Below are 144,179 nucleotides of genomic sequence, written 5' to 3' on the forward strand. Positions count from 1 at the left end.
ACAGCGTCTAATATACATGCTACCTGGTCCTCTGGTGGTCCCTTTTGCTTGGATCGACCACTAGAGGACACAGGCAGCTCTGTAATAAGTAGCACCAAGCACCACACTACACTACACCCCCCTGTCACTTATTAATCCCTTATTAACCCCTGATCACCCCATATAGACTCCCTGATCACCCCCCTATAATTGATCACCCCCCTGTAAGGCTCCATTCAGACGTCTGTATGTGTTTTACGGATCCACGGATCCATGGATCGGATCCGCAAAACACATACGGACGTCTGAATGGAGCCTTACAGGGGGGTGATCAATGACAGGGGGGTGATCACCCCATATAGACTCCCTGATCACCCCCCTGTCAGTGATCACCCCCCTGTCATTGATAACCCCCCTGTCATTGATCACCCCCCTGTAAGACTCCATTCAGACGTCCGTATGTGTTTTACGGATCCACGGATCCATGGATCGGATCCGCAAAACACATACAGACCTCTGAATAGAGCCTTACAGGGGGGGTGATTACCCCATATAGACTCCCTGATCACCCCCATGTCATTGATCACCCCCCTGTAAGGCTCCATTCAGACGTCCGTATGTGTTTTGCGGATCCGATCCATGGATCCGTGGATCCGCAAAACACATACGGACCTCAGAATAGAGCCTTACAGAGGGGTGATCAATGACAGGGGGGTGATCAGGGAGTCTATATGGGGTGATCACCCCCCTGTCATTGATCACCCCCCTGTAAGGCTCCATTCAGACGTCCGTATGTGTTTTGCGGATACTCGGATCTGTGGATACGCAAAACACTGACACTGCGGATCCGCAAAACACATACGGACGTCTGAATGAAACCTTACAGGGGGGTGATCACCCCATATAGACTCCCTGATCACCCCCAGGTCATTGATCACCCCCCTGTAAGGTTCCATTCAGACATTTTTTTGGCACAAGTTAGCGGAAATGGATTTATTTATTTTTTGTTATTTCTTACAAAGTCTCATATTCCACTAACTTGTGACAAAAAATAAAATCTCACATGTACTCACCATACCCCTCACGGAATTCAAATGCGTAAAATTTTGTAGACACCCCAAAACACATTGCCCTACTTCTCCTGAGTATGGCGATACCACATGTGTGACTCTTTTTTTGCAGCCTAGATGCGCAAAGGGGCCCAAATTCCTTTTAGCAGGGCATTTTTAGACATTTATATTCCAGACTTCTTCTCACGCTTTAGGGCCCCTAAAATGCCAGGGCAGTATAAATACCCCACATGTGACCCCAATTTGGAAAGAAGACACCCCAAGTTATTCGCTGATGGGGCATATTGAGTCCATGAAAGATTTAACTTTTTTTCCCAAGTTAGCGGAAAGGGAGACTTTGAGAGAAAAAAAAAATAAAAAATTCTGCTAACTTGTGCCCAAAAAAAAAAAAACTTCTATGAACTCGCCATGCCCCTCACGGAATACCTTGGAGTGTCTTCTTTCCAAAATGGGGTCACATGTGGGGTATTTATACTGCCCTGGCATTTTCGAGGCTCTAAAGCGTGAGAAGATGTCTGGAATCCAAATGTCTAAAAATGCCCTCCTAAAAGGAATTTGGGCCCCTTTGCGCATCTAGGCTGCAAAAAAAGAGTCACACATGTGGTATCGCCGTACTCAGGAGAAGTAGGGCAATGTGTTTTGGGGTGTCTTTTTACATATACCCATGCTGGGTGAGAGAAATATCTCTCTATAATGACAACTTTGCATAAAAAAATGGGAAAAGTTGACTTTTAGAGAGCTATTTCTCTCACCCAGCATGGGTGTATGTAAAAATACACTCCAAAACACATTTCCCTACTTCTTCCGAGTACGTCGATACCACATGTATGACACTTTTCTGCAGCCTAGGTGGGCAAAGGGGCCCACATTCTAAAGAGCACCTTTTTTTTACACATTTTGATTTCAAACTACTTCTCACGCATTAGGGCCCCTAAAATGCCAGGGCAGTATAACTATCCCACAAGTTACTCCATTTTGGAAAAAAGACACCCCAAGGTATTCCGTGAGGGGCATGGCGAGTTCCTAGATTTTTTATTTTTTGTCACAAGTTAGCGGAAAATGATGATTTTTTTTTTGTTGTTTTACAAAGTCTCATATTCCACTAACTTGTGACAAAAAATAAAAACTTCCATGAACTCACTATGCCCATCACGAAATACCTTGGGGTGTCTTCTTTCCAAAATGGGGTCACTTGTGGGGCAGTTATACTGCCCTGGAATTTTAGCGGCCCTAATGCGTGAGAAGTAGTTTGAAATCAAAATGTGTAAAAAATGCCCTGTGAAATCCTAAAGGTGCTCTTTGGAATGTGGGCCCCTTTGCCCACCTAGGCTGCAAAAAAGTGTCACACATGTGGTATCGCCGTATTTAGGAGAAGTTGGGCAATGTGTTTTGGGGTATCTTTTTACATATACCCATGGTAGGTGAGAGAAATATTTCTCTAAAAGACAACTTTTCCCATTTTTTTATACAAAGTTGTCATTTGACAGAGATATTTATCTCACCCAGCATGGGCATGTTTAAAAAGACACCCCAAAACACATTGCCCAACTTCTCCTGAGTACGGCGATACCACATGTGTGACACTTTTTTGCAGTCTAGGTGGGCAAAGGGGCACAAATTCTAAAGAGCACCTTTAGGATTTCACAGGGCATTTTTTACACATTTTGATTCCAAACTACTTCTCACGCATTAGGGCCCCTAAAATGCCAGGGCAGTATAACTACCCCACAAGTGACCCCATTTTGGAAAGAAGACACCCCAAGGTATTCCGTGAGGGGCATGGCGAGTTCCTAGAATTTTTCTATTTTTTGTCACAAGTTAGTGGAATATGAGACTTTGTAAGGAAAAAATAATTTACAAAAATCATTATTTTCCGCTAACTTGTGACAAAAAATAAAAAGTTCTATGAACTCACTATGCACATCAGCGTATACCTTAGGGTGTCTACTTTCCAAAATGGGGTCATTTGTGGGGTTTTTCTACTGTATGGGCATTGTAGAACCTCAGGAAACATGACAGGTGCTCAAAGTCAGAGCTGCTTCAAAAAGCGGAAATTCACATTTTTGTACCATAGTTTGTAAACGCTATAACTTTTACCCAATTTTGCCCAAACATTTATTTTTTTAGCAAAGACATGTAGAACAATAAATTTAGAGAAAAATCTATATAGAAATGTATTTTTTATATTTTTTATTTTACAACTGAAAGTGAAAAATTTCAGTTTTTTGCAAAAATTTAGGTAAATTTCGATTAATAACAAAAAAAAGTTAAAATGTCAACAGCAATGAAATACCACGAAATAAAAGCTCTATTAGTGAGAAGAAAAGGAGGTAAAATTCATTTGGGTGGTAAGTTGCATGACCGAGCAATAAACGGTGAAAGTAGTGTAGTGCAGAATTGTAAAAAGTGGTCTGGTCATTAAGGGTGTTTAAGCTAGGGTAGCTGAGGTGGTTAAGGGTGTGCACACTTATGCAACCATATTATTTAATTTTTATATTTTTTCTTCCCTCTATCTAAAAGATTTCAGTTTGTTTTTCAATTGAGGTGTACAGTTTATAGGTCACATTAAAGGTAGAAAAGTTTTGAAATGACTTATCTTTGTATATTATATTTTTTTGTTGCATCACAGAAACATGACATTTTAACAGGTGTGTAGACTTTTTATATCCACTGTATGTAACTCTCAGCCAATACAGGCCCCAAAACATAAGGCATTCACCTGACATACTGTAAAGGCCTTTTATGCCGCTGTATTTACATAAGGCAAAGACCATTCTTTGTTCTGGGTTGAGGCGGGTATGTGTGGGCTGGCATGAGGAAATTCAAGTACACGTGGTCATCACATGCCTCATGTCACGTGAGCTAGGCGAGTGCGCTTATCGGTCACAATCCCCCCTGCTGTGATGAACGTCCTTTTGGACAGAACACTCGACGAGGAGTAAGCCAAGAGTTCCATGGAAAATTGTGCCAGCTCTGGCCACAGGTCAAGCCTGCACACCCAGTAGTCAAGGGGTTCCTCGCTTCTCAGAGTGTCCACATTGGCTGTTAACCCGATGTAGTCGGACACCTGTCGGTCTATGCATTCCCTGAGGCTGGATCCAGAGGGAGGCTGTCGATGGGTTGGCTGCAAGAATAATCTCATATCCGAAGTGACCAACACATCTTCAAACCGCCCTCTTTTTGCAGGGCGGAAATTTCTCTGCCAGTGCCCGCAAAGAGCAGAATGCAGCATCTCTCGCAGCAAGGCCTGGAAATGCTGCATTCTGACAGCATTCTGTGATGCTGGCAACATGTCTGCCATTTTGTGTTTGTACCAGGGGTCTAAGTACGCTGCCACCCAGTACAGGTCCTTGACCTTTATGCTTTTTATACGAGGGTCCCTCTTCAAACACTGGAGCATGAAGGCCATCATTTACACTAAATTGGATGCGGTGGAATGGCCTGGCTCCTGCTCATCGCCCAGGAGAATGTCATCCTCGGTCTCCTCCCCCCAGCCACAGACAACACCAGGGATTTACAAAGAAAAAGGTGATTAATCAGCACCTCCCAATGCGCAGGTGCACGCTGCCATGGCTGAAAACAGAAAAAAAAGAGGAATGCAGCAGCACCCTGCAAATCAGATAAAGTACAATAATTCCATAGTCACAAAAATTATTATAGTGCTAATGCTACACTTATTTATAAAGTGAGATGCTTGGCAAATGCATTTGGTACAACCAAAATGGCCTCCATTACTTACAAGGGATGCAGGTACAAACATGCATGCCGAGCCCACTCTATACCTTTCCTTGTGCCTGACAGCTTCCAATGAATGCAGTGAGAGCAGGCCACAGCTTTATACTGAGACTAATTAAAATCAGCCTATGGGGCAGACAGGCTAGTCAGGAGTGCATGACTATCTGGAGTGCCACACCTCCAGCACTGTAAATCTACAAAGAAAAAGGGGGTTAGTCAGCACCTCCCAATGCGCAGGTGCACGCTGCCATGGCTGAAAACTGAAAAAAAGAGGAATGCAGCAGCACCCTGCAAATCAGATAAAGTACGAAAATGCCATAGTCACAAAAATTATAATAGTGCTAATGCTACACTTATTTATAAAGTGAGATGCTTGGCAAATGCATTTTGTACAAAACCATCTGAGCCCATCAACACCAGAGATCCCCAAAAAGTTTAAAGCCTGCTCTTCTTGCTCCTCCTCCTCCCCCCAGTCACAATCCTCCTCTGACTCCTCTTCAGACTCCTGCTGACTTGTCTCAGATGGAGTAGCCCCCCTGGAAATTCATTCAGCACTGCGACTTTCTCATCTTCCAGCTTCTGCTCCTCAACGGCTTGATCAATGACATGACGCAATGCATGCTCCAGAAAGAAGGCGTAAGGTACGATGTCACTGATGGCGCCCTGGCTGCGACTGACCAGTTTGGTGATCTCATCAAATGGCCTCAGAAGTCTGCATGCATCGCACATGAGCAGCCACTGGCACGGTGAAAAAAAAACAAGCTCCCCAGAACATGTCATGCCGCAGAGTTCGTACAGATAGTCATTAACGTGACGTTTCTGCTGGAGCAGCCTATCAAGCATATACAAGGTGGAGTTCCAGTGTGTCGGGCAGTCATAAATCAGACGTCTGACGGCCAGTGGTGTCACCTCTAAACGTCAGCAAGGCGAACAATGGCTGTGCAAGATCTTCTAAAATGTCCAGAGATTTTCTTGGCCTGCCGCAAGATGTCCTGGACCCCGGGGTATTTGGCAGCAAATCGCTACACAACAAAGTTCAGGACATGTGCCATGCCCGGTACATGTGTCATTTTGCCCTGTTTCAGCACGCTAGGCAGATTGGCACCGTTGTCGCACACCACTTTACCAACTGTCAAATTGAGCAGTAGCCATTGATCGGCCTGTGACCGCAAAGCTGAAAGCAGTGCATGACCGGTGTGGCTTTTGGCTTCCAGGCAACAGCCACAGCACAGCATGGCAACGTCTCACCTGGCACGTCAAATAGGTTCTGGGGAGCTCGGGGGGTGCAGCAGGAGAGGCGGTAGCAGTCGAAAAGGAGGAGTCAGCCGAGGAGGAGACGGAGGATGGAGTAGGAAAAGAAGAGACAGGCCTGCATGCAAACCGTGGCGGTAACACTAAATCCACACAGGTGCCACGGGTTACATGTTTGATGGCCGTCAGAAGATTCACCCAGTGGGCAGTAAAAGTTATGTACCTTCCCTGCCCGTGTTTACTAGACCACGTGTCTGTAGTAAGATGTATCTTGGCACTGACTCTGTATGCTAAAGATATATTAACTTGCCGCTGAACATGGGCATATAGCTCTGGAATTCCCTTTGAGGGAGAAATATTTCCTTCCAAGGACCTTCCATTGCAGTGTGCCAATGGCCACAAATTTTCTAAAGGCCTCCGAGTCCACCTGTTTATTTGGCAGTAGTTGGCGGGCAAGCAGTTCCGACAAGCCAGCGGTCAGCCGTTGAGCAAGAGGATTATCCGGCGTCATCATTGCTATATGCTCAAACATTTGGGCCAAGGAAGCCTGCCTTGTGCCAGATGAATGCGACAACGGCATGGTGGAAGGTGGAAGGAGGACAAATGCGAGGAGAGAGGAGAAGGAGAAGAGGCAGGACGTGGAGTGCCGGGTTCTGACGGCGTTGCTCCTACTGGGTTTGGTGATGGGAGGCCAGGTACCTTCTTAAGGCGGTCGTCCCTAGGTGAGTGTTGGGCTTACTGCAACTAGGGTTGAGCGAACCCGAAATGTAAAGTTCGGGTTCGTACCGAAACTTTAGGATTTTTAGACCCCGGACCTGAACATTTAAGTAAAAGTTTGGGTTCGGTGTTCGGCACTTTCTTAGAGCTTTTTGAAAGGCTGCACAGCAGCCAATCAACAAGCAGTTAACTGTCTGACCTTAGAAGCCATCACAGCCATGCCTACTAATGGCATGGCTGTGATTGGCCAGGGCAGCATGTGACCCAGGCTCTATATAAGCTTGAGTCACATAGCGCTGCACATCAGTCTGCTGTTACAAGTGTAGGGAGAGGATGCTGCTGGACTTGTGATTTCAGGGAGAGAATAGGACAGAATCTTACTCAGCGATCTAAATAGAAATAGTTGTGTAGGTGCAGGGCACAATCGCTTTACCCTGCCCTGAGCCCATTGACCAAAAAAAAAGAACTTTTATAATTTTGTTAGTCAGGTGAGCGGCGGCCATTTTATGCAAGCTCAGTGCACCAGCACTGCATCTGAGCTTTTGGGACATTGCAAATCACAATTTTTTTGGCACTCTATAACATCTGGATTAGTCACTGTGCAATTTAAGGTAGAAATATACCCATAATTTTCTGGGGTTTTAAAAACACACTTTTTTGCCAAAAAACAATATTTTCCTGATCTGCAAGTGTTAAATTTAAGTTTAATATATACAGCTTTCATTTTCTGTTACAAAAATAAACAAACACTTTTTTTTGGCACTCTACAAGATCTGGATTAGTCAGTGTGCAATTTAAGATAGAAATACACCCATCATTTTCTGGAGTTAAAAAAAAAACTAAAAACTTTTTTGCCAAGAAAATGTGTTTTCCTGATATGCAAATGTTAAATTCAAGTTTAATATATACAGCTTTCATATTCTGTTACCAAAAAAAACACTGTTTTGGCAATCTAGAACATCTGGATTAGCCAGTGTGCAATTTAAGCTAGAAATACACCCATAATTTTCTGTGGTTTTAAAAACACACTTTATTGACAAAACACTATTTTCAGGCCTTGCAACATCAGCACGTGTGAAATTACAGGCTTATATACTGCTGTAAAATTCAGTTGTTAAACAAACACTCATTTGGGCAAAAAAATTTAGTTGGCAGCCTTTGATGCAGATGTCATTGTAAGATACACCCTTAACCCCTTGAGGACCGGGCTCAGTTTCACCTTCAGGACCAGGCCATTTTTTGCAAATCTGACCAGTGTCACTTTATGTGGTGATAACTTTTAAATGCTTTGACTTATCCATGCCATTCTCAGATTGTTTTTTTTTTGTCACATATTGTACTTCATGACACTGGTCAAATGGAGTAAATAAAAACAAATTTTTTTAAATAAAAAAATACCAAATTTGGCAAAAAATTTGCAACATTTGCAAATTTCCAAGTTTCAATTTATCTACTTCTATAATACATATTAATACCTACAAAAATAGTTATTAATTTACATTTCATATATGTCTTCTTCATGTTAAGATCATTTTGGGAATGACATTTTTTTTTGGGGGGACGTTACAAAGCTTAGAAGTTTAGAAGTAAATCTTGAAATTTCTCAGAAATTTTCAAAAAACAACTTTTTAAGGACCAGTTCAGGTCTGAAGTCATTTTGTGAAGCTTACATGATAGAAACCACCCAAAAATGGCCCCATTCTAGAAACTACACCTCTCAAGGTATTCAAAACTGATTTTTACAAACATTGTTAACCCTTTCGGTGTTCCACAAGAATTAATGGAAAATAGAGATACAATTTCAAAATTTCACTTTTTGGGCAGATTTTCCATTGTAATATTGTTTTTCCAGTTACAAAGCAAGGGTTAACAGCCAAACAAAACTAATTATTTATGGCCCTGATTCTGTAGTTTATAGAAACACCCCATATGTGGTCGTAAACTGCTGTACGGGCACACGGCAGGACGCAGAAGGAAAGGAATGCCATACAGTTTTTGGAAGGCAGATTTTGCTAGACTGTTTTTTTTGGACACCATGTCCCATTTGAAGCCCCCCTGATGCACCCCTAGAGTAGAAACTCCATAAAAGTGACCCCATCTAAGAAACTACACCCCTCAACGTATTCAAAACTGATTTTACAAACATCGTTAACCCTTTAGGTGTTCCACAAGAGTTATTGGCAAATAGAGAAGAAATTTCAGAATTTCGATTTTTTTGGCAAATTTTCCATTTTAAGATTTTTTTTCCCAGTTACAAAGAGTAGAAACTGTGAAAAATGACCCCATTTTAGATACTACGGGATACGATGGAAGTTTTGTTGGTGCTAGTTAAGGTACATATGATTTTTGGTTGCTCTATATTACACTTTTTGTGAGGCAAAGTAACGAGAAATAGCTTTTTTGGCACAGTTTTTATTTTTTGTTATCTACAACATTCATCTAACAGGTTAGATTATGTGGTATTTTTATAGAGCAGGTTGGCACGGACGCGGCAATACCTAATATGTATACAATTTTTTTATTTATGTAAGTTTTACACAATGAATTCATTTTTGAAACAAAAAAAAAATATGTTTTAGTGTCTCCATACTCTAAGAGCCATAGTTTTTTCAGTTTTTGGGCAATTATCTTGGGTAGTGTATAATTTTTGCGGGATGAGATGACGGTTTGATTGGCGCTATTTTGGGGTGCATATGAGTTTTTGATCGCTTTCTATTACACTTTTTGTGATGTAAGGTGACAAAAAATTGTTTATCAATCAACACCAATAAATGACTCACAGAAGTGAGTACCCGTGCCAAACCTGCACGCAAAGTAGAACACCAAAGAAGAGAAAAGGCTAGCACAAATAAATCTTTAACAAATAAAGCTTTATTAAAGTCTCAACACGAGACAAAATATGATAAAATACAGATAAGAGACAGTATTGTGGTGGGTATAGAACACACAGGAAAAAAATATACGGCACCACTGGTATATAGGCGTATACATATAATTATAAATATCCAGACTAATTAAATCATGTAGATAGCATAATATATAAATAACATGAACCGGATATCTAAAAAATAATAAGGCCAAGCCACGGTTAACAAACCAGAATGGAGAACCAAAACAGTACAAAAGGTATAAAGTGCAAAGTGCAACCATACATAGAACATGGATAACTACAACTGAGCTAACCACAATGGAGCCATGGCATAAGTACCTGAGTGGTAAACCAGAACCCCAACGCACGTTTCACGTTAAGCTTCTTCAGGGGGAGAAGGTGTATACGTGAAACGTGCGTTGGGGTTCCGGTTCACCACTCAGGTACTTATGCCATGGCTCCATTGTGGTTAGCTCAGTTGTAGTTATCCATGTTCTATGTATGGTTGCACTTTGCACTTTATACCTTTCGTACTGTTTTGGATCTCCATTCTGGTTTGTTAACCGTGGCTTGGCCTTATTTTTTAGATATCCGGTTCATGTTATTTATATATTATGCTATCTACATGATTTAATTAGTCTGGATATTTATAATTATATGTATACACCTATATACCAGTGGTGCATTATAGACAAGCACCCATTCGCTGTCTGATGTGTGTACATATACACTATAAGTGATTTTTTATACTGTCAATTGTGACGTTTTATCTTTATGTTATTTAATTTCTGTACAAATTGTGTATTTTGTATGACATTTTAATTATTTTTAAAAAGTTATTGCATCAATAAAGTGACTTGTTTGAGCAAACTTTCCAGATATTGAGTGCCATATCTCCAATATTAATTAAATTTTTTACTTTCTGGTGTTTGGAGTTCACACCTAGATATTGAGCACCTCTCTATCCTACGGAGTAGTAGAGCCACTCCATATTGCTAATTCTTTAACTTTGTCTGAACAGATCTATGCCTTTAGCACCATGGACAGCAGGATGCCTGAGAAGGCGTCCTGTTGCCATGGGAACCTTCCCCGTCTGCCACAACTGAGCAGACGGGGAAGGGGAAGGAGGGGGGCTCCCTGACTGTCACCCTATTCCATACAGCGGTCCGTACGGACCATGGTATGGAAAGGGTTAAACGGCTGACATCACAGCACAGATGTCAGTTGTTTATACCAGAGTGTCAGCAATGTGCTGACACTCTAGTATACCCACTGGACACCAATGAATATTCAAGAGGAGGCGAGCGCCTGCAACCCCCCCTGCACCACCTGCCGGCATAAAATCATTCAGGGGTGCAGGGGGGGGGGGGGTGAAAAAATCTTTATTTTGGGCATTTTAAAGTTTCTGATCCCCGCGGTCAGGGAAAGCGGGGATCAGAAACTGCAGAAAGCGCTGCAAACCGCAGGTCTGAATTGACCTTCGGTTTGCAGTGAACGCCGATTAGGGGGGGGATGGGTGTCACAGAACCCAAGGTGCCTGGCTGTGTGTAACAGCCGGGGTCTCAGCGCTGTCACCGTATACTCATCATGGAGCGCTAAGTAGCAGTGCTCCATGACGAGTATAGGTCGGGAAGGTGTTAACACATTTGGGTTAGATTCAGAGATTTGAAATACTGCCATTTGGTGCACCAATATTGAATTCAGGCCTACACTGGTTCAGGCCGTGTGAGATACACAATCTACATACAAGGTTTGATTCAGGCATTTGAAATGCAGCCATTTTGGGCAAAGAAATATTTAATTCAGGCATGTGCTGGTTAGGGCCATGTGAGATACACCCTCTACATACAGGGCTTTGATTCAGGCATTTGAAATGCAGCCATTTTGGGAAAAGAAATCTTTAATTCAGGCCTAGTCTGGTTCAGGCCATGTGAGTTACACCCGTTACATACTGTCGTTCTATTCTACTATTAATTAAACACCCATTTAGGGCAAGATCCTAAATTCGAGAAATAAGAGGAGAGCGTCAAATAAGGGACGCGGCTCAGGTCGTGGGGCTGCTGGTGGAGCTCCTGTTGCAGGGAGAGGACGTGGTCGATCTGTGCCAGCTACACGCACAAGTCAAACCCCTTCCTCAGGTGCGAGTAGGCGAGAGAACCTGCAGCGGTATTTGGTCTGGCCTAATGCGGCTCTACGAATGGTGAGGCCTAAACAAGTACAGGCTATAGTAGATTGGGTTGCTGACAGTGGATCCAGTTCCTTCACATTGTCTCCCACCCAGTCTCCTGCTGAAATACCACAGTTGGCACCTGCAGCCGATGTCCATCAGTCTTTCACTTCACCCCCTTGCAAATCAGCCGAGCAGTCTGAGCCCCAAGTCATGCAGCAGTCTCTTCTGCTTTTTGATGACTCTGTTAGCAGGGTTTCCCAGGGCCATCCACCTAGCCCTGCCCTAGAAGTGGAAGAGATTGAGTGCACCGATGCCCAACCACTTATCTTTCAAGATGAATACATGGGAGGACCATCGCAGCACGTGTTGGATGATGACGAAACACAGGTGCCAACTGCTGGGGCTTTCGAAAGTGTGCAGACCGACAAGAAAGGCAGGGGTGAAGACTGGGTGGAAGATGATGTGGCGGACGATAAGGTCCTCGACCCCACATGGAATCAAGGTCATGCGAGTGACCTATGTAATTCGGAGGAAGAGGCGGTGGTCGCACAGAGCCACCAGCACAGCAGAAGAGGAAGCAGGGTGCAAAAGCGTAGCGGCCGTCCTCTAGACAGTATGCCTCCTACTGCCCACTGTAGCAAGAAACCGAGCACAACAAAGCCAGCTCCAAGGTGTTCCCTGGCGTGTCAATTCTTCAGACAATGTACTGACGACAAGACACGTGTAACGGTCACGTACACACACACACACACACACACAGGGGGGAAGATAGTGACCACTGCGCTCCACCCTCACCCCTGGCCCTGCCTACTTGCCTCACGAGTTCTGATGACAGGGGACAACTGGACGGCAGTCCCTAACTTAGGATACATGCAGGAAGGACAGACAAGACAAATAACGGATAGTGAACGGACCGGGTCAAAACTAAGAGGAAAACGCAGTATAGAGGGATAAGCAAAGAATGGTCAGGAGAATCCGGGGTCATAAATGCCAGGAGAGTCGAGAAGTACCAAAGGAGTCAGCAAAGAATAGTCAGGTGGAAGCCGAGGTCAAAATACCAGGAGGGATGCGCAGTACAGGAGGAGCAGGCAAAGGATTATCAGGGAACAGGATCAGGTAAGTATACAGGTATCCAACAAATGCCAGGAACCTAAATTAACAGGCAACCTGTGGCCAGCAGGCTGCCTGTATTTATAGTGGGGAGTGAGGGTCATGAGACGTGGCCAGCGTCACATGACCGACAGACTGACCAGTCGAGCACCGAGTGATCAGCTTGGCGCTCAAGGCAGAACTTGGAGCAGGGAGTCTCCCAGCTAGCAAAGCTTCTCTGGGAACGAGGTCAAACACAGATCCTCGCTCCTGAAGCTAAGCAGCAGGTCTGTGGGTGATGGGAGACCGAGTGCGCCTTCGGCACCCGTTAAAACACAAGTGGTTTTCACGCTGTGCAATCAGAGCATGAATTGAGGCATAAACGTTCTCAACCTGAGCACAACCTGCATGACCAGGCATTTAAGTGAAAAGCACGAGCTGCAGTGGAGTAGACACCTCAAAAACCAAGAACGGTCTCTGGCTCCTCCTGCTTCCTCTTCTGCTCCAGTCTCGGTCTCTTCATCCACCTCTGCAGTGACAGTGCCACCTGGCACCCCATAAACAGAGGATCTGCCAGCAACACCAACACATGGGTCACCAAGCATCTCCACAATGTCCCAAGGAAGCGTTCAGCTCTCCATGTCCCAAACACTGGAGAGGAAGAGGAAGTACCCCCCTACCCACCCGTGATCCCTGGCCCTGAATGCCAGCATTTCTAAATTACTGGCCTTTGAAATGCTGTCATTCCGTCTGGTGGAGACAGATAGTTTAAAAGGCCTTATGGCGGTGGCTGTCCCACAGTACGTCGTGCCCAGCCGCCACTACTTTTCAAGGCGAGCCATCCTTCCCTGCACAACCAAGTAGGGGACAAAATCTGGTGTGCACTGCGCAATGCCATCTGTGGCAAGGTGCACCTGACTACGGATATGTGGACCAGTAAGCACGGTCAGGACTGTTATATTTCCATAACAGAACACTGGGTAAATGCAGTGGCGGCTGGGCCTGAGGCGGATAGCAGTTTGGCGCATGTCCTTCCACCACCGAGGATTGCAGGGCGCTTCAGTTTGCCTCCTGTTGCTTCCTCCTCCTACTCTGCTTCCTCGTCCTCTACCAACACCTTTACCACCAACTTCAGCACAGCTAGAGGTAAATGACAGCAGGCAGTTTTAAAACGTATCTGTTTGGGGGACAAACCCCACACCGCGCAGGAGCTGTGGACGGGCCTTGAACAACATACTGATGAGTGGTTTGTGCCTTGCACGACATGTCAGAGCTGCTGCATAAAGTGCGGGCCATCTGTTCAAGCTTTCGGCATTCTCACCCTGCTGCTGCTTGCCTGTCAGTGCTGCAGCGCAACTTCGGCCTTCCCGCTCACCGCCTCATATGCGACGTGCCCACAAGGTGGAACTCCACCTTTCACATGCTGGCCAGACTGTGCGAGCAGACGATAGTGGATTTTCACATGCAGCACGCGCGGGTGAGTCGCTCAGCGGAACAGCACCACTTCAACACCAATGACTGGGCCTCCATGCGAGACCTGTGTTCCTTGTTGCGCTGTTTCGAGTACTCCACCAACATGGCCAGTGCCGATAACGCTGTTCTCAGCGTTACTATCCCACTTCTATGCCTCCTTGAAAAAACACTCCTGGCGATGATGGAAGAGGATGTGGCACAGGAGGAGGAGGAGGAGGAGGAGGAGGAAGAGGGATCATTTTATAGGGTTTCCAGGCCAGTCATTCACAAGTGGCTCTAAAGGTGGGTTCCTGCACCCACAAACCCAAGTTACACAATTGTCTATCCAGGGCACAGTTCTGGAGGATGACGAGGTGGAGGATGAGGAAGAGGAGATGGAGGAGATGGAGGAGGAGGAACCATGTTCACAGCAGGGTGTCACCCAGACCAGCTCATGGCCATCACCGGTGCGTTGATGGGGGGATACAGAGGACACAGACGATAAAACTCCCAAAGAGGACAGCTTTTCGTTGGCTCTGGGCAGCCTGGCACACATGAGCGATTACATGCTGCAGTGTCTCCGCAGCGACCGCCGAGATGCCCACATTCTAACTTGTGCTGATTACTAGGTGGCTACGCTGCTGGATCCCCATTACAATGACAACGTACCGTTCTTAATTCCCTCACTGGTGCGTGATCGTAAGATGCGCGAGTAAAAGCGCTGCTGGTGGCATTCCCACCTGACAGCGGGGGCACAGTGGAAGCACAAGGCGAAGGCAGAGAATGAGGAAGAGGTCGCCAAAGCAGCTGGGGCATCGCCAGCACCTCAGAAGGCAGGGTTAGCATGGCCGAAATATGGAAAAGCTTTGTTAGCACGCCACAACAACCAGCACAACAGGCTGATATTGAACGTCTTAGCAGGAGGCAGCATTTCACCAACATGGTGGAGCAATATGTGTGCACACGCCTACACGTAATGAATGACGGGTCTGCCCCCTTCAACTTCTGGGTCTTCAAATTGGCCTGAGCTTGCCCTTTACGCCTTGGAGGTGCTGGCCTGCACTGCAGCCAGTATATTATCTGAACATGTATTTAGCACGGCAGGGGGCGTCATCACAGACAAACGCAGCCGCCTGTCCACAGCCAATGTGGACAAGCTCACGTTCATTAAAATGAACCAGGCATGGATCCCTCAGGACTTGTCTGTACCTTGTGCAGAATGTATACCGGCACTAAGCAGCCATTGTTAAACTGAAGCGCAATTGCTCATTCTTGTATTTTGGATATTTCACACTCTTTTAGAGTGTACCCTAATTTTTAAAAATTAAATTAAAACCAAAAACCTGTGTTGGCTACCTCGTCCTCCTCCACCGCCGCTTCCACCTACACCGCTACATCCACCACCTCCTCAAACTCCTACTCCATATGGAACTCCACCTCCTAAATCAAATTTTTATTTTTATTTGTACGTATTTTATTTTATATAATTTCACTACTTTGTCAGGTGAAATTCACCAATTTTTGGGTGTATAGTACCACTGCTATATCTAGTAGACAGGTTAAAAATAAAAAATAAAATCTCATTTACATTTTCGGGTAAATTTCAACAATTTTGGTGTGTATAGTACCACTGCTATACCTAGTGGACCGGCAAAAAATAAAAAAAAAATTGTCAGTTACATTTTCTGGTGAAATTAACAAATTTTTGGGTGTGATGTACCAGTGCTATACCTAGTAGACAGGTTTAAAAAAAAAAAATTGTCAGTTACATTTTTGGGTGAAATTCTCAAATTTTTGGGTGTAATATACCACTCCTTTACCTTTTTGACAGCTTAATAAATTTCAATAATTTTTCTGCTACATTCTTGGGTTGACATTATACAATTTTGTACGTGAATAAACACCTGCTATGCATAGGTGACAGGAAATAAAATCTAATATATTATTCAGTAATTAATGCGCGCCACATCCTTTCATTCAATGCTTAAACTTTGAAAAGTTGTCACACTTTTATGCTTTAATAATTTCTCCCATATTTCAGCTCTAATTTTAAATTTGAAAAAATGAATCCTCCCTTGGATGTGGTCTCTCTTTCTCACGCTCCCTCTCTGGCCTGGAACCCTGATTCCCTGCCACCCGTGATCACCATGGTAGGCGCATAAAAGAACATCAAAAGTTGATAGAGCAGATATCAAATTGGATCGTGAACATCACGGGGACGTGCGACATTGTGGGGTAGTAAGTGTGCGCATGCCTACACGAACTGACTGACAGGGGTCAGCCCATGCAACTTCTGGGTCGCTAAATTGGGCACATGGCCTGAACTTGCCCTTTACCTACCCCTTGGAGGTGCTGGCCTGCCCTGCAGCCAGTTTATTGTCTGAACGTGTGTTTAGCATGACTGGAGGGGGTTATCACAGGTTATATTTCCAAATGTTTTGGGCTGTACCCTAATTTTAAAAATTAAATTAAAACCAAAAAGCTGTGTAGGCTACTTCCTCCTCCTCCACCGCCGCTTCCACCTACACCACCACATCCACCGCCTCCTCAACTTCCTACTTCATATGGACCTCGTCCTCCTAGATCTACGTATTTTATGTTATTTAAAGTAATTTCCCTATCCACATTTGTTTGCAGAGCACTTGCCATGCTCTTAACCACATTTTGATGCCATTTGCAGCCCTCTAGCCCTTTCTATGACATTTTTACAGCCATTTTAGTGCTCAAACGTTCGGGTCCCCATTGACTTCAATGGGGTTCGGGGTCAAGTTCGCGTCCCGAACTCGAACTTTTTTCTTTTTTCTCAAGTTCGGCCGAACCCGTCGAACCCGAACATCCAGGACTCCGCTCAACTCTAGAATACACAAAGAAAGCTAAAAATACAATAAAATGCAGTAATAAGAAACTGATTTACTGCAGTCCCCCAATAAAGTCCCTGAATCTGAAGTAGCACACTTATACAAACACACACTTAAATCAAACATGCAACACGCAAACTCGCGTTATATTCCTGCTTATATAAATGGAGCTCTCAAAACCAGCCTGTTTTGTTTCCTCTGGATTTAAGGGACTGGGCTGCCCTGAAGACTGGCTTTTTACCTTTTCCTAATTAGACAGCACACCCTACTCACACACCCTGTAGAAGAGAAAAAAATAATAATGTTATCACAGTATATTCTCAGCTGCTTTTTAATGAACCTTGCAGCAGAAGCAACAGTGTACAATAAAGTCAAATACAGCCACACTGGGATAGTGTACAATAAAGTCAAATACAGCCACTCAGCAATGCACACAAATAATTTTGCTCTCAGATACTCCCTCACTTGATCTAAAGCCACACACTTAGGCCTCTTTCACACTACCGTTTTTTTTTCCGTTTTGCAGTCTGTTTTTTGCGTTCCGTATACAGTCCGTATACGGAACCATTCATTTCGATGGTTCCGCAAAAAAAACGGAATGTGTTCCGTATGCATTCCGTTTCCGTATTTCCGTTTTTCCGTTCCGTTTAAAGATAGAACATGTCCTATTATTGCCCGCAAATCACGGTCCGTGGCTCCATTCAAGTCAATGGGTCCGCAAAAAAAATGGAACACATACGGAAATGCATCCGTATGTCTTCCGTTTCCGTTCCATTTTTTCTGAACCATCTATTGAAAATGTTATGCCCAGCCCAATTTTTTCTATGTAATTACTGTATACTGTATATGCCATATGGAAAAACGGAACGGAACAACGGAACGGAAATGGAACCACAACGGAAGCAAAAAACGGAACAACGGATCCGTGAAAAACGGACCGCAAAACACTGAAATGGACATACTGTAGTGTGAAAGAGGCCTAATACAAACACACACTAAGGCCTCATGCACACGACCGTTTTTTTTTAAGGTCCGCAAAAACGTGGTCCGTAGGTCCGTGATCCGTGACCGTTTTTTCGTCCGTGGGTCTTCCTTGATTTTTGGAGGATCCACGGACATGAAAAATGAAAAAAAAATCTAAGTCAAGTTTGCCATTGAAATGATAGGAAAAAACGGACACGGATCACGGACACGGATCACAGACGCGGATGACAATCTTGTGTGCATCCGTGTTTTTTCACGGACCCATTGACTTGAATGGGTCCGTGAACCGTTGGCCGTGAAAAAAATAGGACAGGTCATATTTTTTTCACGGCCAGGAAAAACGAATCACGGATGCGGCTGCCAAACGGTTCATTTTCCGATTTTTCCACGAAAAAAAAAGGAAAACGGTACAACGGCTACGGATGCACACAACGGTCGTGTGCATGAGGCCTTAGGCAAGGTCTACACGACGACATTTGTCGTGTGACATTTTGTTGCACCAATGTCACGCGACAATTTTTATAATGGCAGTCTATGTTGTCGCACTGCAACATGCAACATGTTGCGACTGCAACGCAACAGTAGCAGAAAATCCATTCAAGATGGATTTTTCTGCAACTGTTGTGTCGCAGTCGCAGCATGTTGCATGTTGCAGTGCAACACCATAGACTGCCATTATAAAAATTGTTGCGCGACATTAGTGCAACAAAATGTTGCGTGACAAATGTTGCGCCCTATCTGTTGCGCAACTTTTTGTCGCGCAACAAATGTCGTCGTGTAGACCTAGCCTTAAATCAAACATGCGACGCGCAAACTCGCGCTATATGCCTGCTTATATAAATGGAGCTCTCAAAACCAGCCTGTTTTGTTTCCTCTGGATGCAAAGGCGTTTCCTCTAGATTCAAAGGGATTTTTTCAGTGAAATAGTAGTATAGGAAGCAATTTGGAGTCTGTTGTGGAGCAGAACAGTTCTTTACTGAATAATTCAAATGCAAACATTTCAGGACACGTCTAATTATCACGCATGAAGTGGCAATATGTTACTCAAAATGCCGTTTCCATGGATGTTACAGTTTTTACAGCTGCACAGGTAATAACATGCCAAAAGAGTGTTTCTTTAAGATGGTCTTTCTCAATCTACACTCCACTAGCTGACTCTGACATAAGCATCTAGACTTGAGGTGTAATACTTTACCTTAGGCAAAGCAACTCTCACGGCAGGCAAACACTTCTGCCCTATTCTTTGAACTGGCTCCAGTACTCACAATACATTTCCATGGTATGCACCTTGAGATGTGGAGATACCCACAGTGGATCAAACTGTGCTTTGGTGTGCCTAGGCATCGGAGGTATATCCTGAACACAGATTACAAAGAGTCAATAAGTCCTTTTCAAACAAGTCATCTCTAATGGTGCACCAATCAGTAATATCTACTCTGACCTGATAAAATGTGAAGTTGCATTGCATGTATTGTGCAAAAAAGATGCACATCAGTAGTGCGGATTTGCGCAATCGCAAAAATAATGACAAGATCACAAATTCTAGAATTTGTGAATTTATAGCGAATATTATACAAAAAATTTGCGAAATATTGCAAAAACGAAAATTGCCTATGCTGCTCATCACTAAAAGTAATTAAAGACTTATTCTAGGGTAGATTGACAAGTGTAGTGGCAGGGGCTAATCTCGTCACACATGCACAAAGTGTATATGTTACTCCCAGTTCATCTTTATTTATACTCCAGGATAAGCAAAGTAATCAAAATATGATGATGTAAAGATGCAGAATTTCTTGGAGATTTGCACAATTTCCTGGAAAACCATCAGAACATATTACCGCACATAGGTAAATAGAATTTTGAAATCACATCGGGTTCAGCTAAGGAAAACCATTGTTCTTTCCAACTTTTCTTTCCTAGACCACAGTGACCTTGGCAGCTTAAAGCTTAAGCAAATGATAACCATGTGTAAACAAAACATTTGTATCATGCACGTACAAAATTAACTCCCCCATTAGGCCCCTTTCACTCAGCTTCTAGTGTACAGGTAACCAGATAATCTCTATCATATGGGTATGTGGAGAAGCAAATTCTCACTGCACCATATTAGGTATGCCTCGCAATATAGTCCCTGCAAGTAGGTGGACCCAACAGTGTTGTATGCCGCAATCCCTATGATGTTCCATGTAGTCAATGATCGTATGTGTACCAGCATACATATCTACACTGTTTCCACAGTTCAAAAGTTTTCGCTGCTGAACCCATGGAAACACTATTTAATAACAGGTATTGTTTCTTCAGTGTGCACTAGGCACTAAAAACGCTATTTCAGGTGAAGGGACAGGAGCAGTGATGGCCAGTTCGCATTGTTTGCCCGCGAACATATGCGGGCTGCCATCTTTTTTCATGGCAAGGCGCAGGTAAGCCCTTACCTGTGCCTGTGCCGCGAGCCGGTCTGAAAACAAATGCGGTCATCGGGAGCAGGCAGTTCCAAGAACAGTCCGATGAAGGCCCCCGGTGGCCCCCGCGGGCGGACAATGCGAATTGGCCATCACTGGACAGGAGCACTGCAGTAGTTTCTGCATCAAAAACACATATACTGACCATTTTAGGAGGCTACATACAGCACTGTGGAGACATTTTAGGCAGGTGTGGAAAGAAAGTTTTCAAAAATAGAAGTTTAAATTTAATCTGCAGTAGGACAACTTCCCTAAACATATAGCCAATGTCATTAACCTCTTTCCTACCGCCGCAAATTCATTTATGAAGTTATTGTGCGAAGTTTTGCAACACTTCGCGAAGCAATAACTTCGGCTCATCGGAGCCAATACATTCTAATATTGTACAGAGCTACTTTAGAGCTATTTTTCTAATAGAAATGTACGATTTCAGTAATTAAAGTATATTACAAAAATGTCAGTATCACTGCCCCTACACATTACACAAATAAAATAAAGAATGACAGTTACGCTTTAATGGGAAATTTAGAGAAATGTATACCCCCCAAGAAAAGTGTTGCAGTTGATGAATCGCTAATCCACTTTACTGGCCAACTGTCCTTCAAACAGTCCACATCAAGTAAACGTTCTAGATATGGTGTCAAGATGTATAAGTTGTGCGAAAGTGGTACACTAATACATTTAGGTTGTACGAAGGAAAGGACAGCTAGTTGGATCCCCCTGATTGCTCATCCCATATGGGCACAAATGGGAAAATTGTCTCACATCTAATGAGTCTGTTACTAAGGGCTCATGCACACGAACAAATTTTCTTTCCGCTTCCGTTCAGTTTTTTTTGCGGACCGTATGCAGAACCATTCACTTCAATGGGGCTGTAGAAAATACAGAAGTTACTCCATTTCCGTTTGTCCGCATGGCCTTTCCGCAAAAAAGTAGTGCATGTCCTATTATTGTCCGCAAATCACGAGCCAAGCCCCTATTCAAGTCAATGGGTCTGCAAAAAATACGGACAGCACACGGAACACATCCATATGTCATCCGTATTTTGCAGATCCATACTGTAGAAATGCTATGCCCAGCCCATATTGCTCATGTGTTTGGTGATTAATAAGTTACTGTTTCTGTATATTATCAGCAAAAAACGGATCAAATACGGAAACCATACGGATATGTTTTGTGCAATAACGGAAGGGAAGAGGACTTAAATCAGAGAAAAAAACAAAACAGATACGGAACAACAGATCAGTGAAAAACAGACTGCAAAACAACAATGGTCGTGTGCATGAGCCCTAAGGCCTCTTTCACACGGGCGTCATGTTTTTGGCCCGGATAATATCCGGTTTGCGTCGAGGGAAAATGCACGATTTTTCCGCGCAATGCAAAACATTGTAATGCGTTTTGCACGCGTGTGAGAAAAATCTGCATGTTTGGTACCTAGACGTTGGGTTAGGCGTTGTGTAGATTGTATTATTTTCCCTTATAAGGCCTCTTTCACACTTGCGTTGTCCGGATCCGGCGTGTACTCCACTTGCCGGAGGTACACGCCGGATCCGGAAAAACGCAAGTGTACTGAAAGCATTTGAAGACGGATCCGTGGCACCCTAGTAGGAGCGGGGAGCGGGAGAGCGGCATACTTACAGTCCGCGCGGCGCTCCAGAATGACGTCAGAGCGCCCCTTGCGCATGGATGACGTGCCATGCGAACACGTCATCCATGCGCCTGTCGCGCCCTGACGTCACTTTGGAGCGCCCCGGGAGCCGCACGGACGGTAAGTATGCTGCTCCCCGCTACACTTTACCATGGCTGCCAGGACTTTAGCGTCCCGGCAGCCATGGTAACCATTGAGAAAAAGCTAAACGTCGTATCCGGCAATGCGCCGAAACGACGTTTAGCTTAAGGCCGGATCCGGATCAATGCCTTTCAATGGGCATTAATTCCGGATCCGGCCTTGCGGCAAGTCTTCAGGATTTTTGGCCGGAGCAAAAGGCGCAGTATGCTGCGGTATTTTCTCCGGCCAAAAAACGTTCCGTTCCGGAACTGAAGACATCCTGATGCATCCTGAATGGATTTCACTCCATTCAGAATGCATTAGGATAATCCTGATCAGTATTCTTCCGGCATAGAGCCCCGACGACGGAACTCTATGCCGGAAGACAAGAACGCAAGTGTGAAAGAGCCCTAACATAGTTATAAGGGAGAATAATAGCATTCTTAATACAGAATGCTTAGTAAAATAGGGTCGGAGGGGTTAAAAAAATAAATAAATAATTTAACTCACCATATTCCAGATAATTTAACTCAATTGTTTGCACAGCCCGATTTCTCTTCTGTCTTCTTCTTTGAGGAATAGGACCTTTGATGACGTCACTGCGCTCATCACATGGTCCATCTTTTTTTACCATGGTGATGGATCATGAGATGGACCATGTGATGAGCACAGTGACATCACCACAGGTCCTTTTCCTGTGCACAGCAAAGATGAAGACAGAATAGAAGCAAGGCTGCGCAAACAAGTGGATTAAGGCCTCTTTCACACTTGCGTTGTCCGGATTCGGCGTGCACTCCACTTGCCGGAATTACACGCCGGATCTGGAAAAACGCAAGTGTACTGAAAGCATTTGAAGACGGATCCGTCTTCAAAATGCTTTCAGTGTTACTATGGCAGCCAGGACGCTATTAAAGTCCTGGGTGCCATAGTAGTAGTGGGGAGCGGGGGAGCGGTATACTTACCATCCGTGCGGCTCCCGGGGCGCTCCAGAGTGACGTCAGAGCGCCCCATGCGCATGGATGACGTGCCAAGCGATCACGTCATCCATGTGCCTGGGGCGCCCTGACGTCACTCTGGAGCGCCCCGGGAGCCACAAGGACGGTAAGTATGCTGCTCCCCCGCCCCCCGCTACACTTTACCATGGCTGCCAGGACTTTAGCGTCCATGGTAACCATTGAGAAAATGCTAAACGTCGTATCCGGCAATGCGCCGAAACGACGTTTAGCTTAAGGCCGGATACGGATCAATGCCTTTCAATGGGCATTCATTCCGGATCCGGCCTTGCGGCAAGTCTTCAGTTTTTTTGGCCGGAGCAAAAAGCGCAGCATGCTGTGGTATTTTCTCCGGCCAAAAAACGTTCCGTTCCGGAACTGAAGACATCCTGATTAGGGATGAGTGAACCCGAACTGTATAGTAAGGGTTCGTACCGAATTTTGGGGTGTCCGTGACATGGACCTGAACCCGGACATTTTCGTAAAAGTCTGGGTTCGGGTTCGGTGTTTGTCGCTTTCTTGGCGCTTTTTGAAAGGCTGCAAAGCAGCCAATCAACAAGCGTCATACTACTTGCCCCAAGAGGCCGTCACAGCCATGCCTACTATTGGCATGGCTGTGATTGGCCAGTGCAGCATGTGCCCCAGCCTCTATTTAAGCTGGAGTCACATAGCGCCGCCCGTCACTCTGCTCTGATCAGCATAGGGAGAGGTTGCAGCTGCGACGTTAGGGCGAGATTAGGCAGTGATTAACTCCTCCAAAAGACTTCATTCAGAGATCGATCTGCAGCTGTGGATGATTGAACTGCTGCTATTGAATTGCTCACTGTTTTTAGGCTGCCCAGAGCGTTTTTCAGTCACTTTTTTCTGGGGTGATCGGCGGCCATTTTGTGTCTTGTGGTGCGCCAGCACAAGCTGCCACCAAGTGCATTTAACCCTCAATAGTGTGGTTGTTTTTTGGCTAAATCCTACATCAGGGTCAAGCTGTCACACCAAGTGCATTTAACCATCAATAGTCTGGTTATTTTTTGGCCATATACTACATCAGGGGCAAGCTGTCACCAAGTGCATTTAACCCTCAATGGTGTGGTTGTTTTTTTTGCTAAATCCTACATCAGGGTCAAGCTGTCACACCAAGTGCATTTAACCAACAATAGTGTGGTTATTTTTTGGCCGTATACTACATCAGGGGCAAGCTGTCACCAAGTGCATTTAACCCTCAATCGTGTGGTTGTTTTTTGGCTAAATCCTACATCAGGGTCAAGCTGTCACACCAAGGGCATTTAACCAGCAATAGTCTGGTTATTTTTTGGCAATATACTACATCAGGGGCAAGCTGTCACCAAGTGCATTTAACCCTCAATGGTGTGGTTGTTTTTTTGGCTAAATCCTACATCAGGGTCAAGCTTTCACATCAAGTGCATTTAACCAGCAATAGTGTGGTTATTTTTTGGCCATATACTACATCAGGGTCAAGCTGTCACCAAGTGCATTTAACCCTCAATGGTGTGGTTGTTTTCTGGCTAAATCCTACATCAGGGTCAAGCTGTCACACCAAGTGCATTTAACCATCAATAGTCTGGTTATTTTTTGGCCATATACTACATCAGGGGCAAGCTGAGCCTGTCACCAAGTGCATTTAACCCTCAATGGTGTGGTTGTTTTTTTGGCTAAATCCTACATCAGGGTCAAGCTTTCACATCAAGTGCATTTAACCAGCAATAGTGTGGTTATTTTTTGGCCATATACTACATCAGGGTCAAGCTGTCACCAAGTGCATTTAACCCTCAATGGTGTGGTTGTTTTCTGGCTAAATCCTACATCAGGGTCAAGCTGTCACACCAAGTGCATTTAACCATCAATAGTCTGGTTATTTTTTGGCCATATACTACATCAAGGGCAAGCTGTCACCAAGTGCATTTAACCCTCAATGGTGTGGTTGTTTTTTGGCTAAATCCTACATCAGGGTCAAGCTGTCACACCAAGGGCATTTAACCAGCAATAGTGTGGTTATTTCTTGGCCATATACTACATTAGGGGCAAGCTGTCACCAAGTGCATTTAACCCTCAATGGTGTCGTTGTTTTTTGGCTAAATCCTACATCAGGGTCAAGCTGTCACACCAAGTGCATTTAACCATCAATAGTCTGGTTATTTTTTGGCCATATACTACATCAGGGTCAAGCTGTCACCAAGTGCATTTAACCCTCAATGGTGTGGTTGTTTTCTGGCTAAATCCTACATCAGGGTCAAGCTGTCACAACAAGTGCATTTAACCATCAATAGTCTGGTTGTTTTTTGGCCATATACTACATCAGGGGCAAGCTGAGCCTGTCACCAAGTGCATTTAACCCTCAATAGTGTGGTTGGTCAAGCTGTCACACCAAGTGCATTTAACCCTCAATAGTGTGGTTGGTCAAGCTGTCACACCAAGTGCATTTAACCATCAATAGTGTGGTTATTTTTTGGCCATATCCCAGTCTAATTCTGTCAGTAAACGTATACCTGTCACCCAGCGCCTAAATAATAGGCCTCAAATTTATAGTCAGCTAAATCTGTGGTTATTGCTGTGGCTGGGCAAGTTATTTAGTGTCCGTCAAAGCACAGTTTTTGTTCTGGGTTGAAATACAATTCCCAATTTAGCAATTTCCTAATTTAGTGGTTTCTGCTGTATCAGAGCTATTTTAAATCTATCCCTAAAAGGGTATATAAGATTCAAGGTGCACAGAGGGTCATTCTGAATAACTTCACACACACGCTACTGTGCATTTCCAAGTCTAATTCTGTCAGTAAACCTATACCTGTCACCCAGCGCCTAAATAATAGTCCTCAAATTTATATCCAGCTAAATCTGTCGTTACTGCTGTGGCTGGTCAAGTTATTTAGTGTCCGTCAAAGCACAGTTTTTGTTTTGGGTTGAAATACAATTCCCAATTTAGCAATTTCCTAATTTAGTGGTTTCTGCTGTATCAGAGCTATTTTAAATCTATCCCTAAAAGGGTATATAAGATTCAAGGTGCACATAGGGTCATTCTGAATAACTTTACACACACGCTACTGTGCATTTCCAACTCTAATTCTGTCAGTAAACCTATACCTGTCTCCCAGCGCCTAAATAATAGGCCTCAAATTTATATCCAGTTAAATCTGTCGTTACTGCTGTGGCTGGTCAAGTTATTTAGTGTCCGTCAAAGCACAGTTTTTGTTCTGGGTTGAAATACAATTCCCAATTTAGCAATTTCCTAATTTAGTGGTTTCTGTTGTATCAGAGCTACTTTAAATCTATCCCTAAAAGGGTATATAAGATTCAAGGTGCACATAGGGTAATTCTGAATAACTTCACACACACGCTACTGTGCATTTCCAAGTCTAATTCTGTCAGTAAACCTATACCTGTCACCCAGCGCCTAAATACTAGGCCTCAAATTTATATTCAGCTAAATCTGTCGTTACTGCTGTGGCTGGTCAAGTAATTTAGTGTCCGTCAAAGCACTGTTTTTGTTCTGGGTTGAAATACAATTCCCAATTTAGCAATTTCCTAATTTAGTGGTTTCTGCTGTATCAGAGCTATTTTAAATCTATCCCTAAAAGGGTATATAAGATTCAAGGTGCACATAGGGTCATTCTGAATAACTTCACACACACGCTACTGTGCATTTCCAAGTCTAATTCTGTCAGTAAACCTATACCTGTCACCCAGCGCCTAAATAATAGGCCTCAAATTTAAATCCAGCTAAATCTGTCATTACTGCTGTGGCTGGTCAAGTTATTTAGTGTTCGTCAAAGCACAGTTTTTGTTCTGGGTTGAAATACAATTCCCAATTTAGCAATTTCCTAATTTAGTGGTTTCTGCTGTATCAGAGCTATTTTAAATATATCCCTAAAAGGGTATATCAGATTCAAGGTGCACATAGGGTCATTCTGAATAACTTCACACACACGCTACTGTGCATTTCCAAGTCAAATTCTGTCAGTAAACCTATACATGTCACCCAGCGCCTAAATAATAGGCCTCAAATTTATATTCAGCTAAATCTGTAATACGGTACCTAAATAGATAGCCAGATAGTGTTAGGTGTCTGTATTTGAATTCAATACATTGGGCCAAATAATATTTTTCTTATTGTGGTGAACGGTAACAATGAGGAAAACATCTAGTAAGGGACGCGGACGCGGACATGGTCGTGGTGGTGTTAGTGGACCCTCTGGTGCTGGGAGAGGACATGGCCGTTCTGCCACAGCCACACGCCCTTGTGTACCAACTACCTCAGGTCCCAGTAGCCGCCATAATTTACAGCGATATTTGGTGGGGCCCAATGCCGTTCTAAGGATGGTAAGGCCTGAGCAGGTACAGGCATTAGTCAATTGGGTGGCCAACAGTGGATCCAGCACGTTCACATTATCTCCCACCCAGTCTTCTGCAGAAAGCGCACAGATGGCTCCTGAAAACCAAGCCCATCAGTCTGTCACATCACCCCCATGCATACCAGGGAAACTGTCTGAGCCTCAAGTTATGCAGCAGTCTCTTATGCTGTTTGAAGACTCCGCTGGCAGGGTTTCCCAAGGGCATCCACCCAGCCCTTCCCCAGTGGTGGAAGACATAGAATGCACTGACCACTTATGTTTCCTGATGATGAGGACATGGGAATACCACCTCAGCATGTCTCTGATGATGACGAAACACAGGTGCCAACTGCTGCCTCTTTCTGCAGTGTGCAGACTGAACAGGAGGTCAGGGATCAAGACTGGGTGGAAGACGATGCAGGGGACGATGGGGTCCTAGACCCCACATGGAATGAAGGTCGTGCCACTGACTTTCACAGTTCGGAGGAAGAGGCAGTGGTGAGACCGAGCCAACAGCGGAGCAAAAGAGGGAGCAGTGGGCAAAAGCAGAACACCCGCCGCCAAGAGACTCCGCCTGCTACTGACCGCCGCTATCTGGGACCGAGCACCCCAAAGGCAGCTTCAAGGAGTTCCCTGGCATGGCACTTCTTCAAACAATGTGCTGATGACAAGACCCAAGTATTTTGCACGCTGTGCCAGCAGAACCTGAAGCGAGGCATTAACGTTCTGAACCTTAGCACAACCTGCATGACCAGGCACCTGCATGCAAAGCATGAACTGCAGTGGAGTAAACACCTTAAAACCAAGGAAGTCACTCAGGCTCCCCCTGCTACCTCTTCTGCTGCTGCCGCCTCGGCCTCTTCTGCTGCTGCCACCTCGGCCTCTTCCTCCACCTCTGGAGGAACGTTGGCACCTGCCGCCCAGCAAACAGGGGATGTACCACCAACACCACCACCTCCGTCACCAAGCATCTCAATCATGTCACACGGCAGCGTTCAGCTCTCCATCTCACAAACATTTGAGAGAGAGCGTAAATTCCCACCTAGCCACCCTCGATCCCTGGCCCTGAATGCCAGCATTTCTAAACTACTGGCCTATGAAATGCTGTCATTTAGGCTGGTGGACACAGACAGCTTCAAACAGCTCATGTCACTTGCTGTCCCACAGTATGTTGTTCCTAGCCGGCACTACTTCTCCAAGAGAGCCGTGCCTTCCCTGCACAACCAAGTATCCGATAAAATCAAGTGTGCACTGCACAACGCCATCTGTGGCAAGTTCCACCTAACCACAGATATGTGGACCAGTAAGCACGGCCAGGGACGCTATATCTCCCTAACTGCACACTGGGTAAATGTAGTGGCAGCTGGGCCCCAGGCGGAGAGCTGTTTGGTGCATGTCCTTCCGCCACCAAGGATCGCAGGGCAACATTCTTTGCCTCCTGTTGCCACCTCCTCCTACTCAGCTTCCTCCTCCTCTTCTTCCACCTGCTCATCCAGTCAGCCACACACCTTCACCACCAACTTCAGCACAGCCCAGGGTAAACGTCAGCAGGCCATTCTGAAACTCATATGTTTGGGGGAACAGGCCCCACACCGCACAGGAGTTGTGGCGGGGTATAGAACAACAGACCGACTAGTGGTTGCTGCCAGTGAGCTCAAGCCCGGCCTGGTGGTGTGCGATAATGGGCGAAATCTCGTTGCAGCTCTGGGACTAGCCGGTTTGACGCACATCCCTTGCTTGGCGCATGTGCTGAATTTGGTGGAGCAGAAGTTCATTTACAACTATCCCGACATGTCAGAGCTGCTGCATAAAGCGCGTGCCGTCTGTTCGCGCTTCCGGCATTCACATCCTGCCGCTGCTCGCCTGTCTGCGCTACAGCGTAACTTCGGCCTTCCCGCTCACCGCCTCATATGCGACGTGCCCACCAGGTGGAACTCCACCTTGCACATGCTGGACAGACTGTGCGAGCAGCAGCAGGCCATAGTGGAGTTTCAGCTGCAGCACGCACGGGTCAGTCGCACTGCGGAATAGCACCACTTCACCACCAATGACTGGGCCTCCATGCGAGACCTGTGTGCCCTGTTGCGCTGTTTCGAGTACTCCACCAACATGGCCAGTGGCGATGACGCCGTTATCAGCGTTACAATACTACTTATATGTCTCCTTGAGAAAACACTTAGGGCGATGATGGAAGAGGAGGTGGCCCAGGAGGAGGAGGAGGAGGAGGAGGAGGAGGAGGAGGAAGAGGGGTCATTTTTAGCACTTTCAGGCCAGTCTCTTCGAAGTGACTCAGAGGGAGGTTTTTTGCAACAGCAGAGGCCAGGTATAAATGTGGCCAGCCAGGGCCCACTACTGGAGGACGAGGAGGATGAGGATGAGGAGGATGAGGATGAAGCATGGTCACAGCAGGGTGGCACCCAACGCAGCTCGGGCCCATCACTGGTGCGTGGCTGGGGGGAAACGCAGGACGATGACGATACGCCTCCCACAGAGGACAGCTTGTCCTTACCCCAGGGCAGCCTGGCACACATGAGCGACTACATGCTGCAGTGCCTGCGCAACGACAGCAGAGTTGCCCACATTTTAACGTGTGCGTACTACTGGGTTGCCACCCTGCTGGATCCATGGTACAAAGACAATGTGCCCACCTTACTTCCTGCACTGGAGCGTGATAGGAAGATGCGCGAGTACAAGCGCACGTTGGTAGACGCGCTACTGAGAGCATTCCCAAATGTCACAGGGGAACAAGTGGAAGCCCAAGGCCAAAGCAGAGGAGGAGCAAGAGGTCGCCAAGGCAACTGTGTCACGGCCAGCTCCTCTGAGGGCAGGGTTAGCATGGCAGAGATGTGGAAAAGTTTTGTCAACACGCCACAGCTAACTGCACCACCACCTGATACGCAACGTGTTAGCAGGAGGCAACATTTCACTAACATGGTGGAACAGTACGTGTGCACACCCCTCCACGTACTGACTGATGGTTCGGCCCCATTCAACTTCCTGGATCTTTAAATTGTCCACGTGGCCAGAGCTAGCCTTTTATGCCTTGGAGGTGCTGGCCTGCCTGGCGGCCAGCGTTTTGTCTGAACGTGTATTCAGCACGGCAGGGGGCGTCATTACAGACAAACGCAGCCGCCTGTCTACAGCCAATGTGGACAAGCTGACATTCATAAAAATGAACCAGGCATGGATCCCACAGGACCTGTCCATCCCTTGTGCAGATTAGACATTAACTACCTCCCCTTAACCATATATTATTGTACTCCAGGGCACTTCCTCATTCAATGCTATTTTTATTTTCATTTTACCATTATATTGCGAGGCAACCCAAAGTTGAATGAACCTCTCCTCTGTCTGGGTGCCAGGGCCTAAATATATGCCAATGGACTGTTCCAATGTTGGGTGATGTGAAGCCTGATTCTCTGCTATGACATGCAGACTGATTCTCTGCTGACATGAAGCCATATTCTCTGTTACGGGACCTCTCTCCTCTGCCTGGGCGCCTTGGCCTAAATATATGACAATGGACTGTTACAGTGGTGGCTGACGTGAAACCTGATTCTCTGCTATGACATGCAGACTGATTCTCTGCTGACATGAAGCCAGATTCTCTGTTACGGGACCTCTCTCCTCTGCCTGGGTGCCTGGGCCTAAATATATGACAATGGACTTTTACAGTGGTGGCTGTCGTGAAGCCTGATTCTCTGCTATGACATGAAGACTGATTCTCTGCTGACATGAAGCCAGATTCTCTGTTACGGGACCTCTCTCCTCTGCCTGGGCCTAAATATATGACAATGGACTGTTACAGTGGTGGCTGACGTGAAGGCTGATTCTCTGCTATGACATGCAGACTGATTCTCTGCTGACATGAAGCCAAATTCTCTGTTACGGGACCTCTCTCCTCTGCCTGGGTGCCCGGTCCTAAATATATGACAATGGACTGTTACAGTGGTGGCTGATGTGAAGCCTGATTCTCTGCTATGACATGCAGACTGATTTTCTGCTGACATGTAGCCAGATTCTCTGTTACGGGACCTCTCTCCTCTGCCTGGGTGCCTGGGCCTAAATATATGACAATGGACTGTTCCAGTGGTGGGTGACGTGAAGCATGATTCTCTGCTGTGACATGAAGACTGATTCTCTGCTTACATGAAGCCAGATTCTCTGTTACAGGACCTCTCTCCTCTGCCTGGATGCCAGGGCCTAAATATCTGACAATGGACTGTTACATTGGTGGGTGACGTGAAGCATGATTCTCTGCTATGACATGAAGACTGATTCTCTGCTGACATGAAGCCTGAATCTTTGTTATGGGACCTGCCTGGGTGCCAGGGCCTAAATATTTGACAATGGACTGTTCTAGTGTTGGGTGACATGAAGCATGATTCTCTGCTTATGACATGAAGACTGATTCTCTGCTTACATGAAGCCAGATTCTCTGTTACGGGACCTCTCTCCTCTGCCTGGATGCCAAGGCCTAAATATCTGACCATGGACTGTTACATTGGTGGGTGACGTGAAGCATGATTCTCTGCTATGACATGAAGACTGATTCTCTGCTGACATGAAGCCTAAATCTTTGTTATGGGACCTCTCTCATCTGCCTGGGTGCCAGGGCCTAAATATCTGATCATGGACTGTTACATTGGTGGGTGACGTGAAGCCTGATTCTCTGCTATGACATGAAGACTGATTCTCTTCTGACATGAAGCCTGAATCTTTGTTATGGGACCTCTCTCCTCTGCCTGGGTGCCAGGGCCTAAATATCTGACAATGGACTGTTCTAGTGTTGGGTGACATGAAGCCTGATTCTCTGCTATGACATGAAGACTGATTCTCTGCGGACATGAAGCCTGAATCTCTGTTATGGGACCTCTCTCCTCTGCCTGGGTGCCTCGGCCTAAATATATGACAATGGACTTTTCCAGTGTTGGGTGACGTGAATCATGATTCTCTGCTATGACATGAAGACTGATTCTCTGCTGACATGAAGCCATATTCTCTGTTACGGGACCGCTCTCCTCTGCCTGGATGCCAGGGCCTAAATATCTGACAATGGACTGTTACAGTGGTGGGTGACGTGAAGCATGATTCTCTGCTATGACATGAAGACTGATTCTCTGCTGACATGAAGCCAGATTCTCTGTTATGGGACCTCTTTCCTCTGCCCGGGTGCCGGGGCCTAAATATATGACAATGGACTGTTCCAGTGGTGGGTGACGTGAAGCCTGATTCTCTGCTGACATGAAGCCAGATTCTCTGTTACGGGACCTCTCTCCTCTGCCTGGGTGCCTGGGCCTAAATATATGACAATGGACTGTTACAGTGGTGGGTGACGTGAAGCCAGATTCTCTGCTATGGGACCTCTCTCCAATTGATATTGGTTAATTTTTATTTATTTAATTTTTATTTTTATTCATTTCCCTATCCACATTTGTTTGCAGGGGATTTACCTACACGTTGCTGCCTTTTGCAGCCTTCTAGCTCTTTCCTGGGCTGTTTTACAGCCTTTTTAGTGCCGAAAAGTTCGGGTCCCCATTGACTTCAATGGGGTTCGGGTTCGGGACGAAGTTCGGGTCGGGTTCGGCCGAACTTCTCGAACCCGAACATCCAGGTGTTCGCTCAACTCTAGTTATATTCTAAGATTTTTTTTTACTCGAAAAATCGGCAAGGTGATGATTGTGTAATTTTCGTAATCCAAATTTTTTATTCCGAATTTTTCAACTTATATTAGACAAAGAAGATTATAGCACTATATTAGCTAAATATATATATTCTTTCTTTTTTTTTATTCGCTATATTGCTATAACTTCATTTTTTTAATATTTGTAATATTCTAAAACAAGAATATATAGCAATTTAGCTAATATAGTACTATAATCGTTTTTTTTATAGTTGTAATTTTTTTCCAATCTAAACCTCAGATGAGAAAAAAATTACAACTATTAGACAAAGAAGATTATAGCACTATATTAGCTAAATTGCTCTATATTCGTTTTTTCGAATATTCCCTATATTGCTATATATTCTTGTTTTAGACTATTACAAAAATTTGAAAAAACAGTTATTGCAATATAGTGAATATTTGAAAAAAAATCGAATATAGAGCTATTTAGCTAATATAGTGCTACAATCTTCTTTGTCTAATAGTTGTAAGTTGATTAGCAATAAAAAATTTGTAATACGAAAATTTGCATTACGAAAATTCGCAAAAACAACACTACTCCTAAAGTCAAATATACTGCAGCCTTCTCATTGGCCCACAAGCTAGAAGCAGGGAGGGATCATGTGTACTGATTAAAAAAAAACAACGAATATTCGAAATTACGAATATATATCACTATAGTTGAAATATTCGCGAATTTTCAAAGTGCCTATATTTGCGCTAAAAATTCAAAATTCAAATATTTGTGATCAACACTAGTTGCTATGACGCCGTGCGCTTCATGCCGCCGCTGCACTACAGTAATACACTCGTACGAGTCATAGCAACCAGCGACGCCGCACGCTCCCGCTCTCAGGCCGTGTTACCACGGACTGCTCACGGCCGTGAAACACGGCTATGTGCATTCGGCTTTAGTCAGGATGAATATGTACATTCAAATCAGCAAACAGAGATATACCGCCTGAACAGCCAGGTTCAGTCCTAACTGGACTGTGGCCTTCTTCTGGCACATAAGGATGTAGCAGAGTTAAAACACACAGTTTGTAATTTATTCCATCTAGTTAATGTGTTAGGACTTTGACCGTTAACTCTGCTGCATGTGTACTTGTCCTTGGGCACGCAGACAGGGACAATGACCTGAACTGGCCCAGTTTGCTCTCACTGTACTGTCTTGTTCAGCCTCCAGGGTCATCTCAGAGAGGGTTATTTAACATGGAAGGTGGCATTGTTACGTCCAAACAGACAAAGTTGTCATTTGCCAGTGTACATAAAAAAATCATATTTGTAAAAAATGAACGAGGCATGAATCCCATGCAACAGGTCAGCCAGAGTCATAGGTACAAATCTGCTGACAGATTCTCTTAATTTTTTCCCACTGTTTTAATCTTCTTACATTAAGTGGTGGAGGCCCCATCTTATTTTTCTATGGGGCCCTATGAATTATAGATATTCCCTCCCCTGCTACTGCCTATCCACCCTTGTTTGCCCAAAAACTCCAGATGTATCTATTTTTTTTTTTTTTACTTTTCATTTTTATTTTAATTTATAAGTATATAAACAGTTACAGGCACATCTATTTATACTGATGTGCACAGACAAGTTGTAACTCTGTTAAAAGGCAATAACATGCTACAGAACAGAATGGTCTGAAGTTCATAGCTTTATGGCAATTGTTCCCAGAAAAAATTTATATTGATGTCATTCATCTTCTCTTGGTAGACTTTATCGAAGTACTCACTTTGAGCTACTGTAAAATGGTTCTTCCAATCACCAGATATTCCTGCAATGATAAGAACATCTTGAATTATTCATCTGATTGTCTACATGGTTATAGACTGCCTTTATATAATAATATTGATTTTCAAAGTTGCCTTCTCAGGCTCCATATAAAATGTGTTTGTTCTCTCTTATTTCCAAGTATTTTTCCATTTTGTTTTTATGTGCAGACTGCCTTTACGTAGCCATCAGTAGCGTAGCTATAGGGGTCGCAGTGGTTGCAGTAGCGACTGGGCCCCCAGTGGTACTGTACTTTTCCCTTTATAAGATGCAGTGTATATTATAAAGGGAATACTAGTGAGCGCTTCCATAATAGAAGCGCTCACTAGTATGCAGGAGGAGGAGGCGAGGGTGAAGCGCTTTACCTACCCCTCCTCCTGCTTACACTTCTCAGGTCCCAAACTGGTGTGTCCTGGCTGCCTGCAGCGTCAGGATGTACAGAGCGCACTCTGACCTGATGCTGCAGGAGGTCAAGTGACTGTGCAGCGTGGGCCCTGAGAAGAGAACCAGAACAGGGAGAGTGGAAGCAGGAGACAGGAGAGGTAAGTTATTTTATTATTTTACAGTCTGATCTCAGGTCTGATATGGAGGTCTTATTTGGGGTCTGGAGAGGTTTAATGGGGAGTCTGGAGGTCTTACTGGGGGTCTGGAGAGGTCTCACAGGGGGTCTGGAGAGGTCTAATGGGGGTTGTGGAGGTCTGACTTGGGGGGTCTGGAGTGGTCTGACTGGGGGGGTCTGGAGTGGTCTGACTGGGCGGTTTGGAGTGGTCTAATGGGGGGTCTAAAGGTCTGACTGTGGTCTGGAGAGGTAAATTGGGGGGTCTGGAGGTCTGACTGGGGGTCTGGAGAGGTCTAATGGGGGGTCTGGAAGTATGGCTGGCGGTCTGGAGGTCTGGAGAGGTCTAATGGGGGTATAGACATCTGATTGGGAGTCCGGAAAGGTCTAATGGGGGGTCTGGAGGTCTGACTTGGGGTCTGAAGAGGTCTAATGGGGTCTAGTGGTCTAATGGGGGTCGGGGTCTTACATGGAGCTCTAATGGGGGGGTCTGATCTGAGGTCTAAAACTAAGGGTCTGACATAGAGGTCTAAAGGGGGTTTGGTCTGAGATGGGGGGGTCTCATTTAGGGTTTTATATGGGGGTCTGATCTGAAAGGGGTATTTTTGTACTGGCGCACAATATAAAGTGGTGTTTCTGTACTGACGCACTGTGTGGTACCAGCATTTTCAGGGGGACTGTTTCTCCAGAATAACATTAGGGGCACAGCGGACAAAGTATTGGAGGTGTCAGGGTGGGGAGTTGAGAAGGTGAGGAGGATGATGGAAAAGTAGGAAAGCAAGATGTCTGTTTGTTAAACTCTGCAGAGACAAGGCACGGCTGAAAGAAGTCACCGTGGCGGTCTGGTCTGAGAGGAGAAGAAGAGAAAAGAGAATATTTACATCAGAGAAGAGAAGTCACTGGGTTATTTAACATGAAAGGCATTGTTACGTCCAAACAGACAAAGTTGTCCTTTGCCAGTGTACAAAAAAAATGTACACCAGCCAAATGTACTGCCAGCAAAATGTTTATTCTCTGACCTGTTAGAAAGTGATGTCATGTGACCAACTCTCTGATCTTCAACTGACACAGGAAGTCAGTTCCTTTTCTATTCATTCCTATGAGACTGAAATTGACTTACATTGAGGCTCCTATATGAATACTACAATGATATGCAACTGACAATACTGGCTAATCCCTCAGGCTGATGTTAAAAACTGAGACTTTAGCCAATTTATTCCAGCCAGGAACACAACGGAGCCCTTTTGCACCACCATCAAGGTATTTCAGTGTGGCATGGGTCCTACCACTAGACTACCTATGGTGTGTGAACACGGTCTGAATGGTGCTATCTAACTCACAGCCAAGCTTTTCCACATACCTCCATAGTGAGATCACTCATGCAGTGGGAGAAGGAATAGGGCTGAAAGCACCACCTATAACAGACCATGTGACACAGGCTACCAGGTGCAGTAGAATGTTACCAGCATTGCGCAATGGCACATTCCATACATATAAAGAAAAATCACTAAAATAAAGTGGCCTAAATAGGAGGAAATGCTCAAAAAACCCAAACACTGTAGCGCGTTTATAACCGGGGGAGCAATTCCTCCGCATGTGGTCCATTGCTAGCGGCAATCCCCAGCAAAAAATGCATACAATGGAGGATGTCGGCACTAGACCACTTGCACCACAAAGGCATCCTACACAAAATGTAGTAGTGTGTGGATGTAAATATACACATACATAAATCACTGCAAAAGGTGTGGTGCAATGATATGTATATCGACACTCTGAAACGGCTGACATCACACAGATGTCAGCCGTTTAACCCCTTCCATGCCGCGGTCCAAAGGGACCACTGCATGAAAGAGGTTAACAGGGAGGGAGCTCCCTCTCCCATTGGGGGCTGCTGTGCCTTTTCAGCCCCTGCTTCTTGATGGGATCACAGAGGGAGGGGGCCCCCCTCCCTCCCCATCACCTGCTGCTCTGTTGTGGCAGTGAGTGATGGTTACCATTGCATCCGGACGTCTTCACAGAACTCCGGCTGTCCATGGTGCTGATCAGACTTCTGCTAAAGACTTCTGGTGATCAGACTTTGTAAAGTGAAAGTATAGTACAGTACACTATATAATGTACTGTATTGTATTATACAGACATCAGACCCACTGGCTCTTCAAGAACCAAGTGGGTCTGGGTCAAAAAAATAAGTTAAAAAATAAATAAAATAAAAAACACATTTATCACTGATTTAAAAAAATAATAATTCCCTACGCATGTTTAATATCACAGCGTCCATAATGACCTGATCTATAAAACTGTCATGTTACTTTCCCCGCACGGTGAACACCATAAAAAATAAAAATAAAAAACTTTTTGGGAGTTTCTACTCTAGGGGTGCATCAGGGGGCTTCAAATGGGACATCGTGTCTAAAAACCAGTCCAGCAAAATCTGCCTTCCAGAAACCATGTGGGGTTCCTTTCCTTCTGTGCCCTGTTTTGTGCCCGTACAGTAGTTTATGACCACATGTGGGGTGTTTCTATTAACTACCGAATCAGGGCAATAAGTATTTAGTTTTGTTTGGCTGTTAACCCTTGATTTGTTACTGGAAAAAATTGATTAAAATTGAATATTTGCCAAAAAAATGTAATTCTGAAATGTCATCTCCATTTGCCAATAACTCTTGTGGAACACCTAAAGGGTTAAAAGTTTGTAAAATCAGTTTTGAGTACCTTGAGGGGTGTAGTTTCCAAAATAGGGTAATTTTTGGGTGGTTTCTATTATGTAAGCCTCACAAAGTGACTTCAGACCTGAACTGGTCCTTAAAAAGTGGGTTTTGGAAAATTTCAGAAAAATTTCAAGATTTGCTTCTAAACTTCTAAGCCTTGTAACGTCCCCAAAAAATAAAATGGCATTCCCAAAATAATCCAAACGTAAGGCTACTTTCACACTTGCGGCAGTGTGATCCGGCGGGCAGTTCCGTCGACCGGATCCGCTGATCTGCTGCTGCCTGAAAGCATTTGTGAGACGGATCCGGATGCGGATCCGTCTCACAAATGCATTGCAAGGACGGATCCGTCTCTCCGCTTGTCATGCGGACCGATGGATCCGTCTTGTACATTTTTCGCATTTTTACCGATCTGCGCATGCGCATGCCGGAATGACGGATCCGGCATTCCGGTATTCTGAATGCCGGATCCGGCGCTAATACATTCCTATGGGAAAAAATGCCGGATCCAGCGTTCAGGCATGTCTTCGGTTTTTTTCGCCGGAGAAAAAACCGTAGCATGCTACGGTTTTCTCTTTTGCCTGATCAGTCAAAACGACTGAACTGAAGACATCCTGATGCAAACTGAACGGATTACTCTCCATTCAGAATGCATGGGGATATGCCTGATCAGTTCTTTTCCGGTATAGAGCCCCTGTGACGGAACTCTATGCCGGAAAAGAAAAACGCTAGTGTGAAAGTACCCTGAAGTAGACATATGGGGAATGTAAAGTAATAACTATTTTGGAGGTATTACTATGTATTATAGAAGTAGGGAAATTTAAACAATTTGGTATTTTTTTATAAATAAAATATTTATTTATTTTGCTCCATTTTACCAGTGTCTTGAAGTACAACATGTGATGAAAAAACAATCTCAGAATGGCCTGGATAAGTAAAAGCGTTTTAAAGTTATTCACACATAAAGTCACACTGGTCAGATTAGCAAAATATGGCCTGGTCCTTAACCTCTTCACAACTGCAATACGTTTATTTACGTGATATTTGCACATGCCCGTGTAGCTATCACGTCTATAAACGTCAAACCAGCTCTTTAATCCAAGCGCTGCAAAGCGCTTGGATTAAAACTTCTGCCCCTGCACTGCTGCTGTCACGGACAGCATACAGTGCAGCAATGCCGGCAAGGGACAAATCAGAGTGGCCCCTTGCCGGCAATCGATCCAATTGGTAAGTCTGTGCAGACTAACAAATCGGATCGCGGCATTGAAAAAATGCCGGTTTCAGGCTCTGATCTGCGCTCTGCAGATCAGAGACTGAAATCAGGTTGTGTCTCTGTGCCCCCCGATCTGTGCTCCTCCAACCCCCCCTGTCCGCGCCTGCCCCTGATGCAGTTCCCCCGCCCCATCCATATTCATGTAGTCTGCCCCTGATGCGGTCCGCCCCCCTCCCTGCCCCATACATTCATCCTGCCCCCATTTGCTCCTGTCCCTCAATGCTGGTATTACCTTCCCCCTTTCCAGCGCTGCCCCCTTTGCCCCCTTGCGGTGCGGTCCCCCTGCTGTGTTTGATGGCGGTGGCTCCATTCCTGAGCCGCCGCCATCAGCAACGAGTGTCAGCTCTATGCTGACACTCTGCTGTAACCCTATAGATGCCGCATCCATGGGGTTAATAGAGGGAGGGGGCTCCCTCTTTCCACCATCATCACCTCATCCCGCAAAAAATGAGACCCTACATAAGAAAATCGTTTAAAAAAATCTATAGTTCTTAGAACATTGAGACACTAAAACATATTTTTTTTATTTCAAATATGCTATTATTGTGTTAAAGTGAAATAAATAAAAAGAAAGTATACATATTAGGTATCGCCACATCCATAATAATCTGCTCGATAAAAATATCACATGACCTAACCCCTCAGGTGAACACCGTAAAAAAAAAAAAAAAAAAAAAAAAAAAAGGTTGTCACCTTACATCACAAAAAGAGCACCAGCAAGCGTTCAAAAAGGTTTATGACCCCCAAAATTGTACCGCTCAAACCGTCACCTCATCCCGCAAAAAATGATACCCTATTTAAGACAATCTCTCAAAAAATAAAATAGCTATGGCTCTCAGACTATGGAGACACTAAAACATAATTTTTGGGGTTTCAGAAATGCTATTATTGTGCAAAACTTAAATAAATAAGAAAAAGTATAATTATTAGGTATTGCCACGTCCGTAACAATCTGCTCTATAAAACTATCACATGACCTAACTCGTCAGATGAACGCTGTAAAAATAAATAAATAAAAACTGTTCCAAAACAGTCACCTTGCCCCATGAAGTGTAATAATGAATGATCAAAAAATCCTATGTACCCAAAAATTGTACCAATAAAAATCTCAACACTTTCTGCAAAAAACTAGCCCCTCCACAAGACGATCGGCAGAAAAATAAAAAACATATGGCGTTCAGAAAATGGACACACAAAAACATAATTTCTTTTTAAAAAAATGCTTTATTATGTAAAACTGAAACAAACAAAGAAAGTAGACATATTTGATATCATTCTGTCCGGAACAACCTGCTCTATAAAAATAGCACATGATCTACCCTGTCAGATGAATCTTGTAAAAAAACTAAACGATGACAAAACAGCCATTTTTCAGTTACCTTGCCTCACAAAAAACGCAATATAGAGCAATTATCATATTATTATTATCAAAATCATTATTAAATTATCAAAATCATATGTACCCCAACAGGAAAAATCATATATACCCCAAAATAGTACCAATAAAACTGGCACCTTATCCCCTAGTTTCTAAAATTGGGTCCCTTTTTGGGAGTTTCTACTGTATGGGTGCATCAGGGGGGCTTTAAATGGGACATGGTATCTAAAACCAATCCAGCAAAATCTGCCTTCCAAAAACCTTATGGCATTCCTTTCCTTCTGCGCCCTGCCGTATTCACAGCCGTTTACGACCACATGTGGGGTGTTTCTGTAAACCGCGGAATCAGGGTAATAAATATTGAGTTTTGTTTGGCTGTTAACCATCAATGTGTTAAAGAAAAAATGTAATAAAATGGAAAATCTTCCAAAAAAGTGAAATTTTGAAATTTCATCTCCATTTTCCTTTAATTCTTGTGGAACACCTAATGGGTAAACAAAGTTTGTAAAATCAGTTTTGAGTAACTTGGGGGTGTAGTTTCTACAACGGGGTCATTTATGGGGGTATCAACTATGTAGGCCCTACAAAGTGACTTCAGAACTGGTCCTATAAAAGTGGGTTTTGGAAATTTTCTTAAAAATTTAAAAAATTGCTTCTAAACTTCTAAGCCTTCTAACGTCCTAAAAAAATAAAATTACATTTCCAAAATGATGCCAACCTAAAGTAGACATATGGGGAATGTTAAGTAATAAATATTTTATTTGGTATCACTTTCTGTTTTAGAAGCAGAGAAATTGAAATTTGGAAAATTGTGAATTTTTCAAAATTTTGGATACATTTTGGATTTTTTCATAAATAAAGGTGAAATATATTGACTCAAATATATGACTATCATGAAGTACAATGTGTCACGAGAAAACAATCTCAGAATGGCTTGGATAAGTAAAAGTGTTCCAAAGTTATTACCACATAAAGTGACGCATGTCAGATTTGTAAATTTTGACCTGGACACTAGGGCATCAATGACCCTTGGTTATGAAAGGGTTAAGGTGAAAATGAGGCCTGTCCTTAACGGGTTAAAGGTTTAGAACTTTAGAAGCAATTTTTAAAATTTTCAAGAAAACTTCCAAACTTACTTTAAGGCCTATTGCACACGACCGTATGGCTTTTTCAGTGTTTTGCGGTCCGTTTTTCATGGATCCGCTGTTCCGTTTTTTGTTTCCGTTGTGTTTCCGTTTCTGTTCCGTTTTTCTGTTCCGTTTTTCCGTATGGCATATACAGTATACAGTAATTACATAGATAAAATTGGGTTGGCCATAACATTTTCAATAGATGGTTCAGGAAAAAACGGAACGGAAACGGAAGACATACGGATGCATTTCCGTATGTGTTCAGTTTTTTTTGCGGATCCATTGACTTGAATGGAGCCACGGACTGTGATTTGCGGGCAATAATAGGACATGTTCTATGTTAAAACGGAACGGAAAAACGGAAATACGGAAACGGAATGCATACGGAGTACATTCCGTTTTTTTTGCGGAACCATTGAAATGAATGGTTCCGTATACGGACCGTATACAGAACGCAAAAAACGGCCAGTAAACGGTAAAAAAAAACGTCCGTGTGCAATAGGCCTAAGGACCAGTTGAATCACTGTAGGGCTTACACAATAGAACCTACCTATAATTAACACCATTTTAGACACCCCTCAAGTTATTGAAAAGTGATTTTTGAAACTGTGTTAGCTCTTTAGGTGTTCCACAGGAATTAAAGCAAAATGTAGGTAAAATTGGAAAATATCCTTTTTACTTGCAGATCATCCATTTTAATCAATTTGTTCCTGTAAAACAGCAAGGTTTAATTGAATTCATTACTCTGATTCTGCAGTTTACAGAAACATTGCACATGTGGTCATTAACCTCTTCATAGGCACACGGCAGAGCTCAGAAGGGAAGGAGTGCAATATATTTTTCAGAGGGTAGATTTTGCTGAAATGGTTTTCAGGTGCCATGTAGAATTTGAATAAATCTTGAGGTACCCCTAAAAAGGAAACCTGCCTCAAGGAGTTTATCAAGGGGCCCAGTGAGCACTTTTATCCAAAAAAGTATTTCATAGAATTTTGAAACACATGGCTGTAGTACCAGAAGAAAATGCACCCCACAATTTGTTATGAATTTTTTCCTAATTATAGCAACACTCGATATGTTTGTAAACTGCTGAAAACACAGGGAGAACATACAAACTCCATGCAAATGTTGTCCTTGGATTTAAACCTAGGACCACAGCACTGCAAGGCACCAGTGGTAACCACTGAGCCACCATTTTTTTTAATCACTTCAGCCCCGCTAGGTGAAACCCCCTTCATGACCAGAGCACTTTTTACACTTCGGCACTACACTCCTTTCACCGTTTATCGCTCGGTCATGCAACTTACCACCCAAATGAATTTTACCTCCTTTTCTTCTCACTAATGGAGCTTTCATTTGGTGGTATTTTATTGCTGCTGACATTTTTACTTTTTTTGTTATTAATCAAAATGTAACGATTTTTTTGCAAAAAAATGACATTTTTCACTTTCAGCTGTAAAATTTTGCAAAAAAAACGACATCCATATATAAATTTTTCGCCAAATTTATTGTTCTACATGTCTTTGATAAAAAAAAAATGTTTGGGCAAAAAAAAAATGGTTTGGGTAAAAGTTATAGCATTTACAAACTATGGTACAAAAATGTGAATTTCCGCTTTTTGAAACAGCTCTGACTTTCTGAGCACCTGTCATGTTTCCTGAGGTTCTACAATGCCCAAACAGTAGAAATCCCCCACAAATGACCCCATTTCGGAAAGTAGACACCCTAAGGTATTCGCTGATGGGCATAGTGAGTTCATAGAACTTTTTATTTTTTGTCACAAGTTAGCGGAAAATGATGATGATTTTTTATTTTTATTTTTTTCTTACAAAGTCTCATATTCCACTAACTTGTGACAAAAAATAAAAAATTCTAGGAACTCGCCATGCCCCTCACAGAATACCTTGGGGTGTCTTCTTTCCAAAATGGGGTCACTTGTGGGGTAGTTATACTGCCCTGGCAATTTAGGGGCCCAAATGTGTGAGAAGAACTTTGCAATCAAAATGTGTAAAAAATGACCGGTGAAATCCAAAAGGTGCACTTTGGAATATGTGCCCCTTTGCCCACCTTGGCAGCAAAAAAGTGTCACACATCTGGTATCGCCGTACTTAGGAGAAGTTGGGGAATGTGTTTTGGGGTGTCATTTTACATATACCCATGCTGGGTGAGAAAAATATCTTGGTCAAATGCCAACTTTGTATAAAAAAATGGGAAAAGTTGTCTTTTGCCAAGATATTTCTCTCATCCAGCATGGGTATATGTAAAATGACACCCCAAAACACATTCCCCAACTTCTCCTGAGTACGGCGATACCAGATGTGTCACACTTTTTTGCTGCCAAGGTGGGCAAAGGGGCACATATTCCAAAGTGCACCTTTCAGATTTTGCAGGCCATTTTTTTACACATTTTGATTGCAAGGTACTTCTCACACATTTGGGCCCCTAAATTGCCAGGGCAGTATAACTACGCCACAAGTGACCCCATTTTGGAAAGAAGACACCCCAAGGTATTCCGTGAGGGGCATGGCGAGTTCCTAGAATTTTTTATTTTTTGTCACAAGTTAGCGGAAAATGATGATTTTTTTTTTCTCTTTTTTCCTTACAAAGTCTCATATTCCACTAACTTGCGACAAAAAATAAAAAATTCTAGGAACTCGCCATGCCCCTCACGGAATACCTTGGGGTGTCTTCTTTCCAAAATGGGGTCACTTGTGGCGTAGTTATACTGCCCAGGCAATTTAGGGGCCCATATGTGTGAGAAGTACTTTGCAATCAAAATCTGTAAAAAATGACCGGTGAAATCCGAAAGGTGCACTTTGGAATATGTGCCCCTTTGCCCACCTTGGCATCAAAAAAGTGTCACACATCTGGTATCGCCGTACTCAGGAGAAGTTGGGGAATGTGTTTTGGGGTGTCATTTTACATATACCCATGCTGGGTGAGAAAAATATCTTGGTCAAATGCCAACTTTGTATAAAAAAAATGGGAAAAGTTGTCTTTTGCCAAGATATTTCTCTCACCCAGCATGGGTATATGTAAAATGACACCCCAAAACACATTCCCCAACTTCTCCTGAGTACGGCGATACCAGATGTGTCACACTTTTTTGCAGCCTAGATGCGCAAAGGTGCCCAAATTCCTTTTAGGAGGGCATTTTTAGACATTTGGATCCCAGACTTCTTCTCACACTTTAGGGCCCCTAAAAATCCAGGGCAGTATAAATACCCCACATGTGACCCCACTTTGGAATAAGTTAGCGGAAATTGATTTTTTTTTTTGTTTTTTCTCACAAAGTCTCACTTTCCGCTAACTTAGGACAAAAATTCAAATCTTTCATGGACTCAATATGCCCCTCAGCAAATACCTTGGGGTGTCTTCTTTCCAAAATGGGGTCAGTTGTGGGGTGTTTGTACTGCGCTGGCATTTGAGGGTCTCCGCAATCATTACATGTATGGCCAGCATTAGGAGTTTCTGCTATTCTCCTTATATTGAGCATACAGGTAATGAGATTTTTTTTTCCGTTCAGCCTCTGGGCTGAAAGAAAAAAATGAACGGCACAGATTTCTTCATTCGCATCGATCAATGTGGATGAAAAAATCTCTGCCAAAAAAAAAAAATGGAGGGGAAAGGCGTCTGCCAGGACATAGGAGCTCCGCCCTACATCCATACCCACTTAGCTCGTATGCCCTGGCAAACCAGATTTCTCCATTCACATCAATCGATGTGGATGAATAAATCATTGCCGGGATTTTTTTTTTTTTTTTTATATATATATATACAAAGTGTTTGCCAAAGCATAGGAACGCCGCCGCCTCCTCAGCTCGTATGCCTCGGCAAACATATCTGTTACTGCAGAGGAGAAAATCCCGTCTTGCAGCGCCGCATACACTGACTTGCGTGTAATCTGACAGCAGCGCAATGCTTCTGTCAGAATGCACATCGGTGCTGCAGCTGGTCGATCGGTTGGTCCACCTGGAAGGTAAAAAGACAAAAAAAAAAAAAAAAGAAAAAACCAGGCCGCAACGCAATAATTTTATTAACTTTGCAACAGAACATGTAACTTTAACTTTTTAACTGAACATTAACCTTTTTGCTTACTGGTGTTTTTTTTTTGTTTTTTTTGTTTTTTTACCTTTATAGAACAAACCTCTCCTTCCCCATGGGTCAATGTGCAAAGCGCAAATCGCCCAAAGATGTGGCGAAGTGCGTTATGCACTTTGTCCCATGTGAAAGGAGACGTTTGCAGCAGCAGTGAGTGAATGGGCCCTAATAGCCCTGTGTGCCTATCCTGGTGAGATGATCCCTATGCTAATAGTGTACCTGTGAGTGGTACTTCCGGAAACACTCTCCAAAGCATAGGGCAGGGTGGTCAGGACAGTCAGGACAGAAATAGCGGGTGTCATGCCTTATTCCACTCCTGCTACAGACACGACATCTTTTTCGGGGTGACGGTTGGGTTGAGGTACCAGGAACGACATTGGGGAAATGTCGCTCATGTAGACGGCTAACTACACTGGTGGATGGGGCCACGGAACCTCCTGGGTACAGGAGGTTCTCGATGATCTCTTCCTGAAATTTGAGGAAGGATCCAGTTCTCCCAGCCTTACTGTAGAGAACAAAACTATTGTACAGAGCCAATTGAATTAAATATACAGACACCTTCTTATACCAGCGTCTGGTTCTGTGGGAAACTAAATACAGAGACAACATCTGGTCATTGAAGTCCACCCCTCCCATGTGGAGGTTATAGTCGTGGACTGAGAGGGGCTTTTCAATGACACGGGTTGCTCGCTCAATTTGTATTGTCGTGTCTGCGTGAATGGAGGAGAGCATGTAAACGTCACGCTTGTCTCTCCATTTCACCGCGAGCAGTTCTTCGTTACACAGTGCGGCCCTCTGCCCCCTTGCAAGACGGGTGGTAACGAGCCGTTGGGGGAAGCCCGCGCGACTAGTTCGCGCGGTACCGCAGGCGCCAATCCGTTCTAGAAACAAATGCCTAAAGAGGGCCACACTTGTGTAAAAATTGTCCACATAAAGATGGTACCCCTTGCCGAATAAGGGTGACACCAAGTCCCAAACTGTCTTCCCACTGCTCCCCAGGTAGTCAGGGCAACCGACCGGCTCCAGGGTCTGATCTTTTCCCTCATAGATCCGAAATTTGTGGGTATAGCCTTTGGCCCTTTCACAGAGCTTATACAATTTGACCCCATACCGGGCGCGCTTGCTTGGGATGTATTGTTTGAAGCCAAGGCGCCCGGTAAAATGTATAAGGGACTCGTCTACGCAGATGTTTTGCTCTGGGGTATAAATATCTGCAAATTTCTGGTTGAAATGGTCTATGAGGGGCCGAATTTTGTGGAGCCGGTCAAAAGCAGGGTGGCCCCTGGGACGGGAGGCGGTGTTGTCACTAAAGGGCAGGAACCGCAGGATGGCCTCAAAACGTGCCCTGGACATAGCAGCAGAGAACATGGGCATGTGATGAATCGGGTTCGTGGACCAATATGACCGCAATTCATGCTTTTTTGTCAGGCCCATGTTGAGGAGGAGGCCCAGAAAAGTTTTAATTTCGGAAACTTGGACTGGTTTCCACCGGAAAGGCTGGGCATAAAAGCTTCCCGGGTTAGCGGTGATAAATTGTGTGGCATATCGGTTTGTTTCGGCCACAACTATGTCTAAAAGCTCCGCAGTCAAGCACAGCTCAAAAAATCCCAGGGCCGAACCGATCTGAGCTGTCTCAACCCGAACTCCAGACTGGGCAGTGAAAGGGAAAACTACGGGTGCGGCTGAAGTTGGGGACTGCCAATCAGGGTTTGCCAGCACCTCTGGGATTCTAGGGGCTCTACGGGCACGTCTTTGCGGTGGCTGCGACGGGGTCACTACTGCACGTGCCACCGTACCAGCTTCAACTGCCCTTCTGGTGCTCGCTACTTCACCAGGTTGTATGGCAGTGCTGGTACTAGGTCCAGGGAGGGCTGGGCTGCTGGTGTATGCCTCACCACGTAATCCGACAGCACCAGCCCCACTCTGCTGCTCTTGAAGCGGATCCTGCGCAACCTGTGGTCTAGCGACACGGGGCCGGGTATGCCTGGTGGTATCAGGGACCTCAGCCTCCTCGTCCGAACTTTGGGTCAGAGAGCCACTGCTTTCTACAGGTTCGTATTCTGACCCGCTGGATTCATCAGATGAGGGTTCCCACTCCTCATCCGACTGGGTCAGAAGCCTGTAGGCCTCTTCAGAAGAATACCCCCTGTTAGACATGTGGGCAACTAAATTTAGGGGTATTCCCTGAGACTACCCAAGAAAAAAAAAGCAAGCCTGTCTTACAAAGGGGAGGCTAGCGAAGTACCGGAGGCCGCTGCGGTTGATAAAAAATATCAAAACTGATTTTTTTATCGCCGCAGTGCGTGTAAAGTGATTGTGCAGTGAACCAAAAAAAAAATTTTTTTTGTCACTGCGGTGGGGCGGGTGTGGGCGAACGCACACAGGCCTGATCGGGCAAACACTGCATTTTGGGTGGAGGGAGAACTAAAGTGACACTAGTACTATTATAGATCTGACCGTGATCAGTTTTGATCACTTCCAGATACTATAAAAGTACAAATGCTGATTAGCGATACGCTAATCAGCGAATAACGAACTGCTAACTGATTGCTAACTACCTAACCAAGGGGCCTAAACTATACCTAAAACCTAACGGTCAATACCAGTGGAAAAAAAAAGTGACAGTTTACACTGATCACTTTTTTCCTTTCACTAGTGATTGACAAAGGGGTGATCAAAGGGTTAATTGGGGTTCAGGGGGGTGATCAGGGGCTAAAGTGTAGTGTTTGGTGTACTCACTGTGAAGCCTGCTCCTCTGCTGGATCCAACCGACGAAAAGGACCAGCAGAGGAGCAGGGCAGCCATATAACAGATCATATTTACTAATATGATCTGCTATGTGGCTTCTGATTGTTTTTTTTAAAAATCAGCAACCTGCCAGCCAATGATCACGGCTGGCAGGTTGCTGACGAAATAGTCCTGAACGAAATGCCGGCGCGAACTGCGCATGCGCGGGCGCATATTCGTTAGGCGGTCCGGAGGCGGTTAAAGGCCATAATTTTTAAAAAAAAATTGTTGTTGATTGAGTTGTCAGTTATGTCATACTGCAGGAAGGGGTCAATGCAGAGGGTGCGACCATGACCAGGTCAGGAGGAGAAGGCAAGTGTCAGTTTCAACTACATCTGCATTCTCAGGATGCTCTCTGAACAACTATTTATTCTGGTAACCAACAGGCTGCTTAAAGATGACAAGTGAGAAGTTGGGGATGATACTTGAATACAAATGAGCCAAACATATCTGTGCATTACACGATACAGACATATGTTGTGCTTGGAAGAAGTCTTCATGGCGGTCTGGGCCAGATGGAGGAGACAATTTTGGTACAGTGTTTTTTTCAGTATCAGTATGGTGGAATTATCAGCCATAATGTGGTGGTAATTTTTGTTCACTGTCAGTCTTTTTTTTAGGGTGACAAGACATCGGTCTAGGAACCTTATTAAAACAACTGGGTATCACACAAGCATTGTGGGGTGAAACCAAAAATTTGTTACAGGGCACATAGGACCCAAGTTACAGCCCCTGGGTTAATGACAATTTGTAATATTTGGTAATGATGATAATAAAATGACACTGCTGATCATATTTACACCAAAATATCTTCTTACTACAAAGTTTTGACAGCGATGTGTTAGACAAATTAAAAGTACCTTTACGCATGAATGATCCTTTTGATTGGTCCATTATTTCAGGTGATATTTGACTCCAATTTGTCATTTTGTTTTCCTCCATGGATTTGAAAGTTGAATATTTAACAACTAAGTCAATCTGGGCATCATCTAACTCCTGTCCCAAGAATTTACAGATTCTTACCACACTGCCACGGATATCCTGAAATAAATGATATGTATGAACAGCAACTGTGAATATATAGTGTATAACTGACATCACTAATTCTTTATAGCAATTAGAAATTATTTAATGAAGTTATATAAGTTAATTATATTCTAAAACTTCTTTAATAAATACACAATTAATTTGCCTATTGGAAAACCTTAATGTGTGTACAAAGCCTTATAATTTCACCAGAGTAAGCTTTTATAATATGCAGACGTTTTTCTAAATATTGCAGTCTATGGCTCTATTCACACACCATTTTTTTTTTTAAACAGACCATGAATAACTGCTTTAAAAAAATTGGACAAAGTTAGACCAGTACCTCCAAGCAATATGAAATAAAGTACAAGTGCATGCTACTATGGCTGCAATGAAAAAGCAAACAAGCATTATATGCGGCAGCACACTGATCCACGCACAAAGACGCAAACAGTGAAAACTTGAAAACATCTGAATTGCATCACTGCTATACTTACTATATGAAAATGAAAAGCTCTTTGAGCACATTTTGATTAAAATTGTATCAGGTCAATCTACCAATGAGAAGGTGCCTTCTTCAGATGAGAACTCCACTAACAGACTTAACTCTCCTTGACCTAAGACTACAAAATAAAGGGCAATGTATAATCCAGCTATATTCCAGTACTCTGCTGTACTGGACCAATACTGTGCATCATTACTGCTATACTTACTATATGAACATTAGAAGCTCTAAAGCACATTGTTGTGTCTGGCTAATATATCATGGCTTCAGTGCAAAAGCAAACAAACACTATATTCAGCACTATTTTGTAGACTTGGGCCCAGGAGTGGGAAGTCTGTTTTGTATAGGTCCCATCTGTGGAAGCAACCTTGTTACTGGTAGGTGGGCACAACACATTTTTAATAAAAAATGTGCACCTAGAGCTTATAATTTTCATATAGTAGTTATAGCAGTAATGCAATTCAGATTTATCCATGTTTTCAGCTCTGCACGTGTGTTACCGAAACCTCCAGTAAATTCAATGGGGCTGTTTTTCAGAAAGACACCCGTGAAAAACAGTAGTTAAAATAGACTGTTTTGCCATTTTTCATGGACATTTTTTTTCAGTCATGTGAATGTACAGGGAGTGCAGAATTATTAGGCAAATGAGTATTTTGACCACATTATCCTCTTTATGCATGTTGTCTTACTCCAAGCTGTATAGGCTCGAAAGCCTACTACCAATTAAGCATATTAGGTGATGTGCATCTCTGTAATGAGAAGGGGTGTGGTCTAATGACATCAACACCCTATATCAGGTGTGCATAATTATTAGGCAACTTCCTTTCCTTTGGCAAAATGGGTCAAAAGAAGGACTTGACAGGCTCAGAAAAGTCAAAAATAGTGAGATATCTTGCAGAGGGATGCAGCACTCTTAAAATTGCAAAGCTTCTGAAGCGTGATCATCGAACAATCAAGCGTTTCATTCAAAATAGTCAATAGGGTCGCAAGAAGCGTGTGGAAAAACCAAGGCGCAAAATAACTGCCCATGAACTGAGAAAAGTCAAGCGTGCAGCTGCCAAGATGCCACTTGCCACCAGTTTGGCCATATTTCAGAGCTGCAACATCACTGGAGTGCCCAAAAGCACAAGGTGTGCAATACTCAGAGACATGGCCAAGGTAAGAAAGGCTGAAAGACGACCACCACTGAACAAGACACACAAGCTGAAACGTCAAGACTGGGCCAAGAAATATCTCAAGACTGATTTTTCTAAGGTTTTATGGACTGATGAAATGAGAGTGAGTCTTGATGGGCCAGATGGATGGGCCCGTGGCTGGATTGGTAAAGGGCAGAGAGCTCCAGTCCGACTCAGACGCCAGCAAGGTGGAGGTAGAGTACTGGTTTGGGCTGGTATCATCAAAGATGAGCTTGTGGGGCCTTTTCGGGTTGAGGATGGAGTCAAGCTCAACTCCCAGTCCTACTGCCAGTTTCTGGAAGACACCTTCTTCAAGCAGTGGTACAGGAAGAAGTCTGCATCCTTCAAGAAAAACATGATTTTCATGCAGGACAATGCTCCATCACACGCGTCCAAGTACTCCACAGCGTGGCTGGCGAGAAAGGGTATAAAAGAAGAAAATCTAATGACATGGCCTCCTTGTTCACCTGATCTGAACCCCATTGAGAACCTGTGGTCCATCATCAAATGTGAGATTTACAAGGAGGGAAAACAGTACACCTCTCTGAACAGTGTCTGGGAGGCTGTGGTTGCTGCTGCACGCAATGTTGATGGTGAACAGATCAAAACACTGACAGAATCCATGGATGGCAGGCTTTTGAGTGTCCTTGCAAAGATTTGTTTTGTTTTTGAATGTCAGAAATGTATATTTGTGAATGTTGAGATGTTATATTGGTTTCACTGGTAAAAATAAATAATTGAAATGGGTATATATTTGTTTTTTGTTAAGTTGCCTAATAATTATGCACAGTAATAGTCACCTGCACACACAGATATCCCCCTAAAATAACTAAAACTAAAAACAAACTAAAAACTACTTCCAAAAATATTCAGCTTTGATATTAATGAGTTTTTTGGGTTCATTGAGAACATGGTTGTCAATAATAAAATTAATCCTCAAAAATACAATTTGCCTAATAATTCTGCACTCCCTGTACAATTAGGGAATTGAGTTTAAACAAGAGGCCCTCTATTCAGGATCCTTAATCCCTGGTAAAGAGCACAGCACATTATAGCACAGTCCTTATGGTCCAAATTTGCGAATCTTGGTCAAATTGTCTATTAATACTTAAAATGTTTGCAGGGTGCATTCTGGCCTTGTGATATCAGAGGAGAATGTGAGATCACTACTTTGTCATGTACATACTCAAACTGGGCAACCCATCTGTTATAATAGTATAGCCAAAACCAAATACTGTATGTTTGTGGCTGTGTCACATGCTATGTGCACTGTCTCTTGGAAAGTTCTCATCCGCCACCAGAAACCTACTCTGAGCAACAACTCCAAAACAGTTCTTTCTACAGATGGGTGACTATTTGAAGCATAATTGGCACAACGCTATGCTGACTAGTATGAAGCTAACATACAGTACATGGGGACAGGTCCACATGAACCCAGACAATCCCATAAGCCGTGCAGCGAAAGTGGTGGGGCTTATGCAAGCACTGGCCTAAAGTCAGCATGTGGGGGCTATTCCAGTGCTATATTGAGGATGTTGCCAGGTTGCCAGAAGGGCAGGGCTTAAATATTTTCTGAAACTGTTAATACCCAGTGAAGTTAACTGGGCCATGTTATGTTTGTTGTTTTAGGCCTTGTGTACTAATATACTGTACATCATAAACATCCTTTCTTTGCAGGTGCTGTGTTTTTAATAGATCACTGCTGGTTGTGTTACATGGCTCTTATGGGCTGGCACCTGGGCTGCACTGGTTCTAGTCACAGGTGCCAATGATAGAGTGTAATGCTGCATGGCCTTCAATCAGAGAAGAGTTGTATTACATATGGAGTTGCCTAGTGTGGCTCCTGGTGGGCTGTTTATGTAGAGCAATAGAGAGTACAGTGTGTCAGATGTAGCTGTGACAGACTGCATAGCACTGATGGTGACTAGCAGTAGCAAATTGCCATGCTAGCCACATAGGAGCCTTTGATTCTACAATCCTGTCAGGTGGTGCCATCCTGTAATCTCAACTAGCACTGGCCTCAGCCTTGCTTTGGACGGCCATGCAGTTCTGCTTCCTGGAGTGTGCCTATACTACAGGCTGAGGAAGGCCCTACAAAATACTACTGTTGTGACCAGAGTCTAGGAGAGCGTTTAATTTTCGTGACATGTTCAAAGAGCCTTTGTTGGCTGCAACCAATAAGATGTATGCCATCACTGCAGTCCATACACTGTAATCCCCTGATGAGAGACTGTGACTAGTATTCTGTGTGCTCTCTATGCGAACTGTACTATGTATTTCCATTAGTAACCTCCAAACTGTGTCTGTGTAATGGACTCTGCAACTGAAAAGCCATGTAACTATCAATTGTTGTAGTTCCTGTTGGATTAAAGATGTTATAAGTTCATTGCCCCATGTCTGCCTCTTTACTGCTCCATTCTCAAGTGGGATATTTTACCTGGGTCTAGAGACACATACACAGGGTCCTACACAACCATATTATTACCTGTATTAGCTCCTCATATGTGATAAAGAAGAATCTGCTGTCATCTTTCATTTGCATCCAACCTTTTATATGGTCAAACCAAGATCCACCTAGAACTAAAAAACAAGGGCTAAACTTTTTTCTGGAGTAAAAGCATATAATATTTGAGGTAATTCTTCTATAGCTAAGGAAGTTTATCTCTTGGACCGAATAAAGACTAAGACTTGACACCTAAAGGGTGTATTAGACATTCACTCCCGGCAATTGCCTGCTCACTTGCTGAGGAGACCGCTGCTATTACATGCAGCTATCTCCTCAGCAACATGGCGAGGAACGATCGTTCTGCCATCATGCGTCCCCATGCTCTACAGTGGTTTGCCAGCAGCAGATGGTAATTAGACCGCCCGCAAAATCTGATCTTTCAGCATGCTGAAAGATCTGGATTGCCCGATGAATGATCACTAATATGCCCTTATGACTGATTGGTACAGGTTTCAATAAAAGGGCAGATGGAGTTATCTGAATTGAACAACCCTCTTCCCTATGGTAGGGGAATTACAAGAAAATGAACAATTAACCATTTATGGTATTTGCCGCATTATTGGCTCAGTTTCTAGTAATTAACTAGGAATTTGCCTAACAAACTACTGGACCACTCTGCCACAGAGCCCCAGAATCTAAAAATATGATTTAAACATGGTTGGGGCCACGTCTAATATCTTGTTGTTTGTCCATTGTTCATTCTACCCTGAAGGAACCGGAAAAAAAAAAAACCCAATAAGGATTGTGAAGCTGGCCAGTTGAGTCACATAATTATGCACCTCACCAGCTAATATCCAGCGTAAACTCCATCTGCAGCACGGACAGCAGCTAGATGTGCTGGGAGTGAGTCAGTAAGGTCCTGGTAGTTTGTCACAGGTACTGTATCTGGAACCATGCATGATGGTTTAAAATAGGAACGTCTTGTATTATTGCACCTAAAATTATCGGATATTATAGTATGTATCTCTAACATGCATTTTAAATAAAAGTTTCTTGTGCATCTTTGACATAATTCAATTTCTTTAACATCCCTTTAGACATCTTGGAGATACAGTAGATTCTTTTGCCATTATCTGTGACAGTTAAAGAGGTTTTCCTGTTTTCATCAATGTCGATTAAAACTATGTATTTATGACAGTAGGTGTAATTTTCTAATATATTTCTTTTACCTTTATAAAAATATTGTATGCTTCAGCGGTTGATGTAAAAACTTTAGTCTTTTAAGATTTTTTTCATATTGATATTTACATAAAAAGTTAAAAAATACAAAATTTTCATATAAACACATGAAATAATAAGTCTTCTTATTATATAATGTGTTAAGGAAATAGCTCACCTTTCCCCTGTATAAAGTCCTCAATGAAATTCTGGAAATTTTCAGCAGGTTCAAAGATTTTTAAAATCTTAGTATAATGGAACAAAGATACGATTATGTCTTTTGGGTTTCGCATTGTGTAAATAATCTGAAAAAAAAAAAAAAAACATTTTGCCTTGCACATCACAATAGAGCATTTATGTTTTATAACAAATAAACATTTATATTAATATTAGTGTTGATCGAGCAGCATAGTGCTCGGGGGCTCCGACCGAGCACCCGAGTATAATGGAAGTCAATGGGAGAACCCGAGCATTAAACCAGGTACCCCCTGCTCTGAAGAGGGGAGTGTGCCTGGTTCTAAGAAAATGTCATAAATTGTTGGTAACACCACCGAAATGGTTCTGTAAAAGCATGGGGAGGATGTCTGGATACATCTTGGACTCGCTGGTCGCTGCTGGGAACCATGTTGTCCAAATAGTACACCACTTTTACAGACTGACAATAATACGCACAAAATCAAGGGGAAATTTTTTTTTGAGGAAAACATTCTTTCCTGAATATTTACTTGTATATAAAGTGCAAGTGCTGCCAAAAATTGCAAGGAAGAGGCACTCCAATACAACCTTAGTTACACATAAAGGAGGGCATCATACACACCCTTTAAAAATTATGATTGATGGCCTGCTGGTGACCCTTAAAAACATTAGGAGCAAGGGCCTGCCGGTGACGATCCATTTGGATGCCTGGCCTAACAACTTTTGATGTAATTGTCAGCTCAAAACCATTGTAAACCATGGGTATCGGGGAATCAGTGTTTGATTCCAGAGAGGGAGCCTGAGAAACAGCTACCGCATCCAAGGAAGGCAAGTGGGTGGTGCTCAAATCACCCACTCCCGACTCGTGGAAGTAGTGACGATAAATAACAATACAGGACTCTAACGATGCACTTGTTATTGGATTGAGTAATAAAAAATTACAGGGAATGTCACTGCGGTATTTTGGATGAGGAAACGTTATACAGGAGGGGCCCTGCTGCCGCTATGTTAGCTCTAGATTACTTCTGCCTGATCGCACGTCCCTGTGATGTCTACAATCCATTTGAATACCCTCCGTATCAACTATCAATGTTATTTTATGTGCCTAACATGGTGACCACCGGTAATGGGGAATCATTGTTTAATTTCGGAGAGGGAGCCTACAGATCCGCGGTGTCCGTGTTTTGCGGATCCGTGGATCCGCAAAACACCTACGGACGTCTGAATGGAGCCTTACAGGAGGGTGATTAATGACAGGGGGGTGATCAGGGAGTCTATATGGGGTGATCAGGGGTTAATAAGGGCTTAATAAGTGACGAGGGGGGTGGGGGGTGTAGTGTAGTGGTGTTTGGTGCTACTTACAGAGCTGCCTGTGTCCTCTGGTGGTGGTCGATCCAAGCAAAAGAGACCACCAGTGGACCAGGTAGCAGGTATATCAGACGCTGTTAGTAAAACAGTGTCTGATATACCTTTCAAGGGTTAAAAAAAATTGCATCTACAGCCTGCCAGCGGCGATGAACTCGTTTACCTCCCGATCCTGTGAACGCGCGCTTTCACAGGAAATCTTGCGTCTCGCGAGATGACGTGCCGGCGCGTCAAGGAGGAACAAATCGACCGCCGCCGGAACGCAATCCTGCGTTAGGCGGTCCGGAGGCGGTTAATAAACCCTTTTGACTTGATCCTCACTGGTCTGTTTCGTTGGTGCCTTGCATTACATTGCAAACACAAGATGGTATCTGGAAAAGCAGTGGCTTGTTCTAAAAAGTAGTCTAAAAATGTTTTTTTTTTTTTTTTTTTTTTTTTTTTTTTTTTTTTTTAGGGGGGGAGACACAGGTGCGATAGAATGTCCCCTGGGTGTGACCAAAATATATAGTACACTGTTGACACACTCAAATACAATTATTGCAATGTTCACTTTTAAACAGTGAACTTTTAATGTCCAGATACCTGGACATTAGGACGTCCCAAGATAGGCACTGCTGCTAACAAACTAATATAAGCTGCTCATGTCTCTTCTATAGTGCAATTCATGAAGTTATAAACAGCCCCAACCCTGGTTGCAGACACACAGTAATACACTAACTGTCCCTGCCTTGTCCCTAAGGATAAGACCTGACTTTCTACCCAATAATTCAACCTAACTAAATATATCTTCTTCACAATTCCTGCACTGTTCCTGCAAGACACTAAAATGGCTGGCTTCCATGTCTTATTGCTCTGTCTGACACAGACATGGCAAACATGTTCTGTCACTTCTGTAGCTGAGCTCACAATGGCGTTGCACTTCAGAGCTAGCATATAGCCTGATAGATCAGCCAACATTCTGCCTCCTCATTGGATTGGATTGGATTGTGAGGAAGCCCACCGTCTAGGACCCCACCCAGGGTCATACGATCATCTATCTTCCCCTTCCCTGTCCTGTTTTCCTGATTAGTGTACTGCATTTTAAATGTAAACTGGTAGGCGCCGGTTTGTGCGTTTTATCTGAATTGAATTGCAAAAACATCAGATTCTTTTGGAAGGACTTTGTGATCCGATTAGTTTAGAATTGATTCACTGAAGACTCTTTTATTCTGCATATCATTCCTTCCATCAATACCGTACCAGTTGTGACAGAGCTGGGAACCCCCCATAATAATGGCAGGTGAAAGGTAACACCCAGAGCAAACAGCCAGTTCTGCCCCTGGTGTTCTAAAAGGCATATTATTGCCCAAAACTTTGCATATGTTTCACATTCAGCTACTAAAGAAAATAAAACGCATTGTTAGCTTAACATTATGACTTCAATATGTATATAGTCTAATAGTTTGCTCAGTCCCCTTTGGCTAGGGTACACTGTTCAGTGCCCCAGGACTTTAAAACTTTGCATTAATAGGATGTTAAAATGCACAGTGTATAACAATGTGTGAAAGTCCCTATTTATCCAATTTCTAGGCCGTATCAAAAGGAGTGCACTCATGTAATCCTATTCTCAAGAGTTAAAATCAGAAAATCTAGCTATAGAAAGTCAATGTATGTTACCCTAGTGTAAAAGATGTCTGCTTAAAGGGGTTGTCCACCTTTTTTACGTAATAGCTTATTCTCAGGGTAGGCCATCACTAGCTGAGCCCTGACAACCCTGAATCCTGCCAATCAGCTGTTCAGCAATATAGTGGGATGCGAAAGTTTGGACAACCTTGTTAATCGTCATGATTTTCCTGTATAAATCGTTGGTTGTTACAATAAAAAATGTCAGTTAAATATATCATATAGGAGACACACACAGTGATATTTGAGAAGTGAAATGAAGTTTATTGGATTTACAGAAAGTGTGCTATAATTGTTTAAACAAAATTAGGCAGGTGCATAAATTTGGGCACACAAAAAAGAAATGAAATCAATATTTAGTAGATCCTTCTTTTGCAGAAATTACGGCCTCTAAACGCTTCCTGTAGGTTCCAATGAGGACTTACTGAAGGTATTTTGGACCATTCCTCTTTACAAAACATCTTTAGTTCATTCAGGTTTGATGACTTCCGAGCATGGACAGCTCTCTTTAAGTCACACCACAGATTTTCAATTATATTCACGTCTGGGGACTGAGATGGCCATTCCAGAACGTTGTACTTGTTCCTCTGCATAAATGCCTTAGTGGATTTTGAGCAGTGTTTAGGGTCGTTGTCTTGTTAAAAGATCCAGCCCCGGCACAGCTTCAGCTTTGTCACTGATTCCTGGACATTGGTCTCCAGAATCTGCTGATACTGAGTGGAATCCATGCGTCCCTCAACTTTGACAAGATTCCCAGTCCCTGCACTGGCCACACAGCCCCACAGCATGATGGAACCACCACCATATTTTACTGTAGGTAGCAGGCGTTTTTCTTGGAATGCTGTGTTATTTTTCCTCCATGAATAACGCCCCTTGTTATGGCCAAATAACTAAATTTTAGTTTCATCAGTCCACAGCACCTTATTCCAAAATGAAGCTGGCTTGTCGAAATGTGCTTTAGCCCACCTCAAGCGGCACTTTTTGTGCTGTGGGCGGAGAAAAGGCTTCCTCTGCATCACTCTCGCATACAGCATCTCCTTGTGTAAAGTGCGCCAAATGGTTGAATGATGCACAGTGACTCCATCTGCAGCAAGATAATGTTGTAGGTCTTTGGTGCTGGTCTGTGGGTTGACTCTGACTGTTCTCACCATTCGTTGCTTCTGTCTATCCGAGATTTTTCTTGGTCTGCCACTTCGAGCCTTAACTTGAACTGAGCCTGTGGTCTTCCATTTCCTCAATATGTTCCTAACTGTGGAGACAGACAGATGAAATCTCTGAGACAGCTTTCTGTATCCTTCCCCTAAACCATGATGGTGAACAATCTTTGTCTTCAGGTCATTTGAGAGTTGTTTTGAGACCCCCATGTTGCTACTCTTCAGAGAAAATTAAAAGAGGAGGGAAACTACAATTGACCCCCTTAAATACTCTTTCTCATAATTGGATTCACCTGTGTATGTAGGTCAGGGGTCACTGAGCTTACCAAGCCAATTTGAGTTCCAATAATTAGTTCTAAAGGTTTTGGAATCAATAAAATTAAAACAGTGCCCAAATTTATGCACCTGCCTAATTTTGTTTAAACAATGATAGCACACTTTCTGTAAATCCAATAAACTTCATTTCACTTCTCAAATTATCACTGTGTGTGTCTCCTATATGATATATTTAACTGACATTTTTTATCGTAGCAACCAACGATTTATACAGGAAAATCATGACGATTAACAAGGTTGCCCAAACTATCACATCCCACTGTAGGTCTGGCACTGGAAGCAGACAGCTAAGTCTTCTTTTTAGTGGACTGAGCTCGTATCTGCTGCATCGGTCCCACTGTAGTCAATGAGAGCGCAGCACTGACAAGCTCAGTCGACTACACAGTAGATTTAACTGTCTGCTTCTGGCACTGGAGCTATTGCCGAACAGCTGATTGGACCCCCGCCAATCAGCTAATGATGGCCTGTTTTGAGGATAGACCATCACTAAATAAAAGGTGGACAACATATAATTTTTTTTCTATAATCTCTCTAAGGGATGTTTCAGACGAGCGAGTCCATTGCAGGAATTGCTTTCCATGTGTGAGTGTGATCGTCCATTCTGGCACTGCAAGAGTACACTGCATTATCATGATTTATATTGCTATGCGCCTCTGCTTGACCTTACTTCTACAGGATCATACTGACTGTACAGTGGCGTACCTCCAATAGAGGCAGACCACGCAGCTGCTATGGGGCCCGTGAAGAATAGGGGCCTGCAGTGAACCAAAAGCCCTGCTCCCTAATTTTACTCATTACTGTCCAGCTCCAGTATAGTATACTTATCATCAGTGGAGAAGGCTAAAGGACCTGTGAAGATGGAAACTGCACAGATCATCACAGGTCCTTCAACCCCAAACAGCATGGAGAAGAACTGCACAATGAGCTCTCCACTGAGACTAAAATGGAATGGTAAGAGGTGGTCCTCCTCCTTTCTCCCCTCCCCCCCCATTCGCTATTTTTACTCATAGCTCACTCATATATAGTACTGCAGACAATTACAACCACTATGACCTCATGTACCTCACACAATAACCATAATATGTAACTAACCACATATATCTGTACACATTACATCTATTATACCTTGTCCTTGTCACATCAGTAGACTGCTCTCTGTGTATCTATCTATATATATATATATATATATATATATATACACACTGAATCTATTCACATTCGGATGCTGTGAAAACAGGTATGTAGTATACCCAGCAGTGTAATGATATCTGCCATACAAGGTATAATAGATGCAGAGTGTTAAAATATATAGTATTTACAGCAATGCACTATCTGAGCTACAAGGTGTATATACTGGCCAAGAATGGGTAGTGGGAGGGGCTATGAATGGGGCATGGGGGCCCAATTTAGATTCTTGCAATGGGGCCCAGTGATTCCTATGTATGCCCCTGTACTAACAGCTGTATGTCAGTATGATCCAAAGCAGAGACACATAGCAATCAGTATAATGCTGTGCGCTCCTGCAAGTACACAATGGAGGATCACACTCACACACGGAGCATGATTTCAGCAATGGACTCTTCCGTCTGAAACAGCCTTAAAAAAAAAGTGGCTGATCTTCGTCAAGTGAACCTAATTACAATTGACCAGTGTGAATGACAACTCTAATAAAAGTGTTTATTGTATTTCTGGATATTGAGAGAGTAAGTCAGTGACAGACTTGTAATACTGTATGTCCATGCCACTTGTTGCACTAAGTCTACTATACAGGTAAGCAAACACTACAGAGCTCAAAATATCGTTAGTGTTATCCTAAACACATAGGGGGGGAATTTATTATTGTCGGTGTATTTGAGGTTAGCTTTAAGATTCGAGTTGCTATGTGCACCTGTGTCAAACTTATGAAAATGGCTCACAGTGTAAATAAATTTGGCTTAAGTGCAAAGTGTTTGCACACATTTCAAGAAAAGTATGCCCAGGGGATGCCTGGCATGGGGTTGTGAATTTTACGTGACTATTTAAAAAGTCTCACTTCATAAATGTGTCACAAAAATCATCTACTATAAAATTCTGACCAGGTTCTCTCTCCAAATCTGTAGGTGGTGTTTAAAAAGTCGCAAAATTCCCCCCAAAATTCCTGCATGCAGGGCTTGATAAATTCCTCCCATAATTAATGAAGTTAGTCTTACTCACTTTTGCCTTAGATTTGAAAAAAGATTTAGCAAAAATGTGGTGTGGTAGATGGGAAGATAATATTCTTGGAGACTTCATCTTTTGGATTTCTTCTAGACAGCCAACTGCTTCGTACCATGGTGATCTCATAAAGATAGGCACAGCATTACTTTTTTCAAGATCTCCTTTGTGTTTAATTAAATTCAAGATTTGAATCATCCAATTACTACCTGCAAAAGAGTTAACACATACCGTAAAACATTTTATAAATGTGTACATTTGGCCAGATATATATTTCTTTAACGTTTTACTGAGCTTTCAAAAAACTTTTGATATGCATAGTAACATATCAAAGGTTGGATCTGTGGTAGTCTGGTGTCACGGCTGTAAGTGAGCAACAAGAGCCTACACAGTGAATAGCAACTGACCGGACCCAAACTAGGGAGGATAAAGGGTGACCCCTGTCAGACCCTAAAAGCTCTCCCTAAGCTGCTAAGCACATGTCCGGATCCAGATGGTGGATCGAGACATGCCCGCGTACCTAAGGCTGATGACCACTGAAACCCCTACAATAGTGGAAGGGGCACGGCCACCGGTGCCCTGCTCAGTATATGGACGGAACCGGGGTCGCCTCGGATCCAGTCAGCAAAGAAACAGAAACACACAATGTCTGAACACTTAACTGAAGGAGCTGCAGCTGCAGTGAAAACAGATCCAAAGTCAGCAGACAATATCCGAAGTACTTGCTTCAGCAGAACACAGATCCAGTGAAAAGATATCACACAGGTGAAGATACTCAAGCGAGAGATACAGCTCAAATGAAAAGTATAATCCGCACCTCTACAAAGGAGGAGGGGTGATTTAAAGGCAGCGAAATCAAACACAGGAGGGACAGCTGGGAGGAAGGAAACAGAAAGTAAAGACCTCATCACAGGGGCGGAGAAACAGGGCAGAGGGAACTCCTCCAAGCTCTAGTAGTGATATCATCACAGGGGTGGAGAAACAGAGCTGTGAGAACGTCTCAAAGCTCTGGTAGTGACAACTGGGTGCTGATTCGGGCAGTTTGTGTGAACACTTCTCTCTTCTCATTCTAGTGATTGGTGGGGATCTCAGCAGTCCCACAGATTAAAAACTTAGATATGTTACTATGACATATCAAAAGTTTTCTGAAAGCTCATGACACTAAGTTTTATAGAGCTACTGGTAGACATCACATAAATAAAAACATGGTAAAGAGGCCTTATGGTGGCACATATACTGATCCATACATACTGTATGCACATGTACTTTGACCGGTATCGGGAGGAAATTGTTCTAAAGGACAACAGCACCATACTGTACATATATAATCCAGAAAAAAAAAACTTCCTCTATACATTAAAGTGTAACTGTAATGCTGTCATAAAAAATAAAAATACATTTAAGCTCATGTTATTTCTGCTGCAACTATATGCATAAAGCAATCTTTAGTTTCTTCACATACCACTGTTTTTCTTGAGTTTTTCCCTTGGTTATGGTTGTTTTGAACACTACAGTCAATTCATATGGGCCCTTGGGCGATAAATCTCAGTGGGCCCCCTTGTGGCATTTGTCAAATGTCACCACGGCATCTGATAGTTTTAAAAAACGGAAGCATAGGCTTCCTTCTCAGACACTCCTTCCCCCAGTGGAGATCGGGAAAAGGACCCTGTTCTAAAAATGAGTCGCAGCCTGTACTAGACTTCCAGGATCATTATTAGTATATCTCAGTTCAGGCCACTAGGTGGCAGCAGTAAACTGTGATATAAGGATTTCTATACAGAATAAGGGCTCATGCACATGACCGTATGTATTCTGAGGTCTCCAAAAAATGGATGCATCTCATATTTTGCTGCCCTTCATAGAACAGTACTATCCTTAATAATAGGATATGTATTTTTTTGCAGAACGGAAATACGGACATACAGAAACGGAATGCACACAGAGTAACTTGTTTTTTTTTTGTTGACCGATTGAAATGAATGGTTCTGCATACGGTCCACCAAAAAAACGGAACGGTCACGGAAAGAAAATATGTTCATGTGCATGAGCCCTAATGGAACAATTTATATTATTCTATATAAGTTGCAATCTGATTAAAAGTAATAAAAAAAAATTACAAAAAATTGAAAATATAAAAGAAACTTAAAAAGTAAAATCACCCCACTTTCCCCCAAATAAAAATAAACAAAAAAGAATAACATTATGGGTAGAGATGAGCGAATTTCGGAAATACTTGTTTTGATCTGAATTTATTTGTGGTGAATTACATAAAATAACGGCTATTTCTTGGCTGCAGAGACTCTGTATAGTGGTATAGAACACTGTACCGTGCAGTAATACACATAGGTAGTCTGCTGTGGTAATGAAACAATACTGTGAGTCAGTATGACATGCAGATGACAGGCGTCGCTCTTAGAATTACTGCACACTTCACTTATTTGGGCAGTTACAGGGCCAAAACTGACCAAATGACTCAAGCGTGAACTCAGCCTTACAGGTCAATGTTAGCATCAAGAAGAAGTGCACTCCTTTTACACCGTCAGTGGCTGATTCCACTTAGATGTCTACAGAACCTATTCTATTAAACACTTAGGCCTCTTTCACACGGGCGAGTTTTCCGTGCGGGTGCGATGCGTGCGGTGAACGTATTGCACCCGCACTGAATCCTGACCCATTCATTTCTATGGGGCTGTGCACATGAGCGTTGATTTTCACGCATCACTTGTGCGTTGAGTGAAAATCGCAGCATGCTCTATATTGTATGATTTTCACGTGACGCAGGCCCCATAGAAGTGAATGGGGTGCGTGAAAATCGTATAGCATCCGCAAGCAAGTGCGGATGCGGTGCGATTTTCACGCATGGTTGCTAGGTGAGAGTCTATTCACTGTATTATTTTCCCTTGTAACATGGTTATAAGGGAAAATAATAGCATTCTGAATACAGAATGCATAGTAAAGCAGCGCTGGAGGGGTTAAAAATAAAAAATAAAAAATTTAACTCACCTTAGTCCACTTGATCGCGAAGCCCGGCATCTCCTTGTGTCTCCTTTGTTGACTAGGACCTGTGGTGAGCATTAAATAGAGGTAAAGGACCTTTAATGACGTCACTCCGTTCATCACATGGTACGTCACATGATCTTTTACCATGGTGATTCACCATGGTAAAAGACCATGTGATGACCGGAGTGACGTCATCAAAGGTCCTTTGCCTCTATTTAATACTCACCACAGGTCCTAGTCAACAAAGGAGACACAAGGAGATGCCGGGCTTCGTGATCAAGTGGACTAAGGTGAGTTAAATTATTTTTTATTTTTTTTTAACCCCTCCAGCGCTATTTTACTATGCATTCTGTATTCAGAATGCTATTATTTTCCCTTATAACCATGTTATAAGGGAAAATAATTCAATCTACAGAACACCGATCCCAAGCCCGAACTTCTGTGAAGCGATTTTTCTCACACGAGTATCCGCCTTCACGGTCAACATTTGGTCAGTAATGCATCAGTATTGCTAAAGGCAAAAAAACAGGAGTGGATCCAAAACATAGATGACAAGTAAATGTCTTCTGTGTTTTGTACCCACTCCTGCTTTAGGCTACCAAATTATAATCCAATTCTGATGAAAAATAGGGACCAAGTCATGCAGGCCTTACAGCTGTTACATAGACAGAATCCGTTATGCGTCTAATTTTTCCTTCCTTCTGACAGATCAGAAGAAGGGTAAAATAAATGATGATGTCAGCCAGGCCAAAAGGCTAAATAGTGGCCCAGTCATGAAGTGGGGAGGGTGGGAACAGCATGAGAAGTCCACAGAGTGGCCCTATGACATGGTGGTTAGGTGGAAGCAGCATGAGGAGACCACAGAGTGGCCTAATGACAGAGTGTGGAGGTAGCAGCAGCTTCAGGAGGAGGCCACAGATTGGCAAAATGACAGTGTGGAGGAGGCAGCAGCAGCATTAGGAGGCCACAGAGTGGCAAAATGACAGAGTGTGTAGGTGGCAGCAGCAGCTGCATCAGGATGAGGCCACAGAGTGGCACAATGATAGTGTGGAGGGGGCAGCAGCATCAGGAGGAGGCCACAGAGTGGCACAATGCCAGAGTGTGAAGGTGGTGGCATCAACATCAGGAGGAGGCCACAGGGTGGCACAATGACAGTGTGAATGGGCAGCAGCAGCATGAGGAGACCACAGAGTTGCACAATGACAGTGTGGAGGTGGCAGCAGCAACATAAGGAGACCACAGAGTGGCACAATGGCAGAGTGTGGAGGTGGTAGCAGCAGCATCAGGAAGAGGCCACAGGGTGGCACAATGACAGAGTGTAGAGGTGTCAGCAACAGCATCAGAAGGAGGCCACTGGGTGGCACAACAACAGTATGGAGGTGGCAGCATCAGCATCAGGAGGCCACAGAGTGGCAAGGTGACATAGTGTTGAGGTATCATCAGCATCAGGAGACCACAGAGTGGCAAGGTAACATAGTGTGGAAGTGGCAGCAGCATAAGGAGACCCCAGAGTGGCAAGGTAACAAAGTGTGGAAGCAGCAGCAGCATCAGGAAACCACAGAGTGCCAAGGTGACATAATGTGGGGGTGACAGCAGCATCAAGAGACCACAGAGTGCCAAGGTGACATAGTGTGGAGGTGGAAGCAGCATCAGGAGACCACAGAGTGGCAAGGTGACATAATGTGGAGGTAGCAGCAGCATCAGGAAACCACAGAGTGGCAAGGTGACATAGTATAAAGGTGGCAGCAGCATCAGGTGACCACATAGTGGCAAAGTAAAATAGTGTGGAGGTAGCAGCAGCATCAGGAGACCATAGAGTAGCAAGGTGACATAGTGTGGAGGTGGCAGCAGCATCATGAGATCACAGAGTGACCCAGTGACAGAGTAGGGAGGTGGGTGGCAACACCAGTACCAGCTGAAGATGGTGGGTGAAAGAAGGAGCACTTGGCATTAGATGTGTGGCATCAGGCGGGTTGCAGCATCAGAATAGTAGCTGAGTCAGGTAGCCAGAAGAAACCGATCTCTTTTGTCAAAGTATTGGTGTGCCACCAGGGATGATCTAGTCTGATGCATCAGGCATTGGCGGGTGAAAATCCTGGCTGATTCACGCCTGATTCATCTTGACAATTGTCAGTCTCTCCACATTTTGGGTGGACAGGCGAGTTCTTCTTGGGGTAGCTATTAGTGTTCATCGATCACCAAAGTGCTCGGGTGCTCTGGCCAAACACCTTGGGATGCTCAGGTGCTCTACCGAGTATAATGGAAGTCGATGGGACAACCCGAGCATTAAACCAGGCACCCCCTGCTCTGAAGAGGGGAGGTTGCCTGGTTTATAGGAAAAGGTCAGAAATTGATGGAAACACCACCGAAATGGTTCAGCAACAGCATGAGGAGGATGTCTGGATGCATCTTGGACTCCCAGGTCGCTATTGGGAACGATATTGTCCGAGTAGTACGCCACTTTTACGGACTGACAATAATACGCACCAAACCAAAGATAAAATCGATTTTAGAGGAAAAATTGTTAGGAAACATTCTTTACTGTATATTTACTTGTATATAAAGTGCAAGTACTGCCAAAAATTACAAAGAAGAGGCACTCCAATAAAATCTGTATATCAAACAAAGGAGGGCCTCATTTATGTTGTGGTACAATTGTTCATGTAGTAGGACTCCTAAACTGTTAAAGACTATGCACTAAGTGGAAGGGCTGCCAAAAATTACAAGGAACCGGCACTCCAATGCACCCTTTGTTACACATAAAGGAGGGCATCATACACACCCTTTAAAAATTTTGATTGATGGCCTGCTGGTGACCCTCAAAAACATTAGGAGCAAGGGCCTGCCGGTGACGATCCATTTGGATGCCTGGCCTAACAACTTTTGATGTAATTATCAGCTCAAAACCATTGTAAACCACGGGTATCGGGGAATCAGTGTTTGATTCCGGAGAGGGAGCCTGAGAAACGGCTACCGCATCCAAGTAAGGCAAGTGGGTGGTGCTCAAATCACACACTCCCGACTCGTGGAAGTAGTTACGATAAATAACAATACAGGACTCTTACGATGCACTGTTATTAGATTGAGTAATAAAAAATTACAGGGAATGTCACTGCAGTATTTTAGATGAGGAAACGTTATACAGGAGGGGCCCTGCTGCCGCTATGTTAGCTCTAGATTACTTCTGCCTGATCGTACGTCCCCGTGACGTCTACGATCCATTTGAATATATTCCCTATCAACTTTCAATGTTCTTTTATGTGCCTAACATGGTGACCACCAGTAACGGGGAATCATTGTTTGATTTCGGAGAGGGAGCCTGCAGATCCGCGGTGTCCGCATTTAGACGTCTGTATGTGTTTTGAGGATCCGTGGATCCGAGGATCCGTGGATCCGCAAAACACATACGGTTGTCTGAATGGAGCCTTACAGGGGGGTGATAAATGACAGGGGGGTGATCAGGAAGTCTATATGGGGTGATCAGGGGTTAATAAGGGGCTAATAAGTGACAGGGGGGTGGGGGTGTAGTGTAGTGGTGTTTGGTGCTACTTACAGAGCTGCCTGTGTCCTCTGGTGGTCGATCCAAGCAAAAGAGACCACCAGTGGACCAGGTAGCAGGTATATCAGACACTGTTAACAAAACAGCGTCTGATATACCTTTCAAGTGTTAAAAAATTCGCATCTACAGCCTGCCAGCGAATGATCACCGCTGGCAGCCTGTAGATGAACTCGTTTACCTCCCGGTCCTGTGAACGCGCGCTCCTGTGTGCGCGCTTTCACAGGAAATCTCGCGTCTCGCGAGATGACGCGCCGGTGCGTCAAGGAGGAACAAATCGACTGCCGCCGGAACGCAATCCTGCGTTAGGCGTTCCGGAGGCGGTTAATAAACCTCTTTGACTTCGTCCTCACTGGTCTGTTTCGTTGGTGCCTTGCATTACATTGTAAACTCAAGATGGTATCTGGAAAAGCAGTTTCTTGTTCTGAAAAGTAGTCTAAAAATGTTTTTTTTTTTTACAAATTTTTTTTAGAAGGGGAGACACAGGTGTGATAGAATGTCCCCTGGGTGTGACCAAAATATATAGTACACTGTTGACACACTCAAATACAATTATTGCAATGTTCAAATTGCTGCAGGTTTTTGAGAGAAAGATACTTGGACATTAGGACGTCCCAAGATAGGCACTGCTGCTAACAAACTAAGGGTACTTTCACACTTGCGTTTTTCTTTTCCGGCATAGAGTTCCGTCACAGGGGCTCTATACCGGAAAAGAACTGATCAGTTTTATCCCCATGCATTCTGAACGGAGAGTAATCCGTTCAGTTTGCATCAGGATGTCTTCAGTTCAGTCGTTTTGACTGATCAGGCAAAAGAGAAAACCGTAGCATGCTACGGTTTTCTCTCCGGCGAAAAAAGCTGAAGACATGCATGAACGCCGGATCCGGCATTTTTTCCCATAGGAATGTATTAGCGCCGGATCCGGCATCCAGAATACCGGAATGCCGGATCCGTCGTTCCGGCATGCGCAGATCAGTAAAAATGAGAAAAATTGTACAAGACGGATCCATCGGTCCGCATGACAAGCGGAGAGACGGATCCGTCCTTGCAATGCATTTGTGAGACGGATCCGCATCCGGATCCGTCTCACAAATGCTTTCAGTCAGCAGCAGATCGGCGGATCCGGCGGCCAGTTCCGACGTCGGAACTGCCCGCCGGATCACACTGCCGCAAGTGTGAAAGTAGCCTAATATAAGTTTATTGCACATGTATAAGCTACAGAAGCTTTGCAACAGGTTCAGTATTTGAACAAATAAATCATGGCACATAAAAATAGAGTACTGACTGTTTAAATGCTCATGTCTCTTCTGTAGTGCAATTCATGAAGTTATAAACAGGCCCAACCCTGGTTACAGACACACAGTAATCCACTAACTGTCCCTGCCTTGTCCCTAAGGATAAGACCTGACTTTCTACCCAGTAATTTAACCTAACTAATTATATCTTCTTCACAATTCCTGCACTGTCCCTGCAAGACACTAAAATGGCTGGCTTCCATGTCTTATTGCTCTGTCTGACACAGACATGGCAAACATGTTCTGTCACTTCTGTAACTGAGCTCACAATGGCGTTGTACTTCAGAGCTAGCATATAGCCTGATAGATCAGCCAACATTCTGCCTCCTGATTGGATTGGATTGTGAGGAAGCCCACCGTCCAGGACCCCACCCAGGGTCATACGATCATCTATCTTCCTCTTCCCTGTCCTGTTTTCCTGATTAGTGTACTGCATTTTAAATGTAAACTGGTAGGCGCCGGTTTGTGCGTTTTATCTGAATTGAATTGCAAAAACATCAGATTCTTTTGGAAGGACTTTGTTTTGTTAAATTTGTGATCCGATTAGTTTACATTGATTCACTGAAGACTCTTTTATTCTGCATTGTGATTTTTCTCTATTATTCCTCCTAGAATGAAAAATATTACTTGACAAGTAGATGTTATCATTCCTTCCCTCAATACCGTACCAGTTGTGACCGAGCTGGGAACCCCCCATACTAATGGCAGGTGAAAGGTAACACCCAGAGCAAACAGCCAGTTCTGGTGTTATAAAAGGCATATTATTGCCCAAAACTTTGCATATGTTTCACATTCAGCTACTAAAAAAATAAAACGTTTTATTAGCTTAACATTATGACTTCAATATGTATATAGTCTAATAGTTTGCTCAGTCCCCTTTGGCTAGGGTACACTGTTCAGTGCCCCAGGACTTTAAAACTTTGCATTAATAGGATGTTAAAATGCACAGTGTATAACAAGGTGTGAAAGCCCCTATTTATCCAATTTCTAGGCCGTATCAAAAGAAAGTCAATTAATGTTACCCTAGTGTAAAACATGTCTGCTTAAAGGGGTTGTCCACCTTTTTTACGTGATAGCTTATTCTCAGGGTAGGCCATCACTAGCTGAGCGGCGGAGCCCTGACAACCCTGAATCCTGCCAATCAGCTGTTCAGCAATAGCTCTGGCACTGGAAGCAGACAGCTAAGTCTTCTTTTTAGTGGACTGAGCTCGTATCTGCTGCATCGGTCCCACTGTAGTCAATGAGAGCGCAGCACTGACAAGCTCAGTCAACTACACAGTAGATTTAACTGTCTGCTTCTGGCACTGGAGCTATTGCCGAACAGCTGATTGGACCCCCGCCAATCAGCTAATGATGGCCTGTTTTGAGGATAGACCATCACTTAATAAAAGGTGGACAACACATAAATTTTTTTCTATAATCTCTCTAAGGGATGTTTCAGACGAGCGAGTCCATTGCAGGAATTGCTTTCCATGTGGGAGTGTGATCGTCCGTTTTGACACTGCAAGAGTACACTGCATTATCATGATTTATATTGCTATGTGCCTCTGCTTGACCTTACTTCTACAAGATCATACTGACTGTACAGTGGCGTACCTCCAATAGAGGCAGACCACGCAGCTGCTATGGGGCCCGTGAGGAATAGGGGCCTGCAGTGAACCAAAAGCCCTGCTCCCTAATTGTACTCATTACTGTCCAGCTCCAGTATAGTATCCTTATCATCAGTGGAGAAGGCTAAAGGACCGGTGATGATGGAAACTGCACAGATCATCACAGGTCCTTCAACCCCAAACAGCATGGAGAAGAACTGCACAATGAGCTCTCCACTGAGACTACAATGAAGTGGTAAAGGGTGGTCCTCCTCCTTTCTTTGCCCCCCATTCGCTATTTTTACTCATATCTCACTCATACCACTATTACCTCATGTACCTTACACAATAACCATAATATGTAACTAACCACATATATCTGTACACATTACATCTATTATACCTTGTCCTTGTCACATCAGTACACTGCTCTCTGTATATACAATATATATATATATATATATATATATATACATATGCATACACTGCATCTATTATACTGCACAATTGATGCTGTGGAAACAGGTATACAGCAATGTACTGATATGTGAGCTACAAGCTGTATATACTGGCCAGGAATGGGTAGTGGGAGGGGCTATGAATTGGGCATGGGGGCCCAATTTAGATTCTTGCAATGGGGCCCAGTGATTCCTATGTATACCCCTGTACTAACATCTGTATGTCAGTATGATCCAACGCAGAGACACAGCTATACTAATTAAAGCCCTCTTTACGTGCTCAGGGCTGTTGTCTGTGCGTGTGTGCCGATTAGTGAAGTGCGCATGCGCAGCACACAACCCAATCAGCACACACTCCACACACACACAGCAGGGACCGCCGAAAGCACTGCGCCACCGGCCAATAAAAACACGGCGCATCACCCGTGCTCAGGGCTGTTGTCCGTGCGTGTGTCCCGATTGTATACCATGGGATCGGAGTTTTCTCCAATCTGATGGTATATTTTAACTTGAAGCGTCCCCATTACCATGGAAACGTCTCTGTGTTAGAATATACCATCAGATTTGAGTTAGATCGTGAAAACTCAGATCCGACAGTATATTCTAACACAGAGGCGTTCCCATAATGATGGGGGCGCTTCAAGTTAGAATATACTAAGAACTGTGGACATAACTGCCCCCTGCTGCCTGGCAGCACCCGATCTCTTACAAGGGGCTATGATATGCACAATTAACCCCTCAGGTGCCGCTCCTAAGGGGTTAATTGTCTGGATCTCATCCCCCTGATCGGGGGCTGCCAGGCAGCAGGGGCCAGACCTCCCTCTCTCCCCAGTATTAAAAGCATCGGTGGCCAGTGTGGTCCCCCTTCCTCCCTCCCCAGTATTAAAAGCATTGGTGGTTAGTGTGCCCCCCTCCCTCCCCAGTATTAAAAGCATTGGTGGCCAGTGCAGCCCCCCCCTCCCTCCTCAGTATTAAAGCATTGGTGGCCAGTGCGGCCCCACCCCCCTCCCTCCCCCGAATTAAAATCTGTATATCAAACAAAGGAGGGCCTCATTTATGTTGTGGAACAATTGTTCATGTAGTAGGACTCCTAAACTCTTAAAGACTATGCACTAAGTGGAAGGGCTGCCAAAAATTACAAGGAACCGGCACTCCAATGCACCCTTTGTTACACATAAAGGAGGGCATCCATAGGCGTGCGCACGGGGTGTGCCGGGTGTGCCTGGGCACACTCTAATAGGTTCGTCACCTCCATGCGCACTGCCCCCCAGCCTATTTCCCTGTCTGTTTTGCTGGCTGCCGCCGCCCGCCGCGCTGTCAATTCATTTACAATATCTGGCTGTGGGCTGCCGGCGGGCGGTGGCTAGTATTCAAATAGGGGGCGGAGTCCCGGACCCGGCAGAGGCAGAGAGGGAGTGCGTGCTGTGCGGCGCAGGCTGAGTTGACGTTGACGTCACGTCACACTGCATCTGAATAGTAGTACCCTGCCTGCGCGCCTGGCCGTCTGCTAGCTGGTGAGGTGAGGGCTGGGCATATAAAAAAAGTAGTATGTACCCCCCCGTCCCACAGTGCTACGAATCCTCTGTTGTCGCCTGTATTATCCTGATACCCCTCAGTTATATAATATATCTGAGGGGTATCAGGGTAAATCATACAGGGGATAATATAACTAGGGGTATCAGGGTACATGAGGGGAAATATAACCGAGGAGGGCTAGGCTACTATCAGACATTATACAGGGGGTAATATAACTTATCTTACCCCTCACCCCTGTATTATGTCCCTGATAGCCCTCCTCACTTGTATTACCCCTGTATAATGTACCCTGATAGATACCCCTTAGTTATATTACCCCCTGTATAATGTACCCTGATACCCCTCAGTTATATAATATAACTGAGGGGTATCAGGTTAAATTATACAGGGCGGGGTAATATAACTAAGGGGTATCAGTGTACATTATTATACAGGGGGTAATATAACTAAGGGGTATCAGGGGACATTATTATACAGGGGTAATATAACTTAGGAGGGCTATCAGGGGACATTATACAGAGGAAATATAACTTATATTACCCCTGTATAATGTCCTTGATAGCCCTCCTCAGTTATATTACCCCTGTATAGTGTACCCTGAAACCCCTTAGTTATATTACCCCCTGTATAATTTACCCTGATACCCCTCAGTTATATTACCCCTGTATAAAGTCCCCTGATAGCCCTCCTCAGTCATATGTCATCCACAGATCCCCCATAACAGTGTGTCATCCACAGGTCCCCCATAACAGTGTGTCATCCACAGGTCCCCCATAACAGTGTGTCATCCACAGGTCCCCCATAACAGTGTGTCATCCACAGGTCCCCCATAACAGTGTGTCATCCACAGGTCCCCCATAACAGTGTGTCATCCATAGGTCCCCCATAACAGTGTGTCATTCACAGATCCCCCATAAAAATGTGTCATTCACAGATCTCCCATAAAAATGTGTCATTCACAGATCCCCCATAAGTGTCATCCACAGATCCCCCAAAACAATGTGTCATCCACAGATCCCCCATAAGTGTGTCATCCACAGATCCCCCATAACACTGTGTCATCCACATATCCCCCATAACAGGGCACCTGCGCACTATGGAGAGACTGAAAGGAGGGGAAGATCCGCGGAAGCAAGCAGAGGACGGCATAGCAGACGACTGAATGGCTTCTTTTGTAAGTAAATTATTTTATTATAGTGCTGAAACTGCTTTAAACTCTAAAGAAAAGTTTTGGAGAGTGTTTCTCTCTTTCTCAGGTATGAAGCAATACCGAGGAAGAAAGGAAAACTCTTGAAAGCTTGTCTTTTAAGTATTAGGATAGTACAATAAAAAGGTACCCCTGCATACCGCAATACTCTCCTATTTTGTAATCTTATTTATATATACTTATTTAGTTTTTTTCAGTAGTATGATTATATGGTGGAAATTATTAGTGCCCCCCGCCCCCATTTTTGACTGTGGTATATTATGTGCCAGCCCCCCCCCCCTATATATTGTTCCTAGGTGCAGAGGCGGAGTCACGGCAATGCTAGGGTGAGGCCCAGCCTGTGTGTATATGTGTGTGTGTATATAATTATATATATACAGTGTGTGTATATATATATATATATATATATATACACACACACACACATATATACATACATACATAAATACACAAATACACACGTGCGCGGGGCGTGTGTTTTTGTGCTTTAGGGTGCACACCCTAATGCAATAGGCTGCGCACGCCTATGAGGGCATCATACTGTCACAACCAGACAGCTGAGAAGCTCTGACAGAGGCCTTTCAGAACCTCCTCCTTGAGTTCTCTTAGTTGTGCTGTTCAGTTCCTCATCTCGTTAGCCTCTCTCAGCTGTCATGGAGTTGGACTGATTGCTTCCCTTTAAATCCCTCCCCATGGTGCATTGCTGGGCGGCTTATACTTCCTCCTGGAGTGTGTGTGCATGCTGATCTTGTTTTCCTGTCTGCTACAAAGTTAAGTGCTGAACATTTATCTGTTATTTTCTGTTTGCTGGATCCCAGGTGACCCTGACTCCCTCCGTGTCTGGAGTAGGGAGCCGGTGGTCGTGTCCCCTCACTATTGTAGGGTGTTCAGGGGTTATATAGTCGAGGTACGTGGATATGCAAACCTCCACCTTTCGGATCTTTGCATAGGCTGAGCAGCCAGGGATAGTCTCAGGTCTTGTGCAGGGGTCTCCCTTTTGGTTCCTTAGCTTTGGATCCACTCAGTCATATATGCATGTTGCTTTGTCTTGTTTCCTGTACACCGTCCGTGACACATACACAGCTTTGGAAAATTATGATTGATGGCCTGCTGGTGACCCTCAAAAACATTTGGACCAAGGGCCTGCTGATCTGACCATCTAAAACATTCTGGGCGGGGGGGGCGGAGCTAGCGCCTGAACTGACTGGACGCATGCAGCAGTAGCTCCGTCAGTTAAATCGCCCTTACAGCTTGGTTTTCAGCCTGTTTGATCCAGGATGGCGAAGATTGGAGGCTCTAAAGCTGGCGATTCTTCCAGCCAACACAGAACCTCGAATACCGAAGGGAAAATGGACTGATTTATAAAAACAGCGGCCTCGCCGCTCATCGCAAGCCATAAACAGACGGAGGCACCTGATAACGCTCACTGAGGTGAGGATGATGCAGACACCCTGTCCATCTCCCGTACGTACCTCAGAGAAGCCCTCGCCTCCTCCCTGGCATCTGCTTTGGAACACCTGAGCTCCGAACTCCTGGCGATCAAGCAGGACGTCCGACACATAGGACGCAGGGTGGATTCGCTGGAGGAGTCACAAACTGCCATGATACAGCACCAAACTGCAGTAAAACACAACCTCCACGCGATACAATCTAACATAAACTTCCTCTATAATGCTATAGAGGACCAGGAAAATAGAGGGAGGCGCAACAATCTGCGCTTCAGGTGCGTCTCAGAGTCAGTTACCCCTGGTGACATACCCAACACTATTGTCTAAATATGTCTCTACCTCCTGGGCCCAGACTCTGCACATGAAGTGCTACTGGAAAGAGCCAACAGGGCCCTAAAGCCCAACCCAGCTTTCACAGCCCCTCCTAGGGACATAATTTGCAAATTCCTACATTTTCCTGTAAAAGAGGCTGTCATCTCCAAAGCTAGAGAAGCAAAATATGTCAAATGGGATGACCAAGACATCCTCATATTCCAGGACCTTGCCCAATCGACCCTGGGGAAGAGATGGGCACTAAAGCCATTAACAGATTGGCTCATATCAAAGAATGTCCTGTACAGATGGTCCTTCCCTTTTGGACTCTCTTTTATGCATGAAGGTTGCAGAATGAACATATCCTCATTGCAGGACTTGGATCAAGTATTTGAGCATCTGGGACCCTGTCCAGGACTAAGCTAACCTGCCTATCCTCCCACCTCTTGAGCTGTGGGAAAAACAGCAAACCCCTAAACCCCAAAGGGGCAGAAGAGGAAACTCCAAATCAACACCCAGAAGGCTCACAATGGGAGAATGAGATGATCTCCTCCCAGCTGGTTCAATACCTCCCCATTGGGGTCATACCACCCAAAATTCATCTGCTGCCTTCTCTTACTCCTCTTCCTGTCACTCCTCCATCCTTCTCACTCTTCTGATACTCCTCCTCTGATCCTTTTCTGGCTTTTCTGGATACCCATCTTAAACAAGGGCAATACACCATGTTACAGTATAACCCCCCTCCTTCTGCTTCTCCTTCTCTCCTCACTTTTACTAATCTCTTACTTCTCACCTCCCTTGCTCTTAAAATACATCACTGTAATGTTTTGTATAATGTTTACTCTTTCAAATAATCCCCACTGGGAGTTGTGCTGCTCTCTACTCTATGATCAGCGCACACTCATGTTATGTGTTAATGTTCCTTGTACCTTCACTTTTGTTCTTAGACATGTGTGGTCTGGAAACAGACTGAGGTACCACTCTCCTGGTTGGTTGCTTGGACCTTCCTCTCCTCGGGGTGGCGCCCCCCCCTCCCCCTCTCGCCAACCGATTATATCAGCATAGCCAGATTAATTTCCGCATTCCCTTCCTCGACCCTCACTTCCCAACATGAATGATCTTAGAATAGTTCCGTATAATGTTAAAGGGCTAAGGTCACCATCAAAGAATTGCCAAATTCTCTCACTTTTGAATAAGGAAACTCATTTTAAACATGGCAATTATATGAATCTCTCCTTCTCCAAATTTCCTGGTTGGTATCATTGTGGGGCCGGGGGTGCTGTCTCGAGGGGGGTTAGTATTGGCTTTCATAAAGCTAGCTTTCCACGAATGTGTGGGGCGGTTGGATGAAGAGAGGCTCTTTGACGTTACAGCAGAAGTGTGGATTCGCACTGAGATTTCTGGTACGTATGCTATGGCCACCCTAGTATTGATGTCCTGGAATGTGAGAGGGTTAGAGGGGACAGGTAAAAGAATGTCTGTTTTTACACATGTCCGTAGGTACGCTCTTCACATACTCTGCTTACAGGAGACTCATTTAACAACTGATACGGCCGGTAGGCTTCAGAAGTCATGGGTTCAGTGTGCATATCACTCGTTTGGTTCTTCACACTCCAGGGGGGTCTTTACTAATTAGCCGCTCGGTCAGAAGGGAGCTGCATTCAATTGAGAGTGACCCAGAGGGCAGATACGTTTTCGTAAATGGTACTCCGTTTGTGATCCTGAACATTTATTGCCCCCTTCCTGCTGATACGTCACTTCTGCAGACTGCAACTATATTTGCAGCTCAGTATCAGCATGCGAAACTCTTATGTGTCGGGGACATTAATATGGTCATGGACTCGCGGAGGGATCGATTCTACGTGATAGAATACTCTTGCTTTACTCCTTCTCATGGTGCATTGTCCAGGATTGATTACATATTTGGATCCCCTGATGCGTATCTGGAATTGTCCACTATCTCTCATGGCCCTCAAAGTGTATCTGACCATGCACCCCTAATAGCGAAATTCAATATAGTACAAGGGGTACACCCTCGTTTGAAAACGAGAATCCATCCTTTTTGGCTCACCCTATTGAAGGAGCAAGATAGAATCCCGGACCAATTACAAGTTTTTCTTGAGGTGCATGACGCTGATACGAATGCTCTTCTTCTGTGGGAAACGATGAAGGCATATTTAAGGGGATGCCTTAGGTCATCGATATCCTATATTAAGAGGGACACTAGGAGAAAGGAAGATTCCCTTAATGATAATGTTAGGGAGGCTGAGGCTAGATTTCTGTTGGATCCGTCTGAGTCAAATAGGCAGGATTGGTTACTGAAGGGAAGAATGTACTTAGTCCACTTACACGAAAAGAGTAACCGCAAGTTATTTTTCTACAAACAGCAGGCCTTTGAGGTTGGAGATAAGGCAGGAAGGCTATTGGCTCAAATAGTACATAGAAATAACTCTGCCCCACCGGTTTTACGTATTCAGGCCCTGGATGGAGCAGTCAAAGAATCCGTCCCGGATATAGTAGCTAGCTTTGCTGACTTCTATCGAGAGTTATACCGTACAAGGGTGTCATACTCGGAGGTGGAGCTTGAGAGCTATTTAGATGAGATAACTGTAGATGTAGATGAGATAACTGTAGATGTACATGTAGATATTACTCTAGAAGAGATACAGGCTGCAATTGACGGACTGGCAAATGGGAAGTCTCCAGGCCCTGACGGGTTACCATTGGAGGTATACTCTAAGTATGCGGATATCCTTGGACCTCAACTTAGAGAGATGTACAAGGAGGCGTGGCGTATGGGTAAACTCCAAGATTCCCTATATGAGGCGTCCATAGTAGTGATTCTTAAGCCAGATAAAGATCCGACAGATTGTGCCTCCTATCGGCCGATATCTTTACTTAATCTGGACTATAAAATCCTGACAAAGATCTTGGCCAATAGGTTGAACAAGATAATAACTAGCATAGTCCATAGCGATCAAACTGGGTTCATACCTGGAAGATCAACCTCTAATAACATCCGCAGAGCGCAAATCATAGCTCAAATTGGTACCCATCAAGAGAGACAGTGGGCGATGGCTTCGTTGGATACGGCCAAAGCCTTTGACTCGCTGGAGTGGTCATACGTAATAAGAGCACTGGGGAAGTTTGGCTTCGGTCCCAGATTCTTACATTGGATCCGAATAATACATGAAATACCAAGAGCCAGTATTCTAGTTAACGGCACGGCCTCCCCCTCCTTTCCCTTGCAACGGGGCACGAGGCAGGGTTGTCCTCTCTCCCCCCTGTTATTTGCTATTGCCATTGAACATCTTGCCTTGCGTATTCGTCAGGACTCGACGTTTAGAGGCGTTGGGATAGGGGGAAGGGAGGACAGAATAGGCCTATATGCAGATGATCTCATACTGTACATGACTGATGTGGACACTTCCTTTCCACGTGCGATCTCGATTATAGAGCAGTTTGGGCACTTCTCTGTGTTACACATTAATTGGACTAAGTCGGCTCTGATGCTGCTATGGCGTTCAGATTGGCCCGAGGTACACCATAACCTTAGAGTGGTAGACCACTCTAAATATCTGGGGATAGTCCTCACCAGAGATCCGATAGCCTCATATTCCAGGAATGTTGCCCCCTTAGAAGCCTTATTCATTGACAAATTCAGGATATGAAAAACCCTTCCTCTATCCATCATGGGCAGGATTCATTTAATTAAAATGATCCTATTGCCTAAAGGATTGTATATACTGGGACATGCTTGTACCCCAATACCTCGGAACTTCTTGGACCGCCTTCACTCCCTAATGGTTCAATTCATTTGGGGTAGAGCCAGACATAAACTTGCTCTTAGTACATTGCAAAGGTCCAAAATGCACGGTGGAGCATCGTTGCCAAATTTTCAATTGTACTTTTTGGCAGGACAGCTGAGATTCTTGGCTGGTTGGGTTAATAATCACTATCTGCAACAGCATTTGGACATTTCCAACTTATGGCCAGTACTCGAGAGGGTAGGATCTCTGTCGAACCAACTTCTGCAGATACACAGGTTGGCGCAACAGGTCTGGAGAGATGCTAAATTGAGGCAATTCCAGGATTGGGCTGACATCATACCTCTGTGGGATAACCCTTTATTCTCCCACTTACAAGGGATCGAGGGAACGCACGTTTGGACAGCATCCGGGATAGTAACTCTGCGGGATTTGTATGATGAGGGTGTCTTGCGCTCCTTCTCTAAATTCAAGAACGATATGGCATAGCACGCACCCAATTTTTCAAATACTTACAGATTAGACACGCCCTTAGGTAACAATTTACAGGACGTAAATAAGGCCATCTCCTCTTACCCCCTCATTGGAGTCATTAAATCGCAGGGACCTAGAGGCATAGTATCTGTACTCTATACCCATCTTTTGGAGAATCACATGTCGGCACAGCCCATATTAGCTGAGGCTAGATGGAGAGGAAATATTCTGCATCTCTCAGCGGGGGATTGGACAGAGGCGTTAGAAGCAGTCACTAATGTATCTCCCTCGATTAATAACAGGTTGATCCAGCTATTTATGCTACACCGCATCTATTTGACCCCCACTAGGTTACACAAGATGGGAAGAATACCCCAACCTAACTGTTTGAGATGCTCTCATGGTAATGCAGACTTTTGGCACATGATGTGGGAATGTGTGCATATTAAGGCATATTGGCAGTCGGTGCTGGGGATACTTTCATCGTTGGGCTTGGGCCCTATACCATTATGCCCTAAGCTATGTTTATTAGGTATCCTGGATAATGATGGTTGGACCCACTATAACAAGATAGTCCTAAGTGAAACCTTATTTTTTGCTCGCAAAGTTATTGCTCTCAAATGGATGGCGGAGGATCTGCCAACATTGGGGATGTGGAAGAGGCTTGTCAACCAGGTGATTCCCTTTGAAAAGGTGATATTTGTGAACAGGAAATGTCCTGATAAATTCCAGAAAGTGTGGGGTCTGTGGTGTGAGTCACACTCAACTACTTCAGGGGGGTCAGCAGTCTCAATTGGTTCTTAACAGGATTAGCACAATTATAATCTCACGTTATACTTATACACAACTCCATTTATTATAATCTCAATGTATATGCTGGGATGGGGTGGGCCCTCTCTTTATTGAATCACTTGAATGTATTTTATCCTCATTCTATATGTTTTGACCTGTAGTACAATGCTGTATTATGCTTTCGTGTATGTACCACTAACAAGCCTTGTTACTCTTTTTTCAATAAAACGAGTTAAAAAAAAAAAGCTAGCTTTCCAATATAAATCACACATCCAGGACTCTGAAGGTAGATACCTTCTTCTAAAGGGCCTAATAGGGCAGACCTTATTCACATTGGTTAATGTATACGCTCCAAATAAGGACCAAGTTACCTGGCTCTCCTCCATCCTTTCACTAAAGATGCTCACAGAGAAGGGATACTGATTATAGCAGGTGACTTTAACTTGGCCCTCCATCCTCTCTTAGATACCTCCTCCAAGAGATCTTCTATCCCCTCAAGAGCTCTCAAATTACTACAAACCAAACTTTTTAATCTGAGGGTACTGGATACTTGGCGCTGCCCCCTAACTCACTTGACTACTCTTTCTATTCCTCAGCAAATAACTCATATAGCAGGATAGACTACATCTTTATCTCAAGAGAACATCTTCATTCCTGCTCTTCAGCCAAGATTGGTGATATGACTCTCTCGGATCACTCCCCAGTATTCTGTGATGTTCGTCCTTCCTCCAGGTCGGGTAAGAATATTAATTGGAGGTTCAATGAGTCCTTGCTGGGTAACCCCAACCACAAATCCCAAGTCTCCTCCTTCCTAGACGACTACTTCTCTACCAATCACACCCCAGACATATCCCCCCAGGTTTTGTGGGATGCTTCTCTATATTAGAGGTAGATTAATTGGCCTCTGCTCTTTCCTTAAAAAGGAATCTGAAAAAAAAAATACACAACTCTGTTGCCAAAAATATACATTTTAGAAAAAGCCCATAAGCAATCCCTACTTGCTCAGCAGCTGGCGGAACGCTCTTTCCTCAGAACCGAATTGAAGAACCTTCTGAATGAACGTTCGGCCAAGTATTTTCGGTCTGCCCAAAAGAAGTTCTTTGCCCACGGTAACAAAGCATCAAAATTTATGATGCAGAGAATCAAACAGAGAAGGGGCTCCCGCCACAGTCCAGAGCATCAAATCCCCCAGGGAGATCTTTTATTTAAAGCAGAGGAAATTGCCAAGCAGTTCAAACTTTTCTATGAGTCACTGTATAATCTACTACCTCTAAACCCCCAGATCCCTCCCAGGGGAGAGAAGCCAATATCAACTCATTCCTGAAATCCCTCAGACTCCCTTACAATATCTCAGCGGGACTCCCTAATAAAACCATTTACAATCTCTGAATTGACATTGGCTGTTAACTCCACCCCTAAAGGTAAATGCCTAGGCCCTGACGGCCTCCTGTTATCATATTATTCAGCTTTTAGAAACTCCCTCCTTTCCTTTCTACTACCCATATGCAATCTCTCTTTGTCAAACCACTCCATCTCCACTGATATGACTAGAGCCAGCATCACAATCATCCCCAAAGAGGGCAAGGACCCATCAATGTGTTCCAATTACTGTCCCATCTCACTACTCAATGTAGATCTTAAATTATTAGCCAAGATGCTTGCCACTAGATTTCAAGACCTTCTACCCAGCTTGATTCACCCCAATCAGGTGGGATTTGTCAGGGGTCGTGAAGGGAAAGACAACACAAAAGTCTTAAATGCCCTATACTATGCTATTCACAAATCCACCCCACTGGTCTTGATCGGCACGGACACCGAAAAAGCATTCGACAGGGTTGACTGGTCCTACATCAAGTTGGCCTTGTCTAGATTTATGATCCCCGAACCCTATATCGATACAGTGTTCTTTAAGTACACCCACTCTTCGGCGTCCATGTCGGTCAATGGAATCTTATCCTCTCCATTCCCAATCAGGAACGGAATGAGACAGGGATGCCCACTTTCCCCCCTCCTCTTTGTCCTAGTGATGGAGACCCTCTTGCAAGCTCTAAGACAAGAAAGTTAAATCAGAGGCCTATCTGTGGAAGGTTGTGAGTTCAAACTTGCTGCTTTTGCAGATGATTTACTGATCCTTACAACTAACCCCTGTAAATCTATAAACACCATCCTCTCTATACTTAACCACTTTGTCTCTCTATCCAACTTTAAAGTAAACTCCTCCAAATCCCAGGTGCTACATGTCGGCCTCTCACCCCTTGCTCTCTCGTCCCTCCAGAAAAACTCCCCATTTAACTGGCACACCCAACAACTAACATACCTTGGGGTAAAGCTCACTCCCTATTTATCTGATTTATTTAAAATAAATTACAAACCCCTTCTACTTTCAATGGCCGCCCAGCTGGACTCATTTGACTTTCCATACCTATACTGGTTCGGGAGGAAGAACATCCTCATGTCCCTGGTAATCCCAAGACTAACTTACCTGATGCAAGTTTTCCCTATTGAAATCACCAAAACCTATTTTATCACTCTGAATAAGATGATCCGCAGATATATATGGCAGAGGAAAAGCTCACGTATTTCATTTGACACGCTTACCAAACCTAGAGCTCACTTAAATGAAAGCCATCCAACTCTACAGGGCCCTGGACTGGATTAGAAGCCCCTCCCATAAAACATGGATTGTCCTGGAGAACGCTTTCCTCCACACCCCTGCCTGGGCCCTCCTGCTGGCTGACAGACCACCTCCATAACCTAGCTTCATACACAACTCCATGATCCGTAATACATTGAAGGTTTAGAGGTGGTTCTCAGCCAGTAGCGGGGCTTTGGCACTACCCTCTCCTCTCTTACTTGTTAAGGATGTTTTAGCTCTAGCCCCTAAAGAGTTAAGGGAAAGCTGTCCTACTTCCTTAAGGTATTCCAAGCTCCCCCTATCCAACTTTTTGGATCCAGAAGGCTGTATGCCTACCGAAGCTGAGCTTCACATGAAGCTGGGACTAACAACCCAAAATGATATGCCTACGCATTTTCTTAGGTCGAAAACACTTCTTCTGATAAAAAGTACTCCCCCCCCCCCCCCCAGAGAGGCTAGCTGGTTTGAGAGGCTGATAAGCAATCTGCTGCCCCCTCCCAAAACAATATGAACAATATATAAGTCTCTTAAGACATCACCCTCTTGTCCAAAACCCGCTGCATTAGGTCTTTGGAGAGGGATTTAAAGCGGACCTTCTCGATCTCTGAAACAGCAAAAATCTTGCTCCCACCACACAAGATCTCTAGATTCATCCGCATCCAAGAAAACTGTTACAAAATCCTACTACACTGGTACAGAAGCCCTGACAAGACCTGTGTTTAAAGACCAGGATCTCCAGATGTTTGTTGGAGATGCCTCAAAGAAAAAAGGTACCTTACTTCCATGTTTGGTGGTCTCGTGAGCCTATCAAGGTCTGGTGGTCTGAAATAGTAAAAGTTAGCAATCGGATCTGCAAAACCTCCTTTCCCTGCATCCCAGAACTGGTCTTGCTTACTGTCGGAGTGGGAGACACAAACTCACATAAGGTTTCTTTCTTCTCTCTACTATTGGCAGCGGCCAGATTGCTTTTGCTCTCCCACTGGCTTTCCCGAAACCCCAAAGTTAGACCATTGGGTAAATAAGGTCGACCAGATATATAGATTTGAGGAAATCTCTCACTGGGAATTAAGGTCAAGGTCTACCTTCCTCCAGATATGATCGCCCTGGAAAAGTTATGGGAACTTCCCATGACCCCCCTCTCTACTCTACCTCACCTGAGATACAGGAAACTTGCTTTACCACAAGTCGTACGCTCACTAAAATAATCACTCCAAAAATCCCATGTCTAACTGTTGTTACGGTTATGTTATTGTCTATATACATCACTTTGCCTACGCTCTCCGGTTTACACCGATCATGATATGTATCTATTACCTTCATATGTGGCTACTATTTGTATGACTTTATTTGATACTACGCAATGTATGGCTATATTTAATTACTTGATAAAACAATAAAAATTGTTAATAAATAAAAACAAAAAACATTATGGCCGAGGCCTGCTGCCGCTTTGGTGACTCTAGATAACCTTGGCCGATCGCATGTCCTTGTGACGGCGATGATCCATTAGGATGTCTGCCCTATCAACTTTCGATGTTATTTTCAGTGCAAACCATGGTGACCACGGGTAATGGGGAATCATGGTTCGATTCCGGAGAGGGAGCCTGAGAAACGGCTATGGCTACCACATCCAAGCAAGGCAGCAAATTGCCTATTAGGTATAATTAGGTAAGAGCCTGTAGGTGGGCTGACCCTGTAAAAGACTTTAGGTGTGGGCCTGCAGGTGAGCTTGCCCTATAAAAGATTTTAGGTGCGGGCCTTCAGGTGAGCTGACCCTGTAAAAGATTGTAGGCGAAGGCCTGCCGGAGAGCTGACCCTGTAAAAAATTATATGCGAGGGCCTGCTGGTAAGCTGACCCTCTAAAACATTATATGTGAGGGCCTTCAGGTGAGCTGACCCTGTAAAAGATTGTAGGTGAAGACCTGCTGGTGAGCTGACCCTGTAAAACATTATATGCGAGGGCTTGCTGGTTAGCTGACTCTGTAAAACATTATATGCGAGGGCCTGCTGGTGAGCTGACCCTCTAAAAAATTGTATGCGAGGGCCTGCTGGTGAGCTGACCCTGTAAAACATTGTAGGTGAGGGCCTTCTGGTGAGCTGACCCTGTAAAAGATTGTAGGTGAAGACCTGCAGGTGAGCTGACTCTGTAAAACATTATATGTGAAGGGCATAGATGCGAGGGCATTATATGTGACAAATAAGCATGTTCATATGATGGAAGAGGAGAAAGGGTGCATGGGAATACAGTGAATTAAGTACATTATAAACAACACATTTAAAGTGCCTTTATGTTCATTAGCTTTCCTCTGGTGGAGACGAGAAGTCATGGTCAATCCAGGCCTTGTTCATTTTAATAAGACTCAACCTGTTAGCATTTTCAGTAGACAGGCGGATACGCTTATCTGTTATAAAGCCACCAGCAGCACTAAATACCCGCTCAGACAAAACACTGGTGGCAGGGAAGGCCAGCACCTCCAAGGCGTAGAGCACCATTTCTTGCCATGTGTCCAGCTTGGACACCCAGTAGTTGTAAGGCACTGAAGGATTATTGAGGACGCTGAGATGGTCTGTTATATAATCCTTCACTATCTTCCAAAATATTTACCTCATTGTAATACTAGGCCGCGCATCATGGTGAGGGTGCTGGCGGGGTGTAATGAAACTGTCCCAGGCTTTGGAGAGTGTTGCCCTGCCTCTGGAACTATGGACTCTGCCGCCAGTTTTGTCAGCTGGAAATTTTGGGAGCAATTTTTCAACAAGGATCTTCTGGTATTGCACCATTTTGCTCATCCTCGCTACCAGAGGAATGAGAGATGAAAAGTTCTCTTTGTAGTGGGGGTCGAAAAGGGTGAACAACCAGTAATTGGTGTTGTCCAAAATGCGTATAACGCGCAGGTCGCGGGAAAGGCAGCCTAACTTGAACTCAGCCATGTGTGCCGAAGTACCAACAATCTCCTCATCCTCTTTCTCCTCTTCTGCCCACCCACATTGAACAGATGTAATTAAACTTCCTTGGGTACTATCCTCTGGAGCGGAGGCAACCGTCTCCTGCTCCTCCTCCTCACTCTTTATTGTCCAATTCGCGCTGAAAAGACTAAACTGAGGGTGGTCTGGCTATCACCATGTGTAATGTCCTCCCCCATTTCCACGTCTTTTACATGCAAGCGTCATCCTAAATTGTGAGCAGCGACCGTTTGAGTAGACACAGAATTTAGATGGTTACACTGATAATAGCGTTATCACTGCTTATTATCTGTGTTAATTCCTCAAAGTTTCTTAAAACCTCATAGAGGTTAGATATCTATGCCCACTCTTCCCTTGTTAATAGCAGGAAGCTGACTGGAAACGCGACGACCATGTTGCAGCTGGTATTCCACTACTGCCCTCTGCTGCTTACAAAGCCTGGCCAACATGTGGAACGTGGAGTTCCAGCGCGTGCTCACGTCGCACAACAGTCAAGAGCTGTCAATTTCAAGCGCTGCTGCAGTGTTGGCAGACCGGCTGAAGATGTCGATGACTAGTAGCTCTGGCAAATTGGGGTAGGTTTTGAGAAACCACAGAACCAAGCTTAAGACGTAGGCTAGGCATAGGATGTGTGTGAGCCTACCAAGCTCCAAAGCCGCCACCAAGTTACGTCCATTATCAGACACAACCATGCCTGGTTCTAGGTGGAGTGGCGAGAGCCACAGCTCAGTCTGTTCTCTTATCCCCTGCCACAGCTCTGTGGTGGTGTGCTGTTTGTTACCTAAGCAGATAGTCAGTAGCACCTGTGCCATCCCAGGGTACGACTTGCTCCTGGCCTCCACAACATTCACCCAGTGTGCCGTCAGGGAAATGCAGCATCCCTGGCCAAATGCACTTTTCAAAGTGTCCGTGGTTAAATGGACCTTCCCAGTAACTGCGCTGGTCAGGGCACGTGTGATGTTACGGGACACATGTTGGTGTAAGGCGGGCACGGACACACCTTGAAAAATAGTGGCTGGGGACTGCGTAACGCTGGACGGCCTCTTACATTAGGCTGCGGAAGGCCTCAGTGTCCACAAGCCTAAATGGCAACATTTCCAGGGCCAGTAATTTGGAAAGCTGTGCATTTAGTGCTATGGCCTGTGGGTGGGTGGCTGGGTATTTGCGCTTACGTACACATGCCTGGGTAAGGATATTTGGAAGCTGCACTGGGACACAGAAGTGGATGTGGTCGCTGATGGTGCTTGTGAAGGTCCAGGTGCAGGGTGGGAGGCATCCGGGCCTGGGTCTTGGACAGGGTATTGGCCAGCACATAACACAGAGAAAGAGGAGACAGTGGTGTCACCTGCAGACACAGATTGTGGACCCAGGCGTTCGGCCCACCTATTACGGTGCTTTGATGCCATGTGGCGGATCATGGTGGTGGTGGTGAGGTTGCTAGTGTTCATGCCCCTGCTCATTTTTGTATGGCGCAGGTTGCAAATTACAACTTTTTTGTCATCTGCACTTTCCTAAAAAAAAGTGCCAGACTGCGAAACACCTACCTCTTGGCAAGGGAGATTCCCGCAAGGGTTTGCTCCAGGTAGTGGCCTGCCTTCTCCCTTTTGCCACCCCACTGCCTCTTCCAGCCTGTTGCAGTGCAGCAGATCCCTCCCACTCTCTACTGCTGTCCTCGCTCGGCTTTCCACCTTCCCAGGTTGGGTCAGTGACTTCATCGTCCACCACATCCTCTTCTACTTCCTCACTTGGCTCATCCTCCTAACTTGTTGACCTAACCACTACCTCAGTGATTAACAAATGTGTCTGATCCTCATCCACCTTATTAAACAGTAATTCCCCACCGTCATTTTCTTGCGATTGTGGATGCTCAAGAGTTTGGGAATCTAGGCACAAGATCTGACCCTCTTCAAGCGTGCTTGGCGAGAGGGCCAAATCAAAGAATTGCGCTGAAAAGAGGCTCCTCGGAATATGCAAGTGTGGGGTCACTTGTTTGCCCATACTCTCCATGGTGGGAGGAAGGAGGATCAGGATGAGAATTGGGTTGAGCAGACCCTTGGCTACTGAGACTGGACTTGGTGGAAGACTGGGTGGTGCTTAAACGACTGGAAGCATTGTCTGCTGCAATCCAACCAACCACCTGGTAGCACTGGTATGTATTCAAGAGTGATGTCCTGCACCGCCCTGCATACTGGGAAATGAAGCTAGGTATCATGGATGATAGTTTTTCTTGTGCTCTGGCAGCAGGCACAGTTTTACCGCGACCAGGGCCACGTGCACCATCAGCATCATGGCCACTGCCCCGTCCCTTACTGCTCGCCTTCTTCATATTAAATGTTATATATGCTTGAAAGTCTGTCACATGTACAGTAGCGTAGGATTTGGAAATTTATGCACAAACAAATTGAAAACGGTATTTGGGATGTGGAACAGTCACACAGGAGATATCCCGCAGATAATGTAAATGCTGTCACCAGCAGCTAATGAAAAATTACAGGGAATGTCACAGGTACAGTATTTAGGATGAGGAAACGTTATACAGTAGATGTACCACCAGTAATGTCACTGTCCGCAGTGTTTACGCAAAAAAGTACACTGTATGTCACAGATAAATTTTTGAAGAGCACACACTACACTTAAGATGTGGCCTTGGTTATGTCACTGTCAGAAGCGGACACCGTCTATTCACAAAGTACACTTTATGTCACAGATACATTTTTGAAGCGCACACGTTACACTGCAGATGTGGCGCTGGTAATATCACTATCCACAGCAGACACAGTCTACGGAAAAAGTACACTGTATGTCACAGATACATTTTTTCAGCGCGCACGTTACACTGCAGATGTGGCACTGGTAATGTCACTGTCAGAAGCGGACACCGTCTATTAAAAAAGTACACTGTATGTCACAGATATTTTTGGGATGTGCACACTTTACACTGGAGATGTGACACAGCTAATGTCACTGTCCGCAGCAGACACTGTCTACGGAAAAAGTACACTGGATGTGACAGATATTTTTTTGAAGCGCACACTTTACACTTGAGATGTGATGCAGCTAATGTCACTGTCCGCAGCGGAAACCGTCTATGGAAAAAGTAAACTGTCAGATATTTTTGGATGCGCACACTATACACTGGAGAATGGCGATGTCGCGCAGCTAATGTCACTGTCTGCAGCGGACACCGTCTACGGACAAAGTACACTGGAAGTCACAGATATTTTTGGGATGCGCACACTTTACACTGGAGATGTGGCGCAGCTAATGTCACTGTCCGCAGCGGACACCATCTACGGACAAAGTACACTAGATGTCCCAGAAATTTTTTCGATGAGCACACTTTACACAGGAAATGTGTCGTAGCTACTGTCACTGTCCACAGTGGACACCGTCTACGGAAAAAGTACACTGTATGTCACAGATAAATATTTTAAGAGCACACTTTACACTGCAGATGTGGCACTGGTTATGTCACTGTCAGAAGCAGACACTGTCTATTAAAATAGTACAATGGACGTCCCAGATATTTTTGGATGCGCACACCTTACACTGGAGATGTGGCGCAGCTAATGTCACTGTCCGCAGCGGACACTGTCTACGGAAAAACTACACTGGATGTCACAGCTAAATTTTTTAAGCGCACACGTTACACTGCAGATGTGGCACTGGTTATGTCACTGTCAGAAGCGGACACCGTCTTTTGAAAAAGTACACTGGATGTCACAGATATTTTTTGGATGTGCACAATTTACACTGGAGATGTGGCGCAGCTAATGTCACGGTCCGCAGCAGACATTGTCTACAGAAATAGTACACGGTTTGTCACAGATAAATATTTTATGCACACACGTTACTTTTTTTTTTTTGCGCATACACTTTCAAATCCTACGCTACTCTACGTGTGACATACTTTAAAGCATATATAACATTTAATATGAAGAAGGCGAGCAGTAAGGGATAGTGAAGTGGCCGTTATGCTGATGGTGTACGCAATGGCCGTGGCCCTTGGCGCGTTGAAACTGTGCCTGCTGCCAGAGCACAAGAAAAACAATCATCCACGATACCTAGCTTCATGTCTTAGTTTGCAGGGCGGCGTAGGACAACACTCTCGAAGTCAGACCAGTGCAATCAGGTGGTCGGTTGGATTGCAGCAGCTAATGCTTCCAGTCGGTTAAGCACCACCCCGTTTTCCACAAAGTCCAGTCTCAGTAGCCAAGAGTCTGGTCAACACAATCCTCCCCCTGATCCTCCTTCCTCCCACCATGGAGAGTCTTGCCAAACACGTGATCCTACTCTCTGATATTTTGAGGAGCTCTTTTCAGTGCCATTCCTTGATTTGTGCCTCTCGACAAGCCTGCTTGAAGAGGGACATGAGATCTTGTGCCCTGATTCCCAAACTCTTCAGCATCCACAGTCATAAGAAGATGACGGTGGGGAAAGGCAATTAGTGTTTCACAAGGTGGATGATGATGATGAAGAGACACAGTTTCCAATAAGTCAACGGCAATTACTGTCTCGAGAGGTTGATGATGAGGATGAGACACAGTTGTCAATAACTGAGGTTGTTGTTAGATCAAACGTTGTGGAGGCCGGGAGCGAGTTATGCTGATGGTGTACGCAATGGCCGTGTCCCTGGGCGCGTTGAAACTGTGCCTGCTGCCAGAGCACAAGAAAAACAATCATCCATGATACCTAGCTTCATGTCTTAGTTTGCAGGGCAGCGTAGGACAACACTCTCGAAGTCAGACCAGTGCGATCAGGTGGTCGGTTGGATTGCAGCAGCTAATGCTTCCAGTCGGTTAAGCACCACCCTGTTTTCTACAAAGTCCAGTCTCAGTAGCCAAGAGTCTGGTCAACACAATCCTCACCCTGATCCTCCTTTCTCCCACCATGGAGAGTCTTGCCAAACAAGTGATCCTACACTCGATTATTTTGAGGAGCTCTTTTCAGCGCCATTCCTTGATTTGGGCCCGCTTGAAGAGGGACATGAGATCTTGTGCCCTGATTCCCAAACTCTTCAGCATCCACAGTAATAAGAAGATGACGGTGGGGAACGGCAATTAGTGTTTCACAAGGTGGATGATGATGATGGAGAGACACAGTTTCCAATAAGTCAACGGCAATTACTGTCTCAAGAGTTTGATGATGAGGATGAGACACAGTTGTCAATAACTGAGGTTGTTGTTAGATCAACATGTCAGGAGGATGAGCAGAGTGAGGAAGTGGAAGAGGAGGTAGTGGACGATGAAGTCACTGGGAAGGTGGCAAGCCGAGCGAGGACAGCAGTACAGAGGGTGAGGGATCCACAGCACCGCAACAGGCTGGAAGAGGCAGTGGGGTGGCAAAAGGGAGAAGGCAGGCCACACCAAACAGGCCCGCAACTGTTCCCCGAAGCACACCCTAGTGGAAATCTCCCTTGCCAAGGGGTAGGTGTTCCACAGTCTGGTGCTTTTTTGAGGAAAGTGCAGACGACAAAATAATAGTAATTTGCAACCTGTACCATACAAAAATGAGCAGGGGCATGAACACTAGCAACCTCATCAACACCAGCATGATCCGCCACATGGTATAAAATCCTAATAGGTGGGCCGAACACCTGGGTCCATAATCTGTGTCTGCGGGTCATAACACTGACTCCTATTCTCCTGTGTTATGTGCTGGCCAACCCCCTGTTGAAGGCGCAGGCACGGATGCCTCCCGCCCTGCACCTGGACCTCCCTGCACCTGGACCTTCGCAAGCACCATCAGTGACCACATCCGCTTCCGTGTCCCAGCGCAGATTCCAAGTGTCTTTACCCCAGGCATTTGAACGTAAGCGCAAATACCAAGCCACTCACCCACAGGCCATAGCACTAAATGCGCAACTTTCCAAATGACTGGCCCTGGAAATGTTGCAATTTAGGCTTGTGGACACTGAGGCCTTCTGCAGCCTGAGGTCGCAGCCTGATGTCCCTCGTTACGCAGTCCCCAGCTGCCAGTTTTCTTTTTACTTTGACCGTGCCCGCCTTACACAAACATGTGTCCCATAACATCACCCGTGCCCTGACTAACGCCGTTACCGGAAAGGTCCACTTAACAACTGACACATGGATAATTGCTTTCGGTCAGGGACGCTACATTTCCCTGATGACACACTAGGTGAACGTTGTGGAGGCCGGGAGCTACCAATGCCAAGGATTGCGGGTCCTAATTCCATCAGGGTTTCCGCCACCACCTACATTAGTTGCTCTAACCCTCACTTCTCCTTCTCCGCCTCCTCCTCCACTTCTACCTCAGAATTATCCTCTTGCAGCACCATTCAGCCATCAGTCGGTAGCTAAAAGCAGTGTAGCACGGCAGTGGGGAAGTGTCAAAATTAAGTGCTTAAGCTGATCTGCTTAGGTGACAAACAGCACACTGCCGCACAGCTGTGGTAGGGACTAGGAGACCAGACTGAGCTGTGGCTCTTGCCACTCAACCTAGAACCAGGCATGATTGTGTCTGATAATGGCCATAACTTGGTGGCGGCTTTGGAGCTTTGCAAACTCACACACATCCCATGCCTAGCCCACGTCTTCAACTTAGTGGTTCAGCAGTTTCTCAAAACCTATCCCAATTTACCTGAGCTACTTGTGAAATTGTGCCATGTGTGTGCCCATTTCCGAAAGTCATCGACAGCTTCTGCTGGTCTGTCAATGCTGCAGCAGCGCTTACAATTGCCAGCTCACCGACAGTTGTGCGACATGAGCACATGCTGGAACTCAACGTTCCACATGTTGGCCAGGCTTTGTGAGCTGCAGAGGGCAGTAGTGGAATACCAGCTGCAACATAGTCATTGCCTTTCCAGTCAGCTTCCGCTCTTCACAAGCGAGGAGTGGGCATGGATGTCTGACCTCTGTGAGGTTTTAAGAAACTTTGAGGAATCAACATAGAGGGGGAGCGGCGATCATCAGTGTAATCATCCCACTTCTGTATCTACTCAAATGCTCACTGCTCACAATTAAGGCCGACGCTGTACATGTGGAAGAGGTGGAAATGGAGGAAGACAGTACACAGGGTGATAGGCAAACCACCCTCAGTTCGTCTTCTCAGCACAAATTGGATGATGAAGAGGAGAAAGAGGAGCAGGAGACGGTTGCCTCCACTACAGAGGGTAGTACCCATTGAAGTTTAATTTCATCTGTTCAACGTGAATGGGCAGAAGAGGAGGAAGAGGTTGAGAAGATTAGGAGTCATCCTCCTGATGATGACAGCGAAGTCTTGCCTGTTGGCACACATGGCTGACTTCATGTTAGGTTCCCTTTCCCGTGACCCAGGTGTTTTACACATTTTTGACAACACCGATTACTGGTTGTTTACTCTTCTCGACCCCCGCTACAAAGAGAACTTCTCATTCCTGTGGTGGAGAGGAAGAGCAAAATGGTGCAATACCAGAAGGTCCTTGTTAAAAAATTGATCCAAAAATTTCCATCTGAAAACGCTGGCGGCAGAGTACCTAGTTCCTTCGGCAACAGAGGAGACGAGATGAGGGGAACACACAGCAGTTCTAACAGAAGCAGGGCAACACTCTCCAAAGTCTGGGACAGTTTCCTGAAACCCTGCCAGCACCCTCACCCTGATGCGTGGCCTAGTGTCACAAGGAGGGAAACATTTTGGAAGATGGCGAAGGAGTACGTAGCAGACTGTGTTAGCATCCTCAGTGATCCCTCAGTGCCTTACAACTACTGGGTGTCCAAGCTAGACACGTGGCACAAACTCATGCTCTACGCCTTGGAAGTGCTGGCCTGCCCTGCCACCAACATTTTGTTTGAGCGGGTATTTAGTGTTGCTGGGGGCATAATAACTGATAAGAGCATCCGCCTGTCAAATGAAAATGCTGACAGGTTGATTTTATAATAATGAACAAGGCCTGGATTGCCCCTGACTTCTCGACTCCACCAGAGGAAATCGGCTGAACATAAAGGCACTTTAAATGTGTTTTTTTTATAATGTACTGAATACACTGTATTCTCATGCACCCCTTCCACCCCAAAAAAGGGTATATGGTGTAATCTTTCTTTTCTCGTCCTCCTCCTCCTCCTCTTCTATCATATCAACATGCTTATTAGTCTGCCCTCGCTCCTAATGTTGTAGAGGGTCAGCTCACCTGCAGGCCCTCGTATAAAAAAAAAGTAGGGTCAGTTCACCAGCAGCCCCTCACCTACAATCTTTTATATGGCCAGCTCACCTGCAGGCCCTAGCATGTAATGTTTTAGAGGGTCAGCTCACCAGCAGGCCCTCACCTACAATCTTTTATAGGGTCAGCTCACCTGCAGGCCCTCGGATGTAATGTTTTAGAGGGTCAGCTCACCAGGAGGCCCTCACCTACAATCTTTTAGAGGGTCATCTCACCTGCAGGCCCTCGCATATAATGTTTTTGAGGGTCAGCTCACCAGGAGGCCCTCGCCTACAATCTTTTAGAGAGTCAGCTCACCTGCAGGCCCTCGCATGTAATGTTTTAGAGGGTCAGCTAACTAGCAGGCCCTCTCCTACAATATTTTAGAGGGTCAGCTCACCTGCAGGCCCTCACATGTAATGTTTTAGAGGGTCAGCTCACCAGCCCTTGCATATATTGTTTTTGAGGTTCCGCTCACCAGCAGGCCCTCAACCATAATGTTTTAGAGGATCAGCTCACCAGCAGGCCCTCGCCCATAATGTTTTCAATAGTTAGGTAAGCAGCAGGCACTCGCCCATAATTTTTTCAATGGTCAGCTCAGCAGCAGGCTCTCGCCCATAATTTTTTTATGGCTTAGATCAGCAGCAGGCACTCGCCCCTAATGTTTTAGAGAGTCAGCTCTGCAGCAGACCCTCACCCCTAATGTTTTAGAGGGTCATCAGAAGGCCCTTGCTTATAATGTTTTTAAAGGTTACCAGCAGGCCATCAATCATAACTTTTAATAGGTGTATGATGCCCTCCTTTATGTGTAATAAAGGGTGGATTGGAGTGCTAGTTCCTTGCAATTTTTGGAAGACCTTTCACTTAGTGCATAGGCTTTATGAGTGTAGGAGTCCCACTAACTGAACAATTGTACCACAATGTGAATGAGGCCCTCCTTTATGTGATATACAGGTTGTATCATAGTGCCTCTTCCTCGTAATTTTTGGCAGCACTTGCACTTTATATATAAGTAAATATACAGTAAAGAATGTTTCCTAACATTTTTTCCTCTAAAATCGATTTTATCTTCGGTTTTGTGCTTATTATTGTCAGTCTGTAAAATTGGTGTACTACTCGGACAACATCGTTCCCAACAGCGACCTAGGAGTCCAAGATACATCCAGACATCCTTCCCATGCTGTTCCCAAACCGTTTTGGTGGTGTTTCCACTAATTTCTGACTTTTTCCTATGAACCAGACACCCTCCCATCTTCAGGGCAGGGGGTGCCTGGTTTAATGCTTTGGTTCTCCCATTGACTTCCATTATGCTCGGTAGAGCACCTAAGCATCCCAAGGTTTTCGACCCAAGCACCCGAACACCCGAGCACTTTGGTGCTCTATCAACACTACTAGTCATATTTCTTAGTACCTGATGCTGGTATTTGCTACCTATCAGGCCACTAAAGCCATCTACTGACATTACTACATGTGCTAAGCTAAGTAATAAGAACAGCTGCTCACTCAGTAGTGATAGTCATAGTGGGTTTTATCGGCCCTGTTATAGCAGAGGTGGTGCACTTTACATGAGGTGTGTTCTCTATGTCAGTTTAACAACTACTTCTGTCTCATTCAAAAAAAATTAGAAAAAAAGGAGATGACAAGTGAAAATGGTCTAAAACAAATTAAAACTATTAAAGGGAACCTGTCACCCAAAAATCGCCTATTAAGCTGTTTACAGTACCTTATAGTGCTGTATAGTCGTTTCCTGATGCACTTTTTGTTAGTTTTGCAGCATGTATGCTCAGTCAGAAATCGATGTTATATTCAGCTGCTGCCCCGTGCTTCAAGTCAGGCTTGAAGTCACGGGGGCAGCGGCCTCGGCGTCTTACATGGCCCTCTCCCCGCCCCCTGCCTCTGTGACTGACAGCCGAAATCCGATTCCGGGACCGCGCTCAACGGCCGCATGCGCAGTAAAGGGCGGCAGGAGCGCGGTCCCGGCTGCCGCGCGTACTACGCGCCGTCTTACTTTCGCCGCACTGCGCATGCGCCCGACATCCTGTATCAAACGCCCCCGCGCCCGGCATCTGGGCGCGGGCGCGTTTGATACAGGATGTCGGGCGCATGCGCAGTGCGGCGAAAGTAAGACGGCGCGTAGTACGCGCGGCAGCCGGGACCGCGCTCCTGCCGCCCTTTACTGCGCATGCGGCCGTTGAGCGCGGTCCCGGAATCGGATTTCGGCTGTCAGTCACAGAGGCAGGGGGCGGGGAGAGGGCCATGTAAGACGCCGAGGCCGCTGCCCCCGTGACTTCAAGCCTGACTTGAAGCACGGGGCAGCAGCTGAATATAACATCGATTTCTGACTGAGCATACATGCTGCAAAACTAACAAAAAGTGCATCAGGAAACGACTATACAGCACTATAAGGTACTGTAAACAGCTTAATAGGCGATTTTTGGGTGACAGGTTCCCTTTAAAGATCATGTAGTTTAAAGTAGCCATGAAATGATTCAAATAATATATGATAATTACCTGATTTTGGATAGGTTAAATTATAAATGTCATCATCAAGTACTTCAAATTCATTTTCTGCGTAGGCAAGAGACTCTTTTGTGTATACTCCATCAGCAAATGTGACACCTTTGTACTCAAAATGTTTAAAAGACATTTTATCTGAAATTAGAACAAATTCAGATTCAATTTTTCCAGCCCTCAGCAAGATGTTTTTTTTTTTTTTCAAATTTCTTTTTATTAGAAAGAATTAAGTCCTACAAAAATATGAAAGTCACAATCAATAAGGATTACAAATGTAAATCAAACATTACATATATAGCATCAAGCTACAACATGGCCCAGGACGTGAGATCTATACTTCACACTGGCACACTGGCCTACAACCTCCCCTGCAGTGCTTCTATGCTGTGCCAGGGGCCCTCCTGACTCACTTCTGATTTTCTCCTGTGACTTATGTGACCAAGGTTTGAATTGACCACGTCAAGACTTGGAGTCACAAAAACAGGCATTCTTCCTTATCTACCTATGCATTTATTGGAGGATATGTCACAATAAAATAATTTTACTTGCATGTTAACCCTGAGTGTGCAGTGGTATTTCTCTTACTATTGAGATCTATACTTCAGCCATGAGCTCCAGACCTGGGTATCAGGTCTACCCAAAACCTGCTGACATATTCTTTCAGCCCAGAAAGCTTGGATCCAAGGACAAGAAAACCACCAGATAGGTAACAAGGTGCCAACATGGGTGTTACAGGGTCAACATGAGTTTGAAAAGGTAGAATATAATTTATGTGAAAGTACTGGGGCCTTGTACCACCTGGTTATTGTGTTATAAGAATTCTCCTGAATCTTGGCACATCTCAAGAAGCTATGTGAAGTTCTCAAAATATTTGTGAGTTTAATCTGTTAGAAGGTTGTTCCAAGCTCCTTCTGCAACGGTGTAGTCAGGGTTCCTTAGTGAGCAATGCTGAGTAGATGAATGAGATGAGTTTCCATGGGAGTGTAGGAAAAGTTATGAGTTTTTCTGGCCATGAAGGGAGATGCAAATTAGTGAATGCTCGCAAGACATTTCTTTAATGATTTTATCTTGATTTTTTTATACTGCTTTTCTATCTTGCTTACAACCTATTCATTTTGGCTAGTCTAACCGCAGCATCCGGACAGGTAGACATGAATATTATGGTTTGATATAAGCTACCAATGACTTATTGCATGGTACCACCAAATCTAATACTGTTTCAAGGCCATGTTCTTGTCTTTACTGCATGTGAACGAGCCTCTTCTCAACTTCATTGAAATAACTTTTTAATGTTCCTTTTGGTATTAAATTCACACTAAAAACATAGATAATGAGTGGTGTAAGAAATTTTATTATTGACAATATTAATATTAAATTATAATAATGAACTATAACAATATTTCCACATACATTCTAGGGGATGACCAGCGAAGAAAGTACACCAACCAACGCGTATTAAGTTATATAAAGTATATTATACACAGAGTCAATTATGCAGTAAAAAATTGATTAAACAAATAGCCAATTTACCATAATTATCACAAAAAAGTTCAGTTATTACATAAATAAATATCACAGACATTAACCAAACAATAACTATACAATGCAACAAAATACAAATATAACTGTAGTATTAATCAAGGAAACATGAGCAAAAATGACAACCTAAATTTGTGGATAGGAACACCATTAAAATCAATACTGTAAGCATCAATACTTCACCAGTTCCAAATTCCTATACCTAAAAATCCTGGAAATACAGTACATTCGGAGTCTACAGGCCCTTTCCCTTTATTTTTACATTTTTGTTATGTTGTGGCCTTGTGCTAAAATAAAAAATAAAAAAAATAAAACTGAAGTGAAAACTAAAATGTTCTATTGACATAAGTTTTCAGACCATTTCTTATGATATACCATGCAAATATATATATATATATATATATATATATATACACACACACACACACACACACACACACACACACACATTATTTAGCTCTAGAGACCTCCCATTTGATTGGAGTCCACCTCCAGTAAATTCAGTTTGTTGAACACGATTTGAAAAGACACATCCTTGTCTATATAAGGTCTAAAAGCTGTCAATGCACATCAGAGCAAAGGCCAAGCCATGAGGAGGAAATAACTGCCTGTAGAGCTCAGAGAAGGGTACAAAACAATTGTATTGCACTGAAAGTCCCAAAGAGCACAGTAGTTTCCATAATTCTTAATTGTTAGAATCTTGGAACAACCAAAACTCTTCCAAGAGCTGGCTGCACCACCAAAACTAAGTAATCAGGGTAAAAGGTCCTTGGTTAGAGAGGTTACCAAGAAAATTATGGTCACTCTGGCTGAGCTCCAAAGATTTTGTCTGCAGATGGGAGAAACTTCCAGAAGGTCAAACATCCCTGCAGCATTCTACCAATCTGGGCTTTATGTGACAGTGTCCACAAAGAAGCCTCTCCTCAGTAAAAGACACATGAATATTTGCAAAAAAGCCTGAAATCTAAGTGTTGTGTTTGCAGGAAAGCCAGGCAATGCCAATACCATCGCTATAGTGAAGCATGGCGATGACAGCAGCTATAGGGAGACAGGTCAGAGTAGAGGGAAAGCTGAATGAAGCAAAGTTTTGAAAATTCTTAATGAAAAATTGATCCAGAGTGCTCTGGACCACAGACTAGGCCAACAGTTCACCATCCAACATAACAATGACCCTGAGAGCACAGCAAAGACAGGACAGGAGTAGCTTGGGGACAATTCTGTGATTTTCCTTGACTTTCCTAGCCACATAACTAACTTGAAAGTGGCTGTCTACTGATGGTCCCCATCTAACCTGACACAGCTCGATAGGATCTGCAGAGAAGAATGGCAGAAAATCACCCAAATCCAGGCGTGCAAACATGTCATCATGCCTAAGAAGACTGGAGTCTGAAATCGATGCCAAATTATGTCATTACAAGATTTGAGTTTTTCCTTTTGAAAAGTTTTTATTTTCAATTAATTTTTCACTTAGTCATTATGAGGTATTGAGTGCAGAATGATGGGGTAAAAGTTGATTTTTATTTTTATTTTAGCACAGGGCCACAATATAACAAAATGGGGAAAAAAACGAGGGTCTGAAGACTTTCAAATCTACTGTAGACCATAAAAATACAACAAACCAACAATTCATCTAACAAATCAATAGTAACCAATGTAGTAACAAAACATAACAGTAATTGAATAATGTAGAATCATTAATGTAGAGTAAAGATTCCTCTTTGGCCACCTCCACTCCTGGAATGACTCCCCGGGATATGACCTCCCCATGAGACAAAATCTGGATAGTTTGGGGGTCATTTATTAAAACCGGCATTTTAGACGCCAGTCTTAATAAACCCCTATACCTTGCAGTGGATTCGCCAGAGTTATGAAGAGATGCAGGCCTCTTCATAACTTTGGCGGATCTACCACCTGCTTCTAAATGTAGTACAGCTCTTTTTCTTTGCTAGGTGGGCACACAAAACCACAATGGTTTACAAGGATTAAAACAAGCCATGGTCCATTCAAACACAATTATAGGTACCTATTGAAGCACGTGAAGCAGCATCACCAGATTCCTTTGGAAAATACAACTGGCTAATATTCCCAATCAGAACAAGTCTGTCCTTCACACCTATCTGCAGGATTAGATACCCCCTTTTAACCCAAAGGATACCAGGGCCGTATCTGTACGGCGCTGCAGGAAGTGATGAGTCCCTGCTGCATACTCCGGCATCAGTGAATACACCAATGCCAATGTACTAACCCCTTGTATGCTGTGGTCTGCTCTGACCGCGGCACATATGGGGCTTGTGGAGGCTCCCTCCACATCTCCATTGGGTCCCTGCGATGCGGTGACAGGGACCTGATGACCCCTGTCACCGAAAGCCTAGGAGTTCCAGCCCCCAGGGGTATAGTACACCCTACTGTGAATGTGCATTTGTGTTTTAAAATGTAATCATTTTCCGTTTCACCTCATAATAACTCCAACAAATGCATGCCACTTTGCCATTCTGCAGGCATCTTCCCACAGCGATGTCATGTGCAGAGGAGGAGCAGAGCCCTGAGTGCTTTAAAGCTGGGCTCGAGCAGAAAGTGGAGGGGGAGGGCTGATTTCAGGCTTTCATACAAGACCAGAATGGCAGCTAAAGTCCAAGCAAGAGAGGAGAAATCACTGTTAGAAATCGAGTCGGGAATAATCGCGAATAAAACCTTCTTTTACTTTCACTTTCAGCTGCATTCACTGCATCCCGATTTCTATCAGTGATATCTTCCCCTGTACTGAACATATTGCTGTCATTCTGGTATTGTCTGAAAGACAGTCAGCATTGCCTGTATTGTTTGAAATGTCTAACAGCTTTCAAGCAATACAAAGCCCATAACTCTAGTTGGTACCAAACCAGAGATATGAGCAGATAAAGCAGCCCCCCCTCCCTGTCAGTGTGGAAGGAGAATGAGGGAGCAGCTGACAGCTGTATTAGCAGAGAAAAAGCTATATATATACAGAAATGTGTAATTATCATCATTGTAGTGACCCACATAATAAAATTACATTATTTTTACCACACAGTGAATGCCATAAATAAATTACACAAAAAATTGTCTGCTAGTTCATGTAAGAAGAGCCAAGGGTTATGGGAAGTTAGGGAAATACAGAATGGCCTCAAGGGTATGGCAAACATCATCACAGGAAGTGCAGCAGAGGCGATTTTAGGAAGATGCTGAAATAGGGGCACAGAGAAGTAGGGTTGTAAAGGGCTGAATACAGACATCAGAAAGGTAAAATTACCTGAAATAAAACTTCATGAATATCTTCCCTTCAGCATCACATATGTTAGGAATTTTATTTATGGTAGTGAAATGGCAGTTACACTTAATATTAATATTTTTCTGCACTCTAATCCCTTGTCAGAAAACTACAGCTTTGCAGACAGAAACAACATCTGAATGCCAACCTGGAATAAAAGCAGCAGTGTAAAGCAATAAAAGACTGTCAAGCACTCACCGGAATCACTCACGGAGTAAGCATTGCCGCCGCTGAAGGCAGGAGGGTGGAATGTAATATTCCCACAAGGGCTAAAGAACAAAATATTCACATTCAGGACTGTCACTAACCAGAGAGGAGGACAGTGGACCTCAGCAAAAAGGACTGTGCTGACATGATTGGTTTGTATTGAAATTTATGTATATTTGTGGGTGAATCAAAAGAAATGGGCCATATGTAAGAGAAAAATATGTGAGGTTTAATGCAGACACAATGAAAAAAGGTGCCAGTAAAGGAAAGTTTCAGAGTTTTCCTGGCTGACCAGTTAGTCTAGAATCTTCCAGTTAATCAATCCTGTAAACGAAATGGAAGATTCTCAGGACTTCCTTTTGTTGAATGACCAGCGAGATAATGATGTGTGTGAGAGTTTCATAAACCACAAGTTGTTGTCTATGCAGACTCCAGGGGAGGGGTGTAATATTGTTATGTAACACCTTTGTGTATATACAGTATACTGTGACTGTCACTGACACTATTGCCAACCGTACTGACCACCATGTTTTACCAAGTGCTTGTATCGGGCACAGTAATAAAGATCTACTTCATACATTATAAAACTAACAATGAGCATTCAGAATATTACTTTATTATGATATAACCCCTAGATGACCGAGTACTGTTGGACACGTTATGCAGCAAGTGAGGAAGTGTATTGAGGATCCAGATGATCATACATATACAGTAAGGGCCATGTCTCCCTCACTTGCACCCTTATTTCACTATTCCAACAGCCAGCATTCTGAATTAGAAAAGGTCTGTCCCCCTCCTCCCGGTCTCCAAGTTGCTAGTGATGCCATTGCTGCAGTACCACTTATTTGTGGAAAATGTGATACAGTTCTGTGCCTTCACCCAAATTTAATTCTGTTCTATAGTCACAGAACTGTACCACATTTTCCACAAATAAGTACTACTTCTGGCCAGCTGTCCATAAAACCATTTTAAGGATGTGCATTTCTGTAGAATGAGACACCATCACTAGATCCATTGGGAAAATAGACCTTCTCCCAGTATTCTTTGTGGCATCCAGGCCACATCCACAACCAGTACAACAGCCTTGTCATTGTCCCCGACAATTAATTGTTTTTAGACTCCTCCTCCGTTCTGTTATCAGTTATTGATAATGGAATGAGTAGGCCAAAAAACAACTATGCTCTCAGAACTCCAGTTGTGATCAAGCTTATCTCCAACCTGGCGAAGTTCCATTCTTCTGAAGCTGGACTTTTTGCCAGATGTCCATAGTGGAGCAGTTCACTTTCAGGAAAATGTAATTCTTCTCTATGCTATCAGTCTGACTTTTGGCCAGGTGTCCAATTGTCTTGTTTTCTAAATGACTGTGGCCTTTCCCCTGCACATACCGTGTTCCCTCGCTGTACAATCTTGTCCATCCAGTGTCATCTCAGAAAGGGTTCTGAATGCCACATGTGGTGTTGTCACACCCAAACCGACAAAGTTGTCCTCTGCCAGTGTACAATACATATTTGTCAAAATGAACAAGACATGGATCCATGAAGATTTTCACACACCATGATATCTCTGATGAATACAATTGCCACTGCTGATGATGACTATTCATCGCCAACCCAATCATGCCACTGCCGCTGTCTGCTTGCCTACCATCATATTCCATACCGTATGGATGCTGATGAGTATGAATATAAAGGAGAATGAGAATTTAATAAATTATTTATATCAGTTTTCTGGTGTATAAAAGTAACAAACTTTGTCAATGCCACATTTTCACAAGAATTTGAGACTCTTTCTACTGTTAGAAAGTGCAGAAGAAATGGGTTTGGTTAGGCTTGAGGGGATGGGGTCAATTTAAAGAGGTTTTCCAAGAGCACCATAATTGATGACCAATCCTTGAGAGAGATCATCGATATATGATTGGTTGGCACCATGGCACCGCCACCAATCAGCTGTTTGAAGAGCCACATCACTTTGATGAGCTCTGCGGCCCCCCTACAGAATACCAAGGACAGCACTGTACATTGTATAAAAACTGTGCTTGGTATTGCAACCCAGGCCATTTCACTTGAATGGCACCGAGCTGCACAACTAGGGCATGTGACTACTAAATGTGTTGTCACCGGCCTAGGAAGATCCTGCAGCGCTCACTAGAGTACTGCAGCCTCATAAAACAGCTGATCGCCCAGTGTGCTATCAGTCAGACCCCTACCAATCAGATGTTGACCTATCCTGAGGAAAGGGCATCACTATTTTACTCCTGAAAATCCCCTTTGAGTCTTAGAAATTTGCTATGAGTTACATCAGAAACTGGCGTAAATTATAGTTTAAGCCTACCGTATGTCTGTTCATACCATAGATTTCAATTTCTGACACATGGACAGAGAAAGATGCATGAAACTCCAGTCTTAATAAATTCTCCTGTAACTAAGAAGTTTATTCCAGTTTGTGGCATTAACTGTGCCAAAAAAGTCATATTGAAAAATATAAAAAATACAAAAAACATATAGGTCAGTCATAGTCTAATGACATCACATCAATCTAATCATACAAAAGTGAACAGATGAAATAACTTGTCGGCCAAGTTCTTACTATGACCTAACTGCACCATGTAGAAACTTCAACATCATTCAAGAAACTCAAACTGTTGCAGAATTTGAAAAAATGAATGAATTTGAGAACTATCAAAGATTAGATCAATAGATAAAAACAAATATAAAGGGTAAAAACACAACAAACCCTGCTGTTAGAACCAACTAGAACCAATTTGGCAAAACTAAGTCCATTTTGGGATTCATAAATCAATTCAAACATCATTGGGCTGTTATTTATTTCCATTTGTGAAACAGATTATACTCACTCAATGTAGTCATAGTAAAACTAGCGTGATTTTGGGCTGAGTAACCCTAAGCAAATAATTAATGCTTACATGGGACTGTGTCAATGCACTGGAGGTACTAAGCTCAAGATCCTTGTATGATAAAATAGACAAGCAGAATTAGCTTATTGTACAGAATACTTCCTTTTTATATATGTTATTTTGTTTTTGATATTCTAACATATAAATACCATATTGTTATACTGTTCCTATACCATAATGATAAAAAAGTTTCCAATTATTGTATTAATCATCACTATGTGCAATCTTTATAAAACATTAAGATTCAATTCTAAAAATAGAAAGGAACAAGATACCTTTACAGACCAGACACTACCGTCCAGATACCAGAAACTGGTAAAGCTGCTTGCTTTTTGTGAAAGGTTTCTTTCCCAGGCAGTGCAAGACCTTAAGCCTAATTATACTACTATGAGGAAGTAAATGTCCAGTCTCCACCCCATTCTCAAGCTATTGGCTGCATTATTTGGCTGGGAAAGTTTGGATTATTATAAAAATGTAGTGTAGTGTTTATTATGCACTATTAGCGATTATTATGTAAATGTATTGTAGTGTATATGAAAGTATTATTAGCGATTATTATGTAAACCAGCTGAAGGACGGGTATATTTCATCATTTTCATTTAATGAACAGTATCCCTATAACAGTGATAGCTACAGTATCCCGCCCCCTTAACAGTGACCTCAACAGCCTCCCACTCCTTAACACTGACCCCCCCCCACAGTGCCGAGTCTCCTTAAAATGAGACCTTCACAGCAGCCCACCCCCTTAACTTTGACATTTACAGCAGCCTGCCCCTTTAACAGTGAGTTCTACAGCACCTCACCCCCTTAACTGTGACCTCCACCATTCCTGGCCCCCTTAACAGAGACCTCCATAGTGCTCGCCCCTTTAACATTGACCTCCACAGCGGCCGACCCTTTATTAGTGACCTCCACAGTACCCCGTCTCCTTATCAGTGATTTACACAATAATACGCCCCCTTAACAGTGATCTCCACAGAGCTCTGTTCCCTTAAAATGAGACCTTCCATAACACCCTGCCCCCTTAATAGTGACCTCTACAGCACCCCACCCCTTAATACTGCCTCTATAGCGGACCGTCCCCTTAACTGTGACCTCCACCGTTCCTTGCCCCCTTAACAGAAACCTCCACAGCGCCTGCCGCTTTAACAGTGACCTCCACAGCATCCTGGCCCCTTAACAGTGACTTCCACAGCGACCCGCCCCTTAAACAGTGACCTCCACAGCGGTCACTCTTTAATTAATGACTTCCACAGTACCGCGTCTACTTAACAGTCATTTCCACAACACCCCGCCCCAGGGGCGTAACTAGAACTGACTGGGCCCCACAGAATTTTTTTTTACAGGGCCCCCCTCCCTTAGGGTCCATTCAGACATCCGCAAGTGTTTTGCGGTCCACAAAATGCGGATCCGGAAAACACGGATACCAGCCGTGTGCTTTTCGCATTTTGTTAGTTCCCTATGATAGAAATGCCTATTCTTGTCCGCAATTGCAGACAAGAATAGGATATGTTCCATCTTATTTGAAATTAATGGGTTTGCACCTGTGTCCCGCAAAATTGTGTAACGGATGCGGACCCAGAACAACGGACGTGTGAATGGACCCTTACTTAAAATAAAACCTTTGAAAAAACCTATTTGTCTTTGTATCACCATTTTTGGACAGCTAAAACTTTTTTTTTTATTTCTGCCTAAAGAGCTGAAGCTTTTTTTCAAGTGGATGAATTGTACTTTTTATTGGTACCCTTTTTGAATTCAAATTATTTATATTTTTTAATAGTGAAGACATTTTTGGACATGGCAATGCTTTTTTTTTATGTTTATTTACCTATACAGACGTGGACAAAATTGTTGGTACCCTTTGGTCAATGAAAGAAAAAGTCACAATGGTCACAGAAATAACTTTAATCTGACAAAAGTAATAATAAATTAAAATTCTATAAATGTTAACCAATGAAAGTCAGACATTGTTTTTCAACCATGCTTCAACAGAATTATGTAAAAAAATAAACTCATGAAACAGGCATGGACAAAAATGATGGTACCCCTAGAAAACACAGAACATAATGTGACCAAAGGGACATGTTAATTCAAGGTGTGTCCACTAATTAGCATCACAGGTGTCTACAACCTTGTAATCAGCCATTGGGCCTATATATATGGCTCCAGGTAATCACTGTGTTGTTTGGTGATATGGTGTGTACCACACTCGACATGGACCAGAGGAAGCAAAGGAAAGAGCTGTCTCAAGAGATCAGAAAGAAAATTATAGACAAGCATGTTAAAGGTAAAGGCTATAAGACCATCTCCAAGCAACTAGATGTTCCTGTGAGTACAGTTGCACATATTATTCATAAGTTTAAGATCCATGGGACTGTAGCCAACCTCCCTGGACGTGGCCGCAGGAGGAAAATTGATGACAAATCTAAGAGACGGATAATCCGAATGGTAACAAAAGAGCCTAGAAAGACTTCTAAAGAGATTCAAGGTGAACTTCATGCTCAAGGAACATCAGTGTCAGATCGCACCATCCGTCGTTGTTTGAGCCAAAGTGGACTACATGGGAGACGACCAAGGAGGACACCATTGTTGAAAACGAATCATAAAAAAGCAAGACTGGAATATGCCAAACTACATGTTGACAAGCCACAAAGCTTCTGGGAGAATGTCCTGTGGACAGATGAGACAAAAATCGAAGTTTTTGCCAAGGCACATCAGCTGTATGTTCACAGACGAAAAAATGAAGCATATCAAGAAAAGAACACTGTCCCTACTGTGAAACATGGAGGAGGCTCTGTTATGTTCTGGGGCTGCTTTGCTGCGTCTGGCACAGGGTGTCTTGAATCTGTGCAGGGTACAATGAAATCTCAAGACTATCAAGGAATTCTAGAGAGAAATGTACTAGCCAGTGTCAGAAAGCTTGGTCTCAGTCGCAGGTCATGGGTCTTGCAACAGGACAATGACCCAAAACACACCGCTAAAAACACCCAAGAATGGCTAAGAGGAAAAAATTGGACTATTCTAAAGTGGCCTTCTATGAGCCCTGACCTCAATCCTATTGAGCATCTTTGGAAGGAGCTGAAACATGCAGTCTGGAAAAGGCACCCTTCAAACCGGACACAACTGGAGCAGTTTGCTCATGAGGAGTGGGCCAAAATACCTGCTGAGAGGTGCAGATGTCTCATTGACAGTTACAGGAAGCGTTTGATTGCAGTGATTGCCTCAAAAGGTTGCGCAACAAAATATTAAGTTAGGGGTACCATCATTTTTGTCCATGCCTGTTTCATGAGTTTATTTTTTTACATAATTCTGTTGAAGCATGGTTGAAAAACAATGTCTGACTTTCATTGGTTAACATTTATAGAATTTTAATTTATTATTACTTTTGTCAGATTAAAGTTATTTCTGTGACCATTGTGACTTTTTCTTTCATTGACCAAAGGGTACCAACAATTTTGTCCACGTCTGTATTTAAAACACTGTGAAAGGGGGTGATTGGAACTTTCATCCCAACCTCTGCCCACTCCTTCCTCTGCCAGCCTCCTGTACTATAGTATGCGGTACGTGGCAGCCTCCCCTCTCTGCCTCCGCTGCTCTGCCATATACTAGTGCTTATTATGACACACATATGCATGCACCTGATGCCAGCCCAGAACCATCCTGGCATCACATTTGTGTATATGTAACTTAAAAGAGTGCCATAATAAGCACTAGTAGATGGCGCAACAGCAAGCAGAGAGGGGAGGCTGCCACGTACTGCATGCTATAGTACAGGAGGCTGGCAGAGGAAGTGTGGGAAGAGGTTGTGATCTGGCTACCTGGCAGCATGCAGCTGCCAGGTGGTGATCCCAGCATCTGCCAGCCTCCTGTATTATAACAGAAGCAGATGAAGGCATTTTATTATATAGGAGGCTGGTGGGACTGGGATGGCAGCCTGTGGCAGCTACATGCTGCAGCCTGCCATGGCTTTACACTTAGAACTTTGCCTGCTGCTGTACCTGGCCTTACCTCTTCTCCTCTCCAAGTCTGTGAACTTGACAGACTGGGAGAGGAGGAAAGGGTTAACTACTTTGACTCTGTCCTGCCCTCCTCTTTCCTCATGCCCAAAGAGGCCCCAGAACTACTGTGCACTCGTGCGCAGCAGCAGGCAAGGGGGGAGAGGGGCCCAGGCACATACCTGAAAAGTGCTGTGCAGCATGCTTGTTGTGCCTCCCTTCGCTCGCCTCTCTGCCATAATGCGCTGCTTCTCCCAGCCTCCCCGCCCCTTGAGGAGGGCTTCATTTGGGGGCGGGCTGCCACTGTGCTGCCTGAAGAGATTAATATGCATAGCTTGCTGCCGACCTGTTCTCTGGCAGGTGTCACGCTATGCAGGCAGAAAAGGCAGCACAGCAGATAATCATGCATGGAGTCGCCCGCCGAAGCGGGCCCTGTGTTAATGAATGGGGGTGTAGGAGGGATGGGAGGGGTGGGCGGGCCTGGCCCTGCGGCCCGGCCCCTATGTGACCACACCAAATCTAAAGGGGAGGGGATTTGGAGGGGTTGTTTTCGGGGGTGGAGCCGGCCTGAAAATGTAAAGTTATTTACACACAGTAAGTGTGTGTGAGACACTGCTCCCGGGCCCCTTGTCAGCCCGGACCCCGAAGCAGCCGCTTCCCCTGCTTCCCTGGTAGTTACGCCACTGCCCCGCCCCTTAACAGTGGCCTCTACAGCAATCTGCCCCTTAACACTGACCTCCATAGCGGACCGTCTCCTTTATTGTGACCTCCACAGCAGCCTGCCCCTAACGGTGGCCAGAGGTCCGGTTTTAGGCAGGACAGTCTGGCTTTCAGACGCTCTGTCTGGTGCAGGGCCTGGATGAACACAGGGATGTCCTTTTGAACAGCTCACTCTCAGACAGCAGCACTGTGCTGTCTGAGCGTGAGCTGCAGGGAGAATGTCACCCTCCCTCCCACCCCTGCAGCTGACAGAAGTTGAATTTTACCTTAATCCCCATCAGCTGCGGAGTGGAAGGGCGTGGCCTAACAGGATCCGTGGCGTGGGTTAGAGGGCCTGGGGGTGGGGTTTTTAAGTCTGCCTTTTGAGGGTAGCCTGAATGGCCACCCTACCTGCCCCCTTAACTTTGACCTCCACAGAACTCCTCTCCCTTAGCAGTGTCATCCACAGCCCCTTTAAAGGAAATCTGTCACCAGGATAATCGCTATTGAAGTAAAGCCATGGCCTAATAGCACTTAGTACCTTATTTCTAGATGTGCCATTGTTTCAGCAATGCATTTCTAGTACGGAGTCGGGGACTAGAAATGCAGATGTGAACAGCACAATGTGTGCTGTCCTCATCCTTTCTGTCCCCATTGTTGCAAGGGCAGGGTATTTGCTTTACTGCAGTGCTATCTACGCCACCATCTGCTTGATCTTATTTAGACTGCCAGGTTTTTCTGTGTGTCAGGTGTTTTTTCTACTTTTGTATTTTATACAATAGGATATAGCAGTAGAGTATAACAGTAGTGGTAACAATTACAGATATTGTCATCTCTGTTGTATCAGTCATTGCACTTTTAACATTAATTATGATAAAACATAATGAATACATAAGATCATGTTAACCAAACCATAACTCATCTAAGGAGATAGTAAAGCCTCTGTGTAATGATCTATATTTCTAATAATTTCTCAGCAGTATCCCAGTGTAGCTGGCCAGCTAAGACCTGTCCTAGGTTGCTAACATAGCTTATATGTTTATACAGCTAGACCTGCCAATGACCTTAATACAGTTCCTATGTTCGTGTGTTAAGGACAAAAGCAGAGTTATTTACAGTGACTTCATGTTTGGATGTCATATAACTGTTATATATATTGTGTTCACAGAAAAGATAATATGCCTTATAAATTAATAAGTTGTGGTAGGCAAGCTCAATGACAGCAGAATTAACAGAAAGCATAGAGTTAAACTGTTGTAGCTGGGCAGGAGTTTTGACCAATTACAGCCAGGCTCACACACAGCTTGTGTGGGAAATTCCCCTAGCAGGAGCCTCTGGAATCATTATTTACTAGAGAGAGGAGCTGAACAGACACACACTCCACTAAGAGCTATGTTTTATGGAAGCAAAGAGACCAAAATAGAGCAAAGTGCAAACCAAGTAGAGCAAGTGAACTATTGGTTAACCTCAGATATACCTCTCAGAGAGATCATAAAGTGCTTAAATAACTTAAAGTCAGAGTACAGATACTGAAGAGAGAAATATATCCACCATTTTATGTTGAAAGACAAGATTGAGCAGTTGAACCACCATCTTATGTATACCGCCATTTTATGATACTTTATTTAACACGTGTTTTGTAAATGGAGTATCTGCTGCGGAGGCGGCAGTGTTATATATGAAGAAAAATTGAAGTTAATAAAGAAGTTATTTAAAGCATTTGGTGTGCTCTTTAAAGAGGACCTTTCAACGATTATGACAATGTGAACTAAGAATACAGACATGGAGAGCGGCGCCCGGGGATCTCAGTGCACTTACTATTATCCCTGGGCGCCGCTCCGTTCTCCCGCTATGCCCTCCGGTATCTCCGGCCACTAAGTTATAGTAGGTGGAGATTTCAGTCACTAAGTTATGGTAGGAGGAGTCTGCCCTTGTTCTGCTGTAGCGCTGGCCAGTCGCAGCGCAGAGCTCACAGCCTGGGAGGTTATTTTCTGCCAGGCTGTGAGCTCTGCAATGCGATCGGCCAGCGCTACAGAAGAACAAGGGCAGACTCCGCCTACTATAACTTAGTGAGCGGAGATACCGGAGGGCATAGCAGGAGAATGGAGCGGCGCCCAGGGATAATAGTAAGTGCAGTGAGATTCCCGGGCGCCGCTCTCCATGTCTGTATACTTAGTTCACAGTGTCATAATCGGTGAAAGGTCCTCTTTAAACCTACTGCTTCCATAGAACGGCGCTAGAGGAATTACATATTTTTTACTTTATAAGATGCATCTGATGATAAGACGCATCTACTGTACGTGTTAGAGATGAAAAGTAAGTAAAAAAATATATGAACCAAAATGTGTGCTAAAATATTTTAAAAAATAACAGAATAATATTTTACGTTGTCATGGCAGATCTTCTGCAGACAAACTGCAAAAGTGGGATCTGTGGATGGAGTACTGTTATGTTGTGCAATATATGGATGCATTTTTAAGGATGAGGGGGGTTATAGTCACATTTAATTTAAAAACCAATAAACACTTGCTAATTACAGCACAGTCCCTGGACAGTGTTTATATTAAATGTTACTATAGCCCCCCTCATCCTTAAGAATGCACCCATATACTGCAGTACATGGGTTCCTTCCTATAGATGAGAGGGGCAATAGTCACATTTAATATAAACAGTGCAATAATGTTACAGTCCCTAGACAGTGTTTATATTAAATGTTACTATAACTCCCCTCATCCTTAGGAATACATTCATACACTGCAGTATATGAGTGCATTCCTATGAATGAGGGGTTTATAGTCATATTCAATACATATTTAATGTCCAGGTCAGTCCCTGAGCTCCCCTTCATATCCAGGAGATAGCAGTGTTCACTCAATTGAGGGCCAGTAACACTCCCTTCTGTCCTTCTTCTTTCTTCCTTTTAGCAACGGCATATGTGGCCAGGTGGGAGTAAGCTGATTGGTGGAGGCGGTGGAGAAGCCTTTCCTCCTGGTGCTCACCACCAATCAGGGCAGCATGCAGAGCGGCAGCGCAGAGGAGAAGCAGAATGTCTCTCCTCCTCTGCCTTGGAACAGACCCCAGCTGCAGAGCAAGGATATGCTAGCTAGCGGCAGTCAGTTCAGGAGGTCTCCTCCTCTAGGGCATACTTACCTGCTTCCCGACACCCGTGTCTCTCAGGATCACTGCATGGCCACTGCTGCATCTCCCCATCACGCAGATCAAAACATCCGGTGATAGGGGAGCAGCCAATGTGGGGAGATGCAGCTGTGCAGGGATCCGGAGGGACAGAGGTGCCGGGGAGCAGGTAAGTATGCTCTAAGGAATGGACCTGGGCATTCTGGGGGTCATTATAGGGATTGAATATCCCATTTAAAGCTACTGAAATGTGCCGGTCACATGATGTCAACAGACTCCCTGACTTTTTCCCCTTTTCCACTTTGGGGGACAAAGTGCTTCTTTATAAAGCAAATGATACTGTAAATAACTAAAATGGAACTAATCTTTTGAACCAATCTTTCAGTCAATCTAGATCAGAATGAAGTAATCTGCAAAAGGAACCACATTTCGCATAACTACCCAGGCCACAGAGTGGCTAACATAGTCCACAGCTAGGAGTGCACGCACCCGGTTTTTAACCGTCCAGATGCTATGGTGACATTTGACCTGAGCATCTTAAAGGTTAAATGTGTATGATCGACATTATCGTTAATCGCATACATTAGCCCCAGGTGTCAGTGGCTATGGTGCCTATTGTGCTCGTGAGCGGGCACTATATTTAAAGTCTGACGTATATAGTCGTACTAATTTTATTTGTAACAGTGCAACACTTGTACATTCACTGTTCTTTTCCCCAACAGTTTATTAGGTCTCCTAGTCATGGACAAAGTGGTCTCTCAGCAAGTGGTCTCTCAGGCAACCAGCCTCTCACTATCTGCAGGACACTCTAACTATGGGCTGGCACATTGACAGCCCTCACCAACCCAGCAATTGGTCCTACAGTCTCTCCACCAGCTCACCAGCATGTCTCACGATAGCTGCAGTTAAGCTCCCAAGACTCCAACGTTTCTGACTTCAGCACAGTGGCTGCACTTGGAACTTCTTTCCCAAGACTCTCAGACCAAGCCTCTCTGACGCTGTTTACAGATCAGATAATCTGATTTGAAGAAAATATTTGTTTCAATGGGAACTAATAAGCCCTAAATTGATGTATCATTCTGATACGTTTCCTCAAGGCAAAACTTTATTTCATCAGGGGACAAGTACTGAGTAGTATGATCTGCACACAATGCTAAACAACCTAAAGTGAAGTGAGAACAGTTACCTTGAAAGAGATGTTTCGTCTGTCTTATATTAAGTGGCTAGGGTGTATAAATGGGGCTCTGCGGTCCTCCAGAATGTCTTCTCAGAGGTTTTCAATCTCTCTGAGTGCCAGAGTTCAGCTCAGCTGTCCTAATCCTGCACTGTGTACACAGTTTAGTTGCTGGGGGAAGGGTTCGGGTGGGGTTTCTTTCAGCTCTGCTCTCCAAGGATTAATTGTTGTGGAGGAAGTGTCTTTATGAAAGCTCTGTGCAGTAGCCTTTGAGTCTCTACTATAGACTAGTTTTAGACTAGTAGGGGCACTATAGTGAGCATTATAACTACTGAGGACACTATAACAACCATTATTTCTACAGGAGGCAGGGTTAAATTCAATGGCAGTGTTAAATACAGTGTTAGGCTACTTTCACACTAGCGTTCGGAGCGGGTCCGCTATAATGCAGACGTTTGCATCCGTTCAGAACGGATCCGTCTGCATTATAACTTAGAAAAATTTCTGAGTGAAAGTAGCCTGAGCGGATCCGTTCAGACTTTACATTGAAAGTCAATGGGGGACGGATCCGCTTGAAGATTGAGCCATATGGTGTCATCTTCAAGCGGATCCGTCCCCATTGACTTTCATTGTAAGTCTGGACGGATCCGCTCGCCTCCGCACGGCCAGGCGAGCGTTCAGGTGTCCGCTCACTGAGCGGAGCGGAGGCTGAGCGCTGGCAGGCGGATGCATTCTCAGTGGATCCGCATCCACTGAGAATGCATTAGGGCCAGACGGCTGCGTTCAGGGCCGCTTGTGAGCCCCTTCAAACTGAGCTCACGAGCGGACACCTGAACGCAGGTGTGAAAGTAGCCTTAACCCCTTAAGGACCGGGCTCATTTTCACCTTAAGGACCAGGCCATTTTTTGCAAATCTGACCAGTGTCACTTTAAGTGCTGATAACTTTAAAACACTTTGACTTATCCAGGCCATTCTGAGATTGTTTTTTCGTCACATATTGTACTTCATGACACTGGTAAAATAAAGTCAAAAAAATAAATTTTTTTGCATAATAAAATACCTAATTTACCAAAAATTTTGAAAAATTTGCAAATTTCAAAGTTTCAGTTTCTCTACTTCTGTAACACATAGTAATACCCCCAAAAATTGTGATGACTTAACATTCCCCATATGTCTACTTCATGTTTGAATTATTTTGGGAATGATATTTTATTTTTTGGGGATGTTACAAGGCTTAGAAGTTTAGAAGCAAATCTTGAAATTTTTCAGAAATTTACAAAAACCCAATTTTTAGGGACCACTACAGCTCTGAAGTCACTTTGCAAGGCTTACATAATAGAAACCGCCCAAAAATGACCCCATTCTATAAACTACACCCCTCAAGGTATTCAAAACTGATTTTACAAACTCCGTTAACCCTTTAGGTGTTGCACAAGAGTTATTGGCAAATGGGGATGAAATTTGAGAATTTCATTTTTTTTGCCTAATTTTCCATTTTAACCCATTTTTTCCACTAACAAAGCAAGGGTTAACAGCCAAACAAGACTGTATCTTTATTGCCCTGACTCTGCTGTTTACAGAAACACCCAATATGTGTCTGTAAACTACTGTACGGCCACACAGCGGGGCGTAGAGTGAAAGGTGCGCCGTATGGTTTTTGGAAGCCAGATTTTGCTGGACAGTTTTTTTGACACCATGTCCCATTTGAAGCCCCCTGATGCACCCCTAGAGTAGAAACTCCATAAAAGTGACCCCATCTAAGAAACTACACCCCTCAAGGTATTCAAAACTGATTTTACAAACTCCGTTAACCCTTTAGGTGTTGCACAAGAGTTATTGGCAGATGGGAATGAAATTTGAGAATTTCATTTTTTTTGCCTAATTTTCCATTTTAACCCATTTTTTCCACTAACAAAGCAAGGGTTAACAGCCAAACAAGACTGTATCTTTATTGCCCTGACTCTGCTGTTCACAGAAACACCCAATATGTGTCTGTAAACTACTGTACGGCCACACAGCGGGGCGTAGAGTGAAAGGTGCGCCATATGGTTTTTGGAAGCCAGATTTTGCTGGACAGTTTTTTTGACACCATGTCCCATTTGAAGCCCCCTGATGCACCCCTAGAGTAGAAACTCCATAAAAGTGACCCCATCTAAGAAACTACACCCCTCAAGGTATTCAAAACTGATTTTACAAACTTCGTTAACCCTTTAGGTGTTGCACAAGAGTTATTGGCAGATGGGAATGAAATTTGAGAATTTCATTTTTTTGCCTAATTTTCCATTTTAACCAATTTTTTCCACTAACAAAGCAAGGGTTAACAGCCAAACAAGACTGTATCTTTATTGCCCTGACTCTGCCGTTTACAGAAACACCCCATATGTGGCCGTAAACTACTGTACGGCCACACAGCGGGGCGTAGAGTGAAAGGTGCGCCGTATGGTTTTTGGAAGCCAGATTTTGCTGGACAGTTTTTTTGACACCATGTCCCATTTGAAGCCCCCCTGATGCACCCCTAGAGTAGAAACTCCATAAAAGTGACCCCATCTAAGAAACTACACCCTCAAGGTATTCAAAACTGATTTTACAAACTTCGTTAACCCTTTAGGTGTTGCACAAGATTTAATGGAAAATAGAGATACAATTTCAAAATTTCACTTTTTTGGCAGATTTTCCATTTTTTATTTTTTTTTCCAGTTACAAAGCAAGGGTTAACAGCCAAACAAAACTCATTATTTATGGCCCTGATTCGGTAGTTTACAGAAACACCCCATATGTGGTCGTAAACTGCTGTACGGGCACACGGCAGGGCGCAGAAGGAAAGGAATGCCATACGGTTTTTGGAAGGCAGATTTTGCTGGACTGTTTTTTTGACACCATGTCCCATTTGAAGCCCCCCTGATGCACCCCTAGAGTAGAAACTCCAAAAAAGTGACCCCATCTAAGAAACTACACCCCTCAAGGTATTCAAAACTGATTTTACAAACTTCGTTAACCCTTTAGGTGTTGCACAAGATTTAATGGAAAATAGAGATACAATTTCAAAATTTCACTTTTTTGGCAGATTTTCCATTTTTTATTTTTTTTTCCAGTTACAAAGCAAGGGTTAACAGCCAAACAAAACTCATTATTTATGGCCCTGATTCGGTAGTTTACAGAAACACCCCATATGTGGTCGTAAACTGCTGTAAGGGCACACGGCAGGGCGCAGAAGGAAAGGAATGCCATACGGTTTTTGGAAGGCAGATTTTGCTGGACTGTTTTTTTGACACCATGTCCCATTTGAAGCCCCCCTGATGCACCCCTAGAGTAGAAACTCCAAAAAAGTGACCCCATTTTAGAAAGTACGGAATAGGGTGGCAGTATTGTTGGTACTAGTTTAGGGTACATATGATTTTTTATTGCTCTATATTACACTTTTTGTGAGGCAAGGTAACAAGAAATAGCTTTTTTGGCACGTGTTTTTTTTTTTGTTATTTACAACATTCATCTGACAGGTTAGATCATGTGGTAATTTTATAGAGCAGGTTGTCACGGACGCGGCGATACCTAATATGTATACAATTTTTTTTTATTTATGTAAGTTTTATACAATAACTTTTTTTTAAAACCAAAAAATTGTTTAGTGTCTCCATAGTCTAAGAGCCATAGTTTTTTCAGTTTTTGGGCGATTATCTTGAGTAGGGTCTAATTTTTTGCGGGATGAGATGACGGTTTGATTGGCACTATTTTGGGGTGCATATGACTTTTTGATCGCTTGCTATTACACTTTTTGTGACGTAAGATGGCAAAAAATAGCTTTTTTTACACCGTTTTTTTTTTTTTTTTTTACGGTGGTCATCTGAGGGGTTAGGTCATGTGATATTTTTATAGAGCCGGTCGATACGGACGTGGCGATACCTAATATGTATACTTTATTTTTATTTATGTAAGTTTTACACAATGATTTTATTTTTGAAACAAAAAAAATCATGTTTTAGTGTTTCCATAGTCTAAGAGCCATAGTTTTTTCAGTTTTTGGGCGATTATCTTGAGTAGGGTCTCATTTTTTGCGGGATGAGATGACGGTTTGATTGGTACTATTTTGGCGTACATGCGACTTTTTTGATCACTTTTATTACCTTTTTTGGGAAGTAAGGTGGGCAAAATTTCAATTTTCTCATAGTTTTTATTTTTTTATTTTTATGGCGTTCACCGTGCGGGGAAAGTAACATGACCGTTTTATAGATCAGGTCGTTACGGACGCGGCGATACCTAATATGTGTAGTGTATTTTATTTTTTTAATTTTTATTCAGTGATAAATGTTTTTTTTTTTTATCTTAACTTTTTTCACTTTTTTTTTTATTTTTTTGACCCAGACCCACTTGGTTCTTGAAGATCCAGTGGGTCTGATGTCTGTATAATACAGTACAGAACCTATATAGGGTTCTGCACTGTATTTTACTTACACTGAACAGATCTATGCTTTCAGCACAGATCTGTTCAGCACCATGGACAGCAGGACGCCTGAGCAGGCGTCCTGTTGCCATGGGAACCTTCCCCGTCTGCCACAACTTCGCAGACGGGGAAGGGTAAGGACGGGGCTCTCGGGGGGATGCCTGGGGGCTCTCTCCCTCTCCCATCGGGGGGCTGCAAAGGCACAGCAGCCCCCCGATGGGAGAGGGAGGGAGCTCCATGCACTGTTAACCTTTTCCATACAGCGGTCCATACGGACCGCTGTATGGAAAGGGTTAAACGGCTGACATCGCATCAACGATGTCAGCCGTTTATACCAGGGTGCCAGCAATGTGCTGGCACCCTGGTATATCCACTAGAAACCAACGATTATTCAAGGGGAGGCGGGCGGGGGATCGCGATCCCGCCTGCCGCACCGCCCGCCTCCCGCAACGCCCCCACCGCCTGCGACACCCCCCCTGCACCACCCGCCGCCATCAAATCGTGCAGGGGTGCAGGGGGAAGGTGAAATCTTGATCTTAGGCACTCTGAAGTTTCTGATCCCCGCGGTCAGGGACCGCGGGGATCAGAAACTGCAAAAAGCGCAGCAAACCGCAGGTCTGAATTGACCTGCGGTTTGCTGCGATCGCCGACACGGGGGGGTCAAATGACCCCCCCCTGCGTTGTTACGGGATGCCGGCTGAATGATTTCAGCCGAAATCCCGTTCCGATTAACCCCCGCGGCGCCGGAATTCAGATTTTAAGTCAGGACGTACCGGTACGTCCTCGGTCCTTAAGGACTCGGGAAATAGGGCGTACCGGTACGTCCTCGGTCCTTAAGGGGTTAAATTCATTGGGCAGCCGGATCCGGCAGGCTATTCCTCTCCCGGAACAGCCTGCCGGATGATTATGTGTGAAACTAGAGTTAACTGTTTTAAGTCCTGCTTTCAGCTTCAATGTCAACCAGCTTGCTATCCCATCCAGGGGCGTTCCTAGGTTGAAACATTTGGGACCTGGGCCCCTGATTTGTGTCCTAGGTACAGAATGTCCTGCCTGCCTGCTAGATTCAGCTGTATTGTCGCCCTCAGGATGGTAATACATTTAGATTGAATGCACTGGAAGAGCTGAAGGACATCACAGGTCATGTGACCAGTAAAATAGGCAGTGGTTGACAAGGACCTGGGATGATGTCAAAATCATGTGACCAGTGCAGGAAAGGAAGGCAGTGAAGAGGAGAATTCCCCGGGAAAGAAGCTGAGGTGATGTCTGCCAAATAAGGAGAGATAAGTGAAGGGAGAGGCAGAGGAATACTGGGATTTGTGGTTATTTAACTGGCACTGTATGTTAGGGCTGAAGGTAGGGATGTTATTAACATAGGACTGTGTGTTGATAGTGGCTGTAGGAGGGAGTGATGTTATTTACATGGGACTGTATGTTGGAGGAGGCTGAGGGAGGGAGTGATATAATTTGCATGGGACTGTATGCAGTGTCGGACTGAGGTGCATAGGGCCCACCAGTGGAAATTATTGTAGGGGCCCACCCTACAGCTACCAAAAATAAATATTATGTGTTCATTTTTCAGGCTCATGCACATAAATATTTGCAGTATAGCACACAATACAGTGTGCAAAACAAAACAGTATTGTGCACTGCTCTATATCAAATAGTTTCTCATTAAGCAGCTCATTGTAGTTGATAACCTAATCTGTTAAGGTCCCTTTACACAGGGCCACAGAGCAGGAGATTGTTGGGAAGAAAGCGTTCCTTCCCTCAATTGCATGCTCTTTAACGGAGGAGAACGCTGTATTTACATGCAGTGATCTCCATTGTATCAGGAGCAGTGATCACTGCTGTCAATGTTCTTCCCCATACTGACTAGTTGTTTGCCAGCACACAGCAAAATCTACTTCCAGTAAATTATCATTTTTATGAGTGCACAAACGATCGAATCATGGTACCCGATGAATCAGCCTACATGGCATCTACCGCAGCCAGTACACCCAAGAGCTACTGCAGCATTCCACATCAGTGTGTAAATGGGACACGTTAAACATCTGAATATATATATATATATATATATATATATATATATATGTGTTTATTTGCAATGTATGGTATTTCCTATTATCTGGCTGGCAATTTAATTTACATCCATTCCCCCTAGGTGGTGCTGTCACTACACTATATATAGCTTTGGGTGTGTCTAGCTTAGAGAAGAATGTTATGTTGGAGTTAGTTAGTAGTAGTTGGTGAGAGGAGGAGAAGCAAGTTCATGGAGCAGATAAACAGGCTAAAGTTACCATGTAACTGTTTCCCTTTCCTCTGGTCCCTGATCAAGCCTGGAGAAGACCACCACAGCAACCAAGCACCAGACAGTAGTGATGGACGAACATCGGCCGTGACGGTTCGCGAACTGCAAGTTCGCGGCAGGCCTCATTCACTTTAATGGCATGAGAACCTGAAAACTCTTAAGCTCATATTTGCAGCAACCAAATACTTAGTAGAAGTGTACAAATAGTCCCACAACATGGACAGTGACATAATAGAGGGGGATCAATGACAAAAATTCCAACCAAAAATATGTATCTTAATCGGGACATTTTTATGCGGTAGATTACACTGTCATTGGATATCAATTTTACAGCAGGCCAGTGGACTACAGGCCCCAAAAATTATGCATTCAACGTACCCGTATTTTTCGCCCTATAAGACGCACCGGCCCATAAGACGCACCTAGGTTTTTGGGGAGGAAATAAAAAATTTTTTTTTACCAAAAGCTGTGCTTTTGATGGGTTTGGAACTAATGGTGGTCTCTGGATGGCACTATTACTGGGGATCTGTGAAGGACACTAGTATGGGGGATCTATGGATGACGCACTGTTATGGGGGGATCTGTGGATGACACACTGTTATGGGGGGATATGTGGATTACGCACTGTTATGAGGGATCTGTGGATGTCGGACACTGTTATGGGGGGATCTGTGGATGACCGACACTGTTATGGGGGGATCTGTGGATGACAGACACTGTTATGGGGGATCTGTGACAGACACTGGTATGGGGGGATCTGTGGCTTTCACTGTTACAGGGGGATCTGTGACTGGCACTGTTACAGGGGGGATCTGTGGATGGCACTGTTAGAGGCGGTAGGAGTGGAAAAGGAGGAGTCAGCCGAGGAGGAGACGGAGGATGGATTAGGAGGAGGAGAAGAAGAGGCAGGTCTGCATACAATCCGTGGCAGTAACACCAAATCCACACTGGTGCCGCGGGTTGCATGCTTGACAGTCGTCAGAATGTTCACCCAGTGGGCAGTAGAAGTTATGTATCTTCCCTGCCTGTGTTTGCTAGACCACATGTCTGTGGTCAGATATATCTTGGCACCTGCACTGTGTGCCAGAGATACATTCACTTGCCGCTGAACGTGGCCATATAGCTCCGGGATGCCCTTCTGGGAGAAATATTTCCTTCCGGGGACCTTCCATTGCGGTGTGCCAATGGCCACAAATTTTCAAAAGGCCTCCGAGTCCACCAGTTTAAAAGGCAGACTAGTAGTTCCGACAAGCCAGCGGTCAGCCGTTGGGCAAGAGGGTTATCTGGCGTCATCATCTTTTTTCATTCGAACATTTGGGCCATGGAAGCCTGCATTTTGCCATATGAACGCGCTGATAACACGGTGGAAGGTGAAGTGGAGTACAAATGGGAGGAGAGAGGAGAAGGAGAAGATGCAGGACAGGGAGCACCAGGAGTGTCTCTTTGTGGGTTCTGATGATGTTGCTCCATTTGGGCTTGGTGATGGGAGGCCAGGTGCCTTCCTAAGGTGGTCATGCCTAAGTGAGTGTTGGGCTTACAGTGACTTATCCGTTGACAGCACAGGCTCCAGATGGCAACACTATTGTCAGCAGCGGATATGTTAAAAAAAGCTCACACTGCGAAGCCATGTACCTGCGTCCTGGGAGCGCCAGATGTGACCGTGCATGGTGGTTGGCTCGTTCCAGTTACATTATCAGTCTGCTTTTTGCCTCCTGTGCACTGTAAGTTCTACCTGCTACTCCTCCTTCTCCTCCCCATCTGCTGCTCCGTCTTTCCCTCTGAAATCCCCTCCTCTTCCTCTCTTGTGGGCACCCACATGACGTCAATCGACACGTCATCATCGTCACCTTCACCACCACTGACAGTAGAGATCTCGGAGTTGGCAGCAACAGCGGGGACCACCCTCCTTGGGCTGATCTAGGTACTGTTGTCAGACTGCTGGGTGGCGACCGTTGATACCTCCTCTTCCTGATCCGATGCCAAGAATGGCTGCGTATCGGTAAGTCTTGCAATGGATGGGAAAATAATTCCTCTGACTCGAGAGGGGATATGGTGGTGGTAATGTCTTTGAGGCTGCACACAGCAGACAGTGAAGAGGGTGCAGATAGAGAGGATGAGGAGGGTGCAGAAGCGGAAGGCCGAGTGAGCCACTCAACCAAGTCTGGTGCGTCCTTTGAAGAAATCGCACGCATCTTCTGCAACTTCCGACTTAGGCTCTGGCCTGGTGCACCTGCCCGACCCCTACCACCCCTGCTGAATGGCCTGCCTCTTTCTCTGCCTGTCATTTTCAAAATTACCCTATGACAAAAGTCTCTATAGAAGAGAAGTATTTGTGAAATAAGGTATATCACACCCCTGCACTACCTAAATGCACTATATAGAAAGTATATTATTGGTATATCACACCCCTGCTTTTTTTTTTGGGGGGGGGGGGGGCAACTGGTTTATCACACCTATAGAAATTATTTGTTCCAATGGCATTTGTCACTATCTGTAGCTTCGGTAACGCAGCAAAACCGCAAACAAATGCTGTACTACCCAAATGCACTATATAGAAAGTATATTATTGGTATATATCACCCCTGCTTCAATCAGTTTTTGTGGGTGGCAACTGATATATCACGCCAGTAGAAATTATTTGTTCCAATGGCGTTTGTCACTATCTGTAGCTGTGGTAACATAGCAAACCGCAAACAAATGCTGCACTACCTAAATGCACTATATAGAAAGTATATTATTGGTATATCACACCCCTGCTTCAATCTGTTTTTTGAGGGGGTAACTTGTATATCACACCAGTAGAAATTATTTGTTCCAATAGCGTTTGTCCCTCTGTGTAGCTGCAGTATTGCAGCAGAACCGCACACAACTGCTGCACAATACAAATGCATTATAATATACTTTCTATGTTAGAAAGTATATTATAAGTATATTACACCCCTCAGTAAGTCACACCTATCGATAGCACTCCTATACCAGTCCTTAAAAGGACTTTTGTGGTCATATTAGCTAGTGTTTGGTGTCCCTAACAGTCTGTCCCTGCTACACACAGCAACCTCTCCCTACACTGGCAAAAGACTGAATGTAAAATGGTGGCCAGATTGGGTTTATTTATAAGGTAGGGGGTATGTCCATGTGCTGAAACATCTCAATAGACTTTTTTTTCTCTCAGGCTATGAGCTGAGCGCTGCGATTGGCCAGCGCTACAGCATGGGAGAATGAGACGCCGGCAGGTTCAACTGGGTGGAGCCTAACTATGAAGATACCGGAGGCTATACCGGGAGAATGGAGCGGCACCCAGGTATAACAGTAAGTGCAGGGAGATCCCTGGGCACCGCTCTCCATGTCTGTATAGTTAGTTTAGATGTTTTATTCTAGTGAAAGGTCCTCTTTAACAGCTAAATCTTTCTTATCTACCTCATTAGCACAAGTGCCTGAGAGCATCTTTCCGAGAGCCAGGACACAAATGGACAGTTAGTGTGCAGAATTGTCCTTATCCACTAAACAAGCCTTCCGGGTCATAGTGGAAAAGCCTAAACCTATTTAGAAGAGTATCCTTCAAATAATGAAGCAGATATTTTTGCTGCCACAAGGGAGATCACCCTCAAAGGATACCTCATAGTAACTATATATATCAGCATAGTTTAGAGTGCTATAGAGTGGACTTGGGATTACCACCAGGATCCTTGCCTGTAAAGTGTCTACTTTAAAAGGGACAACTCCTTCATTGACCACTGCCACTACCTGATAAAAGGATTACAATTGAACTTATTATTACTTATGCTATACAAAAAGCTTTCCATTGATGAACTGTACCAACTATCCAGAGATTATTCATTTGTAGTAAATGTTCAACAGTTTTTTAACAAACGCCTCCTCACTCTTACTACTGAAACTCTCAACATTTGCACCTTGTGGTGCTGGCGTCACAAACCATGGGCCCAGCCACCAAAGCACCTTAAACACCTACACCATCAAGGGCACTGTGGCAGGTGCAGAACTATGAAGTGCCTTTTGCGCTGTGGCATTAGAAGAATTTTGATATCTCTGACTTTTAGTCTAACCAGACTGTCTGTAATTCCTCTAGCGCCGTTCTATGGAAACAGTAGGTTTAAAGAGCACACCAAATGCTTCAAATAACTTCTTTATTAACTTCAAATTTTCTTCATATATAACACTGCCGCCTCCGCAGCAGATAGTCCATGTACATAACAAATGTTGAAAAGATATCGCAAAATGGCGGTATGCATAAGATGGTGGTTCAACTGTTCAATCTTGTTCAACCGAAAATGGTGGATATATTTCTCTCTTGAGTAACTGCACTCTCGCTTTAAGTTATTTAAGCACTTTATGATCTCTCTGAAAGGTATATCTGAGGTCTAACTAACTGTTCACTTGCAGTATGCAGTTAGCAGTGACTATTTGCAGATTGGTTGAATATGATCTGGTATGGTTGTATGCAATTTGGATTGCAATACAGAATCTAAATGCTTGCAATGGCATGCTTGTAATTGTAGCTTGAAATTTGAAACTTGCAATTGAATTTGTATGCAATTGTATGGCTCAGTATGCTTGCAATTTGGTGGAACTGTAAGTAAACACATATATAACTGGATCAGTATACAGTTTTAATCACAATACTAACAACATGAACATTATATAACTGTTTTAAATACCTATATTGGCCTCTTGTTCCCATAAAGCTCAGCTCTCGGTGGAGTGAATGTTTATTCAGCTCCTGTGTCTGGTGAATAATGATTTTAGCAGCAGGAGCTGGTGGAATTCCCAGACAGGCTGTCTGTGAGGCTGGCTGTAATAGGTGAAAACTCTTGCTGTGTGAGAAGTTGGCTGTTGTTTCTGCTGTGTCACTGAACTTACCTTACATTACAAAATAAATCTTAAAGGTATTTTATCATTTTCTGCTTCTGTGAACACAAAATATAACAGTTATATGACATCCAAAACATGATGTCACAGTAAATAACTCTGTGTTTGTCTTTAACACATAAACATAGGAACTGTATTAAGGTTATTGGCAGGTTTAGCTGTATACACATATAAAGCTATACTAGCAACCTAGGACAGATCTTAGCTGGCCAGCTACACTCCCACCAAAATTACCTATAATTCTATGTTCTTAGTGGTAGGACTTGAACATGAATTTAATACATTTTCCATCAGGTTCTCAACTTTCAAGTGTCTTTTATCACTCTCAAGTAGAACAACTAACTTCTGTATAGGACGTTCCAACTTGAGTGAAGTAGTTGGACGTTTTTCTTTTTTGTCAAGTTTTGAGTCTCCTATTTGTAACAAACACTCTTCTTACTAGTTTGTCTTCATCCTTTTGAACTTCTAGAACTTTGGCCAATTTCCATTGACTTCTAGGTAAATCTTCTTCTTTCACTAACACTATGTCACCAACTTGGACATTTCTTCTGGGTGTTTGCTATTTACATCTTAGCATAAGATTGACTACATAGTCTTTCCTCCATCTATTCCAAAACTGTTCTGATAGATATTAAACTCTTCTCCATCTCATTCTGGCATATAAATCCTCTCTGGTGAACTTGCCTGGCGGCGGCTGTATGAAATCAGACTTAAAGGGGTTGTCTGGGATCAAAGTAATTTTTAAAAACTTTAATAATCACCTTGACATTACACAGTAAAGTCATTCTGATGCTCTGTGTATTTTTTTCATCCCCTTTGCTCCTATGTGTCCCTAATACTGCTGTCAGTATTGTTTACATAGCAGCTCCTGTGCTATGTAATTTCCGGCCACACTGCCTCATGGGTCCCACAAGGCTGGTGACTTTGCAGCTGGATCTCACAAGCCTTTTGACTCCCCCTAATCAGTATTCCGCCTCCTGCCATTCATACTCCTCATCAGTATTACTCCACTAAAACAACCTTTTTCTAAGCATACAAACTAAATCCCTCCCTGCTTCCACGTATCTGCTCTCTGCTAGCATTGCATAAAAGACAATAGTGGCAGGGAGTGATCTGACTGGCATGTAGGGACATGGGAGGCGTGGTTAGCACCCATACTGTAGCACATCCCATTCATTGCAAATGACCATGGGAGGCGTGCACTATGCTAAATAGCATAGTTTGCTGTCTCCAATAGAACCTCCTTCTACCCCTAATAACACTCCTCTATGGCCAGTGATGTCATCGCCAGAGGGGGCGTTCCTTAGTGAGGCGAGTTCCCTCCTCCAAATACTGCCTCCTTCTTTCCAGACTAATGCCCTCTGTGCCCGGTAATGTCACAGAGAGGTATGGTTTAGCTGACATTTACCTCCTACTGACAGCGTCCTTGCTAGCTGCAGAACGATCCTGTGTGCTGGTGACGTGATCAAACTCCTTGCTAAGCGGAATAAGAAGCTTAGCACACCAGTAAGGAGCCTGGTATGTCACAGAATCTTTGAAAATCTGAACTTCCGGCTAAGAATTTATGAAATAAATACAGGGCATCAGAAAACTCTGGCAAAGGTTGGACAGGAATGTATATAATATTTATGTGCTTGTTGTACCCTTACAACAATGTCCCCAATCCCAGACAACCCCTTTAAGGTGAAGTAGATGGTTGGGAGTTAAAGGGTCCAAACTTGTTGGATCGTTGATGTTATCAACTGTAAGTTGACGACTGTTAACAATAGACATTACTTCATAGAATAGGGTCCTAAGTGAAACATCATCTATTCTTCAGGCATTCTTTTTCAACACTGAACTTAACACATTTCTTACAGTTTTGATTTCTCTTTCCCAAACTCCTCCTGTATAGCTTGCATGTGGAGCATTCATGTGAAAATCACACTGTTTATCTAACAAATACTCATATACTTTTTCTTTATCAATATCTTTTAGAGCTTTATTCAATTCATTCTTTGCTCCGACAAAATTAGATCCTTGGTCAGATCTCTCTGACGGTACCTCTAATGGCTATTAAACATCTCAAGGCATTGATGAATGCATCAGTAGACATATCTTCTAACATTTCTAGGTGAATCGCTCTGGAGCTCAGACATGTAAATATTAGTCCATATCTCTTGTACTCCTTGTGGTTTTGCTTGGTGATGAATGAGCCAAAACAATCCATTCCACTATAAAGAAGTGGTGGTGATGGGTTTACACGATCTGCCGGTAAATCTGCCATTCTTTGCCCTTTGGTAGGTCTACGTGCCTTTCTGCAGACTACACAATTACTTATATACTTTGCTATAACTTTGCTTCCTTTCACAATCCAGTAACCACCTTCTCTCAAACAGCTTTGGGTAAAGCTTCTTCCTTGATGCAAGGATTTGTTGTGGTAGTGATCAATAATCAATCTTGTGAAGGTAGAGTTTTTGGGTAGAATTGCTGGATACTTCACTCTGCTAGGTAACGATGCATTTTCCAGTCTCCTTTCCACCTTCAGTATACCATTCTGCAGAACAAGATTACGCTTGTACAATGTGCAGTTGTTTGGAAGCCTTCTAAGGTTCTTGTCTAAGTCTCTTCAACTCTTCACTGTAGAATCTCTGTTGAATGAGTCTTTTGACTGTTTATTCAGCTTTCATTCTTTCTTCTACATTCAACAACTCCTTCTTTCTGATTCCCTTTGCCAAACGTTGAATTCGAGCTACTACGTTTATGACTGTATTCCATTTTGAACATCTGGCTAGTCTTTCAAGTATGTCATTTTGACACTTGGAAGCAGTGCTCAATGTTTGTACAACTTTTACTTCTGGATCAGCCATAGACAATTCTGTGTAACATTTACTGGGCATGGTTTCCTTTTCCCAAAGGAATTTTGGACCTGTGAACCAATTTGAATTTTTTAATTCAGCTACATTTAGGCCTCTTGAAGCATGATCTGCTGGGTTATGCTTTGTGTCATTGTGATGCCAATGTTACGGGTATATTTCCTGAATTTTCTCAACTCTGTTGGCGACAAAGATATGGAATCTTCGAGCTTTGTTGTTTATGTATTCTAGGACAACTTGTGAGTCTGTCTAAAAATATTCTTCATCTATTTTTAATTCCAATTATTCTCTCAGAAACTTACTTACTGATGCTGGAACTACAGCTGCTGTCAGTTCAAGTCTTGGTATTGTCTGAATACTGGTAGGTGCAACTCTGGCCTTCCCCATAACTAGGGCACAGTGTATGTTCTCTTCTCCTATTACTCTGATGTACGAGCACTGACCATATCCATAACTACTGGCATCTCAAAAACAATGAAGTTCTATTTTCTTGTAATTTCCGAAATCATGAGGTACAATACATCTGGGTATCCGAAATTCTCTAAAGTTTTGCAACTCTCCCACCTTGGCCTCAAATATTCAGGTATGGGCTCATCCCATCCTAACTTCTGTCTGCATAATTCTTGCCGTATTTCTTTTGCTTTGAGGATTACTGGGGTGAAGAATCCCAATGGATCAAATATAGAAGCCACTGCGGAAAGAATGTTTTGTCTAGTTGCAACTTTCTCTTCAATAGATACTTCAAAGAAGAACTTGTGGTTCTCTACATTCCATCGCAATCCAAGTACGTTCTGAACTGGAAGATGATCATAATTGAGATCTACATTCTTCATTGTTGCTGCACATTCAGAGTCACTGATGGATTCCAGTACCTCTCTGTTGTTTGAGATTAATTTGTGAAGGCGAAGGTATCCTTCTGTAGACTCTAGACTTATGAGACCATCATCTACATAAAAGTTTTTCTTCAGAAAATGTGCAGCTTATGGCCAATCCTTTTCATTCTGATTGGCCAGGTACTTCATACCATAATTGGCGCAACCTGGATATGATGCTGCTCCAAACAAGTGTACTTTCATTCTGTATTCTGCTAGCTCTGTATCTCCATCCTCCCACCATAGAAACCTCAGGAAGTCTCTATCTTCATTTTTCACATGAAACTGGTCAAACTGTCAAAACTTCACGTCACACATGACCGCTACGGGATACTTTCTGAATCTACAGAGTACTTCAGGCAGAGCGTTTGTAAGATCTGGTCCTTTTAGTAGATGATCATTCAATGCAACACCATTGTACTTTGCTGAACAATCAAATACTACTCTAATCTTATCTGGTTTCTTTGAGTGGTAAACACCTTCGTGTGGGATGTACCACACTTCTCCTTCTTTAGGTTGGTTATTAACTTTTTCTGCATGTCCTTCTTTGAGGATGTCTTCCATGAATTTCAAAGAATCCTGCTTGAATTTGGGAGCTGTTCCCATCTTTTTCTTCAAACATTTCAATCTTACTAGGGCAAGGTTTCGGTTATTTTGCAGACGAGGTCGTTCTCTAAAAGGTAAGGGCATTTCAAGATGACCTTGTTGATTCTGCTGAATATTTTCTTCCAGAGTATGTACAAACTTTATGTCTTCTTAGTATACACTCTTTTCTTTAGAACTTATGTCTGCAAAGTCAGATTCAAGGATCTTGATTAATTTCGCTGGACTTACAGTTGGTAACTCTTGGACAGATATTAGATGACACCATCCTGTCACCTGTCTTGAGTTTGCGATCTGCTGTTTTCCTCCAACAACACCCCATCCTAGATCAGTTTGAACAGCATAGGGTTCACCCTTTCCTCCTGTAAATACCTTTCGTGGTACCAAAGCTTCAGGACAATCGTAGCCTATCAACAGTCCAACACCAAACTCATTCAGCGGGGACATTTCATGAGATATGACTAGAGTTGAGCGGACAGCTGGATGTTCGGGTTCGACGGGTTCGGACGAACTTTGGAAAAAAGTTCAAGTTTGGAACTCGAACTTGACCCCGAACCCCATTTAAGTCAATGGGGACCAGGACTTTTGAGTACTAAAATGGCTGTAAAAATGGCATGGAAAGGGCTAGAGGGCTGCAGATGGCATCAAAATGTGGTTAAGAGCATGGCAAGTGCTCTGCAAACAAATGTGCATAGAGAAATTACTTTAAAAAACATAAAATACATTAAAAAAAAAATAATAATCTTGATCTAGGAGGACAAGGTCCATATGGAGTAGGAGGTTGAGGAAACAGTGGATGTGACGGTGTAGGTGGAAGCGACGGTGGAGGAGGAGGAAGCCTACACAGTTTTTTGGTTTTAAATTTTATTTTTTAAATTAGGGTACACCCCAAAACATTGGGAAATATAACCTGTGATAACCCCCTGCAGTCGTGCTAAACACACGTTCAGACAATACACTGGCTGCAGGACATGGGCAGTGTTCCCTGTAAGCTGCGCAGGCGCGCGGCCGCGCAGCTTCCTTTATGCCTCCGCTCAGGACCTCTGCCGGTCCGCTCACCACTGCTGCCTGGAATTTATGTAAGGGGCTCGGGGCCTCTCTGTGCAATTTATTTTTATAACGCCCACAGTGCGATTGGCCGGCTGTGCTAAAGTCCCAGTGCGCACATTAAGTAACCCATTCCCACCTACCCATACCCTCTCGGATGCTGCACCACCAGCTGTGACAGCGCGAGACCCGGCACTGACGTCACAGGTCTCGCAGGATCACGCGGGATGACTGAATGGCGCGGCGCCGGAGAGGGTATGACAGGATTGTTCTGACAGATAAGCAGAGAAAAGTAGGTATATTTATTTATGTATGCACACACCCCCGGCTTCATGGGGGGAGGCACACCGCACTTGAATTCAGAAAAGGGAGCCTACGCCGGTCATATGAGGGCAGGCCCACTGGCAGCAAATCCTTCATTATTATGAAATATATACAGAGATGGAGAGATCGGCAAAATAATGAAATATATACAGAGAGGTGCAGTGTAGGGACACTGTGTAGGGGTTATACTGTTTATTGTACAGCATGGCACAGGGGTTATATTGTCCGGCATGGTGTAACCTCCATACATTTTCTGTACAGTATACTGTACATTATAATACCTGTACCATGCCGTACAATATACAGTATAGTTCATACACTGTGCCGTACAATATACAGTATAGTTCATACACCGCGCCGTACAATATACAGTATAGTTCATACACCGCGCCGTACAATATACAGTATAGTTCATACACCGCGCCGTACAATATACAGTATAGTTCATACACCGCGCCGTACAATACAGTATAGATCAGATACCATGCTGTACAATATACAGTATACCACCTACACTGTGGGGTTATTGTGTACGGTATATTGTATGGCATGGTTTATGGATTATACTGTATATTGTACAGCATGGTGTATGAACTATACTGTTCATTATCATGAGTAAGGACCAGCACGTAAATGTCCGAAATGCATAGATTTGACTGCCCTGCATATGTGGAAGTTTTAATACCGCTGTGAATAAAGGATTCCCTGCTATCAAGAGCTGGATTTTATCTCTTTTCTTCCTGAACTATACTGTATATTGTACGGCACGGTGTATGAACTATACTGTATATTGTACGGCACGGTGTATGAACTATACTGTATATTGTACGGCGCGGTGTATGAACTATACTGTATATTGTACGGCACGGTGTATGAACTATACTGTATATTGTACGACATGGTGCAGGGGTTACACTATATGCTCTTTGATGTGACACTTATCTTAGGTTTTCCTAGCGCCCACTTTTGATGGCGCTGTGCCCAGCTCTGAGCCGACCCCGCTCAGCAGCTGCCAAGTCTTAGAGGGAACACTGGACATGGGTAAAGGGCAAGCTCAGGCCATGTGCCCAATTTGGAGACCCCTGTCAGTCAGTTCGTGTAGGCATGTGCAAACTTACTGCCCCACCATGTCGCACATCCCCGTGATGTTCACGATCCAATTTGATATCTGCTCTATCAACTTTCGATGTTCTTTTCTGCGCCTACCATGGTGATCACAGATGGCAAGGGAATAAATGTTCCACGCCGGAGAGGGAGCATCAGAAAGAGAGACCACATCCAAGGGAGGATTAATTTTTTTAAATTGAAAATCATAGAGTTGAAATATGGGAGAAATTATTAAAGCATAAAAGTGTGACAACTTTTTAAAGTTTAAGCATTGAATGAAAGGATGTGGCGCGCATTAATTACTGAAGAATTTATTAAATTTTATTCCCTGTCACCTATGCAGCGAAGGGGTTTATTCACGTCTAAAATTGTATAATGTCAACCCAAGAATGTAACAGAAAAATTAGAGAAATTTACTAAGCTGTCAACTAGGTAGAGGAGGGGTATATTACACACAAAAATTGGTGAATTTCACCCAAAAATGTACCAATTTTTTTTTTTACCTGTCTACTCAGTATAACAGTGGTACATGACACCCCAAAAATTTTGAATTTCACCCAAAAAATTGAACTGACAATTTTTTTTGTTTAACCTGTCTACTAGGTATAGCAGTTGTACTATACACCAAAAAATTGGTGCATTTCACCCGAAAATGTAAATGACAATTTTTTTGTATTTTTTTGGTCTACTAGGTATAAGAGTGGTACATCACACACGAAAATTGGTGAATTTAAACAGAATATGTACCTGACAATCTTTTTTTGTTTTTGTTTAACCTGTCTACTAGGTATAGCATTGGTACTATACACCCAAAAATTTGTGAATTCCACCAGAAAATGAAAATGACAAAGTGGCATGCTGACAAAGCTTTTCCACATTTCGGCCATGCTAACCCTGCCTTCTGAGGTGCTGGCTGTGCCCCAGATGCGTTGGCGACCTCTTCCTCTGCCTTTCCCTTATGCTTCCACTGTGCCCCCGCTGTCAGAGGGGAATACCACCAGCAGCGCGTCTACCATCGTGCGCTTGTACTCGCACATCTTACGATCACGCTCCAGTGAGGGAATTAGGAACGGTACGTTGTCCTTGTAACGGGGATCCAGCAACCTGGCCACTCAGCGTGACCACGTATCCGTAGTCAGGTGCACCTTGCGACATATGGCGTTGCGCAGTGCACACCTGATTTTGTCCCCTACTTGGTTGTGAAGGGATGGCTCGCCTTGTAAAGTAGTGGCGGCTAGACACGACGTACTGTGGTACAGCCACTGCCATAAGACCTTTAAAACTATCCGTCTCCACCAGACGGAATGACAGCATTTCAAAGGCCAGTAATTTAGAAATGCTGGCATTTAGGGCTAGGGATTGCAGGTGGGTAGGGGGGGGGGGGGTACTTTCCTTTTCCTCTCCAGCGTTTGGGAGATGGAGAGCTGAATGCTTCCGTGGGACATTGTGGAGATGCTTGGTGACCCAGTTGGTGCTGTTGCTGGAAGATCCTCTGTTTGTGGGGTGGCAGGTGGCGCTGTCACTCCAGAGGTGGATGAAGAGGCCAAGACTGCAGTAGAAGAGGAAGCAGGAAGAGTCAGAGAGTGAGACCTTTCTTGGTTTTTGATGTGTCTACTCCACTGCCGCTCGTGCTTAGCACTTAAATGCCTTGTCATGCAGGTTGTGCTCAGGTTGAGAACGTTTATGCCTCGCTTCAGGCTATGATTGCACAGCGTGCAAACCACCTGCTCCCTCTTCTGCTGTGCTGGTGGCTCTGTGCAACCACCGACTCCTCCTCTGAACTGCATAGGTCACTCACATGACCTTGATTCCATTTGGGGTTGAGGACCTCATTGTCCTCCACATCATTTTCCACCCAGTCTTCACCCCTGCCTTCCTTGTCAGTCTGCACACTTTCGACAGCCCCAGCAGTTGGCACCTGTGTTTCGTCATCATCCGAGATGTGCTGAGATGGTCTTCTCATGTACTCATCTTGAAAGATAAGTGGTTGGGCATTGGTGCACTCAATCTTTTCCCCTTCTGGGGCAGGGCTAGGTGGATGGCCGTGGAAAACCCTGCTAACAGTCATCAAAAAGCAGAAGAGAATGCTGCATGACTTGGGGCTCAGACTGCTTGGCTGATTTGCAAGGGGGTGAGGTGAAAGACTGATGGACATTGGCTGCAGGTGCTAACTGTTGTCTTTCAGCAGGAGACTGGGTGGGAGACAATGTGAAGAAACTTGATCTACTGTCAGCAACCCAATCTACTATCGCCTGTACTTGTTCAGGCCTCACCATTCGTAGAGCAGCATTAGGCCCAACCAAATAACGCTGCAGGTTTTGTTGCCTACTCACACCTGAGGAAGGGGTTTTACTTGTGCGTGTAGCTGGCACAGATCGAGCACGTCCTCTCCCTGCAACAGGAGCTCCACCAGCAGCACTACGACCTAGACCACGTCCCTTATTTGACGCTCTCCTCATATTTTTCTAATTTAGGATCTTGCCCTAAAGTTATAGAATAGAACAACAGTATGTAAAGGGTGTATCTCACACGGCCTGAACCAGACTAGGCCTCAATAAAATAAAAAAAATTGCCCAAAATGGCTATATTTCACATGCCTGAATCAAACTCCTGTATGTAGAGGGTATATCTCATATGGCCTGAACCAGTGTAGGCCTGAAGTAAATATATATTTGCACAAAATGGCTGTATTTCAAATCCCTGGATCAAACCCCTGTATGTAGAGGAGGTATCTCACACGGTCTAAACCAGTGTAAGTCTGAAGTAATATATCTTTGCACAAAAAGGCTGTATTTCAAATCCCTGAATCAAACCCCTGTATGTAGAGGGAGTATCTCACACGGTCTGAACCAGTGAAGACCTGAAGTAAATATATCTTTGCACAAAATGGCTGTATTTCAAATCCCCGAATCAAACCCCTGTATGTAAAGGGAGTATCTCACAAGGCCTGAACCAGTGTAGGCCTGAACTAAATATTTATTTGCCCAAAATTGCTTTATTTCAAATGGATGTATTTCAAATGCCTGATTCAAACCCCTGTATGTAGAGGGAGTATCTCACACAGTCTGAACCAGTGTATGCCTGAAGTAAATATATCTTTGCACAAAATGGCTGTATTTCAAATCCCTGAATCAAACCCCTGTATGTAGAGGGAGTATCTCACACTGTCTGAACCAGTGTAGGCCTGAAGTAATATATACAGTGATACCTCGGTTCACGAACTTAATTCGTGAACTGACTCTGGTCGCGAACCGAATTGGTCGCGAACCGAGGCACATTTTCCCATATGGTTCAATGTAAATCCGGTTAATCCGTGCTGACCTTTTTTGGGGGGTTTTTGAAGCACAAAAATATGAAACAAATTACAATACACATTGTCACTTGCATTTCCACTTTGCCCATTGTCACTTGCATTTCCACTTTGCCCATTGTCACTTGCATTTCCACTTTGCCCATTGTCACTTGCATTTCCACTTTGCCCATTGTCACTTGCATTTCCACTTTGCCCATTGTCACTTGCATTTCCACTTTGCACATTGTCACTTGCATTTCCACTTTGCACATTGTCATATGCATTGCTGTTCTTGTCACCTTCATTGCTGCTCCGCACTTTCTTCTTTCCACTATGCTTCTTGGGAGCCATATTGGGTGTCCAGTGAACTGTACAATACAGTAAGTACAGTACTGTATGTGCTAAAAAGCACACCAAAAATCAAAAAAATCACTTTAAATGTTTGCAGAGCACTCACAGTACTTCTTTCTGTGTCTCTTCTTCTCTCCACGGTCTTCCTACAGGAAGTCACGACCATGTGACAGCCTGGAAATAGCATTAAAATGGCCGCAGCTCCTGTTCGTGAACCGAGGCGGAGTTCGTGAACCGGAGCATATTTTTATGAACTTTTCTGTTCGTGAACCGAGTTGTTCGTGAACAGAAGCGTTCGTGAACCGAGGTATCACTGTATCTTTGCACAAAATGGCTGTATTTCAAATGCCTAATTCAAACCCCTTTATGTAGAGGGGGTATCTCACACGATCTGAACCAGTGTAGGCCTGAAGTAAATATTTATTTGCCCTAAATGGCTGTATTTCAAATGGCTGTATTTCAAATCCCTGAATCAAACCCCTGTATGTAGAGGGTGTATCTCACAGGGCCTGAACCAGTGTAGGCCTGAATTCAACATTGGTGCACCAAATGGCGGTATATAAAATCTCTGAATGTAACCCAAATGTATTAAGGGTGTATCTCACAATGACATCTGCATCAAAGGCTGCCAACTAAATTTTTTGTGCCCAAACGAGTGTTTAACAACTGAAATTGACATCAGTATATAAGCCTGTAATTTCACACGTGCTGATGCTGCAAGGCCTGAAAATAGTGTTTTTTGTTGAAAAAGTGTGTTTTTCAAGCCCCAGAAAATGATGGATGTATTTCTAGCTTAAATTGCACACTGACTAATGTTGTAGATTGCCCAAAAAGTATTTTTGGGTATCAGAATATGAAAGCTGTATATATTAAACTTGAATTTAACACTTGCAGATCTGGAAAATACTGTTTTTCGAAAAAAAATAATAATTGTGTTTTTAAAACCGCCGAAAATGATGCTTGTATTTCTACCTTAAATTGCACACTGACTAATCCTGATGTTGTAGTTTGCAAAAAAAAAAATTAAAATGGTGATTTCCAATGTCCCAAAAGCTCAGAAGCAGTGCTGGTGCACTGAGCTTGCATAAAATGGCCACCGCTGCCGCCACCCACCTAACAGAATTATAAAAGTAAATATTTTTTTTTGTCAATGGCCTCAGGGCAGGGTAAAACGATTGTGTCCTGCACCCACACAACAATTTCTAGGTAGATCGCTGAGTAATATTCTCTCCTATTCTCTCCCTGAAATCACAAGTCCAGCAGCATCCTCTCCCTACACTTGTAACAGCAGAGTGACGTGCAGCGCTACGTGACTAAAGCTTATATAGAGTCTGGGTCACATGCTGCTCTGGCCAATCACAGCCATGCCATTAGTAGGCATGGCTGTGATGGCCTCTTGGGGCAAGTAGTATGATGTTTGTTGATTGGATGCTGTGCAGCCTTTAAAAAAGCACCAAGAAAGCACCGAACCCCGAACCCAAACCTTTACGGATATTTTCGAGTTCAGGTCCGGGGTCCAAAAATCCTAAAGTTCGGTACGAACCCGAACTTTACAGTTCGGGTTCGCTCAACCCTAATCGTGAGTACAAACAACTACTGCCCCCATCGGCCCACTGTGAGCCTCACGTGTTTTCCCCTGCATGTCCCGGTCACTGTACTACTAAATTGAGCAACACGGTAACCTGTGTCACAGTGAACTACACTTTGACAATATGTCTATCTTTATATTTTTTTACATAATAAAGCATTTAAAAAAAATTATGTTTCCATTTCTGAAAAACATATATTTTTATGCCAATGATCTTGTGTAGGGGCTCCTTTTTTGCAGGAAGAGTTGACATTAATTGTTGCATTTTTTGGGTGCATATGATTTTTTGATCGTTCAATATTTGATGGCATTCACTAGAGGGGATAGGTCATATCATTTTTATAGAGCAGGTTGTTACAGACGCAGCGATACCTAATATGTAAATATTTTTTTTTTTTCTATTAAATGGATTTTCGAATTTCAGACAATGGGGTTATATTGCTAGGCTATGCCCCCAGGGTCACACCTATGCTGGGAGCCACACCTATATTGAGAACATAGCCCTGAAAGTGGTAGAGGGCACACTGTGCATACACAGCCACCCTCCATTAATTTTCTATGGGGCCGCCACAACTAGCCGTGTGCTGGCTCAGCTTTTTTCGTCGGGCTCATAAAAGAAAATGGCGCTGCCATACACAGCACCCACCTGAAGCTGCCATACACAGCGCCAACCTGACGCTGCCATGCACAGCGCCAACCTGACATTGCCATGCACAGCGCCCGCCTGACGCTGCCATGCACAGCGCCCGCCTGACGCTGCCATACACAGCGCACACCTGACGCTGCCATACACAGCGCACACCTGGCGTACACACCTGCCATACACAGCGCACACCTGATGCTGCCATACACAGCTCTCACCTGACGCTGCCCCCTGACACTACTATATACATATTACATACATAGCTCTACCATATGCCCATTACATATGCAGCCAGCCAGTACCGCAGGGGCAACACGTGAGGTGCACGGTGGGCCGATGAGGGGCCAAATAATAACACACAGTTCATTGGTTTACTCACGGTTAGCAGAAAGCCTCCCTGGGCTGGCAGCACAGTGTTGAGGAAGACAGCACAAAATCCTCCGGGGCATGCTCTGTGGTAGGGAAGCACAAGCCTAGATGGAGGTTTAGGTGCCCTTGATGGCAGTGGTGTTTAGGGTGCTTGTGGCGGCTGGGTTCCTTGATGGTATTCGTGACGCCAGTACCATTAATGGTGGTACAACCAGTGGTAAGAATGAAGTAGACAGTGGTAGGAAACAACTCACAACTTTTACTTTTGGTTCGGGTTGCAGCATGTACATCCAGATAGAATACAGTCTTTTACAATTTAGATGAATTCTGTTGATCCACTGTTAATAGGTTTGGCTGGGTTTAGCTTAGCTTGAAGGTTGTGTAGAAGTATTTCTGGTAGGTGACTCTGCTTCAGGTCCCTAGTAAACCAGAGTTGTTTGGTGAGGTTACCTGTAATGCTTATTTGGTATGCTTAGTCCTTTTGTTTCTGTATCTTCCAAGCCCTTAAACAGGTAGCTAATCTGTATTCTTCAATGTATGGTGAGGCTGCCTGTAGCTAGATTGTCCTCCACCATGTGCAAAGGTGCCCATTAAGCCTTTAGTAATGGCTGTTATCACTGATGTCTAGCTTGGTTATCTTCTTCCAGGGACGAAAACACTATCCTCTGGTTATAGGATCTAGGATCTAAGAAGGTCACAGGAGGAAAACGCTCTCCTGCACCTCATAACTTGGCTCTACCTCATTTCTGCATTTGGCTTCACCCACTAATCTGTGGTGTGTAGCCTCAGAGTAACCACTGACTCTGCTACTCTGTCACTTTTCTTCACTCTTTCTCTCCTAGACTATTCCACTAGGCCTGACCTAAGTATTTATATAATCTAAGTGCTATCCCCATCTAGTGGTGGGATGTATAAATTGCACCAGACCAGCCTATGAACAGGGATACAACAGGTGTTGTAGTACAAAATAACATGCAAGATGATAATGCGGTTTTAAAGCTATTTTGCAGTTCCCACGTTTCCTGAGTGGGACGCTGAACATAGAAAGTTTACTATATACACATTGCACACACAGCTCTGCTACATGTCCATTACACAGATATAACTACTTTGTGCACATTACACACGAAAAACTGTACAATAGACTAATTACACTGACATAGCCCTGCTTTATACACACCTTCCATACATAACGTACCTCTGCATTTTCCACCAGCACAGTCTTACATGGAGCCTGTGTTCCCCTAACTCCTCCCACACACATGGCTGATCACATGACTGTGACATCACGACAGGTCCTGTAACCACAAAGTAGTGTCTAGTCCAGTCTCTGGAGCTGCTCTTGGTGAGAGATATGTCTGTGAGGGCCGGGGATTCAACTAGGCAGGGTCCCACCGAGGATTTCTCTGGCTCCCCGATGGGCCAGTCGGAGCCTGACTGTATGTTGATGGCAGCTGTGGGAGTGAGTGATGTTATCTACATGGAACTAAATGTTGGAGGGGCTGGGGCAGGGTAATGTTATTTAAATGGGACTGTATGTTGAAGGTGGATGTGGGAGGGGATTATGTTATTAACATGGGACTGTATGTTAGGGGCGGCTGTGTGAGGGACTGATGTTGTGTCAGAGTGGGCTGAGAGAGGCAGTGGTGTTATTTACATGGAACTATATGTCAGAGGGGGCTGAGGGAGGCAGTGATGTTATTTATAAGGGACTGTATGTTAATGGTGGCTGTGGGAAGGGAGTGATGTTATTTACATGGGACTGAATGTTAGAGGGGTCTGAGGGAGGGGGTGATGTTATTTACATGGGACTGTATGTTGAAGGTGGCTGGTAGGGGGAATTATGTTATTTACACGGGACTGAATGTTTACAGGGTGATGTTTACATGGGATTGCATGTTGGAGACGGCTGGGGAGGGGGTAATATTTTTTACTTGGGGAATGTATGTTACAGGCGGCTGGGGAGTAGGTGATGTTATTTACATGGGACTGTATTTTGGAGGGGGCTGTGGATAGAGAGGGATGTTTTTTAAATTGGACTGTATATTGGAGAGGGGGCTGGAGAGATGGTGGTAGTGATGAGCAGCAGGAGCAATATTCGAATTTGTGGTATTTGTGAATTCACTATTATTTTCTTGATTGAGAAAATTGGCAATGTAATATTCGCATTATGCGCGTGCAATACAGGCGTGAGTCACTTTTGCTACATTTTTCAAGCTGCTAGAAGTTTCCTGAGACTGGAGAAAATGGTTGGCATGGCAGAACATTAAAAATGGCTTTATATGCAGATAGAGTGCTCCAATATATTCGCAATTGCGCTAATCGGTACTAATAATGCAAATATTTTGGCGCAATACGTGAAACGTCACATTTTAGCAGGTCTGACTACATATTACTGATTGATGCACTCTGTATTGTTGTGACATCACAGCACTATGTCTGTAGCATGTATGTATGGACAGCAGAGAAACAGTAACACTCAGCTACACTATATATCCATCTAACCTACACTGACTCTACACTGATCTCCCACTAACTATCTGTAATATATATATATATATATATATATATATATCTATAAGCTATCTAACTATGTATCTTATGTAATGAGTGGAAAGCACAGAGCACAGCAGTGACACTGCTGTCTCTCTCAGAACTTAACAAAAAAACGGTAGAAAATAGCTGCTGGGGATGTTCTTATATAGTAAGGGGTAGGCAACTTTTCTATTGGTTGCTAGGGATGTTACTCAGCTCAGACAAACACATTGCAGCCTTCTCATTGGCCCACAAGCAAAAAGCAGGGAGGGATCATAGGTGAAAAAAAATCTAGAATATTCGAAAATACGAAAATATATCACTATATTCTAAATATTTGCAAATTCTCGAAGTGCCAATATTCACGATTATTATTCACGATTCGAATATTCGCGCCCAACACTAATGGTGTGATGTTATTTACATGGGTCTATATGGTGGAGGTAGCATTATAAATACTGGGGGCACTTCAGGGTGAGCATTATAACAGTAGGGGGCAGTATAAATACTGGGGGCATTGTAGGGGTATTATAAATCCAGGGGACATTAAAGGCATACTTATTACTACTGAGGGCTCTATAGAAGTCACTAATAGATCCACCCTATTTCTACTAAGAGCACTGTGGGAGAGCTTATTACTACTGAGGGGTCTGTAGAGAGCTTTATTACCACTAGGGGAACAATAGGGGGCCTTATTTCTACTGGGGCCTCTGTGAGGGAGGGCTCTTCTACTAATGGGGGCACTCTTGGGGAGCTTTATCACGGTTGGGGGCACTTTAGGGGGCAGTATTACTAATGAGAACATAAAGAGCACTATTACTATGGGGGCACAAATTTTTCTTCAGGATAGTATTTGGGGGTATTGGGGAGCACAGAGAGCAGCAGGATAACACTGTGAGGACTCAAGATTGAGGGATGATGATAGAAATGTGAGGAAGCTAAGATGTCTGTATGTCACACTCTGCAGAGACGAGGCACGGCTGAAAGAAGTTATCCGGACCGAATGAAGAAGATGATGACAGAGAAGATCTACATCGGAGGAGACATCACCTGGAGGCACTGGAAGTGTCAGGTATGTGCTGCTGTATAGCAAGTACAGCAAAATGCGGTGTGCGGGGGGAGGGGGGCTACTTAGGGAACTGGACTTGGGCTCTGGATATTTTGAGACCCTAGCAACGCCCTTAGTCCGATCACTGTTATCTCCAGGACCACTGGGTTCCAGGGACTTGGGATGTAATATGCAGAGAAGCAGCAATTGGTTCTTTTCTCCCCATAGTGATCCTGTAGATGTAATATAGTGCAACGTGCACCTGCCCCAAGGGCCCTCTATATCACGACCCAGGTTTAGTAGGAATGCCAAGTGGTGTAGTCTGGCCTAAATGTCTCTTCATGCGTGTCACGGTGCTCCGAGCTGGATACCATTGGACCCCAGGCTTTGGCTCCGAAGGAATAAATAGGGGGACTTATTGAGGGATTTGAAAGAATAACTTGAGTCCAGACCTTGAGATGAAGTTCAACAGCAGCTTTACTTTGAATAAACGTTTCTTCCAAAAGCTTACAGGCTTTGTATTGGTTCCAGCAGGCTTTAGCATTAAACTGGCAGGCAAACTTAACTGCTATATCTGTTTCTTTCTGCTGTACTGACAAGCTGACTGGATAATTTGGCTTCTTCTTTATGCTGCACTTTTCTATTCATAGTCAGACTTAGATTAGGCCAAGGAACTATGCCCTTGGCTTCTGAGGCTTTTAAGCTTCTGCCTCCATGGCCAGCAAAGCTTAGGGTGATCTGGCTTGCGTGGGCACGTCCAGCAGAGACGTGCCCCTGCACACCCTTCCCCTTTGCAGGGGGTAAAACTAGAGTAACTTCTAACTGGTCCCCATCCTTCCTGCAGGAAGTAGGGCTAGCCCACTTCTCTTCAGAGGGGGTTAGAATGGAATAGAATGCTCCATT

At 44.0% G+C, this 144,179-nt stretch overlaps 1 protein-coding gene across 9 annotated transcripts; it reads right to left on the reverse strand.

Moving 5' to 3' along the window:
- Positions 1 to 34,921: 34,921 nt before the first annotated feature.
- On the reverse strand, positions 34,922 to 115,150 carry LOC122926655 (sulfotransferase 2B1-like). Of its 9 annotated transcripts, none has more exons than XM_044278092.1 (7): positions 115,022 to 115,150; positions 98,058 to 98,198; positions 62,380 to 62,588; positions 55,653 to 55,779; positions 54,296 to 54,390; positions 49,965 to 50,145; positions 34,922 to 35,178 (listed from the first exon to the last, which is right to left on the reverse strand). In XM_044278092.1, the coding sequence occupies exons 2-7, from the start codon at positions 98,191 to 98,193 to the stop codon at positions 35,060 to 35,062; spliced, it is 867 nt and encodes a 288-aa protein (XP_044134027.1). In that variant the 5' UTR covers positions 98,194 to 98,198; positions 115,022 to 115,150; the 3' UTR covers positions 34,922 to 35,059. The 9 variants fall into 9 exon arrangements, with proteins under 9 accessions (XP_044134027.1, XP_044134022.1, XP_044134028.1 ...); XM_044278087.1 differs by having other exon boundaries at positions 98,058 to 98,293; positions 115,022 to 115,143; XM_044278093.1 differs by lacking the exon at positions 115,022 to 115,150 and adding an exon at positions 110,184 to 110,250.
- Between the last annotated feature and the right edge of the window lie 29,029 nt (positions 115,151 to 144,179).

This window comes from Bufo gargarizans, chromosome 2 (assembly GCF_014858855.1).
Source record: "Bufo gargarizans isolate SCDJY-AF-19 chromosome 2, ASM1485885v1, whole genome shotgun sequence".
In the NCBI taxonomy this organism is placed as follows: domain Eukaryota; kingdom Metazoa; phylum Chordata; class Amphibia; order Anura; family Bufonidae; genus Bufo; species Bufo gargarizans.

Coding starts and splice junctions, on each gene's coding strand:
- LOC122926655 (XM_044278092.1), bottom strand. CDS start 98,193: ATGTCTTTTAAACATTTTGAGTACAAAGGTGTCACATTTGCTGATGGA. Junction 54,391..55,652: donor GGACTTTATACAGGGGAAAG/GTGAGCTATTTC, acceptor CTTGTTTTTTAG/TTCTAGGTGGATCTTGGTTT. Junction 50,146..54,295: donor CATATGAGGAGCTAATACAG/GTAATAATATGG, acceptor CATTTATTTCAG/GATATCCGTGGCAGTGTGGT.